This window comes from Schistocerca nitens, chromosome 11 (assembly GCF_023898315.1).
Source record: "Schistocerca nitens isolate TAMUIC-IGC-003100 chromosome 11, iqSchNite1.1, whole genome shotgun sequence".
Lineage (NCBI taxonomy): Eukaryota > Metazoa > Arthropoda > Insecta > Orthoptera > Acrididae > Schistocerca > Schistocerca nitens.
In genome coordinates this window covers 155,741,248-155,885,426 of record NC_064624.1, presented here as the reverse complement: position 1 = coordinate 155,885,426, position 144,179 = coordinate 155,741,248, and the positions used below count along the sequence as shown (strand labels likewise).

The 144,179-nt window shown below is 41.8% G+C and overlaps 1 protein-coding gene, 2 long non-coding RNA genes and 2 other non-coding genes across 5 annotated transcripts; 4 read left to right on the top strand and 1 right to left on the bottom strand.

Moving 5' to 3' along the window:
* Positions 1 to 24,258: 24,258 nt before the first annotated feature.
* On the top strand, positions 24,259 to 32,140 carry LOC126213562 (uncharacterized). Its single transcript, XM_049941400.1, has 3 exons — positions 24,259 to 24,739; positions 26,171 to 26,427; positions 29,356 to 32,140. Exons 1-3 carry the CDS (start codon positions 24,645 to 24,647, stop codon positions 29,421 to 29,423), a joined length of 420 nt encoding a protein of 139 aa, XP_049797357.1. The 5' UTR covers positions 24,259 to 24,644; the 3' UTR covers positions 29,424 to 32,140.
* Trnap-cgg (transfer RNA proline (anticodon CGG)) lies at positions 27,467 to 27,538 on the top strand. Its single transcript has one exon. It is a non-coding gene; the product is annotated as a tRNA-Pro (tRNA).
* Positions 27,754 to 27,826, bottom strand: Trnav-aac (transfer RNA valine (anticodon AAC)). Its single transcript has one exon. It is a non-coding gene; the product is annotated as a tRNA-Val (tRNA).
* A 41,309-nt stretch (positions 32,141 to 73,449) lies between the features above and the next one.
* LOC126213432 (uncharacterized) lies at positions 73,450 to 96,521 on the top strand. Its single transcript, XR_007541167.1, has 4 exons — positions 73,450 to 73,558; positions 74,320 to 74,902; positions 79,018 to 79,151; positions 96,402 to 96,521. It is a non-coding gene; the product is annotated as an uncharacterized LOC126213432 (long non-coding RNA).
* Positions 96,522 to 105,958: 9,437 nt separating this feature from the next.
* LOC126212975 (uncharacterized) lies at positions 105,959 to 133,562 on the top strand. The gene is made up of 2 exons (XR_007541017.1): positions 105,959 to 106,344; positions 128,862 to 133,562. It is a non-coding gene; the product is annotated as an uncharacterized LOC126212975 (long non-coding RNA).
* Positions 133,563 to 144,179: the final 10,617 nt, after the last annotated feature.

Here is a 144,179-nt window from a genome sequence, read left to right as displayed (position 1 = left end):
CCTGTCGCCACAAAGTGACAGTACAGTCAGTCCTGCTACAAACCTTTTGGTTTCAACTGTTGATTATGATACTGACTTTTCTACTTCATAATCTGAGCGTAATCAAAATGTAAAACACAAATAAGTAAATAAACAGAACTAGTTTTTTATGTATTAACTTACCTTAACGTGATAGCCAGCATTTGAACAGGTTGGATGCAATTACGGAATTGTGTGTTTGTCGTTGTAACACATCCTTACGTTTTCTATGTAATTCGCCAAAAGAGGTAATAGACATTCGGAAATAGTTAAAGAATTTATTTCCGTCGTTCCTCAAATCTTCAAAGAGTGTGTAAAATAAACCCACTTCCTCTCTCTGGATAATGAGGTGTACCCACAAAAGGTGACGTTTTCTTTTGCAGCGATGAAGCAACCACAAAGCAATTCGTTACGGTTCATCTTCACACACACGTTAAGCAAACGGAATAGACACCAACAACTGGTCACGTCAAAAAATCGTGCAATGTGAAAGCAAAACAGTCACGGCTAAAACTTGTACGGCTTTTTGCCGCACGGTCAAAACCGTATAGTGTGAAAGCGGCCTTACGCTCTGTTCCACCTTTGGAACGACACTGGCCGGAAAAGGGCTTAGTGCTGTAGTAACAAGGAGATGCGGGACCCATTCGACCGGCCTGGACGGCTCCGGTGGCGGGCAAAAGCAACCACAGGCGTGCCGTCTATATACAGTGAGTTCAAAAAGTATTCGTCTAGCTGTAATTTTTAAAAAAAACTAAGTATGTCACGTGAAAGGAAGCGAACATAAAATGTGAACATCCAGTCATATGCAATGAAACTTGGTAAGTCATTTTTATTGATGGACAAGGAAATAAATACATCCATAGCAATAACAAATTTGACAAAGTGGAGAATTTAGTCAACGTCTACTTCAAAAAGTATTCGTACACCCCTTTTTTTTAATTTTACAGTCTGGAAATATGATTTCAGTTACAAAAATTAATATTTAGTGGGGTTTCCCTTTGCAGCTATTACTGCTTGTAGTCGTCTGGGCTTCGACTTTACCAAGTTTGCCGTCAGAGAGTCTGGAATTTTGCTCCATTCGTCTTGAAGTGCTTCTGTTAGGTCTCTCTTATTATAAATGTGTCTTCTTCTGATGCTATCTTCTGGTACTTTCCAAAGGTGTTCAATTGGATTAATGTCTGGGCTCTGAGGAGGGGTATTAAGTTGTTCAGGAGCCGCAGCCTTGTATTTAGAGTCGTATGCTTTGCGTCGTTATCTTGTTGAAAAATGTAATTTCCTTGTAGATCTAATTTTTCGGCGCGCTAGGATTCAGATTGTCCTTTAAAATGTTGATATACATATGGTGATCCAATGAAATGTAATGTTCCAACACCTGCAGCACTCATACAGCCCCACACCATCAGGGAACCACCACTGTGTCTAACCGTTGGAACAAGATTGCGTGGGAACATCTCCACGCCACAGCATTCGCCTGCCATCCGACCCGAATACGTTATATTTACTCTCACCAGAAAATATTGCTCTATTCTAGAAGTCTTCCTTTTTGAATCTATGTTCCATCGAAAAATGAAGACGTTTCTTTCGATTCTGTTCACTGATCCTAAATTTCTTGTGCGCTACCCGGCCGTGATACCCATTCGTTTTGAAGGTATTTCTGTTTGTGTTGGCACGAACCTTCTTTCCCCTAGACTCTAACTCCCCAGTCAACTTAGGAGCGCTGATTTTGGGTTTCTTCTTCATTTCCCTCATCATAAATCTCACATCTGCATCAAAGTGTAAGGGCGTCCGTTACGTGGTCTGTTTCTTAATGATTTTGTTGCACAAAATCGATCTATTATCGACTGAACCGTCGATCTAGGTCTACCGACTACTTTAGCAATCTCGTAAGATGATTTGCACTCATTATGTAAGCGCAGAATAAGTTTCCTTTCGATTAGCGTCGTCTCACTATCCTTACGGTCCATAGCGCTAATTGCTCTGTATGGGCGTCGTTCAGAACCACAACAGGCCATAGAGTGGGGCCGCGCACGGTTGACTCTACTGTGTGCCGTGGGTCAGCGTTATACGAGGCTCACTCCAAAAGAAATGCACACTATTTTTTTTAAAATCCATCTTTTATTCTACATGTTTGAAAGTTTTATAGTGTGTAGATACATTCTTTAGGAACAACATTTTCATTTCTTCACATAATTTCCATCCCTCTCAACTGCCTTACGCCATCTTGCAACCGGCGCCTGTATACCCGCACGGTAAAATTCTGGACCAGCCTGTTGGAGCCACTGTTTGGCAGCGTGCGCAATGGAGTCGTCATCTTCAAACCTTGTCCCACGAAGAGAGTCTTTCAGATTATGGTCACATGGAGCCAGGTCAGGACTGTAAGGCGGGTGTTTCAGTGTTGTCCATCCGACTTTTGTGGTTGCTTCCACGGTTTGTTGAGTGACATGTGGCCGTGCATTGTCGTGCAACAGCAAAATATCGTGCTTTTGCCGATGTAGTCGAACACGACTCAGTCGAGCTCGAAGTTTCGTCAGTGTCGTGACATATTCATCAGAATTTATGGTGGTTCCACTTGGCACGATGTCCAGAAGCAAGACTCCTTCGGAGTCGAAAAACACTGTAGTCATAACTTTTCCAGCAGAAGGTGTGGATTTGAATTTTTTTTCTTGGGTGAATTTGCATGATGCCACACCATTGATTGCCTCTTCGTCTCTGGTGAAAAATGATGGAGCCATGTTTCATCACCTGTCACAATTCTTCCAAGAAATTCATTTCCACCATTCTCGTACTCTTCCAAAAATTCACTGCATACCGTTTTTCTCGTTTCTTTGTGAGCCATTGTCAACATCCTGGGAACCCACCTGACACAAACCTTTTTTAACGCCAACACTTTCAGTATTCTGCAGACACTTCCTTCCCCTGTCCCAACGCAGCGTGACAATTCGTTCACTGTGATGTCTGTCAGCAGTCACCATTTCGTTAACTCTCAGCACATTGTCTGGAGTGTGTGCAGTACGAGGCCTGCCCGCTTTCATCACGTAACCTGCTTGCCCACCGACTAACTGTACTTCGATCGACAGCAGCAACTCCTTACACCTTTTTCAACCTCTTGTGAATGTTTCCCATTGTCTCGTTTTCACAGCACAGGAATTCTATGACAGCACGTTGCTTCTGACGAACGTCAAGTGTAGCAGCCATCTTGAAGACACGCTGTGACGGCGCCACACACGGGAACAGGTTGAAGTAAGTTTGAAAACAAGCGGGAAGGATGTGTCTGCACACTGTAAAACTTTCACACATGCGGAATGAAAACTGTATTTTTACAAAAATAGTGTGCATTTCTATTGTAGTGACCCTCATAGTTTAATCATTGTGCGCAGAATTTCGGCATGTTCAGATGGTGGACGAATACTTTATGAACTAGCTCTTGTATTACATTTTCTATTTTGTTAACCTTGCTGTCGATTTGGATGTATCTCTTTCCTTGCTTTTCAACAAAAATGACTTACCGAGGTACTTTTTACATGACAGGCTCTTTAGATTTTGTATACATTTCTTTTCATGTTACACTGAATTTGTTTTCTAAAAGATATGCAGCTAGACGAATACATTTTGGACTCACTGTAGGTAGCCACAGTATCTTGGTCAATAACAAGCATCTTTCTACGTTAAGGGTACAGTGTTTTGGTCAATAGCAAGCATCTTTCTACCTTCTACTTCCAAATACCTATTTTTGAGGTGGTTTGCTCCTTTTAATGTTTCGATCCCTACCTGCATTACAAGCACTGTAAGCAACTACTTCTGATCTGTACTCCCCTGTACTGGTTTCACAGTCACCTTTTATTACTAGTACCAGTTTACTTATATTGCTGTTGCTGCGAATATACCGATTTCTTTTAGCACCACATCTAGGCTGGATGTCAGTACGTCATCTTCCAAATCTGTGTATAAGGGTCCCTAACTATTCATCTCCCCCCCCCCCCCCCCGCCCCCTCTACCATAACGTCGTTAGAACACGAATTACCACATATTTATGGTAATTGTCTTCATGTGTCTTATTTTTAGTTCAGATTTGTATTATTTATATTCGTGGCAAATACTATTATTGCCAGCCGAAGTGGCTGAGCGGTTCTAGGCGCTTCAGTCTGGAACCGCGCGACCGCTATTGTCTCAGGTTCGAACCCTGCCTCGGGCATGGATGTGTGTGATGTCCTTAGGTTAGTTAGGTTTAAGTAGTTCCAGGGCACTGATGACCTCAGATGTTAAGTCCCATAGTGCTCAGAGCCATTTGAACCATTTTGAAATACTATTATACACACATGATACTGTTTCTTTTAAAATCTGCGCACTATAGGTAATGGTTTTGCTGCGTCTTCTTCCTTGCGTACAAAACTTACCTCAAAACAAAATACATTTTGAGGTTTCTAGCACTTACTTAAGACTTTGACGTAGTCTCAGCAAATTAACATATTCCGTTATACAATAGTAAAAGTGTATAGCTGAATTAATTCTAATTTCAAAGAAAATAGGAAGAGGGTTAGGAAGTGCTACACAGAAACTGAAATGTGCAATCGACAAGTAATACAGCGGGCGTCAATCCACGACGGATATGAATTGATCTGAGGCAGAATGGCACTTAATTTTCATTCATCTGAGCCTGCTGTCTCCAAAATGTACTCCAGGACACATTTCGGGACACATACGTAGACTCACATACCTCTGTTGGCTTAATATAGGCTTGAGATCGTCGACACTCCATTTCAAACATGACTTTTCGTTTCTTTTTTATCTTCCACAAATACCTAAAAGTCAATATTTGATACAGTATAGAGTTCAAAGGAAGATTTATAGCTGAATTTGACACTCCTTGTCGTAAGTGATCACATTTATGGATGTTAACATTAAGTTACGTGTACTAAATCTTACGAATACTTGAAACAGGCTGTGTAAATTAATACCATAATTACTATAGAAGTCGTTTAAACTGAAACCAAAAATCAATAAACAACTTAAATCTATATATTAATTACAAAATTGTTGACTAAAAGTTAGCCGGCCACGGTGGCCGTGCGGTTCTAGGCGCTGCAGTCCGGAACCGCGGGACTGCTACGGTCGCAGGTTCGAATCCTGCCTCGGGCATGGATGTGTGTGATGTCCTTAGGTTAGTTAGATTTAAGTAGTTATAAGTTATAGGGGACTGATGACCACAGTTGAGTCCCATAGTGCTCAGAGCCATTTGAACTAAAAGTTATCTATATAAGTCCCATCAGTTCAGCTGCAATTTCGCATCAAAATCTGATCATATTTTCCAAATACGAGGGCCGTTCAGAAAGTAACCTCCGGTTGATTTAAAAAAATACACCAAGTTAAATAAAAATATTTTAATATATACATCTTACAACTACATCGTTGCACTATTTTTCTACATAGTCTCCATAGCGATTGAGGCACTTATCGTATCTCTTCACAAGCTTTGAAATTCCTTCTGCATAAAAATCACCCGCTTGTGCCTGGAGCCAGCCTGTGACCGCATCTTTGAGCTCTTCGTCGTCATCAAACCGCTGTGACCCGAGCCATTTCTTCAAATGCATGAAGAGGTGATAATCACTTGGCGCCAGGTCTGGGCTGTAAGGTGGATGGTTGATAACGTCCCACTTGAAGGACTCAAGAAGGGCCGTTGTTCTGCGAGCAGAGTGAGGACGGGCGTCTACCACTCCTCTCTTCATCATGAACGTTTTCTCGTCCACTTTTAAATAAACGTACCCATTCACGGACAACTCCTTCACTCATAACTCTCGGTCCGTACACGGCACAAAGCTCACGATGAATAGCTGCTGCAGAATATCCTTTGGCTGTAAAAAACCTTATGACAGCACGCACTTCACATTTGGCGGGGTTTTCTATTGCAGCACACATTTCAAACTGCCACAAAAACTAAACTAGCACAGGTACGACGTTCACTCGACCACGGCTTGATGCGGACTGACCTGTTGAGTGCGTGAACGCACAGATGGCGTCACTACTCCCCCCACAACCCGCACTGTGACCAATCGGAGGTTACTTTCTGAACCGCCCTCGTACTTTTATCAGCCACTGTTTGTGAAAGAAAAGGTATGTTATAGTTAACTCCATTTCTGTTCTGTCTTACCTGTGGATTGGGGTGTCCTGGCGGATGACTCAGTTTTTTCTTGTACTTTTTGGTCTGTTAAGTCACAAACACGTTCCTTCAAAGATGCATGATTCGACATTGTAATTGAAGTCACATCAGATTCCTTACTGTGCTCTGCAACTTTAAAACTGACTTGCGTGTCTTGAGATTTGCTAATGTACTTCATCCAATTTTTGTTCAGATAAATGTTTAATTTGTTTTAAATCGCCATGTACTTTCCTGGATTGTTCATGAACATCAATGTGAACCAAATCGCATTGTTAGGATTTAACTCTTCTCTTAGGCAGATACTGTCGTTTGTAATTGCAACTTCGGATTACTTATCTCGGTTTTATACTGCTTGGCATTATTGTTAGTTGATATTATTTCCGCTTTTAATTCGGGACCCTGCGCTGGATACTAGAGTTTAAATCAGCTTTTATAGCATCTAGTTTAGTGTTTAAAATTTCACTGAAACTCTTAAAACAAACAAAAAAATTGTCGTGGCAAACTTTTTCAGTCTGTTCTGTGCCACGTCTGCAGACTTACGGCCTAAATTAAGAGAGTAATATTTGTTGTGCGATACAGATGGTTTCCTTGCATTAACATTGCCTGATTTCAGTAATGCTCCTTAATTGGAAGGTTAGCCATGAGTATCAATGTCTGTAAGAACGTCTTACGTGAATACTTTTTGTCCCATCTTCATTTTTGTGCTTCACAACCGGACGCCTGTTTATGATTTTGTTTCATAGGTCGTAAAGTGCCTTTCATTCTTAACTTGAGATGGAAAATAAATCCAGCAGGGCCTATATCTGTTGTTTACTTTTTTGCTATGGCGGTGATTTGTCTCCGAAACAAGCTTCAAACCAGAAATATCTATGTACCGAATAGCTTTTACGTTCACCATATCAAATCGTACTATAACTGTACCACTAGGAGTAGGTATTATTGATCCAGTAAGCATCCAATCGTTCGAGTACTTTTCACAGTTTCAGCTCGTTTTTTGTCTCGCTGATAGAGGTTTTCCACAGACTTTCAACTCTCCAGTCCGAATGTTCTGCCCGAAGTTTGGCAGAAACATGGCAGCCGTGGCGTCGTTGGCTCTCTCAGCATTGCTAGAGATCTAACAGTGATCTCTATGTTATAGTGGTGTGCAGGAAATCGCGTATCTGTTACAAATCACAGTGAGTGAGAAACAGGTATCACAATAACAACTTTCCAGAGTCTAACTGCGATTTCAGTCACAGTTAGCAGTCACAAGCAGCATTTCACATTCAACGCTGTGAGCCATCTATTGGCCGAATTTCGTACTGCTTTCTGCGATTTCAGTGACAAGTCGCAAGTAGCAACTAAAAAGCGCAGTTAGCAGTGTCATCTGTTGGCCAAAGTTCGTACTACGCTCCTTCCCTGTGATTCGCAGTCTAGTCCAACTGCGATTTCTGAGACAAGCCGCGACTAAAGTCGCAAGTAGCAACTAAAGAGCGCAGTTAACAGTGCCATCTGTTGGCCAAAGATGGTACTACGCTGTTTCTCTGGGATTCGCCATAGAGTCCAACTGCGATTTGTGTGAAAAATCGGAACTAGGGGTCACAAGTAGCAACTAAAAAGCGCAGTTAACATTCTTTTCCTAGTGCCATCTGTTGACTGACGTTCGTACTTCGTTATAAGAACCTTGGTGCTCACGAGATCTACGTACTGTGAGTACAATATATTATATGACGACATGCACATTCAGCACCAGTTATGGTTGGTCAAATACATCTGTCACTCTGAATGTATTATATCAATAAGAAGCAACATTGTCTTTTTCTCCTGAAAATATCATTTAGAGACAAGTAACCTAAAAAATGTGTTTGATTATGTTTCAAATATGACAGTTGTGGTTAATACTCCACATGCCTACAGGACTTTGCAATGTTAACACAACAGAACTCGGACATCTGTATAAGTGTAATGAAATAAAAACAGTAGTATTGAGTCATATGAATGCCTCACTTTTGTTCCGACACAATTCAAGACTCTGGAGAAAAATTTTACACCTGGTGTTCTACATGGCAACTGCACAAACAAGAACTTTTTGCCGACACTACAGCCATCTACATAAGTAAGCTTTTCCTGTGTTACCTTCAAGTACTGCACTTAAACAATTCCTGATTTAACTGTAAGATCCGTACTTCCCACTTTCATATCAACAGCCTCAAAATGCATACACTAGACCTCGGGCTATGTTACAGGTCAGTGTCACACCAGGATTGTGGGGAAAGGGGGGGGGGGGGCATGTCACTCTTCAACAGTTTTTACCAGTAATTAAATGGAGGAAAATTTACGGGTATAGGACGGCATAACATGTGTAAAATGAGATTTTCATTATTCACTCACTGTATTTAACATTTATCATTCCTTTAAAATCGTACAAAAACTTCAATTAAACACAGTTCAATCACTCATTCTGCACACTTATTTCGTAATTATGTCACTTTTAAACTGCAAATCCTCTAAGAGCTGTCTTGAATCTTCACGAGTCTCTCAAGAGCCTAGATGTGGATAGATACGTACAGCAACCAGTAATCAGAGTCAGAACTGCGTATGCAAAATCACAAGGATTATTAAACATTTTTTATGTCACTAATTACAAGCAATGTAATTGACAGACTAGTATTGCTAATATTAATTGTAATGAAAGCCACTCAATGGGGGATATTTCACATTTGCAAGAACGATCTCACTTAAGTAATTAAGTTCATCGAAACACTTAGAAACTAACCTCTCGTCTGACGAAGACACTCTAAAGACGCAGTGGCAATTTCTCCAGATCTGTTGACAATGATATTTGGAATTAGCTCTTTACTGAGTGACTGAAATGTAGTTCGGGTACCTGTGAACATAATACATTAGAATTCATTTTCTGAACACGAACTGTTACAGAATTTTGTACACGGCTGCACGTTCAGAGACCGTGAATAGTTACAATTGAAAGAAAACAGCCGTCAATCATTATTTTTAACGAATTAACCGGGTTTAGATCCTGCTAGGAATGTCTTCCTCAGAATTTAAATCAAAGAATGGTCTATAACCGGGCTTCCCAAGCTTTTTAGCTGGCGGACGCCCTTCTTCAGTCGAAAATCCATGGCGGACCCCTAGTCAGTCAAGAGCACAGTAACTTAAAGTTTCAGGGCGAAACCCATGGGATCTGAAAGCTTCTTAATGCAAGTGCCATGTTCCCAATAACCCCCTCAAGTATCAGTAGTCTTTCGTTTGGAGATGAATGGAAACAACTTGAAATTAACGAACCAATTTGAATTCCCACTGTATCCATACACTTACTAGTGGATCTACTCCCTTTGTTCAACACACTATAGCCTGATTAAAACTACTTGGTAATTGACATTTCACACGTTGGAGCTGCTTTTCTCCAAGAGCAATCAACGTTACGTCCAAAATGTTCGCTGTTGACAAGCTGCAGCTTGTGGTCTTTTCACTTCCAGTGTTTGGCTACTTTTGTGTAAGGAGCATGCATATTTCGTAACAGTCGTGTGTGTGTGTGTTTTTTAGTGAAATCCGAAGAAAAATGTTCAAATGTATGTAAAGTCTATGGGACTTAACTGCTGAGGTCATCAGTCCCTAGTCTTACACACTATTAACCTAAGGTTAACTTCTGCTAAGGGCAACACACACACGAGGGGGGACTCGAACCTCCGGCGTGAGCGGCCCTGCAATCCACGGCGCCACAGACTGCGCGGCCATTGCCGCGCGGCTGTGAAGAAAAGAGGCAGAGCCATGATACGGGATACAAACACATCACGAAAGAAAAGAGGCCAAGGAATTGCCTTTAAAGGACTATTGTGACATCTGTTGTGCAATGTGTGGGAATACATTCAGCCAGTTTACATGCGTTTCCAAAACCGGATTTCGTAATCCGATGTCCAAGTTCCGCTTTTGGTTGGTCAGGTAAACAGTTCAAAATCGATTCTGGAAATCTGCTTTTATAAAGCCGTTTTCCAGTTCCACAATCGATTTTCGTGCCCACGTAAACAGCTCGGAAAGTCTAGTTATTTTTACCTCTATCCGTATCTACTGAACGGCAGCTGTCAGTCCATAGCCGGCAGTTAGCAGGCGGCATTGCAACAGTGTACAGTGTGTTAACTGTAAGACGGACGAGATGTGAGGGGAGTGCGGGGAGAGGAGGAAGCAAGCATTGGTTGGCGAGGGGTGGGTCGCCGGCGGGGAGGCACGCCTACCAGTTGCAGTGCTGGCACTACAAATTGCGCGTCATGCTTACACGAAAGCAGACGAAAGGCTTGGAAATAAAACTCGCTTTAAATGTTGTTCGTAAACGAAACTGAAATCTTCATGTATATATATATATATATATATATATATATATATATATATATATATATATATATATATATATATATATATATATATACTCCTGGAAATGGAAAAAAGAACACATTGACACCGGTGTGTCAGACCCACCATACTTGCTCCGGACACTGCGAGAGGGCTGTACAAGCAATGATCACACGCACGGCACAGCGGACACACCAGGAACCGCGGTGTTGGCCGTCGAATGGCGCTAGCTGCGCAGCATTTGTGCACCGCCGCCGTCAGTGTCAGCCAGTTTGCCGTGGCATACGGAGCTCCATCGCAGTCTTTAACACTGGTAGCATGCCGCGACAGCGTGGACGTGAACCGTATGTGCAGTTGACGGACTTTGAGCGAGGGCGTATAGTGGGCATGCGGGAGGCCGGGTGGACGTACCGCCGAATTGCTCAACACGTGGGGCGTGAGGTCTCCACAGTACATCGATGTTGTCGCCAGTGGTCGGCGGAAGGTGCACGTGCCCGTCGACCTGGGACCGGACCGCAGCGACGCACGGATGCACGCCAAGACCGTAGGATTCTACGCAGTGCCGTAGGGGACCGCACCGCCACTTCCCAGCAAATTAGGGACACTGTTGCTCCTGGGGTATCGGCGAGGACCATTCGCAACCGTCTCCATGAAGCTGGGCTACGGTCCCGCACACCGTTAGGCCGTCTTCCGCTCACGCCCCAACATCCTGCAGCCCGCCTCCAGGGGTGTCGCGACAGGCGTGAATGGAGGGACGAATGGAGACGTGTCGTCTTCAGCGATGAGAGTCGCTTCTGCCTCGGTGCCAATGATGGTCGTATGCGTGTTTGGCGCCGTGCAGGTGAGCGCCACAATCAGGACTGCATACGACCGAGGCACACAGGGCCAACACCCGGCATCATGGTGTGGGGAGCGATCTCCTACACTGGCCGTACACCACTGGTGATCGTCGAGGGGACACTGAATAGTGCACGGTACATCCAAACCGTCATCGAACCCATCGTTCTACCATTCCTAGACCGGCAAGGGAACTTGCTGTTCCAACAGGACAATGCACGTCCGCATGTATCCCGTGCCACCCAACGTGCTCTAGAAGGTGTAAGTCAACTACCCTGGCCAGCAAGATCTCCGGATCTGTCCCCCATTGAGCATGTTTGGGACTGCACGTCCAGCACGAACGCTGGTCCAACTGAGGCGCCAGGTGGAAATGGCATGGCAAGCCGTTCCACAGGACTACATCCAGCATCTCTACGATCGTCTCCATGGGAGAATAGCAGCCTGCATTGCTGCGAAAGGTGGATATACACTGTACTAGTGCCGACATTGTGCATGCTCTGTTGCCTGTGTCTATATGCTTGTGGTTCTGTCAGTGTGATCATGTGATGTATCTGACCCCAGGAATGTGTCAATAAAGTTTCCCCTTCCTGGGACAATGAATTCACGGTGTTCTTATTTCAATTTCCAGGAGTGTATATATATAAATGAATATATGTATGTTTGTCTACTATGCGCTCACAAACCATTCATCTGGTTACAATGAAACTTTGATGAGTTGTTCTCCGAACGCCAGAAAAAGAGTAATGAACAATGTTTCAACAGTTAATTTACTGTGGCATGCGTAGCGCAATTGATTAGGTAAAGGCTTGTTTCCCACCACTCGCAACTTATTTTTTCATTTTATTTCATTCCCCGCAACTATTAATTATAAAATTTAAATATACTTAAACAGGTCATATAGTATAACGTAACTGTCAATCTCTATATATAAAAATGAATGTATGTATGTTTGCCCTTCGTGCGTTCCCAAACCATCCATCCGATTGCGATGAAATTTTGGTGATTTGTTCTCCGTACGCCCACGAAGGTTCCGAGCCCAAAACAAAAGAAATAAGACACATTCTTGAGGAGATATGACGTCATAAACAATGAGATGCCACCGCGAGAAAATACCCAGATTTATGCATCCACTATTTGAGAATGAGAGCACTTAGCGACCAGCAACAAACGTTACATACAGTTTCAAACCTTTACGAAAATGTTTCTCGCTGACACCCCCCACAAAATAATGAAAGGAAAAAAGGTTGTCGCTTACTACATTTTCTCAGTACATACCGAAAATCTGCCGCAGTAGGCATGACGTTTTAATGTATTATTTCGTTCCTATTAACTCTAATCGCAATATATTTCGCATACAGTATCCACATATATCAGTAAAAGCGCCATGTCTCTTTACGACATATAATTCAGGAGACATGACGTGGTAAACATGGAGATGCGTGAAAAAGTGCCGCGTCAGGCATGACGTTTTGTTCTGTTATTTCTCCACTACTAACACTATTCGCAACACCTTTCGCAAACGTGTTAAAAAAAGTACATAAAACCACGGGCGTATTCCTACAAAACGTTGTGCCAAAATTTTAAATCAGTGGGTCAACAACTTTCCGAGGTTTCTTCCGTTGCGAAGCACAGGCGTACAGCTAGTGTTTAATAAATATCTTAACTGCAGCAATGAAGTACGCTTATCGCAAGGAAAGGAAACAGTCTGAAATAGAAATAAAATTTACGACGGAATGAATGGCAGGTTGTTTTTCGCAGCATTCAATCACACGTAATATAATTTTGCGAGCATCGCTACGTAATACTGGTTTCCTTCTAACCGTAGGCCTACCGGTAGGGATTGTTGGCGACTCCCGAGATGGGCCAGCAACTGCCTCTTCACTTATTTTTATAATGTTTAGCACAACTGCACAATAAAAAACACGCAGAACAGTACAGCGCAAAACAATCACGAGGCAGACGACAATGGCTACCTTGTACAACACAGTAGCTACGTAATGTTGGCAGCAGTCGAAACTGCGTACCTACCGAAGCCTCCCGACGTTTATCCGACTTCTACCGATTCAGGACTAGGGAGAGGTCTGCCATCTAAAAGTTTACACACTGTACTGTCAGTTGGTAGCTGGCAACTGGCAGGCGGCGTGGCAACAGTTTAGCCACAGCTGACAACTTCAACTGCTGCTTGGACACTATATCGTGGCAGTCAGGAAAACAAACAAATTTATTTCTACACTCCTGGAAATTGAAATAAGAACACCGTGAATTCATTGTCCCAGGAAGGGGAAACTTTATTGACACATTCCTGGGGTCAGATACATCACATGATCACACTGACAGAACCACAGGCACATAGACACAGGCAACAGAGCATGCACAATGTCGGCACTAGTACAGTGTATATCCACCTTTCGCAGCAATGCAGGCTGCCATTCTCCCATGGAGACGATCGTAGAGATGCTGGATGTAGTCCTGTGGAACGGCTTGCCATGCCATTTCCACCTGGCGCCTCAGTTGGACCAGCGTTCGTGCTGGACGTGCAGACCGCGTGAGATGACGCTTCATCCAGTCCCAAACATGCTCAATGGGGGACAGATCCGGAGATCTTGCTGGCCAGGGTAGTTGACTTACACCTTCTAGAGCACGTTGGGTGGCACGGGATACATGCGGACGTGCATTGTCCTGTTGGAACAGCAAGTTCCCTTGCCGGTCTAGGAATGGTAGAACGATGGGTTCGATGACGGTTTGGATGTACCGTGCACTATTCAGTGTCCCCTCGACGATCACCAGTGGTGTACGGCCAGTGTAGGAGATCGCTCCCCACACCATGATGCCGGGTGTTGGCCCTGTGTGCCTCGGTCGTATGCAGTCCCGATTGTGGCGCTCACCTGCACGGCGCCAAACACGCATACGACCATCATTGGCACCGAGGCGGTTCGACTCTCATCGCTGAAGACGACACGTCTCCATTCGTCCCTCCATTCACGCCTGTCGCGACACCACTGGAGGCGGGCTGCACGATGTTGGGGCGTGAGCGGAAGACGGCCTAACGGTGTGCGGGACCGTAGCCCAGCTTCGTGGAGACGGTTGCGAATGGTCCTCGCCGATACCCCAGGAGCAACAGTGTCCCTAATTTGCTGGGAAGTGGCGGTGCGGTCCCCTACGGCACTGCGTAGGATCCTACGGTCTTGGCGTGCATCCGTGCGTCGCTGCGGTCCGGTCCCAGGTCGACGGGCACGTGCACCTTCCGCCGACCACTGGCGACAACATCGATGTACTGTGGAGACCTCACGCCCCACGTGTTGAGCAATTCGGCGGTACGTCCACCCGGCCTCCCGCATGCCCACTATACGCCCTCGCTCAAAGTCAGTCAACTGCACATACGGTTCACGTCCACGCTGTCGCGGCATGCTACCAGTGTTAAAGACTGCGATGGAGCTCCGTATGCCACGGCAAACTGGCTGACACTGACGGCGGCGGTGCACAAATGCTGCGCAGCTAGCGCCATTCGACGGCCAACACCGCGGTTCCTGGTGTGTCCGCTGTGCCGTGCGTGTGATCATTGCTTGTACAGCCCTCTCGCAGTGTCCGGAGCAAGTATGGTGGGTCTGACACACCGGTGTCAATGTGTTCTTTTTTCCATTTCCAGGAGTGTATATAAGAAGACAAGGCATTTCACAGAATGTAAGACTTTTTTTCTCAAAGGAAACAATTCTGGCACCTTTTACAAGGTGGCACGTGAAAAGTTCTCATTTGTTTACACTCGCAGCCAGTTGCCACAATATAGTGTCAGAGTAATAGCAAGTAATTCAAACTGAAGTATAGGCAGGCCATACTTTTAACTGAGAAGGCGGAATGTATTACAAAGAAAAGAAATTAGCTTTAGAGATAATTTTAATTTTCGTAACAAAAATATCAATGCCAACAGAATTCAATTAATAATTATTTTGTAAATGATAGAGGACAGAAACAAAATTCCTACAGAGTTGTAGTTCAGGTATGTTCACTGAGCATCTACGAAGAAAAATGCTTTCTTCTTTACTATAGATGAGTCTGTAGGAATAACAATGGAATCCTAATGTGATGCTTGAGGGTGCTTCTGCTGACACAATTTTGAAAAGTTGGGTTCAATTCTTGACAACTGGAGACGGATGTCTGGTTCCGCATCTAGACAGCTTTGGTGCTTAGTTTTGTGGGGAGCGTAGATCGAGAATCCAGATTCACACATGTATGTTGTGGCAAACGGGAGAAGTACAAATTTGCCTTTTCAACAAGGGGGTAGTATTTCTTGTTATCCAAACGGATCCAAAAGTGTGAGCAACCGTCAGTGTCAAAACTTGATTTCAAGGTAGGGTCTGTGGCAATTTCTATCAACAACTCATATTCATTTGATGATAGAATGTTCGGCTTTTTGGATACAGTGACTGGGTTGACCACCCATTCGTATTTCTGCAGCTTCTCATCTTCAGCTGTTGGGAAATAATGCTGCAACAATGACATCAAGCTTCGGAGATGTTCCAGGATTTGATGAAACAAATTCTTCCCAAGCGCCAATGTTTTGTTTTTCAAAAACTCCTTGAGAAGAGGAAAACACTCGACCTACCCCTCCTCGACACACACTGCCCAAAACTTGATTTTCCTCTCGAATGCTCGAAATTTGTTTCACTTTGCCCTTGGAGTGAAATATTCATTTCGTTCATTTTGGAGAAAATATCTGACAAATAGGCAAGTATACACTGCCAATTGACGTCATTAATAACGTCTGCTAATTTCGTGTTATGCTCCAAAAGGAAAGCAAAGACTTCCAATCTTAATTCGTACAACCGAGAGAGTGCGTTCTCACGTGAGAGCCATCTCACTTCTGTGTGGAGAAGCAGGGAGAGATGAAGGCTTCCCGCATCTTAACACAGCATTGTGAAAAGTCTTGACTTCAACGGCCTTGATTTTATGTAGTTATTGATTTGAATGGATTCGTCTAAAATTCTCTTGAACGAACAAGCATTTGTTTCGTAGCTAAAGCGTATCTGTGGAGAGCACAATGACTACTGCTGCAATTCTTGGCGTTTTCTATTATTTTCGTTATTGCTCCGAGTGTAGGACCCGTCATAGCTTTTGCGCCATCTGTGCACACATCTATGCAATTACCATGAAACTTCGTTAGTCCTTAAAAAGTCATCCAATAGACGGAATATTTCAGCACCTGTTGCGTTGGCAGGTAGTGGTCTGCACAATAAGAGGTCCTCCTCAAAACTCAAAACATCCAGAATATTCATAACGGACAAAAGCCAATAAAGTCGCTAATCCTGCCAACATCAGTGAATTCATCTATCTGCAGAGAAAATGAATTGTGTTGGATGCGAGAAACAAGAGTGTCTTTCACATCATTTGACATGTCAACAATGCGTTTCTCGACAGTATTGTTTGATAATGGCACCGAAGATACAAGCTTTACTGCCTTTTCGTCTAGCATGCCCACACAGATTTATGAGATTTTCTGCAATGGTATGAGGTTTGCTTGTTTTTGCCACTCGGTAACTAACCAAGAAAAAAGCTTTTAATTAATTTTCATTAATTGTTTTTGCATGAGTTTTCATGCTGTGCTGAGAAGCAGCTAGTTCAGCACTCTTCCTTTTGAAAAAATCGACGTGTTTAGCCTGGAAATCCGGGTGAGTACCTTCAAAATGACGGCGCAATTTAACTGGAACCATTGAACTGTTCGGAAGGACTCGAGCACAAATTACACACTGAGCTGTACCCTCCTTTGTCTCCATAAAGCCCATTTCTAAACAGCTTTCGTTGTACTTACGCTTCTTGGTTATTCCACTTCCACAGGATATTGCAACCAATGGAGTACTTGCAGCGTTTTCACATAATAAATCCGGCTGTGGAGCTTCTTCTGATTGTTCTCCCTTTGGTCGTCCTCCCTCCTCAGTCATTTCAACTGGAAACTTCCCTTGTCAAGGCGATGGAGAAACTGCACCCTTCTTCAATGATCCTGACTTCAGCCACCGATCCAAGTAATAAACTGGTCAAAAATCGACTTATGAAACAGGTAGTGCACTGACAAGGCAAGTTTAACATTTAATGATGCCTGGGGCCGCACACGTGCCAGCGAGTGCTGTGATTGGTCGACAAAGCTCGCTCCGCGTATGCGTAAAAGGAGCATCTAGCGCCGTGAGCCAGCGCACAAACGACCCCCGTATTGTTGCGGAACAGTCGACCAGAGAAGCCGCATTCTCCGGCACTAAATAGTGTATGCGGTCTCACTTAGGAACCGCAAAGGCTGCTTGGGAATACAACCTGAAGTAAAAGTACACATGTTATTCACACGAAAAAAAGAAATAGCGATGAATTTGATTTTCACATTTTTATTCAATTATTTTACTCATTATTTTACACGATCTGGTGAAACGTGGCCGCGGACCCCCTAGAAAGAGCCGGCGGACCCCTTAACATGGGTCACAGAATTATGACTAAAAACGTATAAGTACAGAATCATCGTGAAAGATTGGCAGTACTTATATGTCATTTATAAAATAATAAATACGCATAAAGGGCATTAGTCACAGAAATTTAAGATAAAAATTATGATTGTTACTTGCGTGGTTATAGCTTGCAAACGGACTGAGGTGCTCGCGTTGACAAATGCGGCCAGGAGAACATGGCACTGCAACGAGCGCACCATATAGTAGCCGTACATACAATTAGGCTACTTCAATAGAAATAATGGTTTTAAAAACAGTTAGTATAAAAGCAAGTCTACTGGAAAAAAATGTTTTTCTCTGCATTTATGGAAACCTACTTACTGAAAAAAGCGCGGAAAATCCCCAACACGAAAATCTGAAATGAGCTACTAGCCACTAAGCAATGAGCAAATAACAAGCACTAAAACACTGCGGTAGCCCCTTCTGCGCATGCGCGAGTTGTCGCTGCTTAGTGCGCATACGCGGATTGACGGCAGTTTAGAACTGCTCTTTATTCTGGCTCGCGGATAATGTGTCTGCTAATTTTTGTAGTTTCACCCGTTCTACCACTAGATGGCTGTCGCGCTAGACCAGTACCGATTGCGGCGAGTCGTCGTGTGATACCGGCTTTTTAACTGCACACGAGGCCGTGGCAGTGGAAATCCCCACCACCACTTCCCCTCAAATGCCGGCACACGGTAACATTCAGTTGTTCTGCGACATTTAGTCGCTGCGGATGGTTACGTTATCGCTACAGAGTATTTTCTGGAAGTGTTTTTGGCAATCTGTCGTGCGTCATGTCAGGAAGGAATTGTGCGTATAAGGGGTGCGGATCCAACCGGAAGGACCCGGCAATGAAATTCTTTTCTTTCCCTGTTAAAGATGAAAAAAGGTACCTTTAAACAAATTGTATTACTTTAGCTGTTGAATGAGTATCTGTCTTGTGCTAAAACTCCCTGGAAGATTAAAACTGCATGCCATACCGAGACTCTACACTGCTAGGAAGTTTCTTATCAGCTGCATCGTGAGAATGCATTCTGTCTTGCACTACTCCAACAGATACACAAGCTTTACAGTCTTAATACTAAATCGGTAGAAACGGAACCCTTATAGCCTCACTTTCTCGTCCGTCCGTCTGTCTACCTACCCGTCTGTCCGACCCCACGTTTTTCTTGAGAATGAGTAGAGATAATTAGTGGAAATTTATGTCACATAATACAGTATAAGGTCACTTCGTTATGTAAAAAAAATTGAGCTTCTGCGCCAACGCAAGCAACAGATACGGAAATTTGTATAAAAGAAATTTTTACGTCAGACGTCACTCGTCAAAACTTATAGGTTACTTCCCGTTGACCTAGAATCATAAAATTTGGTATGAAGCAAGGTTTCATAGTACAAGCAAAAGAAAAAGTCCGAAAATTAAGAAATTATATCACACCAAAAAATATTTTTGTCATTTCTTGTCTGTATGTCAGTCTTCAGACGCCGTTTACTAAAGATCACGATAACATATCGAGTCGAAATTTATGTACCGTGCGAAGGTGGTGCAAAATATTTTAACATTTGAGTCAACGCAATCAAAAGATACGGCTATTTATGTCACAAATTCTGTTACTTGCAAACTCACTCTTGAAAATCTATAACATACTTCCAGTTGACATAGAATCGCGAACTCTGACAAGCAATGTTCCACACTACAAGTAAAGGAATAAACAGAAGTAAAGGAATAAGAAGACCATAGCAATATCGTATCTGCATAATGGCTTAAATTTTTGCGTGAGGTCGATTGCTGGGATTTTTTGCATGAAAATATGAGGTCGAGTTGATGAAGTTCCCTTGTAAGTAGGATCAAAAAAGTCGTTTTCACTGACGAAGAGTCTGTGTGTAAAATAGTGCAAGCCCTACAGTTCTCAATGCAGAAAATTTACATGTTAAATGAGCTTTCTGCAGATGAATGTCTTCACATCAGCGTTGAAAGTAATTGTATGTCCAGTTACGGTTCTGCATTTTTCGATGTAATCTAATTGGATTACTCCAAGGGAATCCCAGAAAACAGTGGCCATCACCTTATAAGGTGACAAAATAGTCTTTGCCTATTTCCGAGCTCTTTCACCAGCATTTGTCCATTGTTTTGACTGCCGTTTTACTCTGGTGTGTAACGATGGATCCAGGTTTCACTGACAGTCACAAATCGCCGCATAAAAACTTACTGATCGTGATCAAACATCGTCAGACATCGTATTGAAGTGTTGCGGCGGATACGCTATTGGTAGATTGTGAGCAATCGTGGCACTAGAGCTCCTTCATAGTCAAATCTTCGTGCAGAATATTATGCTGTCGCTCAGTTTGAGATGCCGACAGACTCCTAAATCTCAAGAGTTTTTATTTGGTGGTCTTGCATTACCATATCCTCGATTTCCTTTGTGATCACCTCACTTGGACAGTCGCTGCACACTTCGTCCTCGGTGCTTGCCGACCAAGTTTAAATTCATTAATCCAAAAGTAAAGAGTCTTCAATGATGGAACAGAGTTCACGTAAACTTAATCCAATTCAGTTCTGATTTGTGCGGCAGTCCAGTGCTTCAAATCAACAGGTTTAATAACAGCACGAAACTCGGATCTCTCCATCTGCAGTTTGCAGTCGACAGAGTGGACAATCCAGATGGCTGTCAACATTTCAACAATGAACTAGATGCTTGACTTTGTTGAAATTGTTTATATGATACTTTGAATAATCAAGCTTACCAGCCATGGAGGCTCAACAAAAATGTTCCATTCTTCACGACATTTACCAGACTTACTAAACCATCCTCGTAATGTAATCAGAAGAAAATGATTCGGATACTCACTCTAGCCTCGGCAAGATCTCTCTCAAATTTCAGTAAGGAATCTGAAAATATCTTGTTGCCTCCATATCTTTCGTGTAGGGATCATGAGGATATAATTACGTTACATAGAATGCCATATAAACAGTCGTGCTTCCCCTGAACTACTTCTTAATCGAATGGAAGGAGACTATAATGGTAGAAGCAAGAGTATCCTGTGCCATCAATTAAGTGATTTGTAGAGTATTCAAGCAATTTTCTAGATAATGTTTCGTAAAAGTTCTGAAAATTCTTTGTTTTGCAGACAAGCTGCAGTCTTTTGCACGCTATCAACGAACCAATGCGTCCCATTATTAATAACCCCTACAAAACTTGCATAATTCCGTGTACTCGTCCTGTAATTGTCGCTCCTAGGTATTATTTTATATGTTACGTCTAACAAGGGGAGGCCGCCAATTGTGAAATTCAGATTCGATTCATATTGCGCATAGTAAAAGCTCGTGGTCAGAGGTGTAATGTGGCAAAGCACCAAGATGCACTTCTCAGCCGTTGTCGAGAAAATCGACAGTTAAAAGAAACCGTTGCGGTGAAATACTCTCTACAATCAATATTTCTCTACAGCGTCGTGGCGCAGCGGTAAGCGCTCGGGTTAGTAATCCGAAGGTCGCCGGATCGAATCTCACGCCTTGCAATTTTTTTAATTAGTTTTTTGTAATTCAAATATATATATATATATATATATATATATATATATATATATATATATATATAAAGTATTAATGAATTGCTTATGGGGACTGATGACCACAGATGTTAAGTCCCATAGTGCTCAGAGCCAATTGCTTATGAATGTTGGTGAAGGCAAATCGCTGGATTGCTCTCCAATTGTACCGCCTCCATTTTTCCGTTTGTTTAACAGGGTGTACCAAAGCTCTCCCGTCCGCACTGATTTTCGACGATGTTATAAGTTGCGCTAGGGACCGCATCTACCTTCTTTCGAAGTTAGCAGGCAACTACGCTGTTATGCGGCGGCTCGTTTCGGCCCATTCAACATCTGTCCTTCGAGTGTTACGAGCGAGTAACGGAGTTTATATTTCATACCTGCCACAGCAAATTTGTGTTCGTGGGGTCTCTGTTCTAATTCGAACGTTTGACTTACGCTGTACGTATTCGTTTCGGAATATCGTTTCTACGTCTTCCATTAACTATACGTGGTTAACATTATGAAGACAGTTAATAACATTTGTGAAATACAACTTTGTTTGCGGAGAACATAATGATGTTCGAAGTCGCCAGTTTTTCCACGAGAAACGACTTTCAACAACTTATTATATGCATAATTGTTGCAACTGATTGCCGGGAATTTTATATATATATATATATATATATATATATATATATATATATATATATGTGTGTGTGTGTGTGTGTGTGTGTGTGTGTGTGTGTGTGTGTGTGTGTGTATACACATTTGAATTACAAAAAACAAATACTAAAAAAAAAAGTTGCATGGCGCGAGATTCGATCCAGCGACCTTTGGATTACGAATCCGAGCGCTTACCGCTGCGCCACGACGCTGTCGAAAATTATTAATCGTAGAGAGTATTTCACCGCAACGGTTTCTTTTAACTGTCGATTTTCTCGCACATTGCTGCTTTGCCACATTACACCTCTGGCCATGAGCTTTTATTATGCGCAGTATGAATCGAATCTGAATTTCACAATTGGCGGCCTCCCCTTGTAAGTCCAGGTCCAATTAGATACTGTGAACAGCATTTATAAATTTAGCGAAACGTTTAGCATTTCATGCTTCGTCCTTTTTTTGCACATTCCTCGTGGGTCCTGTATGATAATGTGTTATTCGAGAGCCATAAATTTTTCATTTATCGTTCAACTTCATTTGCTTTCACGTCCATGCACTAACATACTGTCCCGTTGTTTCTTCCCCAACAGTTTCTGTACTTACTACCTGAAGGGAACTTTATTTCAGTCCCCCATTTCGAAAAAAATATTTTCCTTGCTTACAGCAAAGCGATGTTCTTTAAAAACATCGGTGCATCTGCTGTTTCTCTTACAGAGCATTAAAAAGTGAAATGTAGTTACTAACAAGGGAACCTCCCCATCGCACCCCCCTCAGATTTAGCTATAAGTTGGAAGAGTGGATAGGCCTTGAAAAACTGAACACAGATCAATCGAGAAAACAGGCTCTACATGGCTCTGAGCACTATGGAACTTAACATCTGTGGTCATCAGTCCCCTAGAACTTAGAACTACTTAAACTTAACTAACCTAAGGACATCACACACATCCATGTCCGAGGCAGGATTCGAACCTGCCACCGTAGCAGCCGCGCGGTTCCGGACTGCGCGCCTAGAACCGCTAGACCACCGCGGCCGGCCGAGAAAACAGGAAGAAGTTATGTGGTACTATGAAAAAATAAGCAAAATATACAAACTGAGTAGTCCATTTGGAAGATATGCAACTTTAAGGGTCGTACACAGTCAGGAGCGCCGTGGTCCCGTGGTTAGCGTGAGCAGCTGCGGAACGAGAGGTCCTTGGTTCAAATCGTCCCTCGAGCGAAAAATTTACTTTCTTTATTTTCGCAAAGTTATGATCTCTCCGTTCGTTCATTGACGTCTCTGTTCACTGTAGTAAGTTTAGTGTCTGTGTTTTGCGACCGCACCGCAAAACCGTGCGATTAGTAGACGAAAGGACGTGCCTCTCCAATGGGAACCGAAAACATTTGATCGCAAGCTCATAGGTCAACCGATTCCTCCACAGGAAAACACGTCTGATATATTCTATACGATACCGGTGACGGCATGTGCGTCACATGACAGTAATATGTTGTCGACACACCTAACTTGTACACTTAGTGAATGGGTAAAAAGATTCTTCTACCTTGCCCGATTTAGGTTTTCTTGTGGATGTGATTATCACTCACAAAAAAGTTATCGCATCGGGCGGACAGACGGACAGATAATAATTGTCTGAAAACAAAAAATTAAAATTTGCACTCCAGGGAAGACTTAAACCAAGGACCTCTCGCTCCAAAACTGCTCACTCTAACCACAGGACCACGGCGCTCCTGACTGTGTACGGCCCTTAAAGTTACATATCTTCCAAATGGACTACTCAGTTTGTATATTTTGCTTATTTTTTCATAGTACCACATAACTTCTTCCTGTTTTCTCGGCCGGCCGCGGTGGTCTAGCGGTTCTAGGCGCGCAGTCCGGAACCGCGCGGCTGCTACGGTGGCAGGTTCGAATCCTGCCTCGGACATGGATGTGTGTGATGTCCTTAGGTTAGTTAGGTTTAAGTAGTTCTAAGTTCTAGGGGACTGATGACCACAGATGTTAAGTTCCATAGTGCTCAGAGCCATTTAGAGCCTGTTTTCTCGATTGATCTGTGTTCAGTTTTTCAAGGCCTATCCATTCTTCCAACTTATAGCTAAATCTGAGGGGGGTGCGATGGGGAGGTTCCCTTGTAAGCTGCTGATGAATAACCACATACCTAGACACCGTAATTTCCAAGCACTTTCATCTATTAATGTCTCAGTTTCATTTAATTAGCCAGATGCGATTTCGCTTTACTAATTCGCCTTTACGTTACAGGTGTCAAGAGTGGATTCTGCGTTGTGGAAACTATTCATTGTTTGACTTGCAGCAGAGTCAGGTGCGTAATAAATTCCTATGTGCTCTTCACTTCACTGACAATTCTTTTACGAATGAGTTGAAAACAAAACAAGTATTTAACGCCTTGCCAAATCCAGAACCTCTGGAAGAGGCTGCAGACGTAGAAAACGAAGACAACACAGCGTTTACGAAATGCACCAACAAGGAAGCTGTTCGCCACCCGCCCGTGAGCCAGTCCACAGTTCGCCAGATACGTCGGTGCCAACAGATTTAACACCATGAAAACGACAGCTGACACAAAGAATTAACGAGCAAAAGTTAAAATTGGCAAAGCAGAGGAAAAAAACTGTGGAGAATGTGACATCTTGCCATGAAGAAGCCTGATCTAAAAGCTGTGGCAACAGAGGCTGTTAAGCATATGTCTCCAAAATGTGGAACATTATTTGGTATGCAGCTGCTACACAAGTAAGTAACGTCCTCCGATGACGTCAAATACAGGGTTATTACAAATGATTGAAGCGATTTCACAGCTCTACAATAACTTTATTATTTGAGATATTTTCACAATGCTTTGCACACACATACAAAAACTCAAAAAGTTTTTTTAGGCATTCACAAATGTTCGATATGTGTCCCTTTAGTGATTCGTCAGACATCGAGCCGATAATCAAGTTCCTCCCACACTCGGCGCAGCATGTCCCCGTCAATGAGTTAGAAAGCATCGTTGATGCGAGCTCGCAGTTCTGGCACGTTTCTTGGTAGAGGAGGTTTAAACACTGAATCTTTCACATAACCCCACACAAAGAAATCGCATGGGGTTAAGTCGGGAGAGCGTGGAGGCCATGACACGAATTGCAGATCGTGATCTCCACCACGACCGATCCATCGGTTTTCCAATCTCCTGTTTAAGAAATGCCGAACATCATGACGGAAGTGCGGTGGAGCACCATCCTGTTGAAAGATGAAGTCGGCGCTGTCGGTCTCCAGTTGTGGCACGAGCCAATTTTCCAGCATGTCCAGATACACGTGTCCTGTAACGTTTTTTTTCGCAGAAGAAAAAGGGGCCGTAAACTTTAAACCGTGAGATTGCACAAAACACGTTAACTTTTGGTGAATTGCGAATTTGCTGCACGAATGCGTGAGGATTCTCTACCGCCCAGATTCGCACATTGTGTCTGTTCACTTAACGATTAAGAAAAAATGTTGCTTCATCACTGAAAACAAGTTTCGCACTGAACGCATCCTATTCCACGAGCTGTTGCAACCGCGCCGAAAATTCAAAGCGTTTGACTTTGTCATCGGGTGTCAGGGCTTGTAGCAATTGTAAACGGTAAGGCTTCTGCTTTAGCCTTTTCCGTAAGATTTTCCAAACCGTCGGCTGTGGTACGTTTATCTCCCTGCTTGCTTTATTCGTCGACTTCCGCGGGCTACGCGTGAAACTTGCCCGCACGCGTTCAACCGTTTCTTCGCTCACTGCAGGCCGACCCGTTGATTTCCCCTTACAGAGGCATCCAGAAGCTTTAAACTGCGCATACCATCGCCGAATGGAGTTAGCAGTTGGTGGATCTTTGTTGAACTTCGTCCTGAAGTGTCGTTGCACTGTTATGACTGACTGATGTGAGTGCATTTCAAGCACGACATACGCTTTCTCGGGTCCTGTCGCCATTTTGTCTCACTGCGCTCTCGAGCGCTCTGGCGGCAGAAACCTGAAGTGCGGCTTCAGCCGAACAAAACTTTGAGTTTTTCTACGTATCTGTAGTGTGCCGTGACCATATGTCATGAATGGAGCTACAGTGAATTTATGAAATCGCTTCAATCATTTGTAATAGCCCTGTACATTAACTATCGTCAACTTTCTTAATAACTGAATTAAACGGTCGCATTTATTGTTTTCAGGCCTTTCACTCCTAGGACGGAAGAGGAGAGACAACTGTCGTCGAGCTTATTTTATAAAAGCCCTGCCGCATATGACCACTTAAGAAGAGAAGTTGGAATGAAACTGCCTTCGAAAAAAATTATTCAGAAGTGGGTCAGTGAAATGGATATTATAGCGGGCACAGAAACTAAACTATTCGAACATCTTGTAGAAAAAGTGAAGACAATGGACGAAAGTTGCCGAGATTGTGTATTGGTGTTCGACGAAACGAGTGCGAGTAAGTGTCTCAGCTACTGCGCAAAGTATGATGTCATTGGGGACTATGAAGATTTTGGCAGCCTCAGACGTACGTCTAAGGTGGCAACACAGTCTCTCATGTTCCTTGTTCGTGGGCTGCGGCAAAAATGGAAATTACCTGTTGCCTATTTTACGTCTTGTAAACAGACCAAATCTGATGTAATGAAACAGTTGCTATTCGTTGTATTAGAGAAACTTTGTACTGTTGGCTTGAAGGTTTGTTGCATTGTTTGTGACCAAGGGTCCAATAACCGTTCATTAGTGCGTGATCTCGGTGTTACAACTGAAAAAAAATTTTCTTTAATTATCGCAACAATGTTTTATACGTTATGTACGGTGTGTGACATCTGAAAAGCATTCGAAACCGTTTGCTGGAGAGAGATATCCAAACTGATTCGAATGATATTGTGTCTTGTCAAGAGATTGTCAAAAGTATCAACTAGATAGGAATGGCGGCAAGGCAAGAATGTGCTGCTCTGTGTCACAAACACGTCAGTTCAAATAATTTTGAAAAAATGAGTGTTCGACTTGCAACACAGGTGTTCAGTCGTTCCGTCTCGGCCACTATTCTATCAGCGTATTCCACGTCGGAGCTTCAAAGGAAAACAGCGGTGAATACAGCTTTCTATCTGGCAAGACTGACAATTTGTTCGACGCAATGAATAGCAAGACCCTCTGATTCGAAACCCTTCGCCTGTGCTCTGAGCACTCAAAAAAGTTGGTTAGAGGATTATCTACAGGACTCCCTGGATTGGTTACAAACATGGAGGGTCGTTAACCCTCCGCAGAAACACTGTGAGATTCCTCCATGTTTTACGTAGTGGCAACAGATTTTTCCTGCTTAAGCAAGGGCATCGGCTACGAGCTCCGTCCGATTCTAGAAGTTGCTATAGTAAAAGACATCGATAAAAACAATCAAACCGCAACAGCCAGGGAGGACGCTGGGTGAGCAGCAGTTCTTCATGGTGATACCAAGAACGGAGGCGTCAGTCATGTGCAGCGCTTAGCCGCTACGAACAGGCTCGTTGGTCTAGGGGTATGATTCCTGCTTCGGGTGCAGGAGGTCCCGGGTTCAAATCCCGGACGAGCCCTTGCGTTTTGTGCAAACGTGTGGCAACTACCATGCCGACGGCTGTTCCGCGCATTTCCAGCCCTCCAGGTAAGCACAAAAACCAAGTAGCCGGTTCTGAAAGAGTTTCATGTATCATTTGAGCCATCTGCACCCTGATGGTGGGACGTTTGAAAGTGATTTAAATGGTCACAGTAGAGATTGTAGCAAGTGTCTTCTTTGAGTGCGACGAAAAAGTGTTTCCGCCCGGAATCGAACCGGGGACCTTCTGCGTGTTAGGCAGACGTGATAACCGCTACACCACGGAAACTGCTACGCTCTGAGCTCCACATCTGACACAACTTGTAGGACGATCGCAACTTTGGCGTAAAAATCACTTTGCGGAAACGCACAATGCAGGTATTTCGCATTCGTATGCAACAATCGACAGCACCCTTGCCTGTCTGAATGCGTCAAGAATAAGAGCCCAAGAAGTTGTCGGAAATGCTCGCGGCCGAGTCCTCAGTAGCATCAGCTACTCTTGCTTTCCGTACGAGGTACCGTCAATTCGCGCAGTCGCTATTGCAAATGATGTCACGAAAAGCAACCACTTCGTTAGGCCGGTATTACACTATCAAATTTCTTTGTCAAAGATTTGATCAAAGATGTGATCCAATATTCCGTCCAATATATTTGACAAAGATCTTTGACGTAGCGCTAGAAGGGGTATTACACTGTCATCAAAGTTTTCGTCAAAGTTCAAGATGGCTGACAAAAACAAATTGTTATTAACCGCAGCAGCTGCTGCTTGTGCCACAATTGCTGTGTGTGCACATGCGATACAGAAGCGGGGGGAAAAAAGGAAACGTACCTGGGTGAAGCCGTGGGTTTCACGACGAGACGAAAAAAGCATTCAGCAAAACTTGTTACGTGAGCTAATAGTGGAAGACGTCAAGTCATACATCAATTTCTTGCGAATGGATGAGCATACTTTTCAGTATGTTCTCAGTGAAATGATTCCTCATATCTCAAAACACAATACTCACCTAAGAACTGCTATATCTGCAGAAGACAGGCTCACTGTAACACTACGATTCCTTGCTACAGGAGAAAGTTACTCTAGCTTACAGTACAGCACTCGAATTCCACAATGCACATTAAGTAAAATAATACCTGAAACGTGTGAAGCAATTTATAAAGCACTAAAGGACCATTGTCTGAAGGTAAATAACTGTTCGATACACTTTATGTTCATGAAGATAAATTATTATTTTATTTATTTAATTTTATTTACATGGCAAATGAGATATGTGATACCACAAAATTAATAGAGATGTATGAAGCGGATGAGACACTTTACAATGTGAGGCACCCTGATTATAAAAATAGATTAAGAAGATTGGAGAGATACAAAAATTATACACACATATATATTTATGGAATGGAATCTTCATCCTCTATTCCAGCCTGCTGCAAGGCAGCCTGGATGTATCCAGAGGTGGACGGTTGTGCACGAGCTGTCGCATGCAGCAAATCCCACCTGTCCATTAATGTCCGCTGCAGACTGTGCATATTCTGCTGCGATGTGGGCGCCAAGGGTACTGTAGCGGTCTTCATGGACAGGCATGGTTCTGGCAGCATCAGCCATAGCCTCAAGTGTCCTGCTGGCCTCCTCCATGACGTTAGTTGCCACGTCTGGCGTGACTTTCCTCCTTTTAGTGGGGGGCCGCTCTTGACGCAGGGGCTGTGGCTGTGCCTCGCTACATGCGACAGGCTCTTGCATCTCATGCTATAAAATAAAAGATAAAAGCCATTAGTTACGTACTTCCTTGCACATACATAAATCTTATTTATTTACAGGTACCCACAAGCAGAGGAGAGTGGGAGCAAATTGCAGAGGATTTCGAGAAGAAGTGGAACTGTTATAACACTATAGGAGCAACGGACGGAAAGCACATTCGTATTAAATGTCCACAAGCTAGTGGATCTCACTTTTTCAATTATAAATCCTTCAACAGTATCATTTTATTTGCCATGGTAGATGCTTCCTACAAATTTTTGTATGTAGATGTAGGAACTAATGGGCGTGTTGGTGATGCTGGAGTGTTTTCAAAAAGCAAACTACGTGAGTGTCTCATTGACCGATCTATGCTCAACATTCCTGAAGGCAGGAAGCTTGGGAACACAAACATTACAACTCCAATGGTAGTACTGGCAGATGACGCTTTTCCTCTGAGTTATAACATTATGAAGCCATACTCCTTAAAAGGAATCACAAAAGAAGAAAATGTTTTCAATTACCGACTGTCACGAGGGAGAAGATTAGTGGAGAGCAGATTTGGCATTCTTGCAAGTCGTTTCAGGATTTTTCTTACTACCATTAATCTGCCTCCTGAAAAAGTTACCACAATAACACTGGCTGCCTGCACACTGTACTACAACTTGTTAACTGAGAGAAGAAAACACTTGTACACTCGTCAGGAAACAGTGTCTGCCGTAGTAGGAGACTGCACTTACCTTGAGACACAAAAGCACTGAGGACCTACAGAAAATGGAACCTATAGCTTGCCAAGCTGCTTCTGGACGTCCAGTACACGGGAGAGCAGTTAGGGAATACTTTAAGACATTTTACAATGGCGCTGGGAAAGTGCCCTGGCAAGATAATCACATTTAGTAACGTAAAATGTAAACAAATGTACCTACCGCAAACATTTCCTCAAACGTCGGTGTGGCATGTTCACTTCCAGTTTCACTTTCCGTGCTCTCCAAATTGCACACACTCTCGTTGGCCTCTGTTGACTGGTCTAGAAATTTCAGCATTTGAAACCAGTACACTTGTGGTGTATACGCCGCCTGCGCACTGGCTCCACTTTTGCTTTTATGCATCTGCAATATCAATAATGAAAATAATTTAAACTACTTGTAGGTTACGTAAACATTATTGTATGCTTCAAGTCGCTGCAGTGAACAAATTAATGCTAATCATGTGTATGACATGTAAACTTTACTTGCATAAATAAATATAAATGAATATGTCAATACGTACTTTTGCTTTCTCGTACGAGTAGCTAGTACGGAGGCCATTTATCTTCCTCTTTATATCCTCGGCCGTACATCCTGGCCGTATGTCACGGCTGATAATCTCTGCTATATTTTTATAACTCTCCAATCTTCTTAATCTATTTTTATATTCAGGGTGCCTCACATTGTAAAGCGCCTCATCCGCTTCATACATTTCAATTAATTTTGTGGTAGACGCCACACACCAATTGTATTTAGCAGCCATGTTTACAAACACAAAAGATGACAGAACGCTCCAGCGATGCTGGCGCTCCGCGTGGTAACATATCGCATTGCAGTGAACAGAAGACAAGCGATTTCTTTGATCAAATATACCGCCTCGGCCTAGATTTGATCAAATATTGGACGACATTTGTCAAAGATCCCTATTACACTATCAAATATCTTTGACAAAGATATTGGACAAAGAAATTTGATAGTGTAATACCGGCCTTAGCGGCAAGAAGCCTGGGCTCACAATTCGTGCTTTGTTGACACTTTGGAATGACACGAAAAGCAACATCGCGGGTGAACCAAGATCCCATAGAAAATGCATTTTCAGTAATCCACCAACGATCAGGTTTCAACAGGAATCCCAGCTGCCAGGAATTCCGCATAAACTTGCAGCACATCGTGGTAGCATCACTAATACAACCTGTTGATTCGGCGAACTGTGAACTCGATGAGGACCATTCTGTGCTGGAAGGCAACGATTGTGTGACCTCTTCGGCAATTAACGTTAGCACGAATGGAGACTGCGAAAAACATGTTTCGAAAGAAGCTGCACACGAAGTACGTGAGCTTGTGCACGGTGCTGAATTAGAGTGACGGGAGTCATCCAGCGTCAAAAAATTAAATTGTGACGTTTGTGTGTCGGAACTGCTTAAAGGCAACAAGACTGTGGAAAGTGCGGATGAACTCTTATATACTTCACAAAGCTTATGAAACGTCCGCGGGAGACTTGGGCGAATTAAGAGCCCCTTCAGAAAATCTGACTGCCGTAGTTAGATCTAATTTAAAAGTGTTCAACGACGTGTTCAAAACTGTCCATTACGAGTTTGGCGTATACTGCAGCCTTGTGGATTCAATGCTGAGGGACAATGAACGTTTGTATCCTCAATGGCTTCAGCTTGATCCGTGCTCAATGCATCGAAACTATATCTTAGAAATGCTTTGTAAAGTACGGCTGCAGAAGGAGCTACTTTGGATTTCAAACGAAATGTATCCAGCAAAAGACTCAAAAGCATCCAAACTTCGTGGGGTAAATAAATAAATTCAGACTATAACTTTGTTATTGCAAAGCTAAAGTTTAATTTTACCTTACTATGTATTATATTTTACTGTGTTTATTTTCTGTCTGCAGTTTGCTTATTTATGAACCACTGTGTCTGTCCAACACGTCTGTTAACTCTTTTAATTTCTTTTATTTCATGAGAACGGTTATATTTAATACCATATGTATCACATGATTATGATTAGATCTGATGGGTTTTCGGGGAATCACCGACTTTTCCTCACATGATGTTCTGGGCGCAAAAGAATTTTATATCTATGGATAACATGTATTAATTGATTTCAGTTTCTATGTGATGTGATGAAATAGATCTTCCTCTTAATCACAATGTAACGTTTTTCTGATTTGCATGTCCATGTACCCATCCCTTCACAAGTACCTTATTATATTCAAATTTTCATATTCTTCGAACAATCCGCCCTCAACGGAAAAGAAAACGACATTTCTTTATAAAACTTGCCCCTGCTACCTCTTATATGGCTTTTCTTTTAGGGGACACAGTTGCTTCGTAGAGACAGTTTTACTAAACCATCCTGGCATTTTACTCATAGTCGGTAAAAACTGGTCTGTCATCTTTATCTATACTGTGTAGAAACGAGTAGTTAATTTAAACGGAAGACTTCTGTAGTATTACCGTTTGGCCCTTATATTACAGAAACGGCTTTACCTCGTTAAGTCTTGCGCAATATAGGGGATAAAAGCATTTTGTGACCTGACAGAACTCTAAGGAAGAGGCAAATGAAGCTGGTATCAGCGTATTACTGTTGGCATTGTACAACAAAATTGATATTCCATTCAACAACATTAATGTTCTCTTCATTGTAGTAGGTTGGAATTACTCACAAATCATCAATCAAAACCGCACACTGTCTCTGTTAGAGGCTAGAACAACATAAAAGCGAGCATTAGCCAATGTACAAGACTCGGAAAACGAATTAGTTAAATGCGCTGACCCCAACTCAGTCATTAGCAACGATACACACATGCTTCATAACAAACAAACCGAACCTAAAATCATTCTATGAATCGGCATGAGCTGAATTAAGGAGCAATTACTTGTGTAAACCTATTCAAGCAGATTATTGATCCTTATGTCACTGGTCGACGTTTTTATTCATTCGCTATGAAATGAGGATAAAGTAGATATCATTAATTGCAATGCATGTTACTGCGGCCAGTTGCAGCTGTATGCAAAATTATGCAACAGAATATTTTGTGACACTATGTTGTAACGTCTGCTATAGACGGACAGTTTTCAGCACAAAACCTAGTTATGAATATTGGCTCATCACGGCTCCCTATTACAGAACGAGCCAGCTGCTACAGCCAAAATTGCGCACAGCGGAGAAAGCGCAAAATTTTGCTGCGGCGCTCCTTTCCATTATTTATTAGAAGTATTTTCCAACATTGCTTATTTCAAAAGGTCTGTCTTCTCATCGTACTGTGGAGAACTTGCCTCAGGGAGGGCCCATAGTGTCTGCGCAGAACTGCTCCGATCTGCACAATGCGTCACCGTCGAGAAGCACTGCGCAGTTTGCGCGCACTGTTACGTGTTGAAGCGATTAAGTTTCATGTTGTTGCTGTTTACTTTTGTCTTCTTTCGAGTTTGTTCATTATGTTTGACATTAATAATGCCGAATTGTCCTATCACTGTGTGTGGAAACTGTAATCAGAAGACTAAAATGCAGTAGTATTACTTGTCATAAGTTCCCTCGAATTCCTGAAACATTTGCTCGGTGGGTTCAACTCTGTAGCAGTAGTGACAGCATTAACATTAACATTAAGAATGCTTCTGCCTGTTGCACACAGTTTCGAGAGGACGCTTATTTATAGTATCTATAGTATCTACAAGCTGAATTAAAGAAACTTCAACGGAAATAGGTCTTAAAGCCGACTGCAAATTCTATAAGCTCGTGAAACTCGTAAACGTGCACTTAACATTCTAGTAAAAGTAGATCAAAGCATAGAATCAGAGAAAGGTCTTATCGAGGATGAAATGAAAATGAGGAATTATCACCACTGAGAGAAAAGAATTCAGCGTTTAATTTGCTTTTCGTTCACAGGATATTGTTATCCGCTATTACTGCTTCACGGGTTAAGCATCAGAGGAAGTAATGGAAAGCATTAAGTATCTACACAGCACTGACGACTAAGGTACACAAAAGTTTTGCTAAAAGCACTTCATGAGTAAGCAAAAAACAAGCTTAAGTGAAGCAGAAAATTTGTGTGTGTTGAGCATCTGAGGAAATGATTGGCATATGCTATGACCAAAAAGTGACGCCATATACAGACCTCATATACAGGTTGTTATGGCATGTGGTTTATATGGAGCCTGGGAGCAGTCTGTATAGTGCTGGTCACGAAAGAGACGCAAAAATACATCACTCAGTGTATTTCTTCCAGATCCGACTCCATCATAGTGACAAGATAATAGTAGTGTCAAAAGGTCCTATAAGCTCTGGGGCAACTGAGAAACTATCTCGTCCTAGCTTAATTGTCTCTTCAAAGGCAGCTCTCTGTCTAAAGAAGCAAATGTGAATAAAAACCTGCCAAAACTTTTAATCGGAAGCCTCAAAGTATTTCTCAAGAGATCTCCACAATTTACACGAACATCATTACTGTACCTTCATCCGAATAAGGCACCTCAACACGTCAGCAAAGACAGTGAGGGTTAAACAGCGGCAGAAAGGAGCAGACACACGGAGAGCTTCCGCATTTCATACCAGACCGGATAAAGGTGTTTAATTTATCGTTAAATTCTTGAAGTACGGCGATCAATACTGAAGCTTCAGAATCGTCAAACGCAGGAATGACATGTAAATGGAATTATAGCATTTCCTTTCTACTTAATATCTGCACGAAAAAAATGATATATACTATTGCTGATTGTGACGAAAAAATTGCGTTTAGAAACTGAAAGCTCTTATGAGTGTTGTGTTTCCTGTACTATTAAAATGTGTAATACTTCATAACGACTGAAGGATGTCAAGTTATAACTTATATCATAGAAAATGTTGAATAATAGAATGTGTATGTCAAGATGATCCATCTAGATACATCTGTCTTTACTAGAAAGACAATATGAGAGTTTCATTGCCGTAGGAAGCAGTAACGTTAAGTCCCCGTGTAGGTAAGCTTCAATCGAACTCGTATCTCATTACATCGTCCTTCAGTTTTGTAAATTAATGGTGGCTTAAGCGGAATACTGCCATGCGCGAACGTGAAATATCGTCTGTTCTTGACAGTTACGTCACGCGGAAGCGCTCGCTGCCGAACGCTTTGGCCCAAATCTTCTATGTAATAACGATGTTGCTGCCTACACAGATGCGTCAACGCTCTCTCGGTCTCACCCCTGTGTCACCCCACCACGCTTCCCTTGACATCAGGGAGGCCGTTGCCGAAGCGCCTCTAGTGTGATCCCTCGAAACTAACAAGGGAACCTCCCCATCGCACCCCCCTCAGATTTACGAGGGCGGTTCAGAAAGTAACCTCCGATTGGTCACAGTGCGGGTTGTGGGGGGAGTAGCGACGTCATCTGTGCGTTCACGCACTCAACAGGTCAGTCGGCATCAAGCCGTGGTCGAGTGAACGTCGTACCTGCGCTAGTTTAGTTTTTGTGGCAGTTTGAAATGTGTGCTGCAATAGAAAACCCCGCCAAATGTGAAGTGCGTGCTGTCATAAGGTTTTTTACAGCCAAAGGATATTCTGCAGCAGCTATTCATCGTGAGCTTTGTGCCGTGTATGGACCGAGAGTTATGAGTGAAGGAGTTGTCCGTGAATGGGTACGTTTATTTAAAAGTGGACGAGAAAACGTTCACGGTGAAGAGAGGAGTGGTAGACCATCATTGGTGACTGACGAACTCGTTCAGACAGTTGATGCAAAAGTTCGTGAAAATCGACGTTTCTCAATGTCGGAGTTGTCTACTGGTTTTCCACAGATTTCTAAGACTCTCTTGTACGAGATAGTGACAGCAAGATTGGGTTACCGTAAGTTCTGTGCACGATGGGTGCCCAAAATTCTTACCGACCACCACAAAACTCAAAGAATGGCCTCTGCATTAGACTTTCTGTCACGTTATGAGGACGAAGGAGAACCATTGTTAAACAGAATCGTGACCGGTGACGAAACCTGGATTAAGTACGTGAACCCTGAGACAAAAGAAAATCAAAGATGTGGGCACATTCAAATTCGCCTACCAAACCGAGAAAAGCCTCGCAAGATTTTTCTGCCAGAAAACTGATGGCAACGGTGTTTTGGGATGCCAAAGGGGTGTTGTTGGTTGAATTCATGGAACATGGTACGACCGTTAATCAAGACGTGTACTGTGAAACAATAAAAAAGTTACGACGGGCTATACAGAACAAACGCCGTGGTATGCTGACTTCCGGTATCGTTTTTTTGCACGATAACGCCCGTCCTCACTCTGCTCGCAGAACAACGGCCCTTCTTGAGTCCTTCAAGTGGGACGTTATCAACCGTCCACCTTACAGCCCAGACCTGGCACCAAGTGATTATCACCTCTTCATGCATTTGAAGAAATGGCTCGGGTCACAGCGGTTTGATGACGACGAAGAGCTCAAAGATGCGGTCACAGGCTGGCTCCAGGCACAAGCGGGTGATTTTTATGCAGAAGGAATTTCAAAGCTTGTGAAGAGATACGATAAGTGCCTCAATCGCTATGGAGACTATGTAGAAAAATAGTGCAAAGATGTAGTTGTAAGATGTATATATTAAAATATTTTTATTTAACTTGGTGTATTTTTTTAAATCAACCGGAGGTTACTTTCTGAACGGCCCTCGTAGTTATAAGTTGTCACAGTGGATAGGCCTTGAAAAACTGAACACAGATCGATTGAGAAAACGGGAAGAAGTTGTGTGGAACTATGAAAAAAAAACAAAGTATACAAACTGAGTAGTTGATGCGAAAGATAGGCAACATTAAGGACAGTATGAGCGCAGGAGCGCCGTGGTCCCGTGGTTAGCATGAACAGCTGCGGAACGAGAGATCTTTAGTTCAAGTCTGCCCTCGACTGAAAATTTTGCTTTCTTTATTTTCGCACAGTTATGATCTGTCCGTTCGTTCATTGACGTCTCTGTTCACTGTAATAAGTTTAGTGTCTTGTGTTTTGCGATCGCACCGCAAAACCGTGCGATTAGTTGACGAAAGGACGTGCCTCTCCAATGGCAACCGAAAACATTTGATCGCAAGGTCATAGGTGAACCGATTCCTCCACAGGAAAACACGCCTGATATATTCTATACGACACTGGTGACGGCATGTGCGTCACATGACAGGAATATGTTGTCGACCCACCTAACTAGTACACTTGGCGAATGGGTAAAAAGATTCTTCTACCTTGCCCGATTTAGGTTTTCTTGTGGATGTAATAATCACTCCAAAAAAAGTGATGAAAACATAAGAGTTTGTCACATAAACTGAAAATAAAAAGTTAATCGAGTGAAGATTTGAACCAAAGACCTCTCGTTCCGCAGCTGTTCACGCTAACTACGGGACCACAGCACTCCTCATCTCACATTGCCCTTATTATTGCTTATATTACACATGGACGACCCAGTTTGTATATTTTGCTTATTTTTTCATAGTTCCACACAACTTCTTCCTGTTTTCTCGATCGATCTGTCTTCAGTTTTTCAAGGCCTATCCACTGTGCCAACTTATAACTAAATCTGAGGGGGGTGCGATGGGGAGGTTCCCTTGTAAGCAGGCGACCCACCCTTCGACCATAGATACTAGTAGACTGGCCGTGCTGTGCAGAAGCTATAGGGCTGGTGTGGCTCCAACATAAACCATGTGACTGTTGGCAAAACGTGCCGTGATTTCAAATCAGCGGTCTGCCATCCTATGTTTGTATCGTATTTTCCCCACATTTCTCAATTGACTGCCAAACGCTTCCAACAAAAATTACTTTTTATTTGCGAAAAATTATGCCAGAACTACATTTCACCTGGATTTGTTCACAGTACCATTTATAAAATCTAAAAAATACATCGAACGCCACTCTGGTGCCCAGCGGGACGAAATTACCATAAACTATCAATTAAAGTAAAATGTCGTTAAAATTCTTTTAAACAGTAAGAGTGGGCTCGTGTCAAAACTTTAAACATTGGATTCGCCGCGTTTTGAGCTCTAGTCAGTTATAAAAGAAAATGGGTTATGGGAATTATGTCAACTGTAGGTGCCAAAATTGTCGACTTTAGGAGCAGGTCCATTTTAGAGTATCAATTTTAGGTGCACTTCAAAGGTTCATTTCCCAATATTTTTACAAAAGTTTAAACTATTAGTTCAAAAAATATTTTAGATGAAAGGTGAGACTTTGAAGTTTCAGAAAATAATTTTGGAGCCTACGTTTATTTAATAGTATTAGAAGGTAGAAAAAATTCTCTTAATGTGTCGACTACAGGTGCTCTTACCTTATTATAATCTCACTTGAATATAAAATCCTTGCTACCTGTGGGCTATTAAGTGCCTCAAAACGAATAATGCATATACCAAAGTGAATATTGTGCACCGTAAAAGATGTCAATTATGACTCCAGAAACACCTACAAAATTTCAACTGAAACAGTCATTACAGCAATCAATTTAACCAGGGCAGGCCATAAATTAAAAGTTCCAAGAGATTATGCAATGATTTTAATTTTTTACAGGTATTCCTTCACAGTTGATGAAAACAATCTCAAGGAAAACTCTTTTCAAGGTTAAAACACTGTTGTCAACTTCTGTCTTAAGATAGTCATTCTGTGGGGAAACAAACTGCAAAATAATTCCCACAATGAACTGTGACAGTATATAATTTTTTAAGAAAACTATCTAAGGGACACTTTCCATTCCTAATATTGCAAAACTGTACTTACCCTCATCCAGATTAAGAGCTATTTCCCAGGGCACAAACATGTTAGAGCTCATCTGCCAAAACAAAAACATTTGGCAGTGTCTCAGTACAATAAGAATATGGGCTCTTATTTTAGAAAAATAATACCTGTACAGTGATCTGATTTTGTTCTGACACTGTGTGGGATCATGACGAAATTTTTCCTTGCCTCTGCATAATAATCATGTGGGCATAAATCAAATAAAACTCCCCTTTAATTACATATTAATGATTATCATTACAGTTTGTGAACAATTTGAATAGCTTACTACAAATGCAGCAGAAGACAAGTAGTCAACCTAGAGCTTAAAATCTCACTTTTTTAACAGAAATTTTAGGCTTACCTTAGGAGTAACCTTTAAAGATGGGAAAAGTTGTTCTTACACTGAAAAGTGAGGTCTGTTTTCTGCAGAGTTCATAAACTGCCAATGCCATGCACAATGTCACATTTTCATGATGTTTTGTACCAAATTTTGGAAAGTGTTGCATATGAATGAAATATATATACCTGTACTTGCTTCACTCAAACAGCAAACCTGTACTTGCTTCACTCAAACAGCATTTTGAATTTCTTATTGCAAGCTTATGCAACAAATCCTTAGTACCTGGTGCCTGTAGTGGATGCATATTGCCGGAGGTGAGCACTATCCTTTGCAGTAACAACTGAGGTAGTAGAAATACTTTTGTGCTTGACACTCCAATGATATTTACAAACATGCACTGCCAACATCATGCATAATCACACATTTTCACTAAGTTCCTTAGCAAATTTTGGAAGCTGTTGCATATGAATGAAATATATGTACCTGTACATGCTTCACTAAGAGCCTACTGAATTTTGTATTACAATCTCATCTGACAAATCCTTGCTACCTGGTGGTTATTATGTATCTATAGCAGACACATTTTACCGAAGTGAACACAATCCCTTGCACCAACTACAGTTGACTAAGAATCAAGAAACTGGTTTAATCTATTACGTGAAACAACTTTTGGGTGTTTGAGTTTCCATAGATAACATGAAAAGAAATATATGTTGATTCTTTCAAGTGCTTTTCTCATTTTAAATTTATTACACTTTTTCTCAGTTGCTGCAAGTATTCAAAGAAAACTAACATATCTTGGGAAAAAATGGATATTCAGAAAAAATTAACTCAATATTTTATTTCACAACATTATTTTATTTCTTACAAAATTTTATTTCACATTTTCTTTCTTACGACACAATATTTTCCCACAGATTTATTTCTTAAGCCCATATTCTAAGAGGGCAGAACAATGTTTAACAGGTAAAAAGATATAGAAGACACTGACAAGAGAATAAATCTAGTAAAAATATAAGGGCCCAAACAGACCTAGAAGGAACAAAAAATAAAAGACAGTACATAAATATATATTCTGTTAAGAGCAAAAGAATATCTAGGTTTACATAAAAGAAATGAATCCAATTGGTCTGAAAACAGAAGTAAAGTCCAAACATATATTGAAAAAGGCTTTGTGGGTGCAGTATGGGCACTTAGAAGGCTGTGCTTTGTTCTTTGTGTAGACATCAAGGTTCAAACATTAATAATAATAAACAACATAACCTTGGCAATTATTAACTCTAATGTAATAGGGATCAGGCATAGAATATTTAATGTCCCTTAAACAGCACAGTTTTTGTGTATAAACTCCTCACACAACCTTTCTGGAATGTTTCTGTCACAGACTTTCCAAAATGGTGATTTCTTATTTTAAAATACTCAAATAAAATTGATTGAATTGGAGCATTTCTGTGATTTTCTGTGGGCTCAAACTCCATAATATGTTTGTTGATAGATTGAAAAACACTACAATCAACATCTGCCATAGCACATGAAACAAGAACAAGCATAACATTTTTCTTTTGCAACATTCCCTTCGCCTGTTGCAACCGATAAGCTTGCTCTGCTGCTTTGCAAATTTTAATAACGTCAGCAGAAAGTGTAACTAAACCTCCCACATTCTTTCTTCTGATTAGTCCAATGTCACTGTCCACTGCCCCACACAAGGAATTTGCACATTCTACACAATGTACTGACTTAGTCAATTTACGCACAATGAATCCTGCTATGTATGCAACAACATTCTGTACATAATTTGACAGCTGTTCAAATGAGACAGCAGGAATGCTGTATGAGTGATCATGAGAGACTGATGCAACATCTAGGCCTAACTTCTCTGAATTACAATTGATAACTGATGTAAATGGGTTAGATTGCATCATATCCAGTCCAGAAGATGCACTGAGAATGGAACAATCTGCAGTATCCAAAGTAGATCCAAACTCTGACCCTCTTACCTGCTGATGGATAAGCAATAGTTTGTAGGCTGCTTTGAATTGAGCTGCTGTGGGATTGTTGTTATCACCACCATATCTTCTGATTGAGCTGAAAAATGTCTCTATGTGGTACTGTAGCTATTTATATGTAAGCAAGAAATTTAGTTTTGGTTGAGAGCTGTCTATCAGGGAAACATATAGTCTTCTTAGGCTCTGTATACATACAAGAAAGCCAAGGAAACCAATCTTTCTGTTAGTATACAAAATATATGGCCCATTAGCCTCAAGTCTCAGCTCCTGAATATATTTTTCCACTTCATCAAGAAATGGTAAAATATGGCCAGCTGTCTGCATTGACAGAAGTGATTTATACCCTTTGGACAGGAAATTCCTACTATTGAAACAATCAAAAAGGTTGTTCATTGTCCTTATAAATTTAACTGTATGTTCACATCCTTTAAAGTCAGCTAGTTGCATATCTTTGTCAAGGAATTCTAGAGCATTATCTACACTACCACTAAATGTTTGCAGAGCAATCCTTACATTCATTTTATGACGATACCACTCAATGTGTTTTGTTCTTACTTTTGTAGCAGCCAGAAGTTTCTCCACTTTTTGCAGCTCATGTAATTTTAATACATAGTCCCATTTTATTGGATTTCTGTTTCCATCAAAAATGACACCTTTACCAGCTAATGTATTGCGTATTAACTTGAACATGTGACATGGATCAAGGAATATGCAAACATCATCCTTACATAGAGGGTGTTTAAAAAAAGATTTCATTCTGCACGTTGAAAGACAGGCCCCTAGCTTGTCTATCATTGCAGTGTTTACGTGATCACCATCAAAAGTAACAGAAATTACTTCTACTCCAGCATCATATGTAAATTTCAATGCCTCCTTAAGTAGGTTTGATTTTTCAACAGCACCCAGGCCATTGACTAAAAAGTAGCCAATTGGAATTTCCCATGAACCATTAACAGCAGTCAACATGAATGTTAATGCCTCATTTGCAACAGGCAGATTGTCATTGTCAAGATCTATACAATAATCTATGTAACCAATAAACTTATTTCCACAAAATTCAACATGCTTCCTTATGGCAATCTCATCAAATGACATGGCACAAAGCAATTTCTTACCTTTGCTAATGAGTTCCTGACTTTTTATTCTAAGCGCTATTGCTGCTTCTTTACTGAAACCAGGATCCCCATCAACAACACTGTACCATTTTCTTAATGTTCGTGGATGTGGCAGTGATGTTTTAAAATTTTTCCTTACATAGCTATATGCCTTGCTACTGTAAAAATTTAGTGTTAGAGCAAAGGTCCGAAGAGCTGCTGGATACATATTTGATTCTTTACCTTTACTGACACGTTGGAGCAACTCCGAAGTACCAGGTGGCAGCATCTGATAGCAAAAAGCCACATCATTTAAGCGTAAGTGTTCCAACCTGCAATCAGTTATACATTTTAAAAATGACAGGCATTGTAAATATACTTGCCTTTAGTAAATTAGCCAGGGATTCATTTATAACACGATTATATTCAAGATTATTTATCAAAGATTTCAAAGACAAGACTTTCTTCTTCATCCCACGAGATGACCGCTGCAAATTCTTTAACTTTCTGGCTTTGATGCTAATCTGCCGTCTTGCCACATCTATCACTTTTTGTGCTATGCCAGGAGTACACAAATCGCTATTCGAAAAGTCCCCAATATACCTGAAACTTTTGTTTTTCGGGGTGTTCGTTTCCATATCACATAACGTCACTGTAAACAAAGCAAAAATGCATGTTTTGAGGTATAATTTGTGGGCGAAGCATGTCCGAAATGGCACTTAACAAACGTGCTACAGTTCTATTCTAATATAATATTTTACTAACTCGCAGTTGTTACACACATTCTAACAACATTCAGACTTCCAGGCATTGGAAGCACAGGTTTCAGAAGACGAGGCATCATCTAACGAACGCCTTCTAGAGTGTGATTTACGGAGCTTAGGCCTCTTCGATTTCATATGCTCCGGAAAATCGAAAAGTGTCGGGATAGCATCACTAATTAGCCAATTCCCTCCAGTTTTAGCCCTATAAAAACATTGGGTTTAAAAATGACAGGCATTGTAAATACAAATTATAAATATACATTGTAAATAATAACTAACCTATTCCATAAGATTTCGGGATTGCAGCCGGATCTCATCGACTTCTTTCCACGATATTTCGGCTGCCAACCTTACAGCCATCTTCAGGCGAGTGTTTGACACTGGAGATTGCTAGTGCAAGTCGCTCTATTTATACTTAAAAGTGCCACAGGCGCGCATGCGCAAGTTACCGTAGCATGCGCGCCACCTGTCGATTCCAAGGCCCTCTACAATATTACTGCATCTATGGAGCGCCAACGAATGCATGAAAAAAGTAAAACATGCACACAGATGTGTCCAAAACAATAAAAGGAAAATTTCAATATTAAATTTAAAATTACTTGTCGCTCGACATGTCAGAAGCCATAAAAAGTTTTCTTTTGGTTGAAATTAAAGAAATCAACGGGTCCCAGGCCTTATTCAATAAAAAGCCGCCATCACGATTAATGAGATTTTCCGCTAAACGTATTTCGACGGATTCCTTCACAACTGAATCCCAGAAGGATCTCGATGGGGCCAAGATTTTCGTGGCCGAATAATCCATAGTATGTCCTGTGGATATACAATGTTCGGCTATGGCCGACTTACTGGGCTGTAAAAGGCGAGTGTGGCGCTCATGTTCAACGCAGCGGTCGTGTACTGTGCGTGTGGTTTGACCAATGTAGGCTTTCCCACACTCGCAAGGTATTTTATAAATTCCAGCCTTCCGTAATCCCAGATCATCCTTGGCTGAGCCCAGAAGAGCACGAGTCTTTGTAGGTGGCCAGAAGATTGCATCTGAATTCCATCCACACAAACATTCAGTTTACGATGGAAGTTGAAAAGGATGGTTGCCTACCATTTCTGGACGTCATGGTTAAACGCAGGGTGGATGGGTCATTGGGGCATTCTGTCTATCGGAAACCCACGCATACGGATCTGTACCTACAGGCGTCAAGCTGTCATCACCCGTCACAAACTATGGGTGTCCTTCGAACGTTGGTGCATAGGGCAGATGTCGTGTCTGATAAAGACAGCCTTGCAGACGAATTAGAGCACTTGAAATCGGTATTTCAACATAATGGATATTCTGCACATCAGGTCAGTACTGCTTTAAGGAGGAAAATCGTGGCCACCCACAAGATCAAGAGGATAAGGAGGTGTTTAAGTCCAGAGCATTTCTCCCATATGTCGGGAACATTTCATCGAAAGTAGGCAGAATTTTAAAGAAACATCGTGTGAAAGCAATCTTCCGGCCACCTACAAAGACTCGTGCTCTTCTGGGCTCAGCCAAGGATGATCTGGGATTACGGAAGGCTGGAATTTATAAAATACCTTGCGAGTGTGGGAAAGCCTACATTGGTCAAACCACACGCACAGTACACGACCGCTGCGTTGAACATGAGCGCCACACTCGCCTTTTACAGCCCAGTAAGTCGGCCATAGCCGAACATTGTATATCCACAGGACATACTATGGATTATTCGGCCACGAAAATCTTGGCCCCATCGAGATCCTTCTGGGATTCAGTTGTGAAGGAATCCGTGGAAATACGTTTAGCGGAAAATCTCATTATTCGTGATGGCGGCTTTTTATTGAATAAGGCCTGGGACCCGTTGATTTCTTTAATTTCAACCGAAAGAAAAATTTTTTATGGCTGCTGACAAGTAATTTTAATGTTAACATTGAAATTCTGCATTTTATTGCTTTGGACATATCTGCGTGCATGTTTTACTTTTTTCACTCATTCGTTGGCGCTCCATAGATGCAGTAATATTGTAGAGGGCCTTGGAATCGACAGGTGGCGCGCATGCTACGGTAACTTGCGCATGCGCGCCTGCGGCAGTTTTAAGTATAAATAGAGCGACTTGCACTAGCAATCTCCAGTGTCAAACACTCGCCTGAAGATGGCTGTAAGGTTGGCAGCCGAAATATCGTGGAAAGAAGTCGATGAGATCCGGCTGCAATCCCGAAATCTTATGGAATATTCGATACGCCGGGAAAATTTCAAGAGTCACAATAACTAACCTATCAAAATATTTCTTCTGGAAGTGTTTCGAGCAAATGCGCGTATGTGCAGATGGCTTAAAGTTTTTCCGCTTCAGGGCCTGTATCCAAAGCTGCCTTCGGTTTTCATCCTTGGGGAACCTATGATTAGGAACGAGAAACAGTTATACTTACTTCTGTAACCGAATTATCACAGATACTTTCCAAAATGTAGTATGAGTCTGACTTTACAGGCACTACTTTCAACACTTTAATTTACGTGATACTCTATTTCAAGTGTATAAAACATATACAAGTCACTTCAGCAGATTTCAATAAACGCATCTGCACTATCATAGAAACACTTACACGTGAAATGTAGTGCCATTTCCCCCGACAAAACGCTGAATACATCCATAAGCGCAACACGAAACAACCATGTTTTGCCAACATTCACGTGACTTTAACCCAGAGATGTTGGAGCCGCGAAAATGACGTCAGGGCCAGTCTATTATATTTATGGTCGAAGGTACTCTGTCTGACATTTACTGTCGTCTACCGGAACTACAATCATACCCCCGGGACAGTGGTTTAGGGGGGGCTTCCTGTGACTACGGATGACGGCCGGGTGTGGAAACGCCGCCATTATACCTCTCGCAGAGTTCTACGACCTTCGTTTCCCAAAGCAAAACGGGAGGCTACAAATGGTTCAAATGGCTCTGAGCACTATGGGACTTAACATCTGAGATCATCAGTCCCCTAGAACTTAGAACTACTTAAACCTAACTAACCTAAGGACATCACACACATCCATACCCGAGGCTGGATTCGAACCTGCGACCGTAGCGGTCGCGCGGTTCGAGACTGCAGCGCCTAGAACCCCCCGGCCCGGCTCGCTACAGACACCTTATCACACTAGTTATGTACAATAAACAGATGTGGATTTTTCCTGGAATCAATTATAAAACCACAGTAGACCTCAGTACCGACGTAATCACTCTTTTCTGCTGGCAAAGCGATCTCGTCTATTTTAAGTAAGTTATAAATAGGCTTTAGATTCAGTTACTTCGAGACTAAAAAGTAACTAACGTCCAAGCAAACAAATCGGTGAACATCGTAGAAACCACGAACAAGTATCGTACTTATGTTTGCGATGATTGACGGTGATGTAACGACGGGCAAAAAAAGAAACAAATGGATGAGTTGAATATGTTCTGGGGTTGCTTTTCTGTAAATCGAATAAAGTTCGAAAAGTAAATTTCGTATTTCTCTGATTGGGAAAGTGAATCAATGCTATGATTACCAGCAGTTTCGACTTTTAGCAACGAGATATGCCAATAGACTTTACATATACCAACTATTGAACAGTGAGTGATGTTTTCTGTTAGCAGTAGGACATACATATCTGGAAATCACAGAATGAGAATACTGGAGCAGCAGACGGATTACCGCTGTAATGGAAGTACGTTGAAGGCAGGAATGTATAATAACCGCCAACCACACTACATTATATGTAACATGACACCTACTGACACGTCTCGGCTATCTGCAAGTTTCCCTTCAATGAGCAGGCACGGATCATTTTGACATAAACCACACCGTTCAAAGCAGAGTATTTTAGTATAGCAGTAGTCCTTTTAATCAACATTGCCACATATGTAGAACACGTTAGCTCAAATGTTGGTGGGTATGAAGTTTTCTCTTCAGAAAAATTTACAAGACACGTGGGTGCTTAGAGCGAATTTATCAACAAAGTAAAAATTAGTACATGATAACTCTATGGTAATTCTGGTTACTTGAGATATTTTACTGCTAAACTCTAAACTTCTAATAGCTAACAACAGTGAGAAGAGCTTGTACACTGCGTTGTTGCTTGCCACTGCAGTCAGATGGCGACTCGACACGCCACTTAGGAGAGTGTAGCCGTCCTTTTCTCCCACTGAAAGTCGCTGTCAGCTGTTGGTGGTTGTGTGAAATCGAGTCGTGCAACATTTGCAGCGACGTTCGTCGAACACGTTTCAGTCGCTCATTTAAAATAGGAAGTATTGTGTGTTCTCGTAAGGGTCGTGTAGAATAATGTCACAGTGTTGTACATTTCATGTCCGAAAGGGACATAAACTTCGCTGGCTCCATTGTGAAGGGACTGAAACAGTAACTAGAATAATCTGACGAAAATCGATCGCTGGCAGAGTGGACACCCTCCCTCCCTTCTCTCCCCTTTTCCCTCCATCCCCCCTTCCTCCACCCCTCTTCCCCCAGGCTTCACCTACCCCCCTCCTCCCTTCCTTCCTCCCCCCTATCTCCTCTGCCCTTGGCATCTCTGCTCTCCCCTCTCCCTCTCCCTCTCCCACCCCCCTCCTCTCTTGGCAGGTCCCCGGACTTGTACACACTCAGTGGACATTCGCGTGCCGGAGATCATCACTATCAGTGTCTCGTGTGTGTGCCTTCGTGTTTGTGTTTAGTGTTCTTTCACCGTCACGCTCCACCGTTCACCTGTGCCGTCAAGGTCGTCGGTGTTTGTGCGCCGTTTCAACAGGATTTAGTGTTGTTTTTCTTGTCCAGTGTGAACGACTTCATGTATATTGTTTTCTGTGTCTACAGGTTTTTTTGCCCGCCATTTGTATTGTATCATCTGTGCCTCCCTTATGTCTTATATTGTACCACTCGAGGCTGAAGAGCAGCGTACTATGCTGCTGACAGCCCACCTTTGTACAAGGTGTTTAAAATAACAATAAAGAAAAAAAAAATCGCTGGCAGATTCTCCCAGATGGTATTCATCTCCATGTGTGCTGCGACAGTGTTCTGTTCTGTGAAGTTCTGAAGTGTCGTCAAGTGGTGTGGTTTTTAATCGTGTGCCCGACTTGTACATAGTTTTGACGTCAGTGGTTTTTCGGTGCTGCGCCACCCACCACGTGGCTGTTTTAATCGTTATGAGACTTTTCGTGTTCCTGCCATACTTGCACTTGTGTCTGGCTCTGTCTTTTAATTTTCACAGTGTGTGGTTTTTGTCTGAGGCGTCTTGTCACAGTCCGCGTGGCTCCCCCTGTCAGAGATGTTCGAGTCCTCCCTCGGGCATGGGTCTGTGTGTTGTCTTTAGCGTAAGTTAGTTTAAGTTAGACTAACTAGCGCGTAACCTTAAGGACCGATGACCTCCGCAGTTTGGTCCCATAAGACCTTAGCAAAATTTTTTTTTGTGTGGTTTTTGTATACAATATTTTTTTCTTTTTTTTATCTCCATTTTACAGTCACCCTTTTTTTGTATATTTTCTCCCATTATGTTCTCCCTTGATAATAGCTATGTTCAGCTATGTTTCTCCTTTTTATTCTTTTATGTGTCCTCCTGTCCCACTGTAAAAAAATGTAGGGTGAAGAGCAGTGCCTATGCCGCTGCCAGGCCGCCCCTGATGGGGACTTAAAATTAAAATAAAGGGAAAAAACGAAAATCGGCAGAGCAAAGTGGCAGTCCACGGGAAAAGTTCGACTGCGTTGCAGTAAGTACAGTTTTCAAGCGTTAACGTTAAAGATTCACCGACAAGTGAGTCATGTACCAAAGAGGTGCAGTACTTTTAGCTGAACAATTTCCTCACAAAAATCACTGCATAATGTCTAGCTTAAATTCTTGACGTACTGGTATCGACGCTTTGATTTCCGTTCAGTTGTTGGAAATGTACAAAAAACATATAAATGAGCCAACAAAACAGATTCTCGTTCCGATTTGTAGTGAACAATTCCTGAAACATGCTCCTCCAAGTGTGTCGCTACCTTAACGGCGGCTGCTTCACTCGTGTGGACTGTACTTTCTGCGCATTTTTTATTTTCTTCAATGAAATTTTATTGTTTTTCACAAGTTGCAACAGCTTCTAAACTTTTCACACTAATGAAGGCCATAGAAGCTTGATCTTTTCCGAATATTCTTCTGACCAATAAGCGATGCTGGTGGCTAGAACTATATTTCCATGGAAAACTTCATCCCTAACACTTATCTCTTTGTATCTACCCAAAAAGTGAAACAAAAATTTTCATAGATTCAACTTTAAAAATGCTTGCACAGTGAAATATTTTCGTAATACATTTCGTTCCCTATTTCACCCCCCATAGCGGTTGAGTTTCCAAAAGCACTGAAAGAGGTATTTTTTCTTTGTAAGTGAGATGTTAAACACCAATTTTCATAGATATGTCTTTAAAAATACTTCAGTTGTTGTCTAACACTGATTTATTCTCTAAAGCAAGCTTTCACCCACTATTTCACCCCCATAGGGGTAAAATCTCAAAAAATCCTGAAACAGATGTTTGTTTATTTCTGATCAAGATCAGTTTTCGTAGGTCCAGCTTCAAAATTACATTAATAACGACACACCTTGAAAAAACTTTTAATCACGTCTTTCACCACCGTAGGAACGCAATTACGAAAAATTCCTTCTTAAATGACACCCACACTCTCAGCAAATTTCAAGTTTCTATCTCGGTGTGGAAACAACGTAAATATTAGCTAGTTATGCCGTGGGCATCTTGAGAAAGGACAATTTAGTTGACAAGATGGTCGCGTTTTGTGCAGATAACTGTAACACTAATTTTGGTGGATACAAGACGGACAGATAAAGTTTATTCCAAACTGAACAGTGTTCTCTAAATGAATATTCAAGGCATTGGTTGTGTAGCCCATGTAGTACACAATGGTGTACAAATGTGCAGAGATTGTTCCTACTGATAAAGGAAATGTGGTAAATAAAATATTTCAGTATTTTCATATTTATATCATGTGTATGTAAGTACTAAAATAGTTATGTGATTTTGTTGCTACTGCATACAATGAATTTCTGTACTTTCATTTAAATACCTTTCTCCAAGTTGAGCACCACACTTTGTCCACTGGTGTTGCTTGCAGTCGCAACTTCAGGTGCATTATTCTGTATCATTCATACCGATCGCTGCAGTGGGTTAGTCTCGGTAGTGACGTCAATTTCGATTTTTTATCGGAAGTTCCTATTCAATAAGCTTGTCACACCTGATACCGATCGGTCCTCCTCCCGATTTTTCGACAACTGTACTGAGAGGTTTCGAATTTCGGTATGGCCCTCTCGTTCGGTTTGTTGTGGTTTATTTACACCTACAATTTGTTATTTTAAACATATTGAGCGGTTTTAGCTTCGAATTTAGTGATTGCGTTACTGAAGAATCACGAAGATGCGTCCGAGTGGAAAGTGAGTTCATAATAGACTACTTTCCTTTGTTAGAAATATGGTTTGTATTGTTTCAGTCAATACCCTCACAAAATACCTGTTATTTCGTGGTAATTAAGAGCTTAATAATTATTAAATTTCAAAGGGTGAGCACTGCTTAAGATATAATATGAGTGTTAGCTGAAATTACTAGTGAGTTCGCGTACTCTTTTCATCAAATGGTTTATTTATTAATTATCGAAACGCGTGTAAACCCTGCAAGTAACAATGCAAAGGATTTTTGTGAAGCCTGATGGAGGAAACCTTCCAAAATTTCAAGCATTAACGGCTTACGCTCACGTCATTTGGCAACGAAGTCAGCCTGCGTCTCTCTTGAATGGAATTATATAAAATATAGCGCCGACAGCATGGGAGTTGTAGTAGTGAAGTCTGTAAAGCAACGAACTGCCGTCTCAAAAGGTCGTAGGTTTGCTTACCGCATGATACCAACATACTTTTAGTGCTTGGCTAGCGGCCGCTTTGTTGGTATCGCCGCATTGTATTCCACTGTCAAGTTTCTCATTTTGCCGCGTTTTTTGCAGAAAAAGGAAAACGTAAACCAATCAAACATATTGAAAGTTATTTTCGAGAAAGGTGCTGTACACCCCATGGCATGCGAAGCACATGATAGCGTTATTGACGAACTCGATCTCAGCGGTACCGAAACATATGGAGTTCATTGGGATTTCATTACAGGAACCCTGTTCATAAAATTTAACAAGCGGAAATGTGCGAAAAGATCGCGAATGAAAATAGTGGAAAATGGAAATTCAAATACCGTGACGGAAGCGTTAGTGATGTGGTCCTGTGTCGTGCGGGTTACGGGATCCGTCAAGTGGGTATTTTAAATCTTCCATTTGAAATCCGAACGCAAATAATTGCTCCTAGTCTCATACCGTTGGGGAAAGTGATTTCAGTGACCAATGAAAAACGGGGCAGTGGATTTCGACTACAAGTTTACAATGGAGTAAGAAGTGTCCGTATTGAGTTGAAGCAGCACATCCCGTCCTTTCGTCATAGGCGGTTACAAAGCTTTTATATCATACAATGGACAACCACAGGCGTGTGTTTTCCTAATGCAACACAACAGATCATTTTCGCCAAAATTGCCCGAATAGGCGGCGGCCGGTGCAGCTTCCACTTGGATAGGATAGCGCACAGACACAGAAAAATTCGTTTGCGTCAGTGCCATTAGGTGTTGTTCCAATTCAGCCCTCGCCACACCCTGTGACACAGGTTGTATGTGAATCGTCCATGATACCAGCAGACACAGACAAGCTTATAACAACAAACGACAATGTTACGGAGGTCACAGAAACTGATGAAAAAGCTGTCACTCTAAAAAATTCTCTTAACGTGCCACTGCATAGTGTTGCGACACATCACAATCATGTAGCAAATGAAATGGTAGTGGCTGACATCGATCCAGAGATGCGAAACTGTGATGATAGTACATCTGATATAAACCTGGAAGTAATGGGACAAAGTATGTGCTACCCCACATTCCATTGTTGCCAGATGTATCCAAGATGGCGTCGATGACGACATCTAAGATGGCGGCATGTATACCTGGCAACAATGCATGACGTCATCCAAGATGGCGGATTTTGGCGGGAAATTTGAATTTTGGCGGGAAGGTAGGTCAATTGGGCTACCTCCACTAACCTAAATCTCTAGAAAAAATGGCGGGAAATTCAAATTCCAGCAGGATAATGCGTCACACCACGAAAATGGCGGGAAAATAGACCAATTGGGCTACATCCACTAACCTAACCCCCAACCCCCTAGAAAATGGCGGCAAGTTCAAATTCGAACAGGATAATGCACCACACCGCTCTTATCTCTAGTAAGCAAAGCTACTTCACCTACCTCCGCTAACCTAAATCACCCGACCGCTACCTCTTCCTACGAACTGGCACCAACTTTTAATTTTTGTGGAAACAAAATTCAATTCCCATATGTCTACTAAGCTAACAAAACGGCGCGAAAGAAAAGACACTTTACTAACCTCAGTCGCCAGACTGCCACCACCTCCTAAGCATTCGTGGGAAAAGGACTTGGACATAAGACTTTATTTAAGCAATTCCATGCAGGTGTGTTCACCTCAAGGTCAGGACTCCAACTGACTTAGTACACATCGCCACAACCAGAGTGCGCTCTCATCTGTGACGTAATCCAAGATGGCGACACCCAGCGTATTCACCATGAGGTCTGGACTCCAACTGACTTTTAGGCCATATTCTTGTCAGCAGAGGATGCCACTCTTTAATCAGAACATGACGCGTGTATCGTTATTCAAGATGGCTACACCGACTGTGTCCACCACCACCACAAGGTCCACAGCTCAACTGGCTTAGTTCATATCGTGACTACCAGAGGACACTACCGTGACATCTCATGATGACACAGGATCATCTGTTCTCTCTCTCACATGCGTTATAACCGGACACATGCCTGTGGGCGTCCGGCCACTGACGTTACACACCCTTGGCCGCCACCTCCATACACGCGCTGGACATAGTCTTCTGTAAATATGCTAACACTGACATTGCACATCTAAGCTATCAATTACCTAAGTACTTAATTGCATTTCAATTTTAATCACACTCAGTAATTCAATTTACATTTTCATATATGTATGAAAAGGTGTTCAACTATCTAATTTCAACTACTTTTCAAGGTCCATACCGGCACCTCTTCTTAGGAACCGGCGGCGGGCTTGAATTCTGGCAGTAAAGAAAGGTGACTTGCGCTTTCTCTACCAAACTAAGAGAATTGTGGGAAGGAAAGGACACTTGTACTAACCTCAGCGACCTGACCACAACTTCCTCCTTGGAACCAGGGCCAACTTTGAATTCTGCCAGTAAACAAAGCTCACTTGTGTTTTCGCTACCAACGTAAGAAAATTGCTGCAAACAAAACTCACCACCACTGCCACTAACCTAAGTCGCCAGACCGCCACCTTTTCCTAGGCGCGGGTTTAAAAGGACTCACCACCCACTAGGCTGATGGAGAGAGGAAGGAGTGTACTTTATTTATTTAGGAGCAATTTATTTAGGGACAGAGTTCTGTATCACAGAACACACGCTCTGACGTCCCCCACAGCATACTGACCTGCAAACTACTACATAACTCATGTATAACACTCTACACACACTCTTGCTAATTGTAAACCGTCAAAAATAACACATTGCACAACCTATAGACATGCCAACAACTCATAAATAATGCAATACATTTACGTCCAGATAGCCAGACAACTCTTAAATTCTCAAAATAATGATCCAACTGAAATACTATGCTTGCTAATCGTCAACTGTTGAAATCGTACACCAGCCTTTATTTAAACAATTAGAGGCAGCACCACCACCAAGTGTATTCGCCACTGAGTCCATAGCCCAACTGAATTAGTTCATATCGATGCCTTCAGAGGACGCCTCCGTGACACCAACTGATCACGCAAACAGTGTGTTCTCCACGACGTCTAGAACCCAGTACCAACAGCAGAGAAAGCTATCGTCCTTTTTGCTGTGTTGGCAGAAGAGCCAACACCGTGTTGCTAGAGGAGGCCGAAATGCACGCGTTTAATTACACACAGACTGGCGTGAGGTCTGGAACAGGACAATCTCTTGAGAATTGCAAATAAAGTACGTAGATGATGTAATACTTAACTTTAATCCATAATTGGTGAACATCGGTCTGACGGTACATGCATCACAAGATAAATAGCAAATGATAATGGCGCCTTGCTAGGTCGTAGCAAATGGCGTAGCTGCAGGCTATGCTAACTATCGTCTCGGCAAATGAGAGCGTAATTTGTCAGTGAAACATCGCTAGCAAAGTCGGCTGTACAACTGGGGCGAGTGCTAGGAAGTCTCTCTAGACCTGCCGTGTGGCGGCGCTCGGTCTGCAATCACTGACAGTGGCGACACGCGGGTCCGACGTATACTAGCGGACCGCGGCCAATTTAAAGGCTACCACCTAGCAAGTGTGGTGTCTGGTAGTGACACCACACTTGTCGTGACGTAAACCAAGATGGTGAGGGTAAACGACTCAGCCTGCTCTGCACTTCAGGGGAGAGTAATGATTGTCAGCACTCTATTTATTTTTGAAACAACTTATTTAATGATACAACATATCTATCACAAAACACCTACCCAGATGTGCCGCGGGTCATGTTGCACAACCGACAGATACGCACCCAACTCATAATTTCAGTACGCAATAGCAAACTGCTCCTAAATAATTCTTCACACTGATGTGTAGATACGCTCAGTACTCGTAAACTATCCAAATAACGCATAGCAGAGCCTACAGATCCGCTCACAAAATAATGCAGCCGACGCACGCAACCATCCTCCACCACACCCTGTCCACAGGATCGCGAAGTCGCGCATCTGTCAGATGTGAAACCGCACACACCCCCTGCTCGGCTTCTGTAAGCATGAGTCAGTGGCACCCTCCTTCATATGTAACACGATAAATTCCTATCCGCTAGATACCAATGATCACACGATCACATGCACAGCCGACGGAACCGTCAACCGTCAAACCACGCACAGGCGTTCCACAAGCGGAGCCATCTCATTCATACTTCATTTCTCGGAAATTCCTATCCAAATACGTCTTCACCAAGACGCCTATCAGAAGTGAGCGACGGTGTATTTAGAGAGCGCAAACGCTACAATCTCTTTCGCGCTCATTTTCGGTCGACACGCCCGTCAGCTGTCAAAGCACACACAGATGTCTGTCCAGGACCGCGATCTGTGACAACCCCAAGCGGAGGCCGCCGAACGCAGGTGAAAGTCTGCTCTGGGCAGTCAGTGTTATATCAACGTCGCAGAATTCCAAAGCGCAGCCACCGTACACTAGACACCTCCTAGCAGCACATGTCTTTACCACCTATGACACAATGGCGCATTGCTCCTGCTACGACATTACACAGCCGTTTAACTACACATAACTACACATCCCTGCTCTCACCTCGTCGTGTGACTAGCCATCTAAAACCTTCTCAATATTCAAAATATCCACGGGTGTACTGCCGGTCTACAGTGTCCAACGGGCACAATATTTCGGCGATCATACATGTCGCCATCATCAGGTGAACTGACGGACTGAGCTCCTGTGAACGTGCCGGCACGGAGATCCGTACACTATGGCTGCTCAGGTGGAACTGGGTTCGGTCGCGGCGGCGGCGGATTTAAATACCCTCCGCCCACGGCGCGCTCACTCCGCCGTCCGCGCCCCGCGCCACGGTCGCGCGGTGGAACAGATTGCGACGGCGTCTGAGATGACGTCGGTGTGATGGCTCCGTCCGCCGTGGTCGTCACAACTATACATTTGCTCGATTTACTCTTGATTAACCCAATCGCTGGTTCCCAAGCCTTGCTAAGATTATAGCCACAGTCACGATTTATGAGGTCGTCATTGGTGCGAATTTCGATGGCCTCTCTAACAACGCTGTCCCAGTATCTCGACGTCTGTACCAGAATCCTCGTGCGTTCATACTCCATAGCGTGATTTTCCGACAAACAATGTTCAGCGACCGCCGACTTGCTCGGATACATCAGTCGAGTGTGCCTCTGGTGTTCACGGCATCGATCCTCGACGGTACGCATCGTCTGACCAATATACGACTTGCCACATTGACACGGAATCTGGTACACGCCGGCCTTCCTCAAACCGAGGTCATCTTTGGCGCTCCCCACCAGTGCACGAGTTTTATTCGGAGGACAAAACACCGTTCCGACCCGGTGTTTCTTCAAAATGCGGGCGATCTTTCCCGAGAGTGCGCCTGTATATGGGATAAACGCAGTGCCTACCTCCTCCCTCGTGATTTCATCCATATCCACAGGTTGTGCTGTAGTGGTTGGGCGGAGAGCACGTTGAATCTGCCACTCTGAGTACCCATTTTTTCGAAATACAATTCTCAGATGTTCCAATTCCTGGGGTAGACTCTCTGCGTCAGAGATAGTGCGCGCCCTATGTACTAGAGTTCCGTCAGTTCACCTGATGATGGCGACATGTATGATCGCCGAAATATTGTGCCCGTTGGACACTATAGACCGGCAGCACACCCGTGAATATTTTGATTATCAAATACGCCGGGAGAAACTCAAGAATCTTCTCAATATTATTCTTTTTTAAAATAAGATCTAATTTACTCATCCCACCGCACCTAACCTGATACCCTTCCCACCCTCAACATGCGAAAACGTCCTCAACCCTATCTTGACGCTCAAATATCACCTCACAAACCATCTCGATCAATCACTTTGCCATTCTCATTCTCTCTTTTCGAATTACAAACGTCACCTCTATCTAAACACCAATCAACTCATCTTTCTCGCACTTTCAGCCGTAATATTAATTTTACACACATTGATAAATACGAAAGGCAATAAAACCCCCAAACTTTTATACAGACCATCAAATACATACCACACAAGAAGAACCGCTTTGTTTGTCTTTGGCACATGCGACAATAGAATGGTGCCTTGCATAAAACTGTACGAAGACGAACCAACTGCCCTATGCTTATTTGGTTGGAAGGCTTGCGAAATTTCTCATTCTTTCTTAGAGTTCATACAAAAGTCAATCCTGTTTTCCTTAACTCTTCTACGGCCTGTATTGAGCTGAACCAATTGTCAGCAGTAATTCTGCGATTACTGCCATACATTGGTTTACACAATCGCAACAGAGACTGCGTTGGTATCATCAGTTTCTTATCATTGTCCGACAAAGTATCGCCATCAGAGCCTTTTCCAGTGTACATATACCCATCATAAAAGTCCTTGCAGCACACAAGGACATTATTTTTAACAGCCTTGACTTATGTAAAAAATATAACATTGAAAATATAGTCGAAGTAACAGGCCAAAAAATAGTTTTAAGTAGTTCCTCAATGTGTATCTTAATCATCTACAGACCACCAAATGGGTGCATAGAAATGTTCGTTGAAAACTTAGGAGAGCTCTTACATATCGTCTTACGCAAGAAGTGTGCACTTGTACTACTAGGTGACCTAAGCATAAACACATTGCAAGACACCAGTGATAGTGGGGGTCTCCTAAATACAATGAGAACATATGGCTACTCCAACACATATAACTGCAAATTCCTGTGCTCAAATAGATCACATCTTCACAAATTTAAGGGACTCTCAGTACAAAAGTGAAGTTATAGAAACGGCCCAGTCAGACCATGATGCAGTACAAGTATATCTAAATCATATCACCACAAATGAAAAGACAGAAAAAATATGGGAAAAAAGAAGCTTAAATGAACAAAACTTAACAGCTCTTAGGATAAAACATGAGAAAGAAGGATGGGAAATACTGGAAAAAGACTCTCCATCAGTCGATCATAAAGTGAATTATTTTATTGGCATACTTTCCTACCATCTCAATATTACATACCCAGTAGTAAAAACTAAAGCCAAAACCACAAATAAAAACAAAAAATGCATAACAAAAGGCATTTTTTGGAAGGAGAAACAGCCTTGGTCGTATTTTTTGTTTTATTATCCGCAAAATCGAGTTTTGGTCACTTAGTGACCATCCTCAGTGCTGTAATACACAATTAAAATTGGTAGGCACTGGTATCAACAAGCTTAGAGCGATCACATAAACTGAGCTCTGAGCTTGTTCGATTTTGCGGATAATGAAACAAAAACAAAATACGACCAATGCTGTTTCTCCTTCCAAGTATCTCCATTATCTGGTCGTGGTGCACAGAACTATCAATAAAAGGCATTTTGGTCTCTAGGAACAAGATAAAAATGATGCACATAATATATAAAACTAGCATTGCTGAAAACTTTAAAGAGTACTACAGAAAATATAAAAGAATGTATGCTAAAGTACTGCAAGCAGCCAAATGACTTGAAGCAAAAAAGTACATAAACAGTGCTGATATATTATTTATTATAAATACAAATCGTACATCCTCTAACTCACAGGAACACAGCAAAATACAGTCAATGATCAGCAAAAAAACTAAACTGAACAGAGTAAAATCATAAATCTCTTCAATGACTATTTTGCCACAGTAGGCCAAAAACTAAGAGAAAAAAACAAATAACAAAAAATACACTAACACATGGAGAACATTTATTAATCCCCATGGAAAAACAATGGCGCTTTCCCAGTGACAGAAGTAGAAACACTAAAACAAACAAAGTCAAATGGAATTGACGGAATATCAAGTATAGAAATTAAACATTGAATGCAGGAACTGAAGAAACCTCTTACACAACTTAGCAATTCATCATTCCTTTAGGACTGATGAATTTCTTAAAGACAGCACTGGTAAAACCAATACATAAAAAGGGGAGTGAATACAATCCAGAAAATTATAGGCCTATAGCTCTTTTACCAGTCATGTCAAAAATATTTGAATGAGCTTATGCACAGAGACTCGTAGCTTTTCTGATAAAATATGAAATAATCAACAAGAATCAGTTTGGCTTCCAGAAAGATAAATGCACCATAGATGCAGTAATAGATCTCATCGAAAATGTCATAATAAACTTGGACTCTAAAAATAAATGTGTAGGAGTATTTATGGATCTAACAAAGGCGTTCGACTGTATAGACCACAAACTTCAGTAGAAATATTAGGAGTATATGACATAAGAAGAAATGCATGACACTGGATTCTCTCATACCTGACAAATGGGAGCCAATATACTGAAATTACAAAAACTACTGGTGAAAAAATAATATCTAAAGCAAGAATTTTACACTTCTCTGTGCCACAAGGCTCCATTCTTGGCCGAATACTCTTCATTATAAACACAAATCACATCCCAAATATGATTAGGTATGGTAATATAGTAACCTATGCAGATGACACAACTCTTCTGTTCCAGGACAGAGACACAGAAAAGTTAGAAATAAAAGCCAAAGTATAAGTAAATAATGCCATCGAAAGATTTACTGAATTAAACCTGCACAACAATATTACTAAAACACTTTGTGTAAACTTCAGGCTTCAAAATTTTCACAGTGAAGATATCAATCTATGTGCAGATGAGTGCATAGCAGTGAACACCAAGGAAACAAAATTCCTTGGGATAATTATCGATGAAAATGTAAACTGAGATAAGCATGTAGTATGTATACGGGGGAATCTCAGGGAAAACCTATATGAGCTGCGCAAACTCAGCTACCTAAAAGATACAGTCATTATGAAAATAATAGGCCGGCGGGAGTGGCCGAGTGGTTCTTGGCGCTTCAGTTTGGAACCGCGCGACCGCTACAGTCGCAGGTTCGAAACCTACTTCGGGCATAGATGGGTGTGATGTCCTTAGGTTAGTTAGGTTTAAGCAGTTCTAAGTTCTATCGGACTGATGACCTCAGATGTTAAGTCCCATAGTGCTCAGAGCCATTTGAACCATTTTTTGAAAACAATATACTATGCATTAATTCATATGACATTAAGTTATGGCTTAATTCTGTGGGGAGGTATCTCGAAAGCAAACAGTAATAAAATATTTAAACTACAAAAAAAGAACCATACAATGATAGAAAACCTTAAATGGAAAGATTCGTGTAAACCAGCATTTAAAGCTCTCAAAATACTAACATTACCCAGTATATACCTACACAGACTCCTGTGTGGGGCCATATTCAAATATTCTGCCGGTACTAGAGATAACAACACACAACATAACCATGACACAGGAAAACGGAACCTCTTCCATGAACCTACACACAACACCACAAAATCCAAAAAAGGCCGTAATACACTGGACCTAAAGCCCTTGGGAAACTCCCTTCAATCTTGAGAGAAATAAACAATAAAAATATTTTCAAAAAATGTTTGAAAAATTTTCTAATAGAAAACCTATTACAGTGTTAATGAATTTATGTGCACTACATTTCATAACAATTGCAATACCGTTACTGTATCAAAAGAAAAATTGTAAAAAATCTAATTTAATACTCCGTATAGAATGTAGAATAATTTTGTAATAAATTATATTTTTGTAAATATTCTTCACGGGTTTGCCACCGGATCATGTTGTGCAAATTCCACAATATTTCCTCGGAGCAACTGTCTGACATCTTCAGGTGGTTCAACCTAGGTCGTGGCTAGGTACAACTGACGATATACGCGCACCGACGCCCCGGTTTTAGAACACGCGCGCGAAGAATGCGCAGCCGAGGAAATCGCGCATGCGCAGTGGCTTGCTACATTCACACTCCCTCTGCCGAAAATCGCAGAGCGGCTCTCCCGCGCGTGCGCTGCGTTTGTCAACAGTGCGGCCAGACGTCACTCACCTACGGCCATGCTAGGCCGGTGTTATGACGGGCCTGTCATCGAAGAATCTTGATTTTCGCGTCGTGACTTAATAGCAGTCAATGCAGGGTTCCAGTCTGTGCTCAGTTGAAATCCCGTATCCCTGTTGATGAAATTATCGGCTGTAAGGATATGTATTGCTTCCTTAATGACACAGTTCCAGAAAGATGAAGCCGGGGGTAAATCTTCCGTCTTTTCATAAGTCATGCGATGTCCTGTATTCAGGCAGTGTTCCGCAATTGCCGAATTTTCCGGTCGACGAAGGCGTGTGTGTCGCTGATGTTCATCCCTGCCTTCTCGTAGTGTGCGGCATGTCTGGTCTATACAGGGTGTTACAAAAAGGTACGGCCAAACTTTCAGGAAACATTCCTCACACACAAATAAAGAAAAGATGTTATGTGGACATGTGTCCGGGAACGCTTAATTTCCATGTTAGAGCTCATTTTAGTTTCGTCAGTGTGTACTGTACTTCCTCGATTCACCGCTATTAATTTCATACGGGATACTCTACCTGTGCTGCTAGAACATGTGCCTTTACAAGTACGACACAACATGTGGTTCATGCGCGATGGAGCTCCTGCACATTTCAGTCGAAGTGTTCGTAAGCTTCTCACAAGGGAACCTCCCCATCGCACCCCCCTCAGATTTAGTTATAAATTGACACAGTTGATAGGCCTTGAAAAACTGAACACAGATCAATCGAGAAAACAGGAAGAAGTTGTGTGGAACTATGAAAAAATAAGCAAAATATACAAACTGAGTAGTCCATGTGGAAGATAGACAACATAATGGACAATGTTAGCTGAGGAGCGCCGTGGTCTCGTGGTTAGAGTGAGCAACTGCCGACCGAAAGGACCTTGGTTCGAATCCTCCCTCGAGTGAAAACTTTACTTTCTTTATTTTCACAAAGTTACGATCTGTCCGTTCATTCACTGACGTCTCTGTTCACTGTAATAAGTTTAGTGGCTGTGTTTTGCGACCGCACCGCAAAACCGTGCGATTAGTAGACTAAACGACGTGCCTCTCCAATAGGAACCGAAAACATTTGATCGCAAGGTCATAGGTCAACCGATTCCTCCACAGGAAAACACGTCTGATATTCTTTACGACACTGGTGACGGCATGTGCGTCACATGACAGGAATATGTTGTCGACCCACCTAACTTGCACAGGTGGCGAATGGGTAAAAAGATTCTTCTAACTTACCCGATTTAGGTTTTCTTGTGGATGTGATAATCACTCCCAAAAAAGTGATGAAAACTTAAGAGTTTGTCACATAAACTGCATCAAATGAATGCAACAGTTTCACAGTCGCACAGTTTTCCCTGTCCTCTGTCAAAACATGTTTTTTTACGTTTTCAAATGTTTCCGTGCGTAGACCGTCAAATCCTGTATATGTCCAAGAAAATCTGAACATGTCCTGGAATTTTGGAGAGCGAAGTTGATTATGTGTGAGTGCCTGAACTTTGATAATTATCTGAAAATAAAAAATTAAACTTTTCACTCGAAAGAACATTTGAACCAAGGACCTATCGTTCCGCAGCTGCTCACGCTAACCACGGGACCACGGCGCTCGTAAGCTAACACGCTCCTTAATGTTGCCTAGCTTGCGCATCGAGTACTCAGTTTGTATATTTTGCTTATTTTTTCATAGTTCCACACAACTTCTTCCTGTTTCCTCGATTGATATGTGTACAGTTTTTCAAGGCCTATCCCTGTGCCAACTTATAACTAAATCTGAGGGGGGTGCGATGGGGAGATTCCCTTGTCAGCAACAAATTCGGTGACCGATGGATTGGTAGAGGCGGACGAATTCCATGGCCTCCACGCTCTCCTGACCTCAACCCTCTTGACTTTCATTTATGGGGGCATTTGAAAGCTCTTGTGTACGCAACCCCGGTACCAAATGTAGAGACTCTTCGTGCTCGTATTGTGGACGGCTGTGATACAATACGCCATTCTCCAGGGCTGCATCAGGGCATCAGGGATTCCATGCGACGGAGGGTGGATGCACGTATCCTCGCTAACGGAGGACATTTTGAACATTTCCTGTAACAAAGTGATTGAAGTCACGCTGGTACGTTCTGTTGCTGTGTGTTTCCATTCCATGATTAACGTGATTTGAAGAGAAGTAATGAAATGAGCTCTAACATGGAAAGTAAGCGTTTCCGGACACATGTCCACATAACATATTTTCTTTCTTTGTGTGTGAGGAATGTTTCCTGAAAGTTTGGCCGTACCTTTTTGTAACACCCTGTATACGCTGCCCGACACCACATTTCCTCAATCCGAGGTCATCCTTAACCGAACCCAACAGGTTTCTCAGTTTTGCAGATGGTTGAAAAACACACTTAATTCCGTATCTTCCGAGGACTCTTCCGACCCTTGACGACATGGCACCAGAACACGGCAAAAAGGCCAAAGTGGTGGGTTTCTTCGTATCTTCATTCTGCTCCATAGACTGAACTCGCCCGGGCGTGAATGCATTACGTATCTGTCTCTCAGAATAACCGGTCTGTCGGAACAGTGTCTTCCAATGTTGTAATTCACTCGACAGGCTCTCAGGATGAGATACGACATGTGCTCTGTGAACTAACGTATGTAATTCTCTACCGCATTGTGCAGAATGGTGGCAGCTTCTGGCCTGCAGGTCTGTATGCGTTGGCTTGCAGTAGACGCTGTGTCCCGAGGTTCCATCTGCTTTCCTTCTTATCAAGACATCAAGAAAAGGTAAAGTACCATCTTTTTCCACTTCCATTGTGAAGTTTACATTCAGATGGAGCGAATTCAGATGATGAAGAAACATAGGTGGAGTATGAAGTGGCCACACCACAAATGTATCATCCACATACCGCTGAAAACAAGAGGGTTTGAGAGTGGCTGACTGCAGTGCTTTTTCTTCAAAGTCCTCCATAAAATAATTGGCCACCAAAGGAGACAGAGGGCTTCCCATAGCGACACCGTCCACTTGTTCAAAATATTGGTCTTGAAATAAGAAGCATGTTGAAGGAAGCACGTGTTTGAATAATGCTACTATGTCCTCCTCAAACTTGTTGCTAATGAGCTCCAAAGAGTCCTGCAAGGGCACCTTTGTAAATAAAGACACATCGAAACTTACTGACAGATCCGATGATTGCAATCTAAGGGTTTTCAGGCGACCTATGAAATCTTTAGAGTTTCGAATGTGGTGGTCACACTTGCTTACGAGAGGTCCCAACAGTGATGTCAGGTATTTGGCAACAAAATAAGTAGGTACTCCTATGTTACTTACAATGGGACGGAGAGGCACCCCATTCTTATGGATCTTGGGTAGGCCGTAGAGTCTAGGAGGAACTGCAGCCTGTTGACGCAAACCCAATTATAGTTTTGTTAAACAGTAGACGCTAAAAACTATGTACCTGTCGGTGCATGAAATGAAAATAATTCTTGATCCATACAATGTACTTTGTCAAAGGATAAATAAATAAATAAATGTAGAAAGATCTATCCAATCTTTGCTTGGTAAAAATATTGAAATTGATCAGTTTTCAAATTTAAATGTGAAATCGTGGCCACATGTGATGGAAAATCTGAACCGTGCCAGAAGAAATGGTGTGAGTACGTTGAGTCATGTAGTAGTAAAGAACAGTTTAGTGAATTAATTAAAATTCCACATCTGTTCTTTGAAATGTCAGCCCATAACATTTGTGTTAAAGAGGTTGTCCTCCATAATACAGACGAAGCAGACAGAGGAGAGAAATAGTGACAGTTGAATGTGTAAAATTTAATATGTGTTAACACTATTGAGTACAGTGAAAAATACACAAGAAACATGGGTATGCATGATGTGTAGGTTGTAATATTTTTATTTTCGTTGTTTCATACCTAATATAGCCATATGATATCATTATAAAATCGGACTAACAATGCATACTGGGGGTCTTGCCCCAGGAAATTTTCTACATTTTAGATGAAAAATAGTGAGTTTTAAAGTTTTTTAAAGCATTTTAGTGTTATGTGATCAACATTAGAGCCCCGAAAACTGGACTCTCGATAACTCAGCACTCTAGGAAACTCGACAAGCCTGACACATTTTTTAGCTTAGAAAAAAAAAAAGAAAGAAAACATACACACGCGGTATTTTCGAAAAAAGCTAATTTAAATTACAGTAATAATCATGCTTATAGACTATTACAGAGGAGTGAATATATAGCTCTGAAAAGACTGAAATTATATTTGAATAAATCCTAAACTATCATTAAAAGAATAAAACATAAAATATTGCTGTCGCACAGTAATAGCACTTTGATTAATAAGTGAATTAGCTAATTTAAGCTTACTTTGAATAAGGCTCAGGGATCATTAAATAAAAACAATATCTCAAATTAATGCTTCAATACAGTTAATAAACTTAATACAGTATGTGTAATACTTTCAGTCAAAAGATATGTAAATAGCGGGTTTTAATTGAGTCTTACACCCTAAAAACATTTCAAAATAAAGTAGTACAGTTCTAAACTAGTACTAATATTTCGAAAGTGAAAATTTAACATTATGTACATATTTAATTCTCTATTTTATAAATATTTTTAATATTGCTCTAAATGCCATTGTTAGGGCTGGAGTGTCTTTTGAAAGGTGCAAATGTCGACCGTCTGACTGGATTTCTGAACGTGAAATCGTTGATGCCTGGTCGGATATCCAATTCATCCAAAACATCTCGGTGGGCATGAAGAACAGCCAAATTGTTCGATCGCTTCTGTCCCATTGTTGATCGGAGATGTGACTTCAGACGTCTAAGGACGGTAAATGACCATTCTGCTGTTGCTGTCGTGGTTGGAAGTACTTGGAGAATCTTAATGCACTTCACTGCTTCAAGTAACATTTCTCCAACTGCAGGCTCTTGTGTAATGTACTTTCTTACATGTTGCACGTTTTTTAAGGACCAGTTGTTTCTATTTGCGATATCGGCTAACATATTCAAGTGTAAGCGCAGTCTCTCAATGTCTAGGTCATTTTTGAAAAACTCAGTTGATTTTTCCAAATTTGTTTCGCATCTGTTTCCTAAAAGCAAGCACCTTTGTTCAACTGCAGTGACCTGTGTGAGTCCAGTTGAAGCAAACCGCTCAGTAATACAAGATTGCACAGTTTCACAAACTTCAATGTAATTAGCTTTGCAGTATTCCTTTAGGGTTTTGAAAATGTGAGGTGAGCTCGCTTCGTTAGGTTCGTATTTGGCAGTCGCCAGCGGGCTCGTGCGCATGCGCAGAGTGAATTACGCTTCTGGCTACTTGAAGCGTGGCTGTTTGCCGTATGAGCAGTAGCAGCGAGTAGCCAGATGCTATCAGGAAAACATTTTTCGGCGCGCCCAAGCTGCCAGTTTCGCGCATGCGCAGAGCAAGCTGAGTTATAGTTCCATGGTGGGGCGGGGGAGGAGGAGGGGGTCCTTCCCCACGTGATACGTGTATATTATTATTATTATTATTAGCGAATGTCCCCATGGGAGAACGATAAGCAGGTGATTAACATTTCTTAATGTTCTTCTTATTTTCCCAGTATTTCTTCATTGCCTCCCCAAAGGCCTTCTTCCTTTCTTCGGTCCACTTTGGTCGGAAAGGTTTAGATTCCGTCTCTGGAGTAAACTTCCACTTGTCGATTTTTCTTCTGAATGTATCCCGGTCTGATGTGTTTGTTATGTCAATTTTTGCCTTTTTCAAATCCTTCTTAACTTCAGTTACCCAGGGTATTGTTGCCTTAAGTGATGTCATATAGTCCAATAGACGTTTAGTTAACCTGTTTCCAGGTAATCTGTCTATATGTCCATAAAACTTCATCCGCCTCTTCCTGATATCTGCCTCGATGTTTGATATTTTTTCGGTTGTCTCGGTAGTCTGCAGCCTGTATCCATCTTGTGTGTATCGTGGTCCTAGGATTTTTCTAATAATTTTTCTCTCTACTTTCTTAATTTCGTGTAAATCTAATTTTCTATTCAGGGAGAGTGTTTCACTTGCATATGTGACTGTTGGTTTGATGACTGTGTTGTAGTGTCTGATTTTAGTGCCTTTTGATAGACATTTCTTGTTATATATATTTTGAATAAGTCCGAATGCTTTCTTGGTTTTCTGTAATCGGTTTTTTTGTGCTATTTTCTCAAGTCCTGTTGGTTCAATAACTTCACCGAGATACTTAAAGTGCTTGACTCTAGTTATTTCACCATACTTTGTTTTTAGTTTCGAAATATCTAATTTTGAGCAGATGAATTCTGTCTTCTCAAAGGAGATTTGCAGGCCAACCTTCTCAGCACATTCTTTAAGTGTCTCAATTTGTTTTACTGCTGTTTCTTCACTGTCAGTTATAATTGCCAAGTCATCTGCAAACGCTAAATAAGGGATGTTCAATTTTCCTTTACCTCTTCCTAGTTCAATTGGCTTCCACAAGCTTTGTTTCCTTAGTGTTACTTCCCACTCTTTCATAACTTTGTCCAAAACTATATTGAATAATAGTGGTGAGATCCCATCTCCTTGTCTTACTCCTGTTTTAATTGAGAATGGTTCCGAAATTTCCCCTCTGAATTTAATTTTTGATTTGGTTTCTGTTAGTGTTTGTTCAATTAGTTTTCGGGTTTTAGTGTCTAGGCCTCGTTCTTCGAGAATGTGACATAGAGACTGTCTGTCTATGGAATCGTATGCCTTTTTGAAATCAACGAATGTGCAGATTATTGGTTTTGACCTGATTGCTTTAATCTTTAAAATAGTTTTAAGGTTGAATATCTGTTCCGGGCATGATCTATTAGGACGAAAGCCTGCTTGGTAATCTGAAATTGTATGTTCTAGTTGTTCTTGTGCCCTCTTTAGGAGACATGCAGATAGAATTTTGTAGGTAACTGGTAAAAGTGAAATGCCTCTGTAGTTGTTTACGTCTGATCTCTCTCCCTTTTTGTGCAATGGGTGAATTAGTGCACACTTCCACTCCTCTGGGATATTTTCTGTCTGCCAAATTTCTTGGATGATGCTAGTGATCTCTTTTAACGAATTTGGACCAAGGTTTTTCAGTAGTTCAGCTACAATTCCATCTTCTCCCGATGATTTATTATTTTTGAGTTTTCTAATGTGACTATAAATTTCTTCTTGAGATGGTGGTAGTGAAGTCTCATTCGTGTGTTCTGGTTGTAATCTGGGGAATCTTGTACTTGGTTGTGGGCAATTTAGGAGTTGTGAGAAATATTTAGCTAGTTCTTGGCAATTTTCTTTGTTAGTTAGTGCCAATTTTCCATTCTGTTTCCGGAAGCAGAGATTTTGTGGAGTGTATCCTTTGATTTGATTTGCGAATATTTTATAAAAATCTTGAGTGTTGTGGTTCTTAAAGTTTTCTTCAATTGTGTTTAGCTGTTCATTAAGGTATTTTCTTTTAGTTTGTCTAAGTATTTTAGCTGTTTGTTTTCTCACTTTGAAAAATGTTTGTTGTGTGGTTTCTGATTTGTCACAATTGTAATTTAAAAAGGCTTGTTGTCTCTCTTCTAATGCGTTATCACAATTCGAATTCCACCATGGATGCTTGGATATTTTCTTTAACGGAATCAAATCTCTTGCTTTCTGTATAATTTTCGTTCGGAAATCTTTCCAGTTGTTTGTTGGTTGTTTATCCCATGCTTCTGTAATTTCTGATTCCTTGATATTTTTCAAGTCAAATTTGGGAATTAGTGGTGATTTCCTTTGGCGTTTCCTTTTTGGAGTGAATTTAATTTTAACTCTGGTAAGGTAGTGGTCAGAATCTATATTTGCCCCTCTGCGGACTTGAACGTCGTGTATTTCTTTCTGGAAGTCATAGGAGATCGCAACATGGTCTATTTGAAATTCACCAATGTTTCATGTCTTCGTAATATTGCTGGTCTCTTCGTTTACAGCTCACACGTCAAACGGAATCAAAACAGATTTCTGTGGCCGGGAGCCATCAAGTGAATTAATATACATTCTCATAACCATGGAAGACCAAAATAAGTTAGTAATTTCAATTTTCTGATTTTATATTATTTCCGCGTTATTAGCAAATCAACCATTAATGTCTTAATGAAGCTATTTCTGTCATTTTTGTAGAGAAATTTGCTTCTATTAATTTTTTTCTGCTGAGGCATTTAGTTTATTTGAAACTAAGTGTTTCATTCAGCACTATTGGCTACTTTCAACTTCGTTAAATTTCAAATGCAAATTTTCATTTTCTGGGACGAATGACATTATACCATAATAAAGAACCAAACATGAAAATACAGTACTGGACCTCCAAGAAAATTGGTGTCACGAAAACCACATGAAAAGCTGAATATTAGGCATTTCAGAGTGCATCTGGACATAGATATGTGCAATTATAGTGGAATGAAGCATTTTCATATGGTTTATGAAATTCCGATGCTGCTGGAGTAGTCTCTGATGTCCTGTTCCTTTTATGACACTGAGAGATCTCTTAATGCTATATATGTACGAACATACGTAAACATTTACTTGAAGCAAAGTAGGCAAATTTGGTCAGTAGTTTTGAATTAAATATTTTGTTTCAAATATAATGACAGGTGTAACAACATTTTACGAATCTGCCTCTTGTGAAAGTGTTTTTCGATCACAAGGCACTTGTCTAGTACTTCCTCTACACCTGAAGTTATTTCTTAATTTGTGTTTACGTCTTAAATTTATAGAATGCCATTCTATGCTAAATTGTAGACTGGCCGTGTTTTATCGTTTTAACTCCCCACATGGCTTCATGTTTATTCCTAGAGTAGAATATAAACTGTCAGTTGTACAGTTTCTTTGCCTCGCAGACAACCTTCTTAATTTTTTACACATTTCGAAATAGTCATGAAATTTATTGTCCTTTATTCCGGTGTAAGCTGCAAAAGAAAATGTTTCATTTTTTTTCCAAGAAATTTGTATTCCATCCTACTAGCTTTTTGCCGTGCTGTGTAGATGTAAACCTGTTGGAAATGATACATAACAATAGTGCAGAGTATGAATTAAAAAACAAAAAATGCTGTCGAAGTCACCCCATAGCAAAATGTTATGGTACTTCGAGCTGTGGAGTTTAATTTTGAAATGATATTTTGCCAAGAACTGCTTCCTTATTTGCATCCATCTGGATGGGATATGAAAAACAATTACTCTAAGTACAACTTAGTATGTCCTCTCAACAGGGCTGCACATGGTCACGTGATGCCAAACCACGCACGAAATTCCACCAGAAATGCGACGAAAAGCGTATAAACAGAGCAAGCACCAAGCACGGGCTGCCTACGTCATCGTAGCTGCGCATGCGCAGTACAGCGACAGCCTGTTGTCTTCATTGTAATCAAAGACAAACGCGATGATTGGTCAGAACCCGTAGCACATGAACACTGTAGAGATGGGTCGAACTCGTTCATTCCCGTGAACGACTTCATTCATTTCACTCTTTGCCGAGAAGCGTTCAAATGAAGTAGTTCATTCACGAAGTACGGAAGCCTGGCGAAGTTGCCCAGTTCGCCGCTCAGCCGCGGCTACGCTCGCTTCTCCTCGCTCGTACAATAACGCTTCGTAATACTTCATAATTTTACCAACAGATGGCCGAACTATGCAGTAACGTGCACGCAACGTTTTACGCTCTTACAGCGTCTGAGTTAAATAGAGCATGGTCGAAGGCGACAAAGGAAAGATAAACAGAGAAGCCTGTCACATATAAAGAAAGTATTACATTTAATCTTGCTCGACATTCTCTCATGAAGCGCCCAAAAAAGTCTATCTGCCAAATGAAACATTATTTGTTGTATTCATGGACTGAAAACTAGGGCTACCAACGAAATGTAGTCCAATTTCATGTTCCTTTTAAAATGTAATCCAAAATGTTTACCCCTGTCACAAAGTCTATATACCTACGTTAAGGAATTATTCAGAAGTTTTCCTGAAGATTTTATTTTTGTTGAGAATAATAACCCTCCAGATTCAAAACGTTAACTGTCACCTGTAGTCATTGGTACGATTTCAGGTAAAATCCCTCTTTCAGTGTTATTAACAAACCTTTTATTTTCATGTTGGCTGTGCGTGCTCACACAGCCAGCCTCTTCGTTTGTATCTTTAATATTCATTTGTCTGCAAACGCTGCCAACGGTAGGCTACCCGTAGACGCGAAGTTTAACTGCACAAATAGTCACGGGTAATGATGTCAGCACTGCAGGAAGCAACTGACGCTGCTTTCCCCTCGCCCCACACCTTCCCAACCCAACCAATCGTAAACCTATCGTTCCCCACAAACACCGCGCGATTCGTCGACAGGCAGTAGAGGGAGGACTGAAGTTAGGGGAGGATGAGTGACGTAGCGCCGATGTAGTGGGGGAGGGAGAGGGGAAGAGAGTGAGTGAACTAGAAAAAAGTGTGGAGTGTGCTATCTGTGAAGAGTTTGAAGTACCAGTTCATTGAAATTGAGTGGTTAGTTCACACTTCACTTGAGTGAAGCGTTCACTTGAACGACTCATTCACGAGGTCCCCATCACTAGAACACTGGTGCTGTTCCGCTGTTGGAAGTAGTATTAAATATTATTACAGAGTTACGTGAACTGGAACTTTAAGGCACTCAAATGTATCAGCAGCCATCAACGTTTTTCTTAATCACGCTTTAGCTATGTAGCTTTTATTTCAAAAAACGCGTACAGACCCAGCGTCTTTGTGCACTGATTGACATGCTGTGAATGCGCAGTACGAAAATGGCTGAGGCTGTTTTCTGTTCAGTAGAGAAACACGCGTGTGGAGTACGGTTAAAAAGTGCCGAGAAATAGGCTGCTCTTAATGTTTTTCATAAATTTACGGATATAATTGGCTTTGAAGTTTTACCAGCAAATGTGGGTAATACAGTTGATTCACAAAGCTAAACCGTACGTTTAGGGCAGTCAGTAGCGTAATGGAGTGTTCACCACAGACAGTTAATTGTTCGGTGGTTGGAATCTACCCGTATCATTTTTTTCTCGTTTTATTTTTAGATACCTATATCTCTTAATTATAAAACTCATCATCATTTTTTATGAATAATGCATGTCTTCTTGTTTCTAATTGCATATTGGACGCGAAATTCCTGTTTTCACTTCAAATACAAATTCTTAATTATCGATGTTTTATGAAAGAATTTTCATAAATTTTTTTAAAATTACGATAACATAACAATTTAATTTTTAAGGTAAAAATGAAAAACTAAATCCTCTTTATTTGGACTATGTCCATCGTTTGATAACACACAGGTGGATGAGTATCAAAGAAACATGGAAAAACAATCAGTTTCACAGCACCGACCACATCATACAAATACTGCTTTTTTTACATTTGCTATTGTACCATTACAATATGAACGCAACAGAACTGATCTGGCAAGGAACTAACGCAAGCAGCTTTTTCACATGTCACTGCCGAGCGCTGGCGGGATATAGAACGGCACGTCATAAAAACAGAAAAAATGCGGCGCCTGGGGGGGGGGTTGTGGATTCTGTTGTTGAGAGGCTCGTTATCAACGTAGCAGGTGACACTTCCAGAACTGAAATGTAGTATTCAGATAAGGAATGAGCTAAGAGAATACCAGACGACTGACATTAATACCTTCAGTGGCTTCAGTATTCAACATGGGACGGCGAAATCCCTGCAGTAACGTATGCCTTTGGATTACACACAAATCGCTCAGAAAAATTGCTCTGTGTTTAAGTTAGGAATTTTCATCACTCTTGTTTGTAATCAGATACTCTGTCAGGTGAGTTCGAGTGCATTTTATGCTTTCCGTCTGGTCACCTAATCGCGCGGCAAGTTCCCCCGCGCAAATAACTAAATTGCTGCTCACATCACTGTAGGCTAGTTGAACAACTGGTTGACTAGTGCTGCACAAGTTTACTGCGCCGGTAAAGCTGTTGCCCCGTATTATCTCTCAGTATGGAAATACAGAAGCGTCCGATCTTACCCGTCGGCTTTGACCCATGACGTCACAAATACCGCGGAAACGACCATAAACAACAATTCCAATATGGCGGATATAAAAACATCGAATACGTATTGTAAACACTGAAATACACAAGTTTCACAAAAAGCCTAATGACTGTAACGGGACAAGCGTGGGAAATTGGGGGTTTTTGGGTGGGGAGAAACTAAATATGTCGTTATGCGGTGGGGGGAGTCTGCAGTGCCCCCCCCCCCCCCCATCCCCCCACAGGCTTCATTAGTGTGAAATCAATATTTTCGAATCATAGGCGGCCGCTACCGCGGCCGCATTCCAAAAAAAAAACTCCCAACCTAACCTCAAGTGGGCTACGCTACAGATCAATATGTTCATCAAATTGCTTCATATTACGTATACATGTTCTTTAAACAAGAGTACATCAAACCATGTATTAGGTTTTCCGCGCCGTAATGACGTCACACACCACAACACGCTTACGTCACGGGTCAAAGCCGACGAGTAAGATCGGACCTTTCTGTTGACCCCTCAGTATATGTAGTGTACGTGTAACACAGCATGAAACGTATCCTTATGACCTTACTTGACTGTTCTCAGTACTCGTACTGGACACAGCTTGCCGCTTGGCTGCCGCTCCACGTGAAACGAAATCCAATGACATTCAAGCAAACGCGGAAGAATACATGGGGTAATGCATATATCGGGTTTATTTTATTTGTTATGACGACAAGGGTATAGATATTTAACGTTTAATCATATTCACCTACATATCGTTTAGACATGATTTTTAAATTTGTTTAAAAAAGAAAGTTTTGATTTCAGTCAGTTCATGGAACATCTTCGGCTTCACCATGTAGGCGCACAAAACTGTTGCACTAAAAAAAACTTGAGTTTGTGTAAAACGTATTTACCGGTTTTCAAGTTGTTGTTGTTGTTGTTTGGAAATAAGTGATGGTGAGTGGATGTTTTGCCATGCAGTTACGTATCTGGTTCTGCACTGAACTTTTTAATGGACACTGAGAAAATGAAGATATTTTTAACATTTCGCCGATTTGTGTTCTAATGTAGTGGCTTAAAAAATAAATGTACGATTCTTACAAACTTAGTGAAATTAGAGAAGATGTAAATGAATTTGGAGAGGGCAAACATGATACTTCTACGCATTTTTCTTAATATCTAACGGTATGGATAGCCGGGAATCACGTGTAATTTGTATTTTCTTCCAGTTTGTTGCTTTCTCTTCCGTTAATGTTATTTCCTTTAAAAAACAAAAAAAGACCACGCCCACCAGCTTTTTTTCTGTTTTCGTGCCCAAATTTTAAGTTTCTTTCCATAATAAATTCACTTTTTTTTTCACTTGGAAGGCACAGTTGTTTATTTGTCTTAGCTGTAAATATTTGTCATGTATTATTTTTCTGAAATGTTCTACATCCTGAAGGACCTCCTCTTTACGGATCAATTGGAGGGAAAGTAAATCTAATCTATGTACTTAATAAATGTTTTTATTATCTTGTTGGTTGTTGGCGTCGTGCCATTCCTCGTAACATTACAAATATTTCATCGTTTTGACAGTTATTTTCGTATGGTTTTATTTATTTCTTGTGCTATGTATGCTTTCCTTAGCAACAATATTCCTCTGGAGAGTATTGTATGTATGGATACTTGGATACCAGTGAGAATTATAAAAAAAAACTTTTAGAGTCTCTATTTTTCAGGTGGCAGCTGTGAATTGATGAACAGAACCAGTTGAGGTACTGTTAAGGTCAAGAATGAGTGTATTACTATAGCCCTTCTGCGCAAGTACTGGCCCTTACATTCTTGAAAATGGAGGGTACAATGACAGTATTATTGGATCATTTGGGAAATGTTATGTCTGCATTGCAGTTTTTCTCATCTGCTAGACAATCATGGCAGCTGTGTAGCAGTAAAACAGTGTCATGTGACCAGACTGAGAAACCGTGTGACATTGTTTACGTTCTTCCACTTGTGACAAATTCAAACACCTGAAGAGTGTATTACATCATGATTTACTTGAGGATAGGTGGTCAAATGAAACATCAAATTTGTGATTTCTTTACTGTGATGTGGAAAGAATGGGAGCCCAGCAGTAGACAGGACAGATGCATATACAGAAGATGATTGTCAACATTCTGTGACTTCAGTATGTTACATGTCAAGAATGGAATAAGTGCAGCACAATTGTTTTGATTAACTGCTAGCCAAAGTTGAAATCATGTTCTGCTGCATTAAACTAGTCAGAGTACTGCTCACCAAATTTTGATTACTCTTTCCCATAAGGTAAGCTGTGATAGTTCATCTTCTGGAGTCAGTATATTTCATTGTATTGCTCTGTTTTATCTGATTTTTTTGAATGTTACTTTTTGTTATATGTTTCTTTGATACCATTTTGTTATGTGACTTAGGAAGGTATCTTCCAGATATTCAGTTTTCCTATAATGAACAATAAAGATGCAGAAATTAAGGAACTCAGGGCTGTAATATGGTTAAAGTGCACTTTTGATGTTGATGGGACTTCCGCTGTGTGCTGCTGTTCCCTTTGCTGTAGCCATCATATGATAGTATAGAGTAGCCAATGAGAATCTTTGAATCAAATGACATGTTTCAGCAGAAAACACAAATAATGACTTTAGTTTTGGACATATAAAGAGCGAGACTGAAGATTAATGATCTCACTTTTGTTGATTATAAAGTAGGTACTTGTTTTCATATTCACTCCTTGTATGTTTCTCGGAATATGACTGGATTCCTTGGAATACTATTTTGTATTTCAGTGTTAAAGTTTGCTGGTGCCAACAAATGGGATTGTAAGCAAACCAGCGGCGGTAAGAGACTGATCTGTAGCATAAGGCAACGTGTTGGTTAAATTGAAGTGTAACAGTTTGGTTGTTAGTTGGTGAAGCCAACAAATGCGAATGGAAGATAAGAGGCTGTGATGATGGAGTGGCTTGTAGATTAGTCCAGTGATCTTTTCAAAAACTTTGTGGTGTATTTTCGAAATGTCCTGGTTTCAGAGGTTGTGATTACACAGGAACCGTAGAGAACAATTTCAGTTTCACTGATATTCTCTTTGCTTTGACATTGTGCAGAATTTATTCCACAGTGCCATCACTTAATTTCACACACTTCACATCAAGGCATTTATCAAATGCAGTTTTCTCATTGGTTCTGCCATATTGTCCAACATAGACTCATTTATCATGTTCACTTTTCCAATCACACACTGTACAAACAGTTACCAACTGTATCACACAAAGCAAAAATTCCTGACACAATAAGTGCACAATAACCATTTTAAAATTGTTATATTTTGTTGGTATGGCGACAGTGTTTTAGGTTTGTCTTCAGTCTGATACTACATACCAGTCCTGAACTATATTCAGCAGGCCGGCCGAAGTGGCCGCGCGGTTCTGGCGCTGCAGTCTGGAACCGCGAGACCGCTACGGTCACAGGTTCGAATCCTGCCTCGGGCATGGATGTGTGTGATGTCCTTAGGTTAGTTAGGTTTAACTAGTTCTAAGTTCTAGGGGACTAATGACCTCAGCAGTTGAGTCCCGTAGTGCTCAGAGTCATTTGAACCATTTTTATATTCAGCAGACTGATTCTGAGCAGAAAGTCAGCAGACTGATTCTGAGCAGAAAGTCAATCAATGATACTATTTACTGAAATATTCTGGGGTTTAAGAGTTGATTGTGGCAATGTACTGGAATCATGTGTGTCACTTCCCCCCCCCCTCCCCCCCCAGAATTATACAGGCGTAGGCCTAAGTTTAACTTACGCTAATAGAATGGTCTGCTGATACACGAGTTGAGTTGAAGAGGCAAGTTGTGTTGGTCAAGTGTCAGATTCCACCCATCTGCTGTGACCTGCAGCATAATGGTATTATGGTGTGTGTGTGTGGTGTCATTGTGCTGTGGACTTGTGAGTTGGTTCCCCCTATAGATGTCGTCTTGTTGCATTTAATGGTGCCCTCTTGTGGTTTTTGTGTGTGTGTGTGTGTGTGTGTGTGTGTGTGTGTCTGTGTGTGTGTGTGTGTGTGTGTGTGTGTGTGTGTGTGTCCGACCGACCTAGTTTGCAATGAAGAAATTTCTTGGTGGTAAGTAATTGTATTTTTGGGTCTATTCTGCTCGAGTTGTGAGGTTTTGTGTATTTATGGTGTACTGAATATGTTTTAATTTATGTAGGAATGTTGAATTTTGGCTTTTTGACGTATTGTGGTTTTGGTTTTATTTCTCGTAGTTGTAGGCCTAGTTGTTTTGGTATTGTCACCTGTGGTTGACCTATATAGGTCAAGGGAAATGTCCAATTTCAATTTTAGTAGTTTTAGTTGAGGTATTGGTGTTTTGGTATCATGAGGTTGACCTGTATAGGTCAAGGGGAGTGGCAGATTTCTGTAGATTTTGTTGGTGTAGTCGAATGTTTTAATTTTTTTTTTTTGTGTGTCATGTGTGTTTTGGGATCAAGGTGCATTTTTTTACTATTATACTTAGCTTGTTGCCACCCTAAACACCCCAATATTCCTTGGTTGTCCCATTAGTTTCAATGTATTTTTGGAGGGAGATGTTATTTTATTGATACGTATTTTCGTGTTTCTTGCCATATATATATATATATATATATATATATATATATATATATATATATATATAGTGACGTCATAGGCACCATATTGGAGAGGCTTAGAATAGCCATATGTGCCATATTGATGATGTCGTGAGTCAAAGCAGACGGGCAGAATTTGATACGTCTATAATCCCGAACTTTCTGCAAAGTGTGTGAGCTATATTGTGGCAGATTTCCATCAAGTGGAAGTTTTCTGCTTGTATCCTTGGCACATGTTTGGAGCTTGTGATTGGTTGTGGGATGTTAGTTATGATTATACAATTTGTGTTGCTAATAGGGATTTCTTATAAACACAGAGTTCATGGGTTCATTAAATTTTAGTTATTGAAGAGTGACGGTTTACCTTCGTTCTAACTTGCACATTTCATTACGCACAAATTGGTGTGTTGGTAACACTGTCTCTACATATTTCTTATATTGCACCATGGGTGCACCGTAACAAGTGGAGTTGATGATAATTGAGTGGTTGTTTGCTGTATTTGCACAAAGCAGAATTTGTGGCAAAAGACGCATTGTAGTTTATTACCTGCTTTAAACTGAAAAGGTATTAGTAATCTACTTTTAGCTTTTGTATAGGGCCCTTTCTGTTTGTGATAATGTTGGAGCAATCACACAAGAATTGCTAGGGTTCTATGCCAATGTATCCTTCTGCAGGCAAGTGTCGCTAAGGTTGCTGTCAGTCAAGAGAAACAATGAAAGCTACAGCTACATCTTAACTCTGCAAATAACTGTGAAGTTCATGGCAGAGGGTCCTACCCATTTCACCGATTATTGAGAGGTTCTGATCTGTTCACGTATGGTTCAGGGAAAAATTAGTGAGCGGCCTCATACTGTCATTACCTCTATGGGAGCAATATGTGGAGTGTTGAAGGCTATTCTTAAATTCTTCACTGAAAGTGAGTTCTTCAGATTTAATAGTCTTTTACAGGTTAGTTAGCATCTATCTTTGGGCTTCTGCCAGTTCACTTTTTTTCCACCATCTCGGTGACACACACTGTGGGTTTAACAAACCTTTCACCATTCATTGTGCACTTGTTTGCATGTGTTTGTTATTGCATGTTAGTTCTGTGAGCAAGATTCTGTGTTGGGTCACATGATTGTTTTGTAAGCAATCTTGTTTGCTGACTGGCTGTGTTTTCATAGTGTTCTACTAATGCTAGGAGTAGAAAGATTGACAAGGACTGCCCTAAATTAAACTTAGTCAACACCACTATGTAATATTGTAAAACATTCCAGGGAAGTTGTGTAAAATGTGAGATGCACAATAACTGACATAGAGGATGACTGACAAAAAGATTAAAATGTCGCTGTTCTTGACTCTGCAACTCAAGAATCTCTCTAAAATAATACCCTTGCCATTACACACACACACACACACACACACACACACACACACACACACACACACACACACACCTTGCACCCTCTCTCTCTGGTCCAAAATGTTGCAGTATTCAAATGCAAAAGAACTGGAAAATCTTTTTTAAAGAAAAATTGTAGGAAATTATCAGATAATTACAAAGTGTAAGAAATAGCTTTGAAGCTTTTATAATATTTGTTAACAAAATAATGAACCAAAAACTAAACCTAATATTTTTGCTATGTTCATACGTGTAAATGTCTTGGACTTACGTATTGCCTATAAAATTGGTTTGAGGGTTGAAAAATTCCTCTCTCCTCAATTTTTTTATTTTTACTTGCCTTAATGCATGACAAGATAACATCCGTAGCTAACAATTTTGTTCTTACATGTTATTTTTCATTACTTTCAGGTTGTCTGTAACGGTGGAAAATGGTACTGGTCACAAAGTTTTCGTAACCATACATCCGTATGTCAGGCTAACTGATTGTTACCGAATGTGCAGATGAGGGATTTTAAATCTGGAGCTGTTTCACATGCAGTAATGTAAGTTTTGGCCAAGGACGTTTTACGTTTTCAATTTGGTAAGATTTCATTTGTCGAACATAACCTGATTTTGATGTTTTGTGAGTTGAGACTTTATTGTTTGAAAGCAAACAAGAGTTAAAAATGTGATGCATTCTAAGAAGTCTGGTATCTGGTGGTATAAGCTTATCAAAAAAATCATTGATTCTTCTCTTCCTCTCAGCTCAAATTATCTCACATTCATTAAGGTAGTCATAAGACAAAAGATTTTGACTGCTTCATTCTGTGATTTGTGAAATGAAACAGCTCTTCTTTGCTGAAAGCTTTGTTGATGAAGTTTATTACAGAATGTGGTGTTCTACACTACTTGCTCTTGCCCGACTTAGGGTTTTTATTTGATCAAATTTCCATCACCTTTAGGCTCAGTAGGCGAAAATCGGCAGCGTTCTGAAGTCTTCGTGCAGACCGTGTTTTTACGTGGCTACCACTGTCATTTGCATATAATAAATGTGGCAGAACTGTAGGAGCTGTAGATCCATTATTGTCGACTGTCGTCAGACAGTACATTTACACAATATGTTTGTATGTTTGGGTTTTTCACCTCAGCAGGGCAATTTCAAATCTGCATTTGCTCCAAGTGGAAAGCAAACGTTTCAATCTCCGGTTCATATTGTCGGCATTGCTTGAAGCGAGTGTCAGTTATCCCCAACCCTGCACACCTCTCACAGATTGGAGAAGGAAAGTTGAATGATAAGCTATGCTCCAGCTGTCCAGGTGCTGTCTGTCCAATTTCCCGTACTGTGTCAGCTTAATATGATGACAAGCTTTCCTTCTGTCAGGCATTACCCAGTGCAGAGAATGGTTTCACCATAAGCTATCATTGTGATGTTGTCATATTAACCCATTCAGACCGGAATTTTTTGCTGGTGGATGGAAAATTTTTCTTTGTGCTCTGATGTTCTTGGGCTATTTTTCGATGGTTTCAGATGGAAGATTTATACAGATATATGTACCCATTTTCAGAATACCCTCTGTACACTTGGCTTCTTTCTATAGACTAAAATAATTGTTTTTGAAATATTCTGTTGTAATAAGTACTCTGATAACTAAATAATTACCGTGCAAAACAATAATAATAGATTATACAGGAGAGTATAACTGACCAACAAGTACAGTGAATTCTGGCAGTTAAAAGCTGCTGCAAACTGCTACATTCACTTGTTGATGTTTTTACAGTGATGTCCAACAGGTGGGAGCACTTGTACCTGATGAAAAGATTGAACATTCACAGATGTGTACATGAGGTTTCCGTTGAGGAAAAATATTTCTGTTGCAGCTAATACACTCAAAATTAATGTATACAATTGTAGCCATTGTACTATTTCTACTTCTTTCTCTTTAATTTTAGATGTATACATTGAATAGTGTGAGTGAAAGCAACTAAACATTTGTAGTTGTATGTATGTCAGGGCTGACTGTTGGTGTTCTTACAACTGTCTCATTGTCTCTGTGCAACTTCCTTATTAATTGTAGGTAGTGTTGTTTTGTACCTGTCTCCACTATTGCCCCTGACTGTTAATCCCAAACATTTCTGCAGAGTTAAAGCAAGCAAAGGCAGCTTGTGTTTCCTAAATCACTTTCTGTAATTTGTACCCAGTCTACATATTTATGTAATCAGCTTATTTCAAATGAGCATTGTATTTTGTGACGACTACTATTCATACTTTTAGGACATGGAAAATGTAAGGTGTTTTTTACCTGTGAGAAGTTTAAAAAACAGGAGCTAGTGTGTTAACAGACTGAAATTCCTCATTTGCACTTACGAGGAGAGATCCCCAGCAGTGGAATCGACTATTTGAAACATTGTATGCAGTGATGTAAACTAAGGTCCAAGCAATCACAGTCCGCAGCCATTTACCCTGGTGGGTCCTCGTTTGTGAGTAATTGACGAAAAAAAGTTTGGAATTCTGTGCTATGCCCTGTATTCTTAAAAATGATAAAATTTACAAATGGTTGCACAGCATAATTTTTAACGTACTTCACATGGAAAAGATTGTCAGCCACAATCTCGTCAGGTACACTAATAATTAAAAAAAAAAAAAAACTTTATTGAAATGACTTTGACCATTGTTTTTATTCAATTAATCAGTTGAAATGTAATTTTTCTATTAATTTGTCGAGTCATATTAGTCATAGTATGAAATTTGTAATTTGCTCTCATTTTTGTCATTTTCCGTTTGGAACTCTTGTTCATGTGGCTTTGATTATTGTTACATATTAACTTTGATTTCATTGCTTCCATTTTGTCATATGAGCTTTCTTCCATTTATTGCAGTCATCATTTCTGTTTCTCATCTTACTTGAATTTTGTTTTGCGCGTAATCCCTGCTCGTGTTTAAATCATCATACATGTTATTTTATACAGTGTAATTAGAATTTATTTTTTAAATCTTTGTATGATGATTGCTATCCAAAAAGATACACATCTTGTAACAAAAAATTCATTCTTGACATCATTGCACAGTCACTATAGCTTATTTCATCTTCTATTTTTTAACCAACAGATCAGCATTTTCAGATGTTAAAACATTATGACAGATAAATAAAAATAATTAGATTCACATGCACAAAGATTCCAAGAGGAAGAAGAATGATAGGAAGAAAAAACTAAGAGTACTTGAAGTTAAAATTTTGTTTAAAATGATGTGACAAAGTAATAAAAATAAAAGAAACTATGTGTAAATCTATCAGTTGAATAAAAATAATGTTGAAAGTCAGATTGATAATGAAGTAAAAATAAAAAATTACATTGCACCTGGTGAGATTAGTGCCATCAACCTTATGCATGTGAGGTCAGCACCTTAACCATTACAGTATGTAATAAGTCCCTATATTGTCACAATTTTTTTAAAGGTGTACAGTCTCGCGGGAAAGTGAAATCTTTTCGGTCTGTTACTTGTAAACGAAGGCCCACCAAAGTGAACAGTTGCAGGGTGCGATTCCTTGGACCTTAATTTAGATCATCGTATATAGTAGATTATTTCAAAAAGTCAATCCCAGTGGAGGGAACTCTCCTCCTTAAAGTGGCTCGTCTTCGTGGTGTTACAGATAAGATAGGTATACACACGATTTTTTTACTCTCAGAGCTTTTATGAGTACTACTTGTCATTTAAACAGTATCGATTCAGCTCGTTGGCATGTCCGTGTGGGGACAAAATTTCAGATAGTTTTACATTGTGAGTGTAGACATCTCGTGTAGACAGTAGCTTCCATCTCTCGAGAATTGCTTGCTGTAGTTCTCGGACAAGAAAACTGTACCGGCACTGTCGGGAGAGACGAGAGTACTCGGCGAGTGTCGAGTGGCCTCATTACGTCCAGGATTTGTCATATGTCACAGTTTTTACACTTCCACATCTTTGTAATATATTTTGATGTACTCCTGCTCACATTATATGAAAGTAGCCTGAAACTGCGTGTTTTTAGTCATAATTTGTGGCCGCGGTGTGTTTTTGAGGTAAGAAATCGCCTAGTTTACGTCCTACACGAACGGCGCACCCAGGTAGCCTATTTTGAATGTTCGAGACTTGAATAATCGACTCTGTAAAGAAACCTATTAAAACATCAAAAATAAACAAAAGAAATTGTCACTGAGGATAGTTGAGTGTATGTAAATATGTATGTGAGATGTAAATTGAAAGTGGAGGGGGAGAAAGGAAAGCTGCTTTGGGACTTTATGTGGAATCGGTGGCAACGAATGAAAATGTGTGCCGGACCAGGCTTTGAGTGTGGGATGTCGTGCTTACTAGGCAACTATGTTAACCACTGCACCACCCGGATGCAATGATTATCTCAATTGCTCGGACTATCTCGGCACACTCTCACCTGGCACCGCCTGTCCGCAGCCCCGTCCGTGTCCTTCGTGCTCACTAATTTTCTGTTCCCGTCGGAGGTCGGATGTAAATGTGCATTTGCACTGAAGATTGTGGAGTCACTGCCCGTCGAGGCAAATCAGTTTTATGAATGCGTGGTGCGTTCACCTCAGTGGACAACTAATCCACCACCTACAGCGCGGATGCACAATTACCGTATTTACTCGAATCTAAGCTGCACTCGAATCTAAGCCGCACGTGAAAATTGAGACTCGAAATCAAGGGAAAAAAAATTTCCTGAATCTAAGACGCACCTGAAATTTGAGACTCGAAATTCAAGGGGAGAGAAAAGTTTTAGGACGCACCTCCAAATCGAAACAAAGTTGGTCCATTGCAATATGAGACACAATTTAGGTCGAATGAATTACGATACAGCTACATTAGTTTGGTTCGAGTCGTAAGCTTAGCAGTTAAGCTTTACCAGGTAGCTATTGATAAGCGTCAGGCGCTCCGTCCGTATTTATACGGGTACCCATCCTTTTTCACGTGCTTCGTCTGGTTTGAACTGATTGCTTATTTGTCTTTGACCTGATAAGTGCCGTTCTCTTTGTTATAGGTGTTTACATCACTCTAAGCTGAAAATGCATTATTGTACTGTGTCGTGCATTGTTTGTCGCATTCTGATAATGAGTGTTCACGGCCTGTCGCCGCTCGCGGCATGGCTTGCTTTCGTGCACGCTACCGCCTCTTACAATTAAAAAAAAAAAAGAGAGGAATCGTCTCATTAGCGAAACAATGGCAAGAGACTGCTATTTGTTGTTACTTACACTGCTGCTTTCTGTGACACTGATCAACAAGAACCAAATAATAGACTGCATATGAAAAGATGTTCTGAATGAGAGTTTAGCGAAAATTTTTCTGTGTTTGAAAATCTTTGCACATGCCTCTTTAGTACATTACATTCTGCACAGAAATTAGTCATCTTATATTTAAAAATCTAGTCAATTGCCGTGGTTCATTTCTGACTGTATCACTATTAGGCATAAGAATAACACAAATATAAACATGGCATGATACGTGTATTCTTCCGTGTTTGCTGTTGTCTCACTCTTAGTTTCGTACTTTATTAGGCAGACGGGATTTAAATGAGATAGCAGCAAACACGAAAGAATACATGGCAAAATGTTAATATTTGTATTATTCATATGGTGAAAAGAATACTTGCATGTGATTCACAATTCATAAAAGTACCTATTACCGACCATCTCTTCTCACAGGTAGGAAAAAATTCAGAACGTAGAGCTGGCCATACTGACAAACATCCAAAACAGTCTTGCCAGTCGGATTTTTGTAGTACATTGAAATGCTGCTACATTCGAAGATGAACAATACGGAATTTGTATTTACTTCATTGGATAATGTATGAAAATGCAGTGGTCGAAACTCGGGGCGGAGAAAAAAGCTCGTCTTACACCTTTTTTTTAATAATTTATTTACTGACACAGAGGTTTGGCGCCAGTATTTATCTCTGTGCCTGCAAAGCATGCCTGTGTAGCACTACATATATTTGATGGCAGACATTAGTTGTAGCGGCACCTACCAATATTTTTCAGAACATCCACCTACTTTGCACTCAATTCTAAGCCGCAGGTGGTTTTTTGGATTACAAAAACCGCAAAAAAAGTGCGGCTTGGATTCGAGTAAATACGGTAAGTTTGGCCCCTTGCGGGAATCTCAAAGTAGCGGCACGGAGGACGTGGACGGGGACTGTGGATAGGAGGCTCTCGTTGGGGGTGTATGTCTGCCGAGATAGTCCACACATGTACGATAAACACTGTGTCCGGATGGTGTAGTGATTAATGTGACTGCCTAATGAGCAGGAGATCCAGGGTGCGAAACGCAGTGCATAACACATCGCTGATTCTGCATAAAGGCCCAATGCAGCTGACATAAATAGTTCCTCCCTTCCCTTCCATTTCCTTTCCTTTCTTCCATCTCCACCTCCACCCTCAGTTTACATAATATGTATCACAGCTGCAGATTCCATGTGCTGTCTGTTCTTTCAGACTTGGATCGCGTCCCAAGCGTGGGTATTGCGAGGGATTGAGCCGGTTGACCTTAGTGAGAGGGAGATTTTTTGATCTGGCTAAGATGTAGAAATCCCTGGTGTGAAGGTACAAGGCTAGGACGCTGGTAGAAATTAAAGTCTTGTTAACTTTAACAAATCGCAGATTATTCTGAATGAATACAGCTCGCCCTATCTGCGCGGTGGTTGCATTCACAGAAAGGCCGAGTCTAATACAGAGACGGTGACTGATCCCACCGTTCCGACTGCCTACCAGAAGTTCTGCAATGTTTCCTAGCACCCTACGTTAGAGTCCCGCGGCTACGCCTTAACACTCTCCGGTGACTATCTCCGGCTGCCTGCCTACAGCACGTTCCCCAGCCCAAGCCGGCTGCTGCTATCACTCTCTAACTCCTCAACCCGACAAGACGAGGCCCGACAAGACCCTCAGAGCGGCGTGCTCTCAGGTTTTCTCAGCGTTTCCCCTTCGACCCCGCCAGCGCTCGGCGTAACGTAGCGTCGAAGGCAACTTGTCCTTATTTATTATCGTTAAAGCGTTGTTGTTGCTATTGTTCTTCAGAGGCTGAGTGGAGGGATAGAGGCGCCTCTCCCTATACGGTCACGCACTGCGTCCTGAGCCCTTCGTCGGCTCCTCGTGACGTAGTGCTGTCCCCACCGAGGGCCCTCTTTCTTTCTCTCTCCACTCCCAGACCTCTCTCTCTAGCTAGGAATGCATCTATTTATACTCCTTACTCGATTGCTTATCACGAGTCCCTACACAGACCTTCGTTTGTATCTGCTGGCTGTTTACTTTCTTATCGAGCACTCAGCTGCCCAGCAGTTTGAGTGCCGCCTCGGCTGACCCTTCGGCCACGCCTGGCGTCCAGCGCTACGTATTATTCTCAAGGTACTGCAATTAGACTTGGCTTGTTCCTGTGGTTACAACACTTGTCCAAAAGAACAGGCACCACACATTTACATAATGTATGACAGACAAGTGTGTTATCCACTGCAACATTTACACTCCGCAACTAACTGCTCTATAAACATGTATTGGCATTGTTTGTACAGTGATGCTACCATCACTGTGGATATGCATGGTAAAGCGAACGTCAAGGGTATTGGCGAGAGAGAGAGAGAGAGAGAGAGAGAGAGAGAGAGAGAGCTGCTAGGAAGTGTACTCAGGATAATGATGTGTATTTAATTTCTTTGTACGAGGAAAGGCCAGTGTTATGGAATGTACAGTTACTGGAACAAGGTAAAAACCATAGTTTGTTGGCTGAAATGTGTACAGTTTTTAACACCTCCAGAGGAGAAATTTACCAGAATATCCACAGTTTAAGGAAACAGGCACAGTAGTCAGATTAATTAATACAGAGAAACAAGTGAAGAGATTTCATGCCTGTGTCTTCCAAAATTTTTGTCAGTAATGTAAGATTCAAAGTGTGACATTTCTTGTGCCCAAATTTTGAACAATCCAACCAGTTTTGTTATTCACTCGTCCTTTTTTAATAAAGCATTACAGAAATTTGGTATAGGAGCATCAGAGTGGCCAGTAGTTCACCCTCCTGTTCGAGTAAAATGGAGATCAGTATTTAATGTTCAGTCGACGAGGAACTCGCCGGAGATGAGCTCGGATTTCTGGAAGTCGGCAAAAGAAATACGCAGTGTCATTTTTGTAGGAACCGACCTCGCACTCGGTGTGACATATTTAGGAAAAGTGCAGAAAACCACATCTGGGTGGCCTGGAGGGGATTTTAACCACTGTTCTCCAAATGGGGCTCCTGTCTCTTACCACTGTGCCACATTGCTCTCTCACTCTTCCAGCGGGCACCGCCGTTACACCGTCAGGGTTTCCCTCACTCCGAGCTCTGTATCTGGACCCGGATAACAAAGCAATTGTCAGTTGAGTAGAGAGGGGGGTGATGTCACTTCACAGTTATGTGCAAGCACAATATGGCGTGGGAATCCCAAAGAAAGCAGGTGTTGACAGATGTGAAAATTACAGAACTATCAGTTTAATAAGTCACAGCTGCAAAATACTAACGCGAATTATTTACAGACGAATGGAGAAACTGGTAGAAGCCGACCTTGGGGAAGATCAGTTTGGATTCCTTAGAAATGTTGGAACTTCTGAGGCAATACTGACCCTACGACTTATCTTAGAAGAAAGATTAAGGAAAGGCAAACCTACGTTTCTAGCATTTGTAGACTTAGAGAAAGCTTTTGACAATGTTGACTGGAATACTCTCTTTCAAATTCTGAAGATGGCAGGGGTAAAATACAGGGAGCGAAAGGCTATTTACAGTTTGTACAGAAAGCAGATGGCAGTTATAAGAGTCGAGGGGGCACAAAAGGGAAGCATTGGTTGGGAAGGGAATGAGACAGGGTTGTAGCGTCTCCCCGATGTTATTCAATCTGTATGTTGAGCAAGCAGTGAAGGAAACAAAAGAAAAGTTCGGAGTAGGCATTAAAATCCATGGAGAAGAAATAAAAACTTTGAGGTTCACCGGTGACATTTCAATTCTGTCAGAGACAGCAAAGGACTTGGAAGAGCAGTTGAATGGAATAGACAGTGTCTTGAAAGGAGGATATAAGATGAACATCAACAGAAACCAGATGGCAGTTATAAGAGTCGAGGGACATGAAAGGGAAGCAGTAGTTGGGAAGGGTGTGAGACAAGGTTGTAGCCTCCCCTCAATGTTATTCAGTCTGTATATTGAGCAAGCAGTGAAGGAAACAAAAGAAAAATTTGGAGTAGGTAATAAAAGCTTTGAGGTTCGCTGATGAGATTGTAATTCTGTCAGAGACAGCAAAGGACTTGGAAGAGCAGTTGAAGGGAATGGACAGTGTCTTGAAAGTTGGATATAAGATGAATATCAACAAAATCAAAACGAGGATAATGGAATGTAGTCGAATTAAGTCTGGTGATGCTGAGGGAATTAGATTAGGAAATGAGACACTTAAAGTAGTAAAGGAGTTTTGCTATTTGGGGAGCAAAATAACTGATGATGGTCGAAGTAGAGAGGATATAAAATGTAGACTGGCAATGGCAAGAAAGGCGTTTCTGAAGAAGAGAAATTTGTTAACATCGAGTATTGATTTAATTGTCAGGAAGTCATTTCTGAAAGTATTTGTATGGAGTGTAGCCATGTATGGAAGTGAAACGTGGACGATAAATAGTTTGGACAAGAAGAGAATAGAAGCTTTCGAAATGTGGTGCTACAGAAGAATGCTGAAGATTAGATGGGTAGATCACATAACTAATGAGGAGGTATTGAATAGAATTGGGAAGAAGAGGAGTTTGTGGCACAACTTGACTAGAAGACGGGATCGGTTGGTAGGACATGTTCTGAGGCATCAGGGGATCACCAATTTAGTATTGGAGGGCAGCGTGGAGGGTAAAAATCGTAGAGGGAGACCAAGAGGTGAATTCACTAAGCAGATTCAGAAGGATGTAGGTTGCAGTAGGTACTGGGAGATGAAAAAACTTGCACAGGATAGAGTAGCGTGGAGAGCTGCATCAAACCAGTCTCAGGACTGAAGACCACAACAACACGTACTCTGCGGTTCGCCACTGACTATATTTGTACGTTCACTGTTTATCTGCAGTATTAACTTCACTTTGCAGCATCACTTTCCTATGCAATTTCACCATTAGCTTTGCAAATTCCTTTAAGAAAACATACCTCACTGACATACAAAACTTTCAAGATCTAATAGAATAGTCGTTAAAAACATCAGTTATCATCCGTAACTGACAGGTGACAAGCATCAGAGACAGAAAAGCAATTTGACAACTATGTGCAGTTGTGATCAAATCATATTCACATTGTTTACTATTTAAAACAGTCTTGATCACGATTTAGTTATTAAGGTGACCTGTTTCGACCACTACTGTGGTCATCGTCAGACCATTGAGTAGGAACCTCTTTCTGCTGGAGAATCACCAGCTGGATTCTCAATGGTCTGAAGATGACCATAGTAGTGGTCGAAACCGGTCATCTTAATAAATAAATAGTGATCAAGACTGTTTTTAATAGTAAATATTTGTAACTCATTGATCACTGCTACTCCCATAATGTATTCAAAAGTAATATTCACATTGGTTGTTGTTGTGGTTATGTTTCATATAAACAAATAGGGTTATCATTTTGTTAGTGCAATTCAGGTATAAGTAATTAAGGGCTGCGTTGACCCAAGTTTCACATAGCCAAACTATGTTATCCGCATCTATGCTCTGCAGTTAATAGGATTTCTTCCTGCTCAATTTGCGTATGGAGTGTGGAAAAAATGATGGTTAGGATGCCTCTGTGCGTGCTATAATTAATCTAATCTTGCCCTTACAATCCCTGTGTGTGTGATACATGTACATAGGAGATTGTAATATATTCCTAGATACATCTTTTAAAGCTGGTCCTTAAAACTTCATTAATAAGACTTTCTTGGGATATTACCTCTGATTATTCATGCTGCCCTCCTCTGTGTACACTCAATATCCCCCGTTAGTCCTACTTTGTGCTGGTTCCAAACATTTCAGCAATATTCTAGAGTGGGTCACACAGGTAATTTGTGAGAAATCTCCTTTGTAGACTAATTGCACTTCCCCATTATTCTACCAGTAAACTGAAATCTGCCACCTGCTTTATCCACAACTGAGCCTATGTGGTCACACAGGTAATTTGTGAGGAATCTCCTTTGTAGACTGATTGCACTTCCCCATTATTCTTCCAACAAACTGAAATCTGCCACCTGCTTTATCCACAACTGCACCTATGTAATCATTCCATTTCATATCCCTACAAAGCATTACACCCAGATATTTGTACAAGTCGGCTGATTCCAACAGTGACAAATTGATATTACAGTCATAGGATACTATGTTCTTTCATTTTGTGACATGCAGAATTTTACATTTATAGCAAGTTACCAATCTTTGCACCACTTTGAAACCTTATCTGACTGAATATTTATGCTTTCTTTCAGATAGCACTTCATTGTAGATAACTGCATCATCTGCAAAAAAGTCTGAGGTTACTATTAATATTGTCCACAAGTTCATTGAAATAGGACATAAACAACATGGGTCCCAATACACTTTCCTGGGGCGCACCTTAAGTTACTTCTGCATCTGATGCTGACCCTCCATCCAAGATAACATGCTGTGTCCTCCCTATCAAAAAGTCCTCTATCCAGTCACAAATTTCCCTCGGTTCCCCGTATGATGGTATTTTTGACAAAAAGCATAGATAGCGTGCCGAGTCAAATGTTTTTTTGGAAAACAAGAAATACTGCATGTACCTGACTGCCTTGATCCAAGCTTCTATTATGTTGTGAGAGAAAAGTGCACGTTGGGTTTCACACGATGGATGTTTTTGGAATCCACGCTGGTTGGCACGGAGGAGGTCGTTCTGTTTGCGATGCCTCATTATGTTTGAGCTTAGAATACGTTCTGAGATACTACAACAAATTGATTTCAAGGCTCTTGGAGAGTTGTTCTTGGAGAAGGGTGTTACCTGTGCTTTCTTCGGACTACTGGACACAGTTTGCTGTTTGAGGGATCAACGATTAATTACAGTTACAAGAGCCCCCGCAGGTGTAGAGTTAAAGCTGCTTTATTTGCACGTTTATGATGGTTAAATCACATTTTACAGTTTTCTGTACATGGTCTTCATACAACTAACAGTTCATTAGTGAGAATTCTGTTAATTATTCTTGCCTGACAAATTAGTTTTTCTTCACTGCAATGCCACCCATCAGCTATGTTAGTGACCTAATATGTTAGAATTGGACAGTGGCAGAATAACTTGGGAGTAGTTCTCTAAGAAATTAGTCATGCATATATCTTTTCTCCATATTCGTGCATCAACCGTAGAAGTTCATACACATTCATCTATTCAACTATACACCGAAATAAAAACCAATAAATGATCAAGCACTAACCTTTTACTCACACGAGTGGATACTAACACGTAGATGTTAATTGGTGTAATTAAAGCTGCAGTCTGAGGTTTTCACAAAAGTTCACATAAAGGCAACACAATAGAATGTTCTCAACACACAAATATTCGTGTGTTAGTATTTAATTCTGGACTCTCGGTGATACTGAAACTATACTTTGTTAACGTGATGAAAGAGACAGAGATGTTGCTCAAAGGATTTCTAATTGCAGGCTGCCAACTCATTGTCCAGAGGGGGTGTATAATTCGTGAGACTGGTAATTAAATTTTGTTTTACCACAAGTATCAACCTGTTTAGCCCAACAACAATCCTGCCTAATTGTATGTTACATAATTAAAAAAGTAGTAAAGACAGATATCCTATTTGCTGGTACAGTGTGTACATCCACAATCAAATACGAAGTTCTATGTAAAATACTCAGGTTTGTAACTTCTCTGGTTCATGTAAATTTTTAATTACCGCTGCATCAGACTGACGGCTAGATGTTTACGCACCCAGTCAGAGTGAGTTCGATCACACCTTCTGCCCTGTTTGCAGTTGTCATATTGCTCTGCTACGTCAGCTGTCGGTTCGAGTGGGGTGCAAATGACAGTTGTGGTCTGTAACATAATTGCAGTCATTTGTGTTTACACGCTTTGTTTCTCGGTGCGATGTGTTTCTTTTTTGGAATGTGTAAAGCTAAATGTGAAATTGCTTAGGAAATTAATAAGACTGTTATGACCCTGCCAAGAAAACTCTGTACTTGAATGTTAGTAGGAATACTATGAATGTGCTATGGCACTGCACGGTTGTTGTTACTGCAGGCAAATTGTGCTTCTGCGAAACTGCAATACGACAACATCCCCCTCTTCTGTGATCGACTGTCAGCCACTTCATTATTCTGATCCCAGTATAGTGGCTTTTTTGGTTAAGCGAAGACATTATCTGGTATGGAAGAATTATGGCAACAAATGTATAAGGTTAAATCAGTGAATGAACAACCTTAAGGGCTCAGAAAACAAAAGTATTTTTGGATGGATTCACAGTTTAGTTATGAATAATTTCTAAGTTAATGAATTTTAAGAGAACATCAACTAGTTAGGGGAAAGAGTAATATTAGGACTTTCTAATGATCTTGCTCTCTTTGTGGACACTTGGTAGCCCACTCTATTCTTACAGCTGCATGGACTGGGAACCATTTCAGTCGCCAGTTTATCTAAAAAGACTATGTTCTTGAAAAACTAACTGTACCATTGAAATTGGCAGATTGTAAGCTACAGTGAGAATAATAAGATTACATACAGTACTGCATGATTAATAATTTTATGACAGTAATGAAATCCATGGATGAAAAATATGGGAACTAAGGGAAAGGCAACCAGTCACCTATAGTAGACTGATGCATTGCGTACTCAAGCACGTAACGGGAAACGGTATTTGGACTAGATTTCAAACACTCGCTCTGTTTCTAGAAAAAGTACACACAATACTCTCCAATGGTTGTGGCCCAGAAAAGATCAAGCGCACAAAAGCTAGTCACAGTACTGTTTTCTGTTATGGGGTTTTACAATTTTCAGTACACACTCTGTTGAAGAAGAAGAAGTTAGTTACCTAAAGCAGTAGAATGGTGACAAGCAGAGCAATTCTGTCTTGATAAATTTCCGACAAAACTTACTGCACATTGTTGCCAAAGAAGCTTTCTTATATCTGCAGTGTCTTTAGGTTAGGCAATTGTCTTCCCATAGGCATGGTTTTAGAAAGCATTGCTTGTGTGAAACTCAACTTGCCTTTTTTTGCATGATATACTGTGAATGGTGGATGAAGGGCAACAGACGGATTCCATATTTCTAGAGTTTTGGGAACCATTTGACAGGTGCCCCATAGCAAGCTGTTAATGAAGGTACGAGCATACGGAATAAGTTCACAGATACGTGACTGGCTCGAAGACACAGTATGTTGTCCTCGACAGCCAGTGTTCGTCGGAGGCGAGGGTCTTGTTGGGAGTGCCCCAGGGAAGTGTGATAGTACCGAAGTTATTCTCTACGTACATACATTATTTGCGAGACATGGTAGGCAGCAATCTATAGCTGTTTGCTGATAATGCTGTGGTGTACGATAAGGTGTCGAAGTTGCGTGACTGTAGGCAGATAACAAGATGACTTAGACAGAATTTCCAGTTGGTGTGATGAATGGCAGCTAGCCCTAAATGTGGAAAAATGTAAGTTAATGCGGACGAATAACAAGATCAAACCTGTAATATTCGGATACAGTGCTACCAGTGTCCTGCTTGACACAATAAAGCCGTTTAAATATCTAGGAATAACATTGCAAAGTTACATGAAATGGAAGAAGCATGTGAGAGTTGTGGTAGGGAAGGCGAATGGTCGACTTTGGTTTAGTGGGAGAATTGAAGGAAAGAGTGGTTCACCTGTAAAGAAGACAACATGTAGAACACTGTGCGACCTATTCTTGAGTGCTGCTAGAGTTTTTGGGATCCGTACCTGGTCAGATTGAAGGAAGACATCAAAATAATTCAGAGGCGGGCTGCTAGCTTTGTTACCTGTGAAAAATTTGACAAAGCACTGAAAGACTGAAGTCGAAACAAGACCCCAGGGGTAAACAACATTCTGGTAGAGCTACTGATAGCCTCGGGAGAGCCAGCCATGCAGAACTCTTCCATCTTGTGTGCAAGATGTATGAGGCAGGCAAAATACCCTCACACTTAAAAACGAATAAAGTAATTCTAATTCCGAAGAAAGCAGTTGTGAAAATTACTGAACTATCAGTTTATAATAAGTCACAGCTGCAAAATACTAACACGAACCCTTTACAGAAGAATGGAAAAACTGATAGAAGTCAAAATGGGGAAGATCAGTTTGGATTCTGGAGAAATGTAGGAGCATGCGAGGCAATACTGACCCTACGACTTCTCGTAGGAGATAGGTTAAAGAAAGGCAAACCTACGTTTACAGCATTTGAAGATTTGGAGAAAGGTTTTGACAAAGTTGACTGGTAAACCCCCTTTCAAATTCTAACGGTGGCAGGGGTAAAATACAGAGAGCGAAAGGCTATTTACAATTTTTACAAAAAAACCAGACAACCCAAACAAAAAACCAGATAAGATTCGAGGGGCTCAGAAGGGAAGCAGTGTTTGAGAAAGGAGTGAGACAGCTTTGTAGCTTATCCCGAATATTACTCAATCTGTATACTGAGCAAGCAGTAAAGGAAAAAAAAGAAAAAGTTGAAGCAGGAATTAAAGCTGAGGGAGAAGAAATAAAAACTTTGAGGTTTGTTGATATTGTAATTCTGTCGGAGACAGCAAAGGACTTGGAAAAGCAGTTGAATGGAATGGACAGTGTCTTGTAAGGAGGATATAAGATGAACATTAACAAAAGCAAAATGAGGATAATGGAATTTAGTCGAATTAAATCAGGTAATGCTGAGGGAATTACATTAGGAAAGCATTTCTGAAGAAGTTAAATTTGTTAACATTGAGTATAGATGTAAGTGTCTGGAAGTCGTTTCTAAAAGTACTTGTATGGAGTGTAGCCATGTTTGGAAGTGAAACATGGACAATAAACAGTGTAGACAAGAAGAGAATAGAAGCTTTTGAAGTGTGGTGTTACAGAAGACGGCTATAGGTTAGATGGGTAGATCATGTAACTAATGAGGAGGTACTGAATAGAATTGGGGAGAAGAGAAATTTGTGGTACAACTTGGCTAGAAGAAGGATTCGGTTGGTAGGACACATTCTGAGGCATAAAGGGATCACTCATTTAGTACTGGAGGAAAGTGTGGAAGGGGGGGGGGGTAAAAAATTGTGGAGGGAGACTGAGAGATGAATAAAGTAAGCTGAGTCAGAAGGATGTAGCTTGCAGTAGTTACTAGGAGATGAAGAGACTTGCACAGTGTAGAGTAGCATGGAGAGCTACATCAAACCAGTCTTTGGACTCGAGATGACAGCGATGACGATGATGGCGACAATAACAGTAAGTTCGAACAATATGTAAATGTTATAGATATGCTTGGGGAACTCAAATGGGATTCCCTGAACAGAGGGCGACGTTCTTTTTGCAAAACAATATTGAGAAAATGTAGTGAATCAGCATTTGAAGCTGACTGCCCAATGATTCTACTGCCGCGGACATACATCGCGTGTAAGAACTCTGAAGATAATAGAAATTAGGTCCCATACGGAGGCATATAGACTGTCGGTTTTCACTCCCTCTATTTGCAAGTGGAAGGGGAAAGGGAATCGCTAGTAGTGGTGTAGGGTACCCACTGCCACGCTTTGTACAATGGCTTGTGGAGTGTCTATGTAGATGTGGAATCAAACAAAAGTTTATGTCTCCAAAGATTGTACAGAATCCGTAATGTAATCACTCTCTTGGTGAACATTTTTGTATGCTCCATAATTTCCTAAGATTAAGAACGTGCAATGATTTGCAGTCTGATATCTAACAACAGTTTAATAAAGTATGTGACAATGGTCTTTGAACCTCTGTGTTCACTCAAAAGCAGAAATAATACAGCGTCCACCTACATTCACAAAAAAAACAGGGTATGAGAACTATGTTTAAATTAGATAGTAGCAGAAAAAAATTGTTGTCTCTGGAAAATATTGTGTGTTTGGAGCTGTGCAGCTTATATGTATCAGAAGCGTGGCCATGTAGCGTTTCACAGTAACACCTCGTATTATCTGTGTACCGCTGAGCTGAGGCAGATAATGTCCCTGCGGTGGTCGTGCTGGCGTGGTTACGTACAGGATTATAATTACATTTTAATTATTCGTGGGGTTTCGCACTTTCTAGATAAATGTTAATTTTAACTAACACGTAGATTTTATAGTTTACACGTGTCAGTTTATGGAGATATGCACTGTACATCAGTAATCTTATGTCTCTACTTCAGTGTGTGCAATATGTTCTGTATTATCAATATCAGTACCCTTACATTTGTTTGTTCTCTATTGGATGCCTCTGTCAGTATGCTTGATACTGGTCATATAAATAAATAGTTTTGTAGTGCAGTTCATGGTGTACCACATCATAACCTTGGGCAAATTCTTGTCTCGGCTAGATTGTGTTTGGCACTGATACAGCTGACTTTGGTTGATATGGGACCTAAACGGTAGGTTTTTTTTTTTATTTTTTTAAGGGAATCAACAAATATTATTCAAGAACCTATAGGAATTTTCTGAGTACTCGGTACCAGTCCAACCGTTGCTGTGGCATTGTAAATAGAGAGGATCATATTGTTTGTGAATTTCAAACCCAATCTGGGTCGTTCATTCTCGTACCGTAAGGAATGAGCATAGAGGATTTATTGTAATTTTTAATTGTGTACATTGTTGCAAGTAAAACAGCCTTGTCTTTCATTTTTAAAATTATGTTTCAGATGACCTCACAGGTTGAGAAGTAGCAATGGTGTTAACCACGTCTCACGGTACGGCACAGGGTGTCGTCCGGATGCGGAGCTGATGCAGCTTGCAGTCATTAGCAGTTACCAGAAGGCAAATGTGATGCCTGGCCTTCAGGAAGCGCTCTCTGATAAGTTATTAGTGAGAAATTTACACTGTTGGAATTCTTGTTGTGATCATTAACAACTTCAAGTGCATAGAAAATTTGTCAATTTTGAAAAATTTGCAGAATTTGTATATGACCTATGTGACCTATGTGAGGAAATGCTGATACTGATTCAGTTGAATCAGTAAATAGAGGTAACACTGACATAAGTCTCTACTTTCATGTTGTATTGCAGCACAGAATCATCTATATTTATAAAAGATACAGAAGAAATATTAAGATTTATAATATAAATTAGTTTTCATTGTCACAAATGGCATTTAACAAAATGTGTCGAGTTTGTAACTGGCACTATTGTGCGCTGTTGTAAAAACATCTTTATTGGGGTATTTTAGAGTGTAAGTGTTTTCAAATGTGCAGGCCTGAACAATTCTTGGTATGAATGCTGAAAACTTCTCGGATGTTATTCAACAAATGGTGTGGCACGTTGTTTTGGTTAAAAAAAGAGAGATTACAAATGCAGTGCCCTTCTATGAGGTTACCGAGGAGGAAAGAAAATAAATTGCAATGACATTGTCTAAGGATGAAGTTGAACAACATAAGCGTTTATTTCATGCAGCTATTCACAATATCCACGCATCCTGCACAATGTTAGTCAAATTTGGTTAAACCAGTAGCTGAGTAGTACACTTCACCCTTCTCTAGTAAATGTCCTCTGGACGATGATGGATCTAATGACCACCTTCTTATGATACACGGACATCTTTCCCTCTCAACCTCAATTGAAGTGTGCCTAGGTGCCTCACCAGTTTTACCATACTTCTGCAAACCAATTCCTGTAGCAGTCTGTCGCCCCTCAGTGAGTACGTACGTAGAAGTGGTAGATATTGAGATTACTGATCACAGAAAAGAAAGCAACTACAATTGCTTACTTGTGTAAAGGCGTCAGAACCACATCAGATACCTGTAAGATTTTTCAGAGGTTACGCAAGTGACGTGCTCCCGTTCTAGCAGCAGTTTACCGTAGTTCGCTGAAGCGAGAAAAGGTACCTAACGACTGGAGAAAAGTGTAAGTCAATCCCATTTTCCAGAAAGGCCTTAGAACAGATGGACATAATTATATGCGTGTGCGGGTGACGTCAGTCTGTTGTAAAATTACGGAAGATGTTTTATGCTGAAGAATTGTCATTTTGGAGGATGATCCTGTATAGAAAATCGACACGGATTTCGCAAACTATAGTCTGATTTAAAGTAGTTGTCACTTGACGTTTGCACTGCGAAGTTGCGGCGTTGTCACGTCAAGCACTGGCTGGAGGCAGCCGCCTCAGCGCATCGCTACCCCCAGCGATAGAAAATCGTTTTAAAGCCTGTATCTTCTACAAAAAGTAAGTAAAAAATTTCGAACCCACATATGATGTATATCTCTACAATGTCTCTCAATCTGTCAAATATCTATTCTTAATTTTAATTAGGACAAGAGTTATGTTAATTTGTTTGAAACCATTTAAATTCTCGATTTCGCAAACAGCTTCTAACTTATCACGTCATTACTGAAAAACTATTGGTGTCACAGCAAAATATTTTTTTCCATTCATTAACAAAATAATGCACTCGGCAAAGAATCCTTAAAAGTTTTCGTAGTGCATCACGTTTCTTGTATATAAATTTCTGAAAACAGAATTTTTAAGCAACCCTATCAGTACTGAACTCGAAACAAGTATGGCGTTTAAAATCTCTATCTCCTATACATATTATGTAAATATTTTGAAATTTACGTACAGTATCAGTCTCAGTGGTATCTATAAGCAAATCAAATATCTTTTCTTAGTTTTAATTAGGGCCGTTGTTACATTAACTATTGAAGTGTGAGAAATTTTCGCGTCCGTAAAAGTTTTCTTCTTTAGATTGCAAATCTCGAAAACTATTACACACATTGAATAACATCTTCGTGTATATACAAAATGAAATAGAATTAAAATTCAGTCTAACTTACCGTATGGAGATGTCGAGAGCTGGCCAAACAGTATTTCTTAGTCTCACAACTAGAATAAGAATTAATCGAAATAAATTCACAAACACACTATTTAATGGCAGTAAGTACACTGCACACTAATCAGACAATGCGAAAACACCGCTTAATTCAGAGTCAGAGTCAGTGGAACTATCTGTGTCGCTGCTCGTATTGACAGATATAATCAAGTCTTCGACACTTGCCTTCATTGTTCCATGCGTCCTGTATCACTCCTTTCACATGATGCACTACCTTCTGCCAGTCTTCCGATGTCACAATTTCAACTGCCTCTTTCAAAAGGCGTTCCACTTCGGTTAATGTGTATTTCTTATTTTCTTCAGCAATACGCTGCTTAACCTGAGCCCAAATCAGCTCTATTGCGTTGAAATGGCAATGGTAAGGAGGCAATCTGAGCACTTTATGCTCGTATTTTTTTGCTACTTCATCCACAATGTAAATCGGTTTCTTTGGCTTGTGTTGCGATACAAGTTCTAATAATTCTGCCCTTGTAAAATTACTGTCGAACTGCACCTTATGTTTCTGTAACCAGCTAACAATATCGTTTTTCCTCGTTGCCTTTGTGGGTGCTTTGTCCTGTATTACTGAATGATAAGGAGCGTTATCCATAACAATGACAGAGTTTCTTGTTAAGTTCTGGAGCACACAGTCTTCAAACCATTTCACAAAAGTATTGTGGTTCATCTCTTCGTTGTAGTCGGAGGTCTTATTTGAACTGAATAGTAGCAGACAATTTGGAATGAAACCTTTTGAATTTCCGGCATGTGCTACAATTATCATTTTTCCTCTGCCGATCGGAGCTGCCATACTTCCGCTGATGGTACCGTCTGTCCAGCCTTTTTTTAAACTGTGTCCTGCATTCACCCATGTTTCATCAAACCAAACGATATCATCAAAATTTGTCCCCACTATTTCTCTAAGAAAGCGGCATCGCCAGGCTGCAATATCTTGGCATTCCATTAGTAACTTTCTGCCAGAGATGGATTTATAGTGGAATCCTAACATTTTCACGACTCGTAACAAAGACGATTTACTACCCTGAAACAGGTCAGCCGCTGTGAGGGTAGCATGTAGTTTTTTGAGTGTCGGATACTCCTTCCTCGAATAAAATGCGTATATTTGAAGACGAATGCCATCTTCCTGAAAAGAGTCAAGTTTTGTGACCCTCTTCTCCAGTCGCCTCTTTTTCCCAGGTGTCTCCAATTTAGTTGATTCACTTGAGCCTTCTTTCGTGAATTTCTCCTTGCAGATTCTTATTACTGATCGTTCGCTAACTTGCAGAGCAGCTGCGGTTCGCTCCACCGCCTTATCCAAAGGAACGAGAGGCCCTCCTGCCTCCCTCTCTCTCTCAAAATACTCCCTTAAGGAACACACGTATTCACGCGCCTGAATGCGTATAACGACGCCATGTCCGCCACTTTTTGGAGGTTTCCGAGGAGTGTGCAGCCTCGGCCTCCCTCTCTTGCGACTGCTTCCGTCAGGCATCGTAAACACGCGAAGCTACAAGTCACTCAAATCTCTCACCCGCACGTCTACAACGGCTCGCTGAGGACTGGCTGGCACAATGCCTCAGTCAGCTCGGCAGAGCGAAGTGGCAACGCAGTGGCAGCCGACAGCGCCGGCTGCCATCGGTTTATTGGTGGCGGGAGCCCTGCAGCACGTTGCCTGTCAAGTGACAACTACTTTAAATCAGACTATAGATCCTGTGAAACTCGCCACGGTCTGCTCCTCCGTGAGATCCGTAGCACTGTAAAGGCATTCAGGTTGATGCCGTGTTCCTCGACTTCAGGAAGGCGTTTGACATCATCCTGTACTGCTCTATAGAAAATCCACAGCTTCAGGAAATTAAGAAGGCAACTGTAAGGAAATAATCACAGTAGAAGTTAAGATGCTACTCGGAGTGTTCTGCTCCTACTCCTCATATTGGGTATTCCTTCTGATACAAAGCGGTAGTAAGTTCCGCTAGAGGGCGGGCAATGTACGGCCGTAAACTTTGGCGTGGCTCAGTATCGTCAGTAGGGGGTGGCCGTACAATCTCGCTCTACTGTGCAACAACTTAACATAATAATGTTTAGACTGCTACCTCGTACTAGCAGTGAGACGTTGGTCATTCATTTCTGTGTTCGGTTAGCATTTCCAAAAAATAGCAGCTGCGATAGCTCCGTCATTTCCTTCGTAAACGTCTCGTATTGTGCACGGGTTGTCCGAGAGGGGGCGTACGAGTAGGCGGCTCGGATCTTCTTCGGCCCCGCAGTCGCGAGAGGTGTCTGCGCTTGCTAGAAGGATTCCCCATTTCTTCGGGTCGGTCTCGCATCGGGACACGCCCACTCTGAGGCACTTGAGGGACCTCTGTACACGGTATTGTAGGTTTGCGCCAGGACCTAGTTGTTCTCAACTGTGATACGTCTTCGGGCAGTGAGCTCTTCCGTGTTGCGAGGCGAAGTGCCTCTGGTCCTCCCTCCGGTGGCACAGTCCTTGCGACGAAACTGTTGCGGGATTTAAGGCGGTATCTCGCTGCATGATGGCCGTACGGAGGGTGTCGGCAGTCATTTTCCTGCTTTGTTCTATGATTGTCTGCAGCAGTGGCCCTCCGGATATTAGGTGGGGCTATTCCAACAATCGGATACAGTTTCTGCACTTTGTCGCGTCCCAAGCGTGGGTATTGCGAGGGATTGAGCGACACGGTTCGTGGATGGGATTTTAGCCGGTTGACCTTAGTGAGAGGGAGACTTTTTTGATCTGGCTAAGATGTAGAAATCCTTGGTGTTCACAAGGCTAGGAAGGTGGTAGAAATGAAAGTCTTGATAACTTTAACAAATTGCAGTTTATTCTAAGTGAATACAGCTCGCCCTATCTGACGGTGGTTGCACTCGCAGGAAGGCCAAGTCTAATACAGAGACGGTGACTGACTCCACCGTTCCGACTGCCTACTAGAAGTTCTGCAATGTTTCTTAACACCCTACGTTAGAGTCCCGCGGCTACGCTCTCCAGCGACTATCTCCAGCTGACTGCCTACAGCCTGTTCCCCAGCCCAAGTCGGCTGTTGCTACCGCTCTCTAACTCTTCGACCCGACCCGACAAGACCCGACACGACAAGAAGACCCTCAGAGCGGCGTGCTCTCGGGTTTTGTTAGTGTTTCCCCTCTGACCCCGCCAGCACTTGGCATGACGTAGCGTCGAAGGCAACGTGTCCTTATTTGGTATCGTTAAAGCATTGTTGTTGCTATTGTTCTTCAGAGGCTGAGTGGAGGGATAGAGGCGCCTCTCCCTATATGGTCACGCACTGCGTCCTGAGCCCTTCGTCGGCTCCTCATGACGTAGCGCGGTCCCCACCGAGGGCCCTCTTTCTTTCTCTCTCCACTTCCAGACCTCTCTCTCTAGCCAGGAATGCTTTCTGTTGATACTCTTAATTGAATGCTTATCATGAGTCCCTGCACAGACCTTCGTTTGTATCTGTTGGCTGTTTACTTTCTTATCGAGCACCCAGCTGCCCAGCAGTTTGAGTGCCGCCTCGGCTGAACCCTCGGCCACGCCTGGCGTCCAGCGCTACAACTTTAACTTCTTCCTACGTACTATTCTCAAGGTACTGCAATTAGACTTGGCTTGTTCCTGCGGTTACAACAACTTGTGTCGGCTTCGAGCATCCCGAGACGATCCTCGAAGTATCGTTGACCGCAATATTGACTTGCTTAGCGTTCCGCACAGGATCGGCGTATTCGGCGGCTGGTAACGGAGTGAAAATGCGGAAGTCCGTAGCAGGTGTGGGTTGGCTCCCCAACTGCTGCCAATCAGCTTCTCAAGTATCCCATTGCGGGCAGTGCAGCCCAGTCCGATACAGAGATGGCGTGAGACAACTGCCGTTCTGTCTACTCTTCGAATGCGATCCACACGTCTAGGTCAAAGTCCCACAGCTGCTGCCTGTCAAACTCCTCCAGACTGCCTACCGCTTCCTCACTCCTAGACTGCTTCTAACTGCTTCTGAACTGTTCTCTGAGCGTCTTGCTGCTATATTTTGTATCATTTTCCCCTTCTGTCCCGCCGGCTATTGCTATGACGCAGTGTCGAGGGCTACTTGCTCCTTATTGGTTGTCGTTGTGCACTGTTCGGAGGCTGGGTGGAAGAGTAGAGACGCCTCTCTTAAAATTGTCACACACTGCGTCCTAAGCCCTGTATCGGTTTCTCGTGACGTAGTGCTGTCCCCACCAGAAGGCCGTCTCTCTCGCTCCCTCTCGTCCCACGCTCTCTCTGACCAGAAGTACTGTTTGCCCGTTAACTTTAATTCCGTTCCTTATCGAGGACCCCGTTGTGAAAAATACACGGAGCCCTCCTTGTGGCTTACAGCTTTTAGCTCGTTATCAAACACGGCTGCCCATCAGCCTGGTGTCGGCTAGCCAGGCTGCTTCCGGGTCTGTGGCTCCTCTCGGTGCGCCTAAATACGTTACTGTAGCTTCTTTACAGTTTCCCCTTTTGTTACTAACAATGCTTTAACAATTCCCCGCATTGTTATTACTAATGCAATTCAGGCTCGGCTTTACACGTGGATATAAGAATTGGTCTCGAGTAACCTTGAGAACACCGCACTCCCCACCATCACCTCCACGCGACTGCCATAATGTGCACAAATTAAAATCGTCAGGTATTTCTGCCACTCCCAACACAAATAACTCAGTAAATAACTGGTCGGTATCTACCAGCAGCGCAAAATTTTTAATTACTTTGTGCTGACACAAAGACACGCAATAGAAATTAAAGTCGCTCGTGTGCGAAGTTGTCACAAACTAAACTGTCTCTAAAGGTTGAAATTGGCACGTTGAGATATACGAGCTACCACGTTCACCCGAGATTATTTGAAGCCCTGCAACACAAAAGAAACGTTCGCGGCACGTACGCTGCCCTTACCACAAACGACCTGACTTGACGGACTCCAGATGAAACCGAGGCAGAAATACCTCACCAAAACCCCAGATACGAGATGACAGACTAAATACCACGAGTTCCGCCTGCACCACTCACGTAAAGATTCGTTCACACAACCACTCATTGATTCAGTGCAGATGCTTTCATCCTGACCATCATTCATAATTTTCACAATAATTTCATATAAATACCTATGATAAAACATATAGAAAATCTTTGCAGTCAGTTTGTGGCTCCTTAATAAAATCAACTAAGCATTATTTCAAAACACACTAACTTCACCTAGTTTATAAATCATGGCTCTAATTATACATTGAAAGTTATTGGAATATTAAAGAAGGAAAATCGTGGTGATAAGATCATTTGTGTATCCGTGGAGGATTCCATACTTATGGCACTATTTACATAAACTAAGTTGTTTGTAACATTTTTGTATATTTGTTTAATTGGAAAAATAGTCTGTTCATACAATTGCTGGCATCATCTGCTTTCATTTGATGATGTACAAACAGTATAGATTACATAATGGTCTTAATAGTTACAATTTTTTAAACCAATAATAGTGATAATGATGATAATAATAAATGTTAATAACTTTTTAAATGTTTCATTTGAAATCTTATTGTTATTTTCAGTGAGCTCGTCCCATTGCTGCAGTTTCAAAATAGGCAACTTTCTTTTTGTAGCTTGCTTGTAAGCAATTTTGTATATTTTGTGGAGTAACAGTTGTTGACAACATTTTAACTCACAGGCTCGTCTGTCTTTGCTCGTTCTGTGGCCGAGCCATCAGAACTGACACTGAAATATGCTATCCCGGCTGAGACACAAAGTTGGAATATGCTCACTATTTTTTATTTACTTAAATTTGGCATATTTCGTGACAGTACCTTTTCCGTTAGATGTATATAAGGCGATATTAGTCTTGGCTTCAGTTGTCTAGTTGAAGTATGATTCCACATTGCATCTTTGTCGGCTGCAGAAATGACCTGGTTCAACGTGTTTGCCTCATTTTTGGTGCTTCAAATACCATTTCTTCGAATGTAGTTTCTTCTTATAGTTTATATAAAAAAATAGTAACATAATTCAAAATTATTTATGACGGCGACCTGCACATTTTTCTACCGTCAACACACACCAAGAGTTAACTGCCGACTGACTATAGTCAAAGATGACTCCAGCGTCAAAGACATTTTACACAACACACAAGCTTCCACTTGTAATCAGTCTCTTGGCTATTCTTCGATACATTTACTAATAGTTATCAATATACTTTCACTCTCAAAAATATAAGTAAATAAAAATATAATAAGGCAAATTATAATAAAAAATTCTGACAAAAAATATAAGAAAACATTTACAATTTGGTATCGACAAATCCGGTAAAAAATACCACAACACGTATCTCTTTCCACCGCGGAACAACCCCGATGACTTGTGCTCTTTGTGACTTGCTTGTCACTGATTTACCTGCACACAGCACCCTGCAATCCAGTGAGGGGAATTGGATATTTGGCAGAGACATTCTGTGGCCCTAGTTCTCTTTGGCAGAGGACTGGTAGCCCTCCGCAATCTGTGGTCCGCTAAAGGGGAACACTTTATTGACCTTAATTTGTAAGATTCTAACTCTCTCTCTCTCTCTCTCTCTCTCTCTCTCTCTCTCTCTCTCTCTCATTTACATCAATTTAGTGAACTGGTGTATATCTCACAAGTGTTCTTGGAGCACAGTCATTCACAACATTATACACAAATTCGAGCACAAAAATCTCTACTCAATATCTTGCACATTTTCGTACCACACGTTCGACAACATTTACAGTAAACACGTAAGCAACACAAAACTATTAGTATACAGAAAATAGTGGATCCTAGGTGTCTCCAAGTGGAATACTCGCTCGTCAACCGTCCTTTGATATTCGTCCTTTGACGATACTCTGTTTCTCCTTGTAGTTCCCTAGTACTATATCGGCAGCTTTTATGTCGTCCGACTAGCAAACTACATGCGCTGAAGGTAATATTACAGGCATTTCTGCTATTGTCTGCTTCTCATCTTGTATAATACGACAGTCAATTTCTGTACTTAAAATTGATAGTACAGGGTGAGGCATAAAGGATAAACGGTTTTCAAATGAACAATACATCATTGTGAGTGCTTCAGAAAAATTTTTAATTGCAGAAGAACACTCAAATAACGTTGCCATTTAACAAGATTAATGCTTGAAAACAACATCTTCCAGGTGACAGCCGTTTTCAGCGATGCACTTCTCGAGGCACTCTCGGAAGTTGGCTTCAACACTCACCAACATGCCTCTGTCTATTTGGACGATTTACACACGAACAGCTTCGTTCAATTTGTCAAGTGTACGTGGTTTATGCACGTACACACGTGATTTGGGGTTTCCCCTAGAAAAAGTAGTCTGGGTAGGTCAAGAACGAGGCAGCCAATGAATGTCCTCGAACGGGGAAGTAACTCTACCACAATTGCTTCCATAATCAATCTTGTCATGTGAGCTGTAGCTCCATCCTGCTGAAACCGCACTCGCCAGATAGGAATACGCTTTTCTTCTTAATTCGGGTAGGAAGCATTCAGTGATCGTATTTCTATATCGTTCAGAGCACGCCAAAGAGTCACCTTGGGACTATGTAATGGTTTCTTATGCAGTAGTTTTGGGTTCCCACTGGCGCAATAACGGCAGTTCTGCTGATTTACCATTCCATTCAAATGCAAATGAACTTTGTCACTCGTAACCAAAATAAAGTTCTCATTTTACTCAAGTATGGCCTCAACTTCTCGGGCAAAGTTTAGCTGCTGTTCATAATCTGTTTGGATTAATCTTTGCGCAGTGGCCATTTTGTAGGGATGAAATTTTAGGTTAGTATGCAAAATACCCCTTACCGAGCGATTACTGAGGCGCACCTCAGCCGAGTGTCTTCTAGCAGATCGACCAGGACTACGGAGTATGGCTTGCCGAACTCTTTCCACATTTTCTCGTGTCCAAACTGCGCGAGGAGCTCCTTGTGGTTTTTTGTTCAGAACTGTTCCTCGTGTTCGAAATGATTCTACCCAACGTAAAATAGTGTTAGCTGAACACACGATGTTGCTCGGTCCACAGTTCCGTGACCTCGGCTAAACAAAATGGCGGGAGCTACCGATCACGTTACCACATCACTCCCCCCACTCCGACCGCCTGAACCTGAATTCTAGCTGTTTTAAAAATGTTCGTCCTTTCTGCCTCACCCTGTATATCTACATTACATATATTAGCTAGTATCATAAGTTCGAATTGTAACATGATCTGAGCTCCATAACATTTGCATTTTCCCAGAAAAGTCAACTTGCCTGTACCGCGTACTATGACATCAGTTGGTAGTAATTCATTACATAGAACTGTTAATCCCTCATCTTTGGGAGTTAACGAATAACCGTGTGCTGTACCGCAACTGCGTCCAGTTACTTTGACTCAACACAGTGTGCTTTAGATTGCAATCTTTAGGTACTTATCTAACAGGAAGTAACATTCTTGCTTTGCATCTCTCATGGTCATATGTAGACAGGAGCACAATATTTTGTTTATGTATCTGATTAACCTTAATACTCTTAAACCTCAACTTTTCGAGAGACAGATGTATATACTTCCTTTTGGCTTCATCGGTAGTAAAAATTTGGTTTTTGGAGCAATATGTGTAAACTTCCTCTTAGTTGCATAGGCTTCTGCTAGTAATGGCCATACCTTATATGTATTATATGGGTTGCTATCTACTAGTGGTACATTTAGAGACTAACTTAAAGTATTGCCAACTGAAAATGCATCTAAATCTATAATATGCAGTAATTGGTAATCCAGGCCCTCTGTGATTAAGTACCGTACTACTTGTATCGGATTTATTAAGCGAGGCTGCACCAATCCTTTCTGTGCATTCACTACAGCCGTAATTAGCAAATCGTATACTGTTTCTGATTCATTGAACAGGGTCATTAATAGATCTAACTGCTCAGTTACTGTTATCAGAATTAACATGACTTGTAACTTCTTATTCATACTATTTCATACTCTTCCACGTGTTTACTTAACTTCCGAATTGTGTCGGAGGTTCTTTCCATTTTTTGTAACCACACTGATCGTGTGATTAAAACTTATTAGGGAGGCCTTCAGTATTGTCACTTGGTCCTTTGAGAGCCTTAGTAATTCCCATTGCTGTTTCTCCAGAACATCTAGTTGCTCTTTGAAAAAGACGCGTCATCTTCATCTAGAGTGCGAAACAAAACTTGACTATCTTCCCGCCAATAAAGTTCAAAATCGTTTTTTATGTCTGACAGCCTCACGTTTAGCTAACTGCCCTATCAGCTCTTTAGCTCTACCGATCTTCTCTACGTGCCACGTTACGGCTTGCTGTGCACGTTCGAGTTCTACTGTTGTCAGGTTCATTGTACGTAACATTCTTATGCAGTGTGACACAGTTTGGTTCGTCACCTTCGTGAGTTTTGCGAAACTTATCGTGCATCTCTTTCAAATTAAATAACTTACTACATAACAAGTAATACTGTGTAAACTAACTTTCCTTGTTTGTCATGATATATCGCTGGAGATGAATGGAATTATTGTAACCGTGTGTCCCACAGTGTCTGTCTGTTCAGCTATACTTGTCACCACACTGCTGATGATTAGTAATCCTCGTATGTCTCACACTCTTGCTATCTGAAATTAGAAGACCTCTTTCAACCGGTTTGCGTGTACCCTCGTTCATTTCTGTTGCTTTATTCTAATTAATACATAGGTCCATCCACAGCAACTATGTCGTAGGGTCCTCGCCACTGACTGTCCAACTTTCTCTATCTACATTCTCATCGTATAACAACACGCTGTGACGTCCCGAGCGTGGGTATTGCGAGGGATTGAGCGACACGGTTCGTGAAAGGGATTTATCCGGTTGACCACAGTGAGAGGGAGACTGTTTGATCTGGCTAAGGTGTGGAAATCCCTGGTGTGAAAGTACAAGTCTAGGAGCGGGTGGAATTAAAGTCTTGCTAACTTTAACAAGTTGCAGTTTATTCCGAAGAATTACAGCTCACCCTAACTGAATGGTGATTGCATTCACAGGAAGGCCGAGTCTGATACAGAGATGGTGACCGATTCCACCGTTCCGACCGCCTACTAAAAGCTCCGCAATACTTCCTAGCGCCCTGCGTCAGAGTCCTGTGCCTACGCACTGACGCTCTTTGGCGACTGTGTCCGGCTGCCTGCCTACGGCCCGTTCGTCGACCCGAGTCGGTTGCCGCTATCACGCCGACTGCTGTCACTACCCGGATCTTGACGTCGAGAGAAGCCCGAGCGGCGTTCTCCCGAGTTTTGTCAGCTCTGCCCCTCCGATCCCGCCAGCGCTCGGCGTGACGTAGCGTCGGAGGCGACTTACACTCGTTTGGTAACGTTTAACCCTCGGTCAGGCGCAGTTCTGGGACTCCTGAGTTTGGGCGCAATGAGCCTGACAGGCACAGATTTTGAAATCACCTATTATCTTAGAGTCTCAACTTTACTACGCTAAACGTAATCAGTTACTTTCGTGGGAATGTGTAGAGACAGAATATACGAAAGTGGATGAAAAAAAAAAGAAAAAAATAAAGATGAATGACAAAAGTAACAAAATTGAAAGGACTGAAATTTTGAAACCACCACCAAACAGTTACAGTTTTTAGTACATAAATTGTACTAAACAGTAAATTTAAGAAAGAAACCCCAATTGTAAGCCACTCTTCTGATTCTTTCACACTCAGAATTACCAGAAGGGACACATTGGTGCACAGAAAAGCAAAGTTGGCAGGCCATATTTGTGTGGGATAGGCAGATTGCGTTATGGCAGTTTTTACATACATAGTTTGACATCCTTCTGCAACCGTTTCGGTAGTGCAGGTGGTGCATCTACGTCTTTTCGGGATAAATCTTTTGAGCCCACTTTGCAGGATTCCAACCTTTTTCATACTACTTCTGTGTAGCTCTCCAAGAACAAGTTGGTGTGCCAGTGATTATAGATACACCGAATTCCCCGTCTCACAGTTTTTCACGGTCTCTTTTATCCAGTTCAGGGTCGTGGGCTGTGCATCAGTCTCTGGGGTGTGGGCACTTGGACTCAAATCCTCTTCCTCGCATTTCCAGGTTTGAATGTCAGCATCGGCCACATTGTTGTGTACTTGAATTTGTCGATACTGACCCTCGTCACTTTTGTGAGGCTCAGCCTCCCGCTTCAGATCGACATACACCACGAGAGTATACGAATACAAAGTTCGCTGGACTGCAGAATCGTGGGTCTAGATCCCTGAATTCAGAACAATATCATTTGACTTGGGTTCCAACTTTGGAACGGTCACATTCGCGAGAAGCCTGTTACATCATATGGGGCGGGGTCCAGCGCAGGGAGCCTAGATACGTCTCGGATCGATTCCAGGAGAAGAGGTACTTTGCTTCAGACCGTCGACAGCCTCGAGATAGATTACAGGGCTCCAGATGATCCTCAGCTCCCTGAGGCAAGGTTCATTGTTTTGTGTCAGCTGTCACTTCAAGAGACGAGGTACGCACCTTCAGATCAGACACCTTCTCGGGATTCCTGGTATGTGCCCGCAGACCAGAATTAGACAGAGAATCTGAGGTTCAGAGACTTGTATCTACCACCATTCTGTGAAGCTCAGCCTCCCGCTTCAGATCTACATGCACCACGAGAGTATACGAATACAAAGTTCGCTGGACTGCAGAATTGTGAGTCTAGATCCCTGAATTCAGAACAATATCATTCGACTTGGGTTACAACTTTGGAACGGTCACATTCGCGAGAAGTTTTCCTCATCTTCAGAAGGGCCAAGAAAGTATCTGTGTGTCGCAGGAACAGTGATTTGGTGGACCTCCCCCTTTGTATTCAATGTCAGACCCTCAACCTTTCTCCACTCAACCGTTTCGTTGAGACATTTTGCAGGTCATCAAGGGAGCAAATTCCAACAGATGTTCCCATCCCTTTCCCAATGGCATCGTAAAATCTTTGACTGAATGTCTGAGTCCGTCTTCCACTAAGGACCCCTTGAAATGATAATTCGGTATATGAAGAACTCAATAAACCAGAAATGTTAGCAGACGCAAGCTTTGAATAAAACTTCTGCTTGATGGGATCGAATGACACTTCCTTGGCTGACTTTCCCATCCCTCTAAAGCAGTTTCCCAACTGGGGTTGAGTGGACCATGATCCAAAATTTGTAATTTCTTTTAATAGATTCAGATCCACCTTGAAAGTGCCAAACATACTGTAGTAGAGTATTTGTTTGTCTGACATATCTCCGTGGATTTTGAGGGGGCCGAGGTTACACATCAACTTGTAGACAGCAAAAGCACCATCACCTGAAAAGTTTACACACTTGAGTTGTTCTAGAATCGGAAGGCCAATTGGGTCTTGAGCAGTAACACCTGTTTTAAAGGCAGCTGTAAATAACAAAATAGGGAAGAAAATGCGATGAGCATTCCTGCTGCCTACCATCAACAATGTATCAGCAAGGGGAGTGATTACTGAGGCACATTCATGCGCAGACTTTCCCTTGAGCACCTGTACTAGATCTTTGATATAAGGAATGTGCCCCATAGAACGAGCACAAGCTGCCTCCCACTTCTGCCTATAGATTCCTTCAGTTCTCAGAAAGCACAACAATGCAGTCAATGGGCCAAGACTTTGTGCCATACTGGCTCTTTTCTGGTGGGAACCCTATACCCTCCAAGAGGATGTGATGGTTGGGCATAATACCATAGTGGCTAACCTTAAATCTAGTTTCCTGGCCACTCTGTTCTTTCTTTATAGTCATTTCATCATGACCTAATCTGTGTTCTTGCAATCTATACCCTAATCCAACAAAGAAATCTATATATGGGCCGGCCATACCATACCAATTGTCTCTGCTGTCTCTGTCATATTTTTTGTATTCAAACCCATACAGTTTGAACGATGCATCAACAACTGCAAGGGCATCTTCCTTTCTCAAAACGTGCTCAGTCCCCTTGACGGTAACAGTAAAGTCTTTCGACGCTGTCTATGTTGCAACATTTCTTCTTGCATCTGGATCTTGGGCTGCCTGTCTCTTCAAGGTATGACAAGTGAATAGGATATTGTCAATTTGGATATTAATACGTATGTCCTTGTAACTTTTTATCTTCAGCTCCTAGTTTAATAAACAGTCCTTTTGCTGCATGGCATATTGCACATAGGATCCTAGATTTTTTGTCACTGTCTAGCTCGATTGTGGGCTTTTTAGTCTCTTGAACTGGTTGTCCATCCGGGTCTACCAATTGTCTTTTACCTCCCCTTGTCACTTCTTCCATCTCCACATCTTCTCCATTATTTGCCATCTCACAATATAAAAAATACGCCTGGACGAGTTGCCCTTCTAGGCCATTACGCTTCATTGATTCTAAGCGTACTCCTTACCGGAATACTCGTCCTCTTGAGCAAACACGATTGTGCTCCGGTGTCTATTAGTAGCTTCAAATACTTTTTTAACTCTACACAGTACAATACTGTCGTGTCGTTTTCTGTTGCGCAGTCGATTACCCTAACTGTGGGTTTACCTATTGCAACAAGGCCCGACCGCGCGGCTTTGCCGCCTCTTAGTTTCCCTGTACCACTTTGCCAGTTTTACTAGATACTGGTACCCTGCCTTTTCTCCAGGCGTGCCAGGGCCCTTCGTGGCAATCTTTCGCGTAGTGGCCCTGCCGCTTACAGTTAAACCAGGCTACATCCTTTACTCTCGTACACGGAACTCCGCATTTCCCTGGTAGATTACGCTGTGGGCATCTCCACTCCCGTAATCCTCCGTCGGCTTCTCTACGATATCCTCTTAATTCTCTTGTATCTATCGGATGAACTTTCCTTAACCGCACCCGGCATTCCGTGTATGTGACTCCCGGCTTGTCGCACCCGTAACAAAAGTTTGCAAACTCTTTGCCCGTCATTGCCCGTATTCTACCCTGTGGCCAGTTTTTGCTACACTTGCTTGCTATGTGACCTCTCGACCCACAGTTGAAACATTCCAATTCTTTAGTTTGTCTCGCACTTTTTACCGCTTCCTTACTTCGAGTGAACGTTACCCTCGGAGCTAGTCCCCGCTCTTTCACGGACAGTATTGCACTCTCTTTGTGCAGTGCCAACTCCACTGCTGCTGCTAACGCAATTTTGTCACCTCTGCTTCTCACTATTGTCTGTACTCTATCGTTGCTTAACCCCTGTATAAAGCAGGCTCTTCCTAAGGAATCCACCAGTTGTATCGCACCCTTCAAGTTTTCTCTAGCCGTAACTCTGTTTACTGCTTCTCTAAAATCTGTCTTGTCTGCATTTCGTCTATCCGGCTTGCCCACATTGCAATCGGCTCTCCCTGTCCGTGTCTTGTTTGGACAATCTTACATGCGTAGTAGTCTACGGTTCGCTTACTCGCATAGTTTTCTTCTAGAACTAGTTTCACCTACTGCCACGTCGCTGTGCGTTCGCGCACTTGCAGTCTCGATCTGGCCTCGGCGGATATTTTTGGTATAACGAACTTCGGTAACGTTTCGTGTTCCTCTGGCTTTACTAGTTCAAATGCCGCATTTACATTTTCAAATAAATTCCCTTAAATCCCTTTTATTCCTTTCGAACACTTTCGAAACAATACATAGGGCTTCCTTCACTGACATCTTACCGTTAGTGGAGGATGACGGAGCTTCATTAGTCAGGGGCATCTTAACTGTGTTAACACTTTACAATATAAAGATACAATATTCTTAAGACAATTTTATAAGTACCGCTTCTCTTACGGTGCGCCGTCTGTTCTGTCGGCCCGCGTTGTCCCGGGCTGTCTCTGTGCCCGCACTGCTGCAATGCGTCGGCCGCCGCTTCTGCTGGGCCGTGCCGACCCCGTCGCTCGCCTCGGCTACGGCTGATGCCGCGTCCGCTGCTGCTCGGCCCGAACACTCGGTCTCGAATGCCGGCTGCTCGGGCACCGCTGTGCCGCGTCGCGCTGCCGCTGTCCTGCGTTGCCCTGCACCTGCGAGGATTACTTTCTGTACTCTGCCGTAGTGGAGCTACTGATGCTGAAAGTTGCGAGTCGCCACAACTTCCTGCCAATTGTCACAGTCGCTGTAGCAAAATCTACTGTCTCCTACCTCCTATTTGCCTATGTGCCTTTGTGGTACCCCACTCCTGGCACCAAAATTTTTATTTATGTCGCGTCCCGAGCTCGGGTATTGCAAAGTATTTGTAGTGGTTCCTTTCCTCGGGATTCTGCCGTGAAAATACAAAATAGAAAATCTGATTGGGGTTTGAATTTTGATGGAATTAGTTACGTATAGGCGGATTTCGTGTTACTGATCGAGATAGTGCTGTAATTTGACCGTGAATGGCAGACCGGGTCAGCAACACTACAAAAAGCTACTGTAAGGAAATAGCGTCAGAAATAATTTGAAATTTACTTTATAATTCTGTCAGAAACGTAGTATCTATTATAATATAGTCTTCGTGGCTGCATCTGGAATACTTCTTGATTTTCTTGTAGGACGTCCTCTTGTTCTCTGTCTGATGAAAATTTCTTGATGTTCTCACTGTCTGGATTGATATATAAATTTTGCGATAACCATTGCGAATCACTACTGAAATAACTTGAAGATGCCGTGTGTTCGTTTCATAATATAGTTTTAATTTCCACTTAAAATCATTCTTTAACATCAGCACCAAAAAATACACGTCTTAAACGTATGAAGACAAGATAACAAGGGAGTAATGAACTAGTTGTTAAAACAAGCACCTACGCAAAAGTAAAAGAAGATCAAAATTACTTATGAAAATCTGTTGCTGACGCAGCGCTCTTCTACATGCGCGATCGTAAATCACATCTTTGCTCTGTCGGAGGCGCGGTAGTCAAAGTACCGTTACAACGCCACCAAAATTTGACTGCTGGAGTTCACAATTTCGTGTTGACACAATAAACAAACTTTGGATTTTCTTCAAGTCACACGCAAGAGATCCAGGCAGTACACACACACTCAGAAGCTGACACTATGTTTAAAGACACTGGAGCAATATAATAGAAACATTTATTGTTCGAATTAATTCCATTGTAAACACGATTGATGTGAACTGAATTCAAATGCTGTCCTAAGCAACGATCAGACGCCGAAGTGCAAGGACATTAATGTTACGAGTCGTAAAGAAGATACACACCAAAAATGTACAAATTAATCCAGACAGTGAGAACTTCAAGAAATTTTCATCAGATGGAGAACAAGAGGACCAGTGAACAATGAAAAAAGAACATTCTACAAGAAAATCGAGAAGTATTCCAGATGCAGCCACGAAGACTATATTATAATAGATACTACGTTTCTGACAGAATTATAAGTTAAATTTCAACTTACAGTATTTCTGATGCTATTTCCTACAGTTGGTTTTTCTAGTGCTGCCGACCCGGTCTGACATTCACGGTCAAATTACAGCAGTATCTCAATCAGTAATACGAAGTCTGCCTTATGCGTAACTTATTCCATCAAAATTCAAATCCAAATCAGATTTTCTATTTTGTATTTTCAAGGCAGAGCCCCGAGGAAAGGAAACACTTCAGACTCAGCGACACGGTTCGTGAAAGGGATTTAGCTGGTTTACCTTAGTGAGAGGGAGACTTTTTCATCTGCCTAAGATGTGGAAATCCCTGGTGTGAAGGTACAAGGCTAGGAAGCGGGTGGAATTGAAAGTCTTGCTAACTTTAACAAGTTGCAGTTTATTCCGAAGAATTACAGCTCACTCTAACTGCGAGATTATTGCATTCGCAGGAAGGCCGAGTCTAATACAGAGACGGTGACCGATTCCACCGTTCCGACCGCCTACTAGAAGGTCCGCAATAGTTCCTAGCGCCCTACGTCAGAGTCCCGCGGGCATGCCCTGACGCTGTTTGGCGACTGTGTCCGGCTGCCTGCCTACGGCCCGTTCGTCGACCCGAGTCGGTTGCCGCTATCACGCCGACTGCTGTCACTACCCGGATCTTGACGTCGAGAGAAGCCCGAGCGGCGTTCTCCCGAGTTTTGTCAGCTCTGCCCCTCCGATCCCGCCAGCGCTCGGCGTGACGTAGCGTCGGAGGCGACTTACACTCGTTTGGTAACGTTTAACCCTCGGTCAGGCACAGTTCTGGGAATCCTGCGTTTGGGCGCAATGAGCCTGACAGGCACAGATTTTGAAATCACCTGTTATCTTAGATTCTCAACTTTACTACCCTAAACGTAATCAGTTACTTTCGTGGGAATGTGTAGAGACAGAATATACGAAAGTGGATGAAAAAAAAAGAAAAAAATAAAGATGAATGACAAAAGTAACAAAATTGAAAGGACTGAAATTTTGAAACCACCACCAAACAGTTACAGTTTTTAGTACATAAATTTTACTAAACAGTAAATTTAAGAAAAAAACTCCAATTGTAAGCCACTTTTCTGATGCTGGTGTCTTTCACACTCCGAAATACCAGAAGGGACACATTGGTGCACAGAAAAGCAAAGTTGGAAGGTCATATTTGTGTGGGATAGGCAGATTGCGTTACGGCAGTTTTTACATACATAGTTTGACATCCTTCTGCAACCGTTTCGGTAGTGCAGGTGGTGCATCTACGTCTTTTTGGACGTGGGAAATATGGTGATTCATCTCTATCTTCAGTCGGGATACATCTTTTGAGCCCACTTTGCAGGATTCCAACCTTTTTCATACTACTTCTGTGTAGCTCTGCAAGAACAAGTTGATGTGCCAGTGATTGTAGATACACCGAATTCCCCGTCTCACAGTTTTTCACGGTCTCTTTTATCCAGTTCAGGGTCGTGGGCTGTGCATCAGTCTCTGGGGTGTGGGCACTTGGACTCAAATCCTCTTCCTCGCGTTTCCAGGTTTGAATGTCAGCATCGGCCACATTGTTGTGTACTTGAATTTGTCGATACTGACCCTCGTCACTTTTGTGAGGCTCAGCCTCCCGCTTCAGATCGACATACACCACGAGAGTATACGAATACAAAGTTCGCTGGACTGCAGAATCGTGGGTCTAGATCCCTGAATTCAGAACAATATCATTTGACTTGGGTTCCAACTTTGGAACGGTCACATTCGCGAGAAGCCTGTTACATCATATGGGGCGGGGTCCAGCGCAGGGAGCCTAGATACGTCTCGGATCGATTCCAGGAGAAGAGGTACTTTGCTTCAGACCGTCGACAGCCTCGAGATAGATTACAGGGCTCCAGATGATCCTCAGCTCCCTGAGGCAAGGTTCATTGTTTTGTGTCAGCTGTCACTTCAAGAGACGAGGTACGCACCTTCAGATCAGACACCTTCTCGGGATTCCTGGTATGTGCCCGCAGACCAGAATTAGACAGAGAATCTGAGGTTCAGAGACTTGTATCTACCACCATTCTGTGAAGCTCAGCCTCCCGCTTCAGATCTACATGCACCACGAGAGTATACGAATACAAAGTTCGCTGGACTGCAGAATTGTGAGTCTAGATCCCTGAATTCAGAACAATATCATTCGACTTGGGTTACAACTTTGGAACGGTCACATTCGCGAGAAGTTTTCCTCATCTTCAGAAGGGCCAAGAAAGTATCTGTGTGTCGCAGGAACAGTGATTTGGTGGACCTCCCCCTTTGTATTCACTGTCAGACCCTCAACCTTTCTCCACTCAACAGTTCCCATTTCAAGAATGTTGGCAGTTGAATTAATGCGTTTCATAACCTCTCTCAACACTTTCGTTGAGACATTATGCAGGTCATCAAGGGAGCGAATTCCAACAGATGTTCCCATCCCTTTCCCAATGGCATCGTAAAAACTTTGACTGAATGTCTGAGTCCGCCTTCCACTAAAGACCCCTTGAAATGATAATTCGGTATATGAAGAACTCAATAAACCAGAAATGTTAGCAGACGCAAGCTTTGAATAAAACTTCTGCTTGATGGGATCGAATAACACTTCCTTGGCTGACTTTCCCATCCCTCTAAAGCAGTTTCGCAACTGGGATTGAGTGGACCATGATCCAAAATTTGTAATTTCTTTTAATAGATTCAGATCCTCCTTGAAAGTGCCAAACATACTGTAGTAGAGTATTTGTTTGTCTGACATATCTCCGTGGATTTTGAGGGGGCCGAGGTTACACATCAACTTGTAGACAGCAAAAGCACCATCACCTGAAAAGTTTACACACTTGAGTTGTTCTAGAATCGGAAGGCCAATTGGGTCTTGAGCAGTAACACCTGTTTTAAAGGCAGCTGTAAATAACAAAATAGGGAAGAAAATGCGATGAGCATTCCTGCTGCCTACCATCAACAATGTATCAGCAAGGGGAGTGATTACTGAGGCACATTCATGCGCAGACTTTCCCTTGAGCACCTGTACTAGATCTTTGATATAAGGAATGTGCCCCATAGAACGAGCACAAGCTGCCTCCCACTTCTGCCTATAGATTCCTTCAGTTCTCAGAAAGCACAACAATGCAGTCAATGGGCCAAGACTTTGTGCCATACTGGCTCTTTTCTGGTGGGAACCCTATACCCTCCAAGAGGATGTGATGGTTGGGCATAATACCATAGTGGCTAACCTTAAATCTAGTTTCCTGGCCACTCTGTTCTTTCTTTATAGTCATTTCATCATGACCTAATCTGTGTTCTTGCAATCTATACCCTAATCCAACAAAGAAATCTATATATGGGCCGGCCATACCATACCAATTGTCTCTGCTGTCTCTGTCATATTTTTTGTATTCAAACCCATACAGTTTGAACGATGCATCAACAACTGCAAGGGCATCTTCCTTTCTCAAAACGTGCTCAGTCCCCTTGACGGTAACAGTAAAGTCTTTCGACGCTGTCTATGTTGCAACATTTCTTCTTGCATCTGGATCTTGGGCTGCCTGTCTCTTCAAGGTATGACAAGTGAATAGGATATTGTCAATTTGGATATTAATACGTATGTCCTTGTAACTTTTTATCTTCAGCTCCTAGTTTAATAAACAGTCCTTTTGCTGCATGGCATATTGCACATAGGATCCTAGATTTTTTGTCACTGTCTAGCTCGATTGTGGGCTTTTTAGTCTCTTGAACTGGTTGTCCATCCGGGTCTACCAATTGTCTTTTACCTCCCCTTGTCACTTCTTCCATCTCCACATCTTCTCCATTATTTGCCATCTCACAATATAAAAAATACGCCTGGACGAGTTGCCCTTCTAGGCCATTACGCTTCATTGATTCTAAGCGTACTCCTTACCGGAATACTCGTCCTCTTGAGCAAACACGATTGTGCTCCGGTGTCTATTAGTAGCTTCAAATACTTTTTTAACTCTACACAGTACAATACTGTCGTGTCGTTTTCTGTTGCGCAGTCGATTACCCTAACTGTGGGTTTACCTATTGCAACAAGGCCCGACCGCGCGGCTTTGCCGCCTCTTAGTTTCCCTGTACCACTTTGCCAGTTTTACTAGATACTGGTACCCTGCCTTTTCTCCAGGCGTGCCAGGGCCCTTCGTGGCAATCTTTCGCGTAGTGGCCCTGCCGCTTACAGTTAAACCAGGCTACATCCTTTACTCTCGTACACGGAACTCCGCATTTCCCTGGTAGATTACGCTGTGGGCATCTCCACTCCCGTAATCCTCCGTCGGCTTCTCTACGATATCCTCTTAATTCTCTTGTATCTATCGGATGAACTTTCCTTAACCGCACCCGGCATTCCGTGTATGTGACTCCCGGCTTGTCGCACCCGTAACAAAAGTTTGCAAACTCTTTGCCCGTCATTGCCCGTATTCTACCCTGTGGCCAGTTTTTGCTACACTTGCTTGCTATGTGACCTCTCGACCCACAGTTGAAACATTCCAATTCTTTAGTTTGTCTCGCACTTTTTACCGCTTCCTTACTTCGAGTGAACGTTACCCTCGGAGCTAGTCCCCGCTCTTTCACGGACAGTATTGCACTCTCTTTGTGCAGTGCCAACTCCACTGCTGCTGCTAACGCAATTTTGTCACCTCTGCTTCTCACTATTGTCTGTACTCTATCGTTGCTTAACCCCTGTATAAAGCAGGCTCTTCCTAAGGAATCCACCAGTTGTATCGCACCCTTCAAGTTTTCTCTAGCCGTAACTCTGTTTACTGCTTCTCTAAAATCTGTCTTGTCTGCATTTCGTCTATCCGGCTTGCCCACATTGCAATCGGCTCTCCCTGTCCGTGTCTTGTTTGGACAATCTTACATGCGTAGTAGTCTACGGTTCGCTTACTCGCATAGTTTTCTTCTAGAACTAGTTTCACCTACTGCCACGTCGCTGTGCGTTCGCGCACTTGCAGTCTCGATCTGGCCTCGGCGGATATTTTTGGTATAACGAACTTCGGTAACGTTTCGTGTTCCTCTGGCTTTACTAGTTCAAATGCCGCATTTACATTTTCAAATAAATTCCCTTAAATCCCTTTTATTCCTTTCGAACACTTTCGAAACAATACATAGGGCTTCCTTCACTGACATCTTACCGTTAGTGGAGGATGACGGAGCTTCGTTAGTCAGGGGCATCTTAACTACAAGGTCCGGCAGAAAAACCTCCCCTTTAAGGAAAGCTAATAAAAACAAAACCAAATAAGGTAGAACAATTTTATTTATACTAAATAAAAGTACATATTATGCCATTTTAGAAAATACTCTTATGGTCTTACTTTTTAAATAAAACATCCCTTAAATGGCTTCCTGCACTGTTGACACACTGATTGAGTCTTTCCCTGAAGTTATTCATTACTCTTTGAGTCATTTCAGGTGGAATAGCTTCAACCTCGTGTGTAATTGCTTCTTTCAGGGCTCGTAAAGATTGTGGACGTTGTTCATAAACTTTTGCTTTTAAATAGCCCCAAAGAAAGAAATCACAGGGCGTTAAGTCCGGCGATCGTGGGGGCCAGCCAATGTCTCCACGCAACGAGATCACATGTCCAGGAAACATTTCCTTCACCAATGCCAGTGACTGCCGCGCTGTGTTGGCTGTAGCACCATCTTGCTGGAACCACACGTTCTCTATTTCACCAAAAAGCTCCCTTAGTTGCGGTTGGAGAAAGTCGCGGAGCATGGCACAATAGCGTTCACTGTTGACGGTTAAATTCCTGTCATTTTCTTCAAAAAAGTAAGGACCGATCACTCCGGAATTGTAAACAGCACACCATACTGTTACTTTAGGGCTATGAAGTGGTCGTTGATGAAGTTCTTGGGGATTGTGTTCACACCAGTACCTGCAATTTTGGCTGTTCACTGTTCCGGAAAGGTGAAAGTGTGCTTCATCAGAAAAAATCACAATATCGTTGGGACGAATGTTCCGAAGGAGGTCTCGGCACAAACTTACACGGACACCACAGTCTCGTTCACTCAGTTCCTGCGTAGTTACAATTTTGTAAGGATGCATTTTAAGATCTCGATGCAAGATTCTTCTCACACTTCGATCAGATATCTGTAATGCTGCCGCATGCTTTTTAGCGGATCGTCGAGGAGATTGTTGAACTGAAGCTCTAACTGCATCAACATTTCCGGGGCCTGTTGCAGTCCGTGGTCGTCCAGGTGGTTTCCTTTTTAATGCGGAACCTGTCTCACGAAAGTTAGCAACCCAAGAATAAATTGTTTTCTTATCGGGAACAGGGTCCCGTCGTCCGAACGCAAAGCGAACGCGAAAAGCACGTTGAGTATTAATAGGCGATTCGCCATTTTGAATAAAATCTTCCACTACGAAGGCACGATGTTCACCAGACCACGCCATGGCGTACACTGAAAACGGCACGTAGGCAGCTACTTAACGACGCGCCCTCCACCACTGCTCCTTCTACTGTCCGCTGCACGTTACTTTGTAATCGGGGAGTTTTTTATGCCGGACCCTGTATGTTAACACTTTACAATATAAAGATACAATATTCTTAAGACAATTTTATAAGTACCGCTTCTCTTACGGTGCGCCGTCTGTTCTGTCGGCCCGCGTTGTCCCGGGCTGTCTCTGTGCCCGCACTGCTGCGATGCGTCGGCCGCCGCTTCTGCTGGGCCGTGCCGACCCCGTCGCTCGCCTCGGCTACGGCTGATGCCGCGTCCGCTGCTGCTCGGCCCGAACACTCGGTCTCGAATGCTGGCTGCTCGGGCACCGCTGTGCCGCGTCGCGCTGCCGCTGTCCTGCGTTGCCCTGCACCTGCGAGGACTACTTTCTCTACTCTGCCGTAGTGGAGCTACTGATGCTGAAAGTTGCGAGTCGCCACAACTTCCTGCCAATTGTCACAGTCGCTGTAGCAAAATCTACTGTCTCCTTCCTCCTATTTGCCTATGTGCCTTTGTGGTGCCCCACACCTGGCACCAAAATTTTTATTTATGTCTCGTCCCAAGCTCGGGTATTGCAAGGGATTTGTAGTGTTTCCTTTCCTCGAGGTTCTGCCGTGAAAATACAAAACAGAAAATCTGGTTGGGGTTTGAATTTTGATGGAATAAGTTACGGATAAGACGGATTTCGTGTTACTGATTGAGATAGTGCTGTAATTTGACTGTGTCAGCAACACTACAAAAAGCTACTGTAACGAAATAGCATCAGAAATAAGTTGAAATTTACTTTATAATTCTGTCAGAAACGTAGTATCTATTATAATATAGTCTTCGTGGCTGCATCGGGAATACTTCTTGATTTTCTTGTAGGATGTCCTTTTTTCATTATTTGCTGGTCCTCTTGTTCTCCGTCTGATGAAAATTTCTCGATGCTCTCACTGTCTGGATTAATATATAAATTTGGCAATAACCATTGCGAATCACTACTGAAATAACTTGAAGACGCCGTGTGTTCGTTTCATAATATAGTTTTAATTTCCACTTAAAATCGTTCTTTAACATCAACACCAAAAAATACACGTCTCAAACATATGAAGACAAGATAACAAGGGAGTAATGAACTAGTTGTTAAAACAAGCACCTACGTAAAATAAGAAGATCAAAATTACTTATGAAAATCTGTCGCTGGCGCAGCGCTCTTCTGCATGCGCGTTCGTAAATCACATCTTTGCTCTGGCGGAGGCGCAGTAGTCAAAGTACCGTTACAACGCCACCAAAATTTGACTGCTGGAGTTCACAATTTCGTGTTGACACAATAAACAAACTTTGGATTTTCTTCAAGTCACACGCAAGAGATCCAGGCAGTACACACACACACTCAGAAGCTGACACTATGTTTAAAGACATTGGAGCAATATAATAGAAACATTTATTGTTCGAATTAATTCCATTGTAAACACGATTGATGTGAACTGAATTCAAATGCTGTCCTAAGCAACGATCAGACGCCGAAGTGCAAGGACATTAATGTTACGAGTCGTAAAGAAGATACACACCAAAAATGTACAAATTAATCCAGACAGTGAGAACTTCAAGAAATTTTCATCAGATGGAGAACAAGAGGACCAGTGAACAATGAAAAAAGGACATTCTACAAGAAAATCGAGAAGTATTCCAGATGCAGCCACGAAGACTATATTATAATAGATACTACGTTTCTGACAGAATTATAAGTTAAATTTCAACTTACAGTATTTCTGATGCTATTTCCTACAGTTGGTTTTTCTAGTGCTGCCGACCCGGTCTGACATTCACGGTCAAATTACAGCAGTATCTCAATCAGTAATACGAAGTCTGCCTTATGCGTAACTTATTCCATCAAAATTCAAACCCCAATCAGATTTTCTATTTTGTATTTTCACGGCAGAACCCCGAGGAAAGGAAACACTTCAGACTCAGCGACACGGTTCGTGAAAGAGATTTAGCTGGTTTACCTTAGTGAGAGGGAGACTTTTTCATCTGCCTAAGATGTGGAAAACCCTGGTGTGAAGGTACAAGGCTAGGAAGCGGGTGGAATTAAAGTCTTGCTAACTTTAACAAGTTGAAGTTTATTCCGATGAATAAACTGCGTGGTGATTGCATTCGCAGGAAGGCCGAGTCTAATACAGAGACAGTGACCGATTCCACCGTTCCGACCGCCTACTAGAAGCTCTGCAATACTTCCTAGTGCCCTACGTCAGTCTCGCAGCTACGCCCTGACGCTCTTCGGCGACTATGCCCTGCTGCATGCCTACGGCCCGTTCCTCGGCCCGAGTCGGCTGCCGCTATCACGCCGACTACTGTCGCTACCCGGAGCCCGATGTCGAGAGCCGCCTGAGCGGCGTTCTCCAGAGTTTTGTCAGCTCTGCCCCCTCCGACTCCGCCTGCGCTCGGCATGACGTAGCTTCTGAGGCGACTTACCCTCATTTGGTAACGTTTAAGTATTATTATTGTTGTTACTGTTCTTCAGGGGTTGGGTGGAGGGGTAGAGGCGCCTCTCCCAATACGGTCACGCACTGCGTCCTGGGCCCTTCGTTGCCCCTCGTGACGTAGTGCGGTCCCCACCGAGGGCCCTCTCTCTTTCTCTCCCCGATCCCAGATTTTTCTCTCTAACCAGAAGTTTTCCGGCTATATTTTTAATTTCCTACTTGTCACGAGTCCCTACACAGAGCTTATTTTGTCTCGTTAAGGAGTCTGTTTCTTTTCTTATCACGCATAGCTGCCCGACAGTTTGGATTTCCTCCTTGGCTCTCCAGCTGTCTTCCTTTATGACCCGTCTGCCATGCCCGGCATTTAGCTTACATCTTAACTCACCTTGTGTTTATGTACTATTTCTGTCGTAGTGCCTCAGAAAGACTGTATTTAGACTTGGCTTGTTCCTGCGGTTACAACACATTTGAAGAACAGCAGCTTTTCTGTGCACTGGTTGATGTGGGCTGACACAGATTGTTCTTTCACTTGATGTTGTCCGGTGTTTTGACTTATCTTGGACGTTCTTTAGACTTTTTGTTGTAATAATGAACCGGTTGACCTGAAGTTTTTGACCCACAACTTAATCATGTTAAGGGATGGAATTTATCCCCTACTATTCACGTGAAAAAGTCTGCAAAACTGAGTTGTCTGACAACAATGACAGAATCACCACTTTTAAACTTTATTTCAACAACAAATGTGCAGTGCTCGCTGGACCACTGCTCTGTGGAAGCCGAATCGTGTCTTGCCCCAAGCGTGGGTTTTACTTGACATCGAGCGACACTGTTCGTAACCACAACTTAGCTGGTTGCCTTAGTGAGAGGGAGACTTTTACCTACTATGAATGTTGTATTCGTAATTGGAGAAACGACAAATAACGATTGGCGTGAGTTCCAAATTCTGTTTATTGCCAACAGTTCCACAATAGTAACACGACTCGGTGCTCGATCGAGAGCAGCGTCTGGGCTGCAGAGTCCAAGTCCGGTACGGTAAACAGTCGTAGCACAGTGTAGCGTCGTTCCCGGGTGCGACGTCGACGTAGCGAGTAGGTAGGCCGACAAGAGACTGCCAGGTGTAGCGGCTATATGGGGCGAGTGGCGGAGAATATGCCCGTCGTAACCGAGTCCGCTTGTGTCCTGTTAAGATTGGCGGCGCGGCCTCACGTGACTATCTCTCGGGAGGACGCCGGCCGAGGTTTCCGCGACAGTGCGGAGCACTCAGTGTGTGAGGCCCGCGCCTGCGCTGTACAGCTGCGGATAACCGGGGCGTGCCGGCCGTTGGCGGTATGACGTAAAGACCGGGGCCACGCAGCTGCAGGCGCCGTGGTGTGGGCATTGATGGCATTGACTGTACCGCAAAGAAGTTACAGTATCTGGTGTGAAAGTAGCAGAAGGCGGGAAGATAATTACGGCAATTGTCCAGAACCATTTAACAATCTGAAGTTTATTTGAAAAGGTACAGAATGAACTCCTAACTGCTGTGACCGAGACGTTTCCGACGAGCGGCCGAGTCCGATTCGGAGACGGCGTGAGACGACTGCCGTTCTGTCTACTCTTGGAAAGCGATCCACGCGTCTAAGTCAAAGTCCATCAGCTGCTGCCTGTCAAACTCCTCCAGACTGCCTACCGCTTCCTCATTCCTAGACTGCTTCTAACCACTCTTCTGAGCATCTTGCTGCTGAGTTTTGTATCATTTTCTCCTTCTGTCCCACCGGCTAATGCTATGACGCAATGTTGAGGGCTACTTGCCTCCTTATTGGCTGTCATTGTGCACTGGGTGGAGAAGTAGAGACACCTCTCTTAAAATGGTCACACACTGCGTCCTAAGCCCTGTATCGGCTTCTCGTGACGTAGTGCTGTCCCCTCCAGAAGGCCGTCTCTCTCGCTCCCTCTCGTCCCACGCTCTCTCTGACCAGAAGTACTGTTTGCCTATTAACTTTAATTCCGTTTGTTATCGAGGACTCCGTTGTGAAGCTGCTTCCGGGTCTGTGGCTCCTCTCGCCGCGCCTAAATACATTACTGTAACCTCTTTACAGTTTTCCCTTTTGTTATTAACAATGCTTTAACAATTCCCCTATGCAATTCAGGCTTGGCTTTACACATGGATATAACAATCGGTCTCGAGTAACCCTGAGAACACCGCACTCCCCACCATCCCCTCCACGCGACTGCCATAATGTGCACAAATGAAAACCGTCGGGTATTTCTGCCACTTCCTTCACAAATAACTCATTAAATAACTGGTCAGTTATCTACCAGCAGGACAAAAATTTTAATTACTTTGTGCTGAGATAACATTTACATCCAACAGCGCACACTAAATATTAAATTACGTCCGAGCAAGAAACTCTCGAAAACCTGAACCGTCCCTGGATGTTTGTTAGCGTCAGCTTTATCGTTCCCAGCTGATCTGAATTTTGTAGTCACCACTGCTACTCAAGCTAAATCGGTAAAAGTCCGTCGCACTGTAAATTGGTTAAAACCATTACTCTTCAAAGGTTTGCAACTGCAAAGATATGACATAGACATTAAAGTCGCTCATGTGCGATGTTGTCACAAACTAAACTGTATCTAAAGGTTGAAATTGGCACGTTGAGATATACCAGCTACCACTTTCACCCGAGATTATTTGAAGCCCCGCAACACGAAAGAAACGTTCGCGGCACATACGCTGCCCATACCACAAACGACGTGACTTGACGGACTCCAGATGAAACCGAGGCAGAAATACCTCACCAGAACCCCAGATGCGAGATGACAGACTAAATACCACGAGTTCTGCCTGCACCACTCACGTAAAGATTCGTTCACACAACCACTCATTGATTCAGTGCAGATGCTTTCATCCTGACCATCATTCATAATTTTCACAATAATTTCATATAAATACCTATGATAAAACATATAGAAAATCTTTGCAGTCAGTTTGTGGCTCCTTAATAAAATCAACTAAGCATTATTTCAAAACACACTAACTTCACCTAGTTTATAAATCATGGCTCTAATTATACATCGAAAGTTATTGGAATATTAAAGAAGGAAACTCGTGGTGATAAGATCATTTGTGTATTCCATAGTTACAGCACTATTTACATAAAGTAAATTGTTTGTAACATTTTTGTATATTTGTTTAATTGGAAAAATAGTCTATTCGTACAATTGCTGGCATCATCTGCTTTCATTTGATGATGTACAAACAGTATAGATTACATAATGGTCTTAATAGTTACAATTTTTTAAACCAATAATAGTGATAATGATGATAATAATAAATGTTAATAACTTTTTAAATGTTTCATTTGAAATCTTATTGTTATTTTCAGTGAGCTCGTCCCATTGCTGCAGTTTCAAAATTGGCAACTTTCTTTTTGTAGCTCGCTTGTAAGGCATTTTCTACATTTTGTGGTGCAACATTTGTCGACAACATTTCAATCACGGGCTCGTCTGTCTTTGCTCGTTCTGTGGCCGAGCTGTCGGAACCGGCACGTATCTCTTTCCACCGCAGAACAACCCCGATGACCTGTGCTCTTTGTGACTTGCTCGTCACTGATGTACCTCCACTCCCTGCACTCGACAGTCTCACTGTATGGTCTCAGCACCTTGCAATCCAGTGAGGGGAATTGGGTATTTGGCAGAGGCATTCTGTGGCCCTAGTTCTCTTTGGCAGAGGACCGGTAGCCCTCTGCAATCTGTGGTCCGCTAAAGGGGAACACTTTATTGACCCTGAATTTTGTAAGATTCTAACACTCTCTCTCTCTCTCTCTCTCTCTCTCTCTCTCTCTCTCTCTCTCTCTCTCTCTCCCTCCATCATTTACATCCATTTAGCGAACGTGTATATCTCACAAGCGTTCTTGGAGCACAGTCATTCACAACATTATACACAAATTAGAGCAAAAAAATCTCTGCTCAATATCTTGCACATTTTCATACCACACGTTCGACAACATTTACAGTAAACACATAAGCAACACAAAATTATTAGTATACAGAAAATAGTGGATCCTAGGTGTCTCCAAGTGGAATACTCACTCGTCAACCGTCCTTTGATGTTCGTCCTTTGACGATACTCTGTTTCTCCTTGTAGTTCCCTAGTACTATATCGGCAGCTTTTATGTCGTCCAACTAGCAAACTACATGCACTAAAGGTAATGTTACAGGCATTTCTGCTATTGTCTGCTTCTCATCTTTTATAATACGACAGTCAATTTCTGTACTTAAAATTGATAGTACAGGGTGAGGCATAAAGGATAAACGGTTTTCAAATGAACAATACATCATTGTGAGCACTTCAGAAAAAATTTTAATTACAGAAGAACACTCAAATAACGTTGCCATTTAACGAGATTAATGCTTGAAAACGACATCTTCCAGGTGACAGCCGTTTTCAGCGATGCACTTCTCGAGGCACTCTCGGAACTTGGCTTCAACACTCACCAACATGCCTCTGTCTATTGGGACGATTTACACACGAACAGCTTCATTCAATTCGTCAAGTGTACGTGGTTTATGCACGTACATATGTGAAAAAGTAGTCACACATGGGTAGGTCAGGAACGAGGCAGCCACTGAATGTCCTTGAACCGGGAAATAACTCTACCACAATTGCTTCCATAGTCAATCCTGTCATGTGAGCTGTAGCTCCATCCTGCTGAAACCACACTCGCCGGACAGGAATACGTTTTTCTTCTTAATTCAGGTAGGAAGCATTCAGTGATCGTCTTTGTATATCATTCAGAGGTTACGGTTACAGTGTTCCTGTCCTCGTCTTGGAAAAAGTACGGGCCAATAACTTCTGTACCTGTCACAGCACACCAGTCACCTTGGGACTATGTAATGGTTTCTTATGCAGTAGTATTGGGTTTCCACTGACCCAATAACAACAGTTCTTCTGATTTACCATTCCATTCAAATGCAGACGAACTTCATCACTCGTAACCAAAATAAAGTTCTCATTTTCCTCAAATATGGCCTCAACTTCTCGGGCAAAGTTTAGCTGCTGTTCATAATCTCTTGGGTTTAATCTTTGCACAGTGGCCATTTTGTAGCGATGAAATTTTAGGTTAGTATGCAAAATACCCCTTACCGAGCGATTACTGAGGCGCAACTCAGCCGAGTGTCTTGTAGCAGATCGACCGGGACTACGGAGTATGGCTTGCCGAACTCTTTCCACATTTTCTCGTGTCTGAACTGAGCGAGGAGCCCCTTGTGGTTTTTTGTTCAGAACTGTTCCTCGTGTTCGAAATGATTCTACCCAACGTAAAATAGTGTTAGCTGAACACACGGTGTTGCTCGGTCCACAGTTCCGTGACCTCGGCTAAACAAAATGGCAGGAGCTACCGATCACGTTACCACATCACTCCCCCCACTCCGACTGCCTGGACCTGAATTCTAGCTGTTCTAAAAATGTTCGTCCTTTCTGCCTCACCCTGTATATCTACATTACATATATTAGCTAGTATCATAAGTTCGAATTGTAACATGATCTGAGCTCCATAACCTTTGCATTTTCCCAGAAAAGTGAACTTGCCTGTACCGCGTACTATGACATCAGTTGGTAGTAATTCGTTACATAGAACTGTTAATCCCTCATCTTTGGGAGTTAACGAATAACCGTGTGCTGTACCGCAACTGCGTCCAGTTACTTTGACTCAACACAGTGTGCTTTAGATTGCAATCTTTAGGTACTTATCTAACAGGAAGTAACATTCTTGCTTTGCATCTCTCATGGTCATATGTAGACAGGAGCACAATATTTTGTTTATGTATCTGATTAACCTTAATACTCTTAAACTTCAACTTTTCGAGAGACAGATGTGTATACTGCCTATTGGCTTCATCGATTAGTAAAAATTTGGTTTTTGGAGCAATATATGTAAACATCCTCTTAGTTGCATAGGCTTCTGCTAGTAATGGCCATACCTTACATGTATTATATGGGTTGCTATCTACTAATGGTACATTTAGCGAATAACTTAAAGTATTGCCAACTGAAAATGCATCTAAATCTATAATATGCAGTAATTGGTAATCCAGGCCCTCTGTGATTAAGTACCGTACTACTTGTATCGGATTTATTGAGCGAGACTGCACCAATCCTTTCGTGCATTCACTACAGCCGTAATTAGCAAATCGTATGCTGTTTCTGATTCATTGAACAGGGTCATTAATGGAACTAACTACTCAGTTACTGTTATCAGAATTAACATGTCTTGTAACTTCTTATTCATACTGTTTCATACTCTTCCACGTGTTTACTTAACTTCCGAATTCTGTCGGAGGTTCTTTCCATTTTTTGTAACCACACTGATCGTGTGATTAAAACTCATTGGGGAGGCCTTCAGTATTGTCACTTGGTCCTTTGAGAGCCTTAATAATTCCCATTGCTGTTTCTCCAGAACATCTAGTTGCTCTTTGAAAAAGACGCGTCATCTTCATCTAGAGTGCGAAACAAAACTTGACTATCTTCCCGCCAATAAAGTTCAAAATCCTTCTTTTATGTCTGAGAGCCTCACGTTTAGCTAACTGCCCTATCAGCACTTTAGCTCTACCGATCTTCTCTACGCGCCACATTGTAGCTTGCTGTGCATGTTCGAGTTCTACTGTTGTCAGCTTCATTGTACGTAACATTCTTATGCAGTGTGACACAGTTTGGTTCTTCATCTTCGTGAGTTTTGCGAAACTTATCGTGCATCTCTTTCAAATTAAATAACTTACTATATAACAAGTAATACTGTGTAAACTAACTTTCCTTGTTTGTCATGATAAATCCCTGGAGATGAATGGAATTATTGTAACCGTGTGTCCCACAGTGTCTGTCTGTTCAGCTATACTTGTCACCACACTGCTGATGATTAGTAATCCTCGTATGTCTCACACTCTTGCTATCTGAAATTAGAAGACCTCTTTCAACCGGTTTGCGTGTACCCTCGTTCATTTCTGTTGCTTTATTCTAATTAATACATAGGTCCATCCACAGCAACTATGTCGTAGGGTCCTCGCCACTGACTGTCCAACTTTCTCTATCTACATTCTCATCGTATAACAACACGCTGTGACGTCCCGAGCGTGGGTATTGCGAGGGATTGAGCGACACGGTTCGTGAAAGGGATTTATCCGGTTGACCACAGTGAGAGGGAGACTGTTTGATCTGGCTAAGGTGTGGAAATCCCTGGTGTGAAAGTACAAGTCTAGGAGCGGGTGGAATTAAAGTCTTGCTAACTTTAACAAGTTGCAGTTTATTCCGAAGAATTACAGCTCACCCTAACTGAATGGTGATTGCATTCACAGGAAGGCCGAGTCTGATACAGAGATGGTGACCGATTCCACCGTTCCGACCGCCTACTAAAAGCTCCGCAATACTTCCTAGCGCCCTGCGTCAGAGTCCTGTGCCTACGCACTGACGCTCTTTGGCGACTGTGTCCGGCTGCCTGCCTTCGGCCCGAGTCGGTTGCCGCTATCACGCCGACTGCTGTCACTGCCCGGATCTTGACATCGAGAGAAGCTTGAGCGGCGTTCTCCCGAGTTTTGTCAGCTCTGCCCCTCCGATCCCGCCAGCGCTCGGAGTGACTTAGTGTCGGAGGCGACTTACACTCGTTTGGTAACGTTTAACCCTCGGTCAGGCGCAGTTCTGGGAATCCTGAGTTTGGGCGCAATGAGCCTGACAGGCACAGATTTTGAAATCACCTATTATCTTAGTTTCTCAACTTTACTACGCTAAACGTAATCAGTTACTTTCGTGGGAATGTGTAGAGACAGAATATACGAAAGTGGATGAAAAAAAAGAAAAAAATAAAGATGAATGACAAAAGTAACAAAATTGAAAGGACTGAAATTTTGAAACCACCACCAAACAGTTACAGTTTTTAGTACATAAATTTTATTAAACAATAAATTTAAAAAAAAACTCCAATTGTAAGCCACTTTTCTGATGCTGGTGTCTTTTACACTCAGAAATACCAGAAGGGACACATTGGTGCACAGAAAAGCAAAGTTGGCAGGCCATATTTGTGTGGGATAGGCAGACTGTGTTATGGCAGTTTTTACATACATAGTTTGACATCCTTCTGCAACCGTTTCGGTAGTGCAGGTGGTGCATCTACGTCTTTTTGGACGTGGGAAACACGGTGATTCCTCTCTATCTTCAGTCGGGATAAATCTTTTGAGCTCACTTTGCAGGATTCCAACCTTTTTCATACTACTTCTGTGTAGCTCTCCAAGAACAAGTTGATGTGCCAGTGATTATAGATACACCGAATTCCCCGTCTCACAGTTTTTCACTGTCTCTTTTATCCATTTCAGGGTCATGGGCTGTGCATCAGTCTCTGGGGTGTGGGCACTTGGACTCAAATCCTCTTCCTCGCGTTTCGAGGTTTGAATGTCAGCATCGGCCACATCGTTGTGTACTTGAATTTGTCGATACTGACCCTCGTCACTTTTGTGAAGCTCAGCCTCCCGCTTCAGATCGACATGCACCACGAGAGTATACGAATACAAAGTTCGCTGGACTGCAGAATCGTGAGTCTAGATCCCTGAATTCAGAACAATATCATTTGACTTTGGTTACAACTTTGGAACGGTCACATTCGCAAGAAGCCTGTTACATCATATGGGGCGGGGTCCAGCGCAGGGAGCCTAGATACGTCTCGGATCGATTCCAGGAGAAGAGGTACTTTGCTTCAGACCGTCGACAGCCTCGAGATAGATTACAGGGCTCCAGATGATCCTCAGCTTCCTGAGGCAAGGTTCATTGTTTCGTGTCAGCTGTCACCTCAAGAGACGAGGTACGCACCTTCAGATCAGACACCTTCTCGGGATTCCAGGTATGTGCCCGCAGACCAGAATTAGACAGAGAATCTGAGGTTCAGAGACTTGCATCTACCACCATTCTGTGATTCCAGATTCATAGGCCTGGATGAGTTGCCCTTCTATGCTTAGAGGTTCAGATCAGATGCAATCCAGAGAAGGTAGATTTGCTGAACGAGAGCCTTTGCACTCTCGTGAATATATTGAAGTGGTCAAATCACCAATGGCTCAGAGAATTTGATAATACAGTTTCTGGCATGCCACATTCCGGGGAATACAGATTTTCGGGTTCACATTTTCCACCCGAACAATTGAGGTCCTCTTACATGAGCTTGCCGTGGTCTCGTTTCTTGAAGCCTTCAGATTCTAGCTTGTATTTCCCAGCCACAGCAGTAAGTGTTGAAGATAATTTTGCAGATAGTGGCTTCTGTTTCAATATCCAACATTCCAAATTTTGGGGACATTTGTTGAATAACATTAATATAATTTTAGTATTAATTTACTACATACTGTCTCGTGCTGGAAATTGAAGTTTCATGAGTACCAAATTTGCCTATGCTGCAAAATATTGTTGGAAATAAACTTTGAATTCAGTTTGGAACTATTTTGTTCTTAATTGTGTTATGTTAGAGTGCATATTGACGATTTACTTATGAACAGGCCTGTCCATTTGCTGTTAATTGTAAAAGCCTTCAAACAGGTTAATACCATGTTCTATTCAATATTTATTTTTGTATCTCAGTTTTTTGCTGTTTTATGTAATTAAATGAAAGGGCTAAATTTAAGGAATATATGAAACTTTGTACACATCAAGTGGGTAGAGTAACACTGTCATTATCTTCAACCTCAACATCAGCATTTAATGATGAGTTCAGTGTTAAGATGATTTTGTAAAGCAAATTGTTTAAATATTTTGTGTGTGTGTGTGTGTGTGTAATAAAAGTTTCGGCATATCAAATGTGTGTTTCATAATTTTTATCCTGTATAAAATAAGAAAAAAATTGAAACTTCCTGGCAGATTAAAACTGTGTGCCCGACCGAGACTCGAACTCGGGACCTTTGCCTTTCGCGGGCAAGTGCTCTACCAACTGAGCCACCGAAGCACGACTCACGCCCGGTACTCACAACTTTACTTCTGCCAGTACCTCGTCTCCTACCTTCCAAACTTTACAGAAGCTCTCCTGCGAACCTTGCAGAACTAGCACTCCTGAAAGAAAGGATATAGCGGAGACATGGCTTAGCCACAGCCTGGGGGATGTTTCCAGAATGAGATTTTCACTCTGCAGCGGAGTGTGCGCTGATATGAAACTTCCTGGCAGATTAAAACTGCGTGCCCGACCGAGACTCGAACTCGGGACCTTTGCCTTTCGTGGGCAAGTGCTCTTGCCCGCGAAAGGCAAAGGTCCCGAGTTCGAGTCTCGGTCGGGCACACAGTTTTAATCTGCCAGGAAGTTTCATATCAGCGCACACTCCGCTGCAGAGTGAAAATCTCATTCTGGAAACATCCCCCAGGCTGTGGCTAAGCCATGTCTCCGCTATATCCTTTCTTTCAGGAGTGCTAGTTCTGCAAGGTTCGCAGGAGAGCTTCTGTAAAGTTTGGAAGGTAGGAGACGAGGTACTGGCAGAAGTAAAGTTGTGAGTACCGGGCGTGAGTCGTGCTTCGGTGGCTCAGTTGGTAGAGCACTTGCCCGCGAAAGGCAAAGGTCCCGAGTTCGAGTCTCGGTCGGGCACACAGTTTTAATCTGCCAGGAAGTTTCATATCAGCGCACACTCCGCTGCAGAGTGAAAATCTCATTCTGGAAACATCCCCCAGGCTGTGGCTAAGCCATGTCTCCGCTATATCCTTTCTTTCAGGAGTGCTAGTTCTGCAAGGTTCGCAGGAGAGCTTCTGTAAAGTTTGGAAGGTAGGAGACGAGGTACTGGCAGAAGTAAAGTTGTGAGTACCGGGCGTGAGTCGTGCTTCGGTGGCTCAGTTGGTAGAGCACTTGCCCGCGAAAGGCAAAGGTCCCGAGTTCGAGTCTCGGTCGGGCACACAGTTTTAATCTGCCAGGAAGTTTCATATCAGCGCACACTCCGCTGCAGAGTGAAAATCTCATTCAAGAAAAAAATTAATAAATAACATGCAGAATATAACAATTTATGCTTTTTCTTCAGCATGGATGCTGCCTATGAGGAATTAGGAACCACTGGTAAATTCCTGAAGTTTTGAAGCACAGAAAAAGTGAAGCACTCATTTGCTCATCTAGGATTTTTCCTTGTTGAATGAAACCTGTTTCTAGGCCCAGTTACAGGGCATTGAAACACTACAGACACTAGCACCATTAGAAATTTGCAGTGATAAGTTGTTTGGCATCTATTGTTAATTGCACTGCTCACCAAATTATGGTCGCCACAAGATACTCGGTGCATTATCACACAATTAACTGCCACAAAAGAATAATGACTCGGTAGAAATCAGGATAATAGAAGGAAAAAAGTAATGTGAAAATAGGTAAGTACAAAAATATTGTTCCTAATGGTGCAGCCTAATATTATATCAAAGGGAAAGAGGAAAACTGAAACTGCAGTGCCTGGTCAGCATTTCTTTTGGAGGTGGAGGAGATTCCAACACTGCCCATTCATGCATTTAAAAGTGAAAACTATTCTTAGCTTACAGAATTGTTTCTTCCTTCTAATCATAAGGTCTGAGTCACCAGGCATTCTTTTTTAACATTCTCGAATGTAACTCACGTCCCTACCTAATAAATAGAGTAGTACTTCCAAAATCAAGAATTACTGTTTCCACTTGTAAATGTATATATCGCCAGTATTATAATTTTGCGTTCTGTAGGTAAGTGTGGCCAACCGTTCTATTTCTTTGTGATTTTAACAGCGTATTGTAATGGCTGACACAATTCCTGAATAGTTTCAGCTGTTAGAGTAAGTGGAAAATTTTTCAGAATTCCAATAGAAAATGAAATGAAGGAATATTGAAAAAGCTTCCCCCTCCCCCCGGCCCCCCATCTCACTAATGGACAGTCACGACAAAGTGCACCGTGTCAAAAGTACGCTGTCGAAATTTTAGGTCACACGCTTGTTTACTGACGACAACCGATTTGTGCATTTCGCTCTGTTGCGAGGTCAGACTGTCAAAAGATGTGGTAAACAGGACTGTAAAGGAAAGATAGGTACAGCTGACTCGTGAAAGTATAGGGGTAGATATTGGGACAAACATGGTCAAAGACCTGTTGTCATGAGTAGAGGAACCAAGCTTTTTCAGAATAAATCCTGACAAAAAAATTCCCCTGCCTAAAGAGTATCTCGAGCATCTTAAAAAAAATTCTAAAATGAGCACCTCGGTGGGTTGACGATAAGCCATTTATATTGGAAAAAGAATACAGTTTACATAGAACGCCTACTTTACTAAAGTTATTGAACGTAGACAGTTTGATTTATCAGTTATTGAGTTTACAAGATTTGGCATCAAGAACAAATTAATCATTTGTGTATGTATCAGTCACCTAGTTCCAGATAACGTCTCAACTAAAAAAGTCAACATAATTTCGTGTGGAAACAAAAACACAAATGAATTGTATATTTTTAAACCCCTTTAAGTCAGTGTAAATGTTGTTACAGGTAACATTTACTCTGTGTTTTGAAGAAGTGAAAAGTGTTCATTACAAACAAAATTCTGAAAATGTGTGTGCTTCTCAATAACTCGAGGGAACACAAAAGAAAATAGATCTGCCGAAATAAAAGACGACACACGACCAGTGTGCGATAATGCCCAAATGGTCCTGCAGAAGTGTATAATGTAAAATTAAGATGTTTGGAATACAATAAAAAAGTGTTTTGCTTAACAGACAAATTTTATTGCCAGTAATTTTAACTGCAAACATAGCTAATACGAAAGCAGCAAGTCCAAATGCTGAATATTCAAGTTATGAAATGATGTAACCACTATTTAAATAACTCTTCTGTATTATGCTGCTGTGACGTAACCATTACAATGTTGAGTGAAAAAATCTCTTATTCGTTCGTATACCGGGACAGCACCTTTGTAGAGAGTTTCGGAATAGAACAGAATGACATTTATCTTAATCTTTCTTCAAATTTTCTGGGCATTGTCATTATCTGTAGCCTGTTTCTCTATGCCTTCCGAGATACCACCAAGCCACGATACTAGAGTATAAGCGACCCCACAACAGCGGGTGGTGACACACACTCTTATATAAATACTTTTCCACGGAGATCTTTCAGCGGCTTGAGAGGAAGAAGCATAACGTGTTCTGAATGAACATTATGTTGCACCAAAGATCCCCCCACTAAGACAAAAGATCTGTTGTAAAATAGCTTATTTAGCTAATTATAACCTTTAACTTATTGTTAAACTATTATTGTTATTAAACTCAGTCTCTTAAGACTGAGCTCCTTTTCCATTCACTCAATGAAAAACATGTCTGATCGTATGTCTTGTCTCAGTTATTTTCGATTATTTTGTTTTATAAGTAATTCAGATTACTTGAGAAGACGGTATTGTGTTTTTTCAATAGCTTAGTTTCTTTCTTGAGATTATTTGTTCGAATTGCAAGGGGATATCTGCTTAAACGTACCCTTTTGTAAGAAAAGAAAACTTGTGAGAGAGTAGTCCTATTTGGCCAGCCTCGATCATTATCTCATTATTTTTACTCACAGGTAATTGGTTTTTCACTGTTTTTAAATCATTTTTTAAATCATCTGTAACAGCACAGGGTTCTCATATTTGTCGATATAGAAGGGGTTTGTCTTTTTACCGTAAGGAGTTACATACTCACATTTTACTCTAGACTACATTCGACGATTTCAAATCTCAGATTTGTGATATTCAACATGTACGGAAATGGAGATTCAGAGAATCTGTCATTGCCCAGGTAAGTCTCTTAATCTCTGATTACTTTGGAGAACACTTCATTAGTGTGACTGCCAGTCACATTACAGCTTCCTACCTTTGTAAGAGTTACACAGTATCCTTTGGGCAAATACTCTGTACGTACATTATCGTCTTTGCTTTGAGAATGTCCCATTTTTTTATCCTTCAACAAAACTGGCTCAGGTCATTCCTTTGACATCAGCACTGAAGTAGCAGCAACTCACCCAGTTGCTACCTCGTAGTTAAACAAGAAACACTTTGCATTTGCAACTAGAACAACAGCGTACGTGATAAAATTCACGTGTCTACAGGTGAGCTCACTGCTGTACGTTTATACTTGCAACAATTTACTCGGAAACAGCGTCATCATTCCAAGATTGTCCATCACTGACATGTCAGACGATGTGGTGCAGCCGACAACAGGTGTACACACACCATCGGAGCAGACTACTGGCGCCTACACAGGTCGGTCCTGTGTGTCCTCCTTCCGGTGCCTGTGCACCTACTGCATTTGTTTGCCCTGCCCTCCTAGATTAACGTGTGGAGCTCAGGCAGAGTGCCGTCTGCAGTGGAACTGTTCATAAAATCGACACCGTGCCAGGCCCTCCAGTCCAACATAAAACGTGTAGATTAACATCAGATATACTTTCCACAATCGAGCTGGCTACGGACGAGTTATTACGAGCTCGTACGTCGGACAGTCCGATAGTCCTCGGGTCTCGCCTTTCGTCTCGTACCTAAGAAGGATGGCAGTTATGGAGGATGCTAAGTTCACCGGACTTGGAAACGATGTGACGTCATTATGACGTATACACGCTACATCGAAAACGATAGAAACCGTATATCGACTATTCGACTTTTGTGAACTTTCGAGAGGTTGTGACAGGGTAGCGCTGTGCTCTGCGCCATTCGTTTAAATGTGTTTTGCGTTCCTTGCGTTTAAATTGTGTATTGTACTGTGTTTGTGTCCTGTGCGTTGTTTTTCGTTTGCCCATCTCTAATTATTGTGGCTATCCACTCATGTTGTGATGCAATTCGTATTTTGCATAATCTTGTTTAGCAAATTATACTGCTGACATAAACCACATTGACATGACCAGGTACATGCTAAAACTATTGTGGTTGTATACATGACATAATATACAGAACGTCTGGTTTATCATACCACCATGGAATGCTTAGACACTGCATTCAATCATTTCATACGTCAGTCAGTACTAGACACTAACCTTTGGTTAAGATTACATTGAAAAATCCACTTCCCTCGTATTTCATCTACGGTCGACGATTTTTCTTCAACAGTGCCTCATATTTTTCTTTTTAAGTTCGAAATTCAATCATTCTACACACCAGTCATTACTGACACTAAGGTACCTATCTCTGCGGACCGAGTGTAAAATTACTTAGAATTATGGTTGATAAAAGACTATCTTGGGATAGACATGTAAATTACTTAGCTAACAAACTTGCACGAGTTCTCTTTCAGCTATATAAATTAAGAAAAAAAAGTCAGCAAGAGTATGCTGCTACAATCTAATATGCACTGACAAGACCAATTGTATGAAACCATACTAAAATGTTGATAATAAATAAATATTATTTTCGGTGTAAGCATTCAATACAACAATCACACAATCTAATCTGGTCGGGACATAAGAAGACTTCACTTTTTCACGCAACGAGTTGTCCGTGGTGTTTTCAAGGCCACAGTCAGGAATATTTCTATTAATATCCAGCTCTTTTATTTTGGCGAAATACATATACGCTGCCACACTGGGTTGTTTTCAGAATCGCACGTGTCAAAACAAACCACTGGTTGACGACAGTTTAGAATCTCGAACGTTTGTACAAGTCGATAGGTGTGTTAATCGACTAAAGCATATATACGTCATAACGACATCACATCATATCCAGGTTGGGTGAACTTAGCATCCTCCGGCAGATATAGATGGTGCTGCGACTATCTGCCTATCGATACTTGCGTTATCCCGGACAATTATCCGATACCAAATACTCGAGACTTTACTCATAAATTAGCAGGTGACTGTCTGTACAATTTGTTGGGCTATAAAAAGGCTTTGCAGATTCCTGTGAACCAAGGGGCGTACCAAAGGCATCACTGCTTTATACTTTCTGAATTTCTTTTGGAGTGGAACAAAGGGAAGGCAGTCGTGTTGTGAGACTAATGTAAGCCAACATTAAGCAAAGTAAAAGGGCCCTGTTACAGGTTATAACTAAGTCCTCACTTCTCGATTGATGTCACCCTGATGTTTTGTGTGATCATCTTTACCTCATTTGAACTTGACAATTGCCTTGTCGTAGTTTTCTTGATGCTGTGTACCTTCTATGCAGTGGTGCCACTGCTTCTGGCTGTGTGACTTCGTATTCCCCTGTATTCAACTTCAACAGCAGTTCTGGTTGAACAGATCTCAGACAGTTTAAACATATATATGTACTGCTTTGACATAAGCCAACGATATCTGTCTGAGTGACAGTTCTTAAAATTTTTTAAATTGGATTTCTGCCCCTTTACATGGCACCACTCCGTTCATTGACCTCCAAGACACTGTTAAGCCACCACGGCCAAAGAACAAGCGCTCTGCCACAGTATGTGGAGAGGTTTATTCAGTGTCACGTCTTGCTGATGTCTGGAGCTGACATGGCATACTTTATCTGCACAGACATAAAAAAGAGTGTGTGTACAGTGGGAAGTTTTTCTCTTCCCATTTACCTAACCTACAATTTTTGTTCTCACACCAATCTTTCATTGACCTCAGAGGATAACAGTGAAACATGTTATTCCGAAGAATCCCGTGCTAAACTACACTTTACGTGACATACACTCAGTGCAGTCCAGACTTGTCAAAGGTTCATAGACAATATTTATATGTTGTCCTTTTGCCATGCCTTCTTAAATGAAATTTTAGTCATTTCTACGACTCAGCACAAACACGAAGATAATCTCGGACTAGTTTTTGATGCCTTACACAAGCTCGGTACGCGGTCAATGACAATAAATGTCAACTGTGAAGATGTTACCAACTCGATCTTTCAGTTAGGAGGGAAGGCATATGGCGTACTATATAGTACAGTGAGCTCATTAGTCAGCTACTGCGTCCACAGAAATTTCAAGAATTCCACTGGTTCCTGAGCGTGGTCATTTTCTGTTGCAAATAACTGCCTTACATAGCTGCCATTGAGAAAACACTGACAAATGCGTTAGCAGGCAAACATGCAATGGGCAAGAGACACATAAAATATTTTACCAAATAAATAACATTCAGGTGCAGCACTCTAAAGTATGCTGCAAGAAATTAGTAGAATCTGCCATGTAAATGCCTTCAGAAAAGCTGTTAAATCATTTTTATTAAAGTGTCTCCTAAGACTCATCAGGTGCATTTTCTCTGGTGTTTTGGTAGGTATTTGCAGGTTTTTGCAATGTGTAGCTGGAGTCAGCTCCAACAAACAGTCCTCATTACATCTTTCATGCAATACCCAGTGTCGGTTTCTTTCATGTTACAAAGATTTTTAAAGTGAAATATTACGTGCCCATTCAACAGAGCTCTTCCATATTCATTTTACCAATATCTATTAACAGGAACAGTAAAACATGAAGACTAATGAGTACTCGAGCAGTAACACCATTGCCTTGGCGTGTGCTGACTGCTACTGCTATGCGGAAGCACTGCTTAGTCACTGCTGGAGACATAACTATTCTCAGTTTTACTGTTCCCTTTACTACATATCAGTAAAATTAATATCGCGCTAGACTAATCTGGTAGTGCTCTATCAAATGGGCACGTAAAATTCCAATCTAAACATAATTTTATTTGAAACAGGAAACAAACGGGCACATTCCATTGACGCTGGGTGTCATTTTGAAAGATGTGATGAATCGAATTTATTTGGGCTGACACCCGTTACACGTTGCAAATACAAAACTGCAAATATTTGCTGAGACACCAAAGAAAATGCACATGCCAACTATTAGGAAATACATCCTGTATACACTCAATATCTGTCATACATTGCCTATATAAAAGATGGACTGCACCAATAATTAAATAAATAAAATTCAGAGAATTCCACACCTGCAGCAGGCATCTGAGCAAGGTAAGGACTGCATTTCTCAGGCTATGATTTTGGTGTGCCTACTACCTACTACACACCTGTCTGTCTCCTCAGGTGCAAGTGATTCTGCGATTGGAGCAGTTCTCCATCATTTTCCAAAAAGTTGACTGCTCCCAGTGGAAGTGGTTGGCGTATGACATGAAACTGTCGGTGGTCTACGAAGTAGCTCAGCACTTTAAAGATGGTGTGGAGGGCAGACTTTTGACCGTCTACATCAGTTATCAGCCCCTGGTGGATTCCATTCATCAGACCCAAAAAATTGTTGACCATATCATTTTTGCAGTTAAGATTATACTGCGCAGTTCACTAGAGGCGTGTGAAATCTTCACGGTGTAAACATATCGTGGCAGATTCTCTCTAAGGTAATCACACTTTCAGTGAAATATTGATTACAACAATGTAGCAAAAGTGCAACTAAAGAATACACAATGATGCGAACTTGTTCGAGACACCGATCGGTTTGCACGTAGTATGCCACACTGCTCCCAGCTCTTCAACTTAAGAAGACGTTTCACAGAATCGTCTCTGACCAGTAGCACCTCTCGGCACACAGAGAAGCGTCTTCGATAAACTACTTGTGCTGCCCCATCCGGGGATCCGTCCAGTAACAAAACTTGTCACAGGCTAGTTCACATTGCCAAATGTTAAAGAGTTTGAGCACGTGTTGCCTGCCAACGATATACAAGGGCTATCCACAAAGTACATTACGTTTTGGAATTAAAAATAAATAAAGTATTGGAAATTTTTTTATTATATACGGATGAAAGCCGCACTCAAATACTACTATTCTACATAGTTGCCATTTAAATTAAGGCACTTATCGTAGCGATGGATGAGCTCGGAAATTCCTTCGTCGTAAAATTCGGCCGCCTGCGCCTTCAACCACGTGGTTACCTCTTCTTGAAGCTGTGCGTCGTCATCAAACGCTGCATAGCCAACCACTTCATTGCTGGGAATAAGTGGAAGTCGCTCGGTGCCAGGTCGGGACTGTACGGCGGATGAGGAAACAACTCCCACTTAAAAGATTCGAGAACTTCACGAGTGGCATTTGCCGTGTGGGCCCGGGTGTTGTCGTGAATCGGCAAGATGTTTGAGCCCAACTTTCCCCTGCGCTTGTTTTGTACTGCTCCTCTGAGGTTGTGCAGAGTTTGGCAATACCTTTGAGAGTTTACTGTAGTGCTTCTTTCCAGGAAATCCACAAAAATCACACCTTTTCTGTCCCAAAAGACAGTCGCCACGTGGTTGAAGGCGCAGGCGTCCGAATTTTACGATGAAGGAATTTCCAAGCTCGTCCATCGCTATGATAAGTGCCTTAATTTAAATGGCAACTATGTAGAAAAGTAGTATTTAAGTGTGGCTTTCATCTGTATATAATAAAAAAAATTCCAATAGTTTATTTATTTTTAATTCCAAAACGTAATGTACTTTGTGGATAGCCCTCGTAAAATAGGACAGCACGGACAACCATGATACGGTCGTTATTCGATATCTACGGGTCACTCACAACATATCCACCTAAACTTCGTTGCCCCTTCCTCGATTTAGGTGGGTTTTGTTATACCCTTTCAGCAACCGACATGGTAACTCGTCAGTTTGAGGCTATACCGATGTCTGACATCGCTGCAGAAACTATTGCGAAAGAATTTATTAATATATGGACTTCCTGCTCAGTTATCTCACCTCTTTGAATGACAGGCACACAGTTCGGATCGACACTCTGTCACGTGTGCGGTGTTCAGAGTGTCCGAACTACGACTTATCAAACTCGAACCGACGGATTAATGGAGCACTGCCAGTGTCCTCAGAACAGTCCTCAAGTGTCACAAAGGGGAGTGGATGTCAGCTCTGCCACAGGTGTGCATTCAGCACCTAAGGAAGGCCTCCACGTGCCCCTAGTGGAAATCCTTTATGGGAAACCACTAACTCTAATGGTTGACTTCACAGAGCCATCTCTACCGTAAACAGTGAAAGAACTGTCATAGGACCGTTGCTATTCACAATATACATAAATGAACTTGTGGATGACATCGGAAGTTCACTGAGGCTTTTGCAGATGATGCTGTGGTATATCGAGAGGTTGTAACAATGGAAAATTGTACTGAAATGCAGGAGGATCTGCAGCGAATTGACGCGTGGTGCAGGGAATGGCAATTGAATCTCAATGTAGACGAGTGTAATGTGCTGCGAATACATAAAAAGATAGATCCCTTATCATTTACCTACAAAATAGCAGGTCAGCAACTGGAAGCAGTTAATTCCATTAAATATCTGGGAGTAGGCATTAGGAGTGATTTAAAATGGAATGATCATATAAAATTAATCGTCAGTAAAGCAGATGCGAGAGATTCATTGGAAGAATCGTAAGAAAATGCAGTCCGAAAACAAAGGAAGTAGGTTACAGTTCACTTCTTCGCCCACTGCTCGAATACTGCTCTGCAGTGTGGGGTCCGTACCAGATAGGGTCGATAGAAGAGAGAGAGAAGATCCAACGGAGAGCAGCGCAGTTCGTTACAGGATCATTTAGTAATCGCGAAAGCGTTACGGAGATGACAGATA

Coding starts and splice junctions, on each gene's coding strand:
- LOC126213562 (XM_049941400.1), top strand. CDS start 24,645: ATGAAGAAGCCTGATCTAAAAGCTGTGGCAACAGAGGCTGTTAAGCAT. Junction 24,740..26,170: donor GGTATGCAGCTGCTACACAA/GTAAGTAACGTC, acceptor TATTGTTTTCAG/GCCTTTCACTCCTAGGACGG. Junction 26,428..29,355: donor GTTCGACGAAACGAGTGCGA/GTAAGTGTCTCA, acceptor ATTTATTTACAG/GTACCCACAAGCAGAGGAGA.